The following is a 136,985-nucleotide window of genomic DNA, read 5'->3' on the forward strand; positions in this document are numbered from 1 at the left end:
ATTACCAAGAATTAAATCCTACATATAAGGGGAGATTTCAAGCATTTGCTTGCGTTGCCCATATTGTGGCTACGCCCTCAGCTTACAAATCATTTGGGTTTGTTTTGCTTATTTACCGGACACCATCTTCTCATTTCCCATTTAAAAGCAACAAAGATAGAATGCCCTTGATGACTAAACACTATAGAATAGTATTTTTTTTTTTTATTAAGTCCATCCATCCATCCAAGTCGCATACTGTTTAACTAGATTTCAGGAAAATTATTTTTCTCAGCATGGTAGAACACCGATTATTTTTTTCAATTTATGCAGCACTTCACCAACACTGCCCATAACTCTTAAAACTATGCTTTAACAACCCTTGAAGGTCCTTTTATCACATCTTCCCCTCTAATACCGCTTTTCTTTTTTTTTTGTTGGTGTTAGAAGGACAAGATTATGACCAATGTGGTGTAAATTAAACATGTGAAAACAATAATCCTTATTTAGTTGAATACTTTGCAAAGTGGCACACTGTAGTGCCAGTCAGAAAAACAGTATAGATTAAAACATTTCACAGATTGATAGATAGATAGATGATAGATAGATGATAGATAGATGGATAGGAAAGGCACTATATAATAGATTAGACAGACAGACAGACTTTATTAATCCCAACACAATATAAGTTTAGCCCCTTGGAAACTGAAACACTTGTATAATCTACATATATAAAATTATTTTCCACAAAAATGACCACAACAGTCAGGTTACACAGAGAAAGTGAGACAGAAGCAGATCGAGAGAGAAGGCTCGCTGATCAGCGTTTACCACAATCACAATTGAGGGCCTCACAAACACCCGAACAACATGCTGAACAGAATCGAATTTGACGGATGCAGTATTCACAGGCTACCATGTTAAACAGGCGTCAGGGTCTGTATATGGAGGGATTCAATTATAACATTGAAAAAGATTATTGCCTGCATCCAAAAGTTACAATAGGAGAAATGGACATCATGTGCGAGTACTGCCAAGCGCAGTGGGTTAAATTTGAATCAGGTGGAATGTGTTGTTCAGACGGCAAGGTGAAATTAACGCATTCAACCTGAACCATTGTTGTCTCTTACTTCTAGCGCAAATCCACATTCAACTCATTCTCTACAGAACATTAAGAAATACAATTCGTGTTTTCAGATCGTTTGGCACCACGGCTGCTACCGAGGAGTCTGGCTTTATGCCGACATTTAAAATACGGGGGAAAATCTATCATGGAATTGGGTCATTAATGCTGTTGCCTCATGAGAGCCACAAATTTTTCCCTTCCATTCAGTGAGCGAAGCCACTGGGTAATCTGCTAGTTATAAATAAATTTGACTTGAAATCAGTTTTGCTTTATAACATACATACATATAAATAAAACCATGCATCAACAGTGGAATATGTCCATTTTAGGTCTTATGCTAGGTGCGATAGTTTTCGATGAGCACCTTTTCTGAACAGACACACAGATTGTGCTTTTTTCAGCGTATGTACCATTTTGAGATAGAAAAACGGTAACCATTTTTCACCCTAGTCATCACTCCAAGACACTAAAAGCATTTTTTAAATATTATATAACAAAGGGGAAATCCAAAAATAAATATATTTCATAAGAAGATTTATTTAGTTCAACCCTACACATTTTTAGGAGTACAACCATAAAATGAAATGTCACTCAAAGTAGCTATTGCTAAAAAAAAAAAAAGTTTCCATTGTTCAGCAGTAATATTCCATTGTTCTTGACTTGGCGGGATTCTGGGTGGGATGACTATTTACATTTGGATTAATTGGCAAGGAGCAATCCTGTAGAAAATGCTTTTACACTTAGAAGGAGCCTGGAGATCATTTCCTTCTGGCTAATCACCATCTGTTGATTTGAAGTGATCTTCATCCACCGTGGAATAAATATGTCCTTCATTACTGAGGAACTCAACTGCATGCCTTTTAACAACAAAGGAAATTTATTCAATTAGAAAAAATAGTAACATAAAAAGCCATAAAACAAACATAACATGCAGCTACAATGAGAATATTTAAACAAATAATTATAGCACAATCTCTTAATTAACCTGTTTAACATTTGCAAAACACCTTGGCTTACAATTATTTTTAATGCAAGTTAATATTCTGATTTACCACAAATAATACATTATGCAGAAATAAACAATCAAATTATGTTCCTTTTTAACATTTCATTTAAATATAGGACTTATAGGACTGCAAATGCTCTTTCAGAAACTATGAACAAACATTAATCATAAAATGCTAAATTTATGAAGTAATCTGAAGTACATACTATAACTGCTGCAATCACTATATCAAGTCTATACAGAAAAGAACCAAATACTGACTTTTTTTAAATATTCACTAACAAGTGGCCAATTTGATGTTGTAAAGCAAAAGGTTAAATCAAAATGCAAACTAAACTACTGTAGACTACTTTATTAAAAATCTTAAATTTATATTTCACAAGAGCAAGCATGTGAAATATTTTTATTGTTGTATTTCTTTATGTAAAATATGGTTAATGCAAAAAAAAAAAAAAAAAAGATGAAAACCAATTACAAGACAAATATGGTTACTTTTTAAAATGGAGAGGTGAACAGAACATTAGACAGCAGTTTCCAAATTTAAGTCGGGTCTTAAATATTTATCAGAAACTCACTTTATGGCAGTCAAGTTCATTCCCTTAAGCTTGGTTTTTAGTTCATTAATGTGCATCCCTTGGGCATCCCGGCATGCTTTGATTAAATTCAGAACCTGAAAAAGAATCAAGACTAGGGCTGGGAATCGATTTTAAAAAAATAACTAATTAATTGCATTAATGTATGTAATTAATCGTGATTCATCATATTAAAACATGTCATTATAAAATTAATATATATATAATATATAAAATAATATATATCATGAAGTAAATTTAATGTATAATCAACACAAAGGAATTAAAAAATAATAATAGCTTAGTTTAAACTTAAACAATGGCCTTAAACCTGCTACTACTTGATCAAGTACAACCTCAATTTGAATGCTTTTCTAAAATGCAAACTGAAAAGAATGTAATAAGAGAAGGAGGCTAATATATTAATTATCAAACTATCATAACATATGAGACCCAGACATGTCAAAGTAAAAATGAAACGATTGAAACAACTGCTGAGGACTGACTTCATTTAAAGAATATGCAACTCTTGAATGGGCATACATTAAAACTTGTGTTAAAACTCTGTAAATATTCTCTTCAATTATTCAACACCATCAACCACTTGATAATTACACTCTACACCAGAGTTTTCAACTGGTGCACTGTGGAAATAACAGTATAATAACCCTGTGTCTTGACTTGAGAGAGACTCACTCTTCAAGTGGTCGAGACCCATCTGAGGATGACCAGACTACCTGGAAAAGCCGACATAAAAGCAGCTCTGTAATCGCTGTTTTACAGACAGTTTAGCAAGTATAGAAATGTAATGCTTTAGTGGTTGGTAGAATCGTTTTGTGCCTTGGGATTTTTTGGGTTAGAAAAAGTGTGCCACAACAGAAAAACGGTTGGAAAACACTGCTCTGCCTATACCTCTGCTCCTGGCACACTAGCTGCTATCTTGCTTAAATTGACACTGTGCATTACTTGGAGGATATATTGCATTCTTTGCATACATTAGTGAAGATACTGCAAACTGGAATAATGGATGGTGACAACCATTACACTTCTATTTCATACAATGCTGCCATTATATCAGGGCAGTCAGCACTGGAGAGTTAAATACAGAGATACTAGAGACTTATTGTGGTTTTAGTGCCATTCAAAGTTAACTTATATAATATTATATTGATTTGATCTTCTTACAGAAACGTGGCTCTCCCATTCTTCCCACTTTCCTGCACCTATGTCAATACAGTGGTGTGAAAAACTATTTGCCCCCTTCCTGATTTATTATTCTTTTGCATGTTTGTCACACAAAATCACCTAACTGTGGTGTATCACACCTGAGTTCAATTTCCGTTGCCACCCCCAGGCCTGATCACTGCCACACCTGTTTCAATCAAGAAAACACTTAAATAGGAGCTGCCTGACACAGAGAAGTAGACCAAAAGCACCTCAAAAGCTACACATCATGCCAAGATCCAAAGAAATTAAGGAACAAATGAGAACAGAAGTAATTGAGATCTATCAGACTGGTAAAGGTTATAAAGCCATTTCTAAAGCTTTGGGACTCCAGCGAACCACAGTGAGAGCCATTATCCACAAATGGCAAAAACATGGAACAGTGGTGAACCTTCCCAGGAGTGGCCGGCCAACCAAAATTACCCCAAGCGCAGAGACGACTCATCCGAGAGGTCACAAAAGACCCCAGGACAACGTCTAAAGAACTGCAGGCCTCACTTGCCCCAATTAAGGTCAGTGTTCACGACTCCACCATAAGAAAGAGACTGGGCAACAACGGCCTGCATGGCAGATTTCCAAAACGCAAACCACTGTTAAGCAAAAAGAACATTAGGGCTCGTCTCAATTTTGCTAAGAAACATCTCAATGATTGCCAAGACTTTTGGGAAAATACCTTGTGGACTGATGAGACAAAAGTTGAACTTTTTGGAAGGCAAATGTCCCGTTACATCTGGCATAAAAGGAACACAGCATTTCAGAAAAAGAACATCATACCAACAGTAAAATATGGTGGTGGTAGTGTGATGGTCTGGGGTTGTTTTGCTGCTTCAGGACCTGGAAGGCTTGCTGTGATAGATGGAACCATGAGTTCTACTGTCTACCAAAAAATCCTGAAGGAGAATGTCCGGCCATCTGTTCATCAACTCAAGCTGAAGCGATCTTGGGTGCTGCAACAGGACAATGACCCAAAACACACCAGCAAATCCACCTCTGAATGGCTGAAGAAAACCAAAATGACTTTGGAGTGGCCTAGTCAAAGTCCTGACCTGAATCCAATTGAGATGCTATGGCATGACCTTAAAAAGGCGGCTCATGCTAGAAAACCCTCAAATAAAGCTGAATTACAACAATTCTGCAAAGATGAGTGGGCCAAAATTCCTCCAGAGCGCTGTAAAAGACTCATTGCTGGTTATCGCAAACACTTGATTGCAGTTATTGCTGCTAAGGGTGGCCCAACCAGTTATTAGGTTCAGGGGGCAATTACTTTTTCACACAGGGCCATGTAGGTTTGGATTTTTTCTCCCTAAATAATAAAACCATCATTTAAAAACTGCATTTTGTGTTTACTTGTGTTATATTTGACTAATGGTTAAATGTGTTTGATGATCAGAAACATTTTGTGTGACAAACATGCAAAAGAATAAGAAATCAGGAAGGGGGCAAATAGTTTTTCACACCACTGTATATATAAATCAAGAAAACAGACACCAGTACTACAGTACGTGCTGACATGTGGCATAATGTCGTGAACCGCATAACCGCAAATGTTAAACCTTTAAATGAAAACTTTATTTCACAAACATTTTAAAAGGCATCATATAAATACAATACTGGATGTGTATGAAATTCTTTAGTTACTCACCTAACTTATTTGTATTATTGTTTTGTAATGTAAAAATATGCGTTAAACAGGCCGCATTGATTACAAAAATTAAAGTGTTAACTTTCCCAGGCCCAATTAAGACACTAAAATATTCTCTCTTTTAATGTGTAATATAAAACTTATGAACACCATAAAGGGACCACATCTTGGATTTAAAACAGAGAAGGCCAGCAGGATGAAAGCAGAGCAAATACAAAGATGTAAAAGATTTTACATTTATTTAAAAAAACAACAAGGAAAACGTCCTAGAAATAAATTGACTTTGACATCTGCATATTTAAAACATTCAGTGAAAAATCAAGATCTCCAAAAAACTATAAGGCACCTATACTCACTTGACTTTGGTGGGCTGTTAGGCCATTTATTGAGCTGTCAGCAGTCACCATGGAGCTGTTCCCCATACTGGTCATACCAGTACGAGCTGGTATGGCAATACTGTTATTACCACTAGTCTGCAAAATGAAAACAAATGACAGACAAGTTAAAGGTAATACACAAATGTAACTATTAATAAGTAATACTAACTATACAGTAAACAGCAAACATTCTGCACATATATTGACATGTAAATACAATTATTGCAAATTCATACAAAGTGATATTTTAAAATAGTAATACTTTCATTATACCATACACAACCTGAGAAAGACTTCAAAATATCCATGACAAGTGAAAGTACTTGCTTCATTTTCTCATAAAATTTATAAGACGTTTAATTAAAAAAAAGTGTGTGTGCTGAAATTGCCTTGTGTGCTTTCAATACACAAAAATATCTTCTACTCTACATCATCAAAATATGACAAAACTGAAGAATGTTCATTCCCAACAAATGTTGGTGTGTACATGTTAAATGACCCAAAATTGGATTAAGCAGATTAGAGAATGTTACGTCTAATGGAGGTTGGTTTCTGTTTAATACATCTTCAGTTCAGTGTGGTGGACTAATGCATTGGACTTTAAACAACAATGCTACTGGTTCAAGTCCCACCACCAATTTAATGTACAATATTGAAAAGGTAACTATGTGCCTGTGTTTTGGCTACTTAATATTGTAATTAATACATTATCTTTACGTATACCACTGTTGAACTGATTTTTTTTTTTATTTTTTTTTTTTTTTGTTAAAGTACCGTATGTGTAGCAGGAGTCTGAAAACGACCAGGACCTCATGATTTGTTGATGGTTTGGATATCACCATGCTTGTTCCTAATTTTACCTTGACAGAATCTGAATTTCCCCTTTAGTATATTGTAACAGTTTTCATCACTATACTTTATCAATACATTATGCACATGTATCAAGATTTTCTTTTTCCATTTTGCCAACTTTGGAATTCCCATCAGTGGGGGTGTAAATAAAAAAAAGCTAAATATTTCTAATTGGTATTTGCATAAAAAAAATGTAATATCTTCTACATTCCTACAAATGGCATCACTCAAATGTTACTACTGCTGGAAAGATTCCTATACCAATGCTCTGTTCATGTTTAAGTTAAGCCTGGGTTTATTTTAGTTTTCATCACATTACAGTGAACAAAAAAGCTTAATGTGAAACATGCAAACTCGAGAACTATGACAGTCTCTTCAACACCAGCTGACTGGAGCACATGAAAGCTTGTTTATACAATATTTAGAACTCCATTCTCACAGGTCAAAAAATCTCAGCTGAAATTGTGCGCTGAAATTCTTGTAAATTCCTGAAAATGCTAATGTCCTTAACACATATGTGGAAAAACAAAGTAAGATGGAAAGACAAAGCAAGATGTTTTTCCAAAATTTCTTTCTCTTGTTTAATTGACATGGAGAACTTTGATCAATATTCGAATACTGAGTAACTTTTAAAATGCTTTGCTTGTGTATTAGTTTATTAATGGATTATACAACTAAAACGTTAATGGTATGCATGAAACTCATCCCAGCATACATTTATGTAGCTCAAATAATTTTACAATAAATTAAAACAAACTTTCATCTAAAACATTCTAATGTCGCCCTTCAAGTGCTTCGGTCTGTAGGATGCACCTACAGATATACATTGTTATTTTTTCTAAATGTATATTATGTATTACCAGTCATTATTTCCCAACATTACTCTGGAGACTATTGATATTTCTGCAGTTTATTTCCACAAATACATAAAGGTCTGTGTGGGACACAAATGAATCAAGGGCTTCCCTATTATAGTAAGTGTAACTGAATAATACTCATACTGTGGCATCCTACACAAATCCCATCCCTAACATACTGTATATGTGAAGACAGCTTCTTAATTCTACACAGTTCCGTTTGAATGTAATCCTATTTTAATTTATTCTGTTAAGAACATGCATTTCAGAGCAAACCAACTGGTACATGAAAACAATGTTTTATCGATTACCATGTTAAACTACGTCTGAGCTGCCTAACTATGCATCATTTACAGTAAGGTTTAACAAGCAATGAAGTGTTTGAGCAGATGCTTCTGAATCCTGGGGAAAGTTTCATTAAGTTTTCCTTGTTTAATCAAACTACTACTAGCAAATCTGAATATTTTTGTTGTATCATAATGTTTGGGTCAGTATTTTAACTGTTGGTCAGTTACGACTTAATTAATGGATTTTGAAAAGTACAGTACAAACTAGACTTAAGGAAGATACTTTATTACATGTCTGCATGCAAGGCCTTTTTTCATTCTTTAAGTTGAGCAATAATCTAGCCATAATGTCTTCTGCACCTATCTTAAACTCATGGTTAATGTGACTATTTTGAAAAACACATTAGTGTTTCTGCTGTACTCACTTCTCCTTTTTTAAATGCAGACTAATACTTTTGGCTTACCACATACTTTGATCTGCTACATAGTTTCGGGAAATTCTTCATAAGACATAAATAAATTCAGAGACTACTTTTAAATATCAATAGTACAGCATGATTTTATTTGGTCTTTCTTGGGTCAGAAAGACCATCTAAAATATTCAGTAATGTTCCACTGAATCGCTTTTAATATTTCACAACTCATTTAAACAATAACAAAACACATTAATAAACTCTGGTTTCACAATAAAACAAACAGCTCAAAATATTATAGATGGTTTTTATATAATTCTTAACACTACTATCAACACGGCATATAAACTCAAGCAGGGGGTGAGCAACAGCTATTATACAAACAACACAGGCATCTAGAACTCTTATGAAAATCAGCTTTGCAACAACTACTGAAGCAAATGTATTATTTAAAATTTTGCAAACTTGTATCTAAATAGAGTCCAGTTTTAGAAACAATTCAGGGTAAAGGACAAAAATTCTACAATTATGAACAATCATAGTAGTAATTTAACACTTACTGACACACCAAAATCAAGCTTTAACACTCCTCTTTTATCTAAAGTTGTTTTGTTTTTTTTAACACTTCTCCCTCTGCCGTCTTCTCATATTCACTACATAAACACTCTTGTTCATAAAATGGGAAGCTTCCTTTTATGACCAGCTACTGTGAAACCTGCTGCAAACACAAAAAATCATAATACCACCAGCAGAATACTTTCAACTACTCTAGATGCCAAGAAGTAGGGACCGACATCCTGGTTGGCATAAAGGAAGGATTCCTACCCCGTCAGGAGGCCATTATGAAAGTACTGGGCAAACAGGCTCAATGGAAGCGGGAGGTGGCAGTGTTCCTCAGAACTAAAGTCGATTAGGGTACCCGGAAGGTGGCACTGGACTTGGGAGTCCGGATATCCAGCCCTGCTAGGGTCTTTGGGGACCGGTAGATGATATTACCAGGGAAGGACTACATTGGATTCTGCACAGCCTGGAAGTGCTCAGGATGATTTGGGCAGGGGATTGGAACACGTTCCCAGGTCAACTTCAAAAGAAACCCTGCTGCTCACTTTAACTGCGTCAGGAGGCAGTGGGCAACACTTTTTTGGAGGAGGAAGGAGAATTGTGTAAGGTGCATTTTGCTGTTGATTGTATGTGGAAGACGTTCTGTTGAATAAAAATTCTTTATTTGAATCTGGAAGTTTCCTGGGTATTGCTGTGTCTATGGTTTGGGGAACAGTGCTGCTCCCTGGTGATTACACTATCAAATTGACCAACATACCACCCATTATCACAATTTTAATTAGTTTTTTTTTGTTTTCTGTTTATTTAGGTTGTTATTTTCTAATAAGCATAATAGTTATAAGTGGCTGCAGCCATCCAGTGTAGTTTGCCTTGGCGTCTCTTTTGCTTGTCATTGTTATATTACAATTGATGGAGCAAACGCAGCTGAAAAAAAGAGTGACTAGGAAAAATGACAAAAGATTGAAGTGTTTAAAACTATGGTAAAAATGCAAGGAGATTTCAATTTTTTTTAAAATGTCATACAGAAGAGCATCTCATATTGATGCTATGTTCTGAATGCAGAAAAAAAGAAAACATGCTAATTAAACAACAATAGTTTAAAGGTAAAATGAGTCACTGATTGTGAACTTGAGTGTAACAAAAACCTGCAGCCAAACTGGACCACCAGGGCTGAACTAGAGAAAACTAATCCAACTCGGCTCATTTGCACTTGTGGATGCTCATCACGAAATATCTAATTTAATAAAATGTTTGGAAAGAAATGGAAGAGAAAAAAATAAAGCACTAAGAATTGGTAATCTGTTCCATTTCACAAATCAATTGGATGATAATCTCAGGAAACAGTAACCTAAAGTATAACAATGATTTGACAGGGCTTAATGAAAGCACCAACACGCCATAAAATTAAAGAGCAAGTTCTGTTATCAACAAATACTGGCATCTTTTTAAGAAAATGGGTAGAAACAAAACACCTGCAGGCACTGCAGCCATCTAATAACAAACTTGAGGACCCCCTATACTACCGTAGCAACTTTTACTTTAGGACTGCTTCTCCTTGCAATGCCTCTTTTTGCTTTGTGTGATCACCCTTTTCTTTCTCTCACCAATCACTTTTTCAAACTAGGTTTCTATCTAATGTAGTCTTAATTAGTTGCAATGCAAATCTCCTGTGGCCTTTGTAATCTTTTCGTCCTAACTTGCCAGTAGCACTTGCTCATTTGGCTACATCATTGTTGTTAGGATGCCTACTGTTACACCATCTTCATATCTCAGGTGTTATTTTGGATCTGTGATGAATAGTCTGTGGGGAAGGGCATTTTTTAAATAAATAATCGTGTCCTGTATACAGTAGTGTGCGGACTCAGAATCAGGTGTGGGTGTGCACAAGCGGTTGGGGTTCCTGGCGGATTGTACACACATGTGCAAATGCGAGTGTCAGTCAGGTGCCTCATTCCCTCCTTAAAGATAGTGGCACATCTCACCTGCAACTAATGAAGTTAGCGTAAGAGAAGCCTGAGAAAGAACACAGTGGAGTGGAGGTTAAAGGAAAGGACAGAGAAAAACGGAGGAGCGAGCAAGAGCTGGTGTGACCGGAGGAAGCTGGCTGATGGGAATGAAGCCCTGGGGATTGGGCATATGGCTGGTACTCAAAAGGGAGCCGAGGATGGCTCTGTCTGAGCAGCCTGGGAGCAGGAGAAACCAGCATACTCTGGAGGGACTCCCCCACAAGGCCTGGAAATGGCAGAGACACTCGAAAGGAGTAAGGCTAGGCAGCACCCCATGGAACGCAATAGGACTGGGAGTGGGGTCATGGGAAGGAATAAGGGTTGTCTGCGCCTGTTGGTTGACGTCTCTCCATGCTACGAGTCCTCAGTCTGAAACACTTCCATTAATTTTGACTTACATGAAATACTTTGTTTTGACTGAATCAGTATATTATTTATATTTTGACATTTTAGTTAAAATTTCCTCTATTTGTTTAAAAAATAATGCTCCAGGATTTCAATCAATGGCAGCAAAAAACTAAACTTCAAAAATATAAGAATTACAGTTTTTCCTACCCTGATCAAGTCATAGCCATATAAGGACTGGCTAATCACATTCTGAGTCTGCTAGCTTTTAATGTGTAATTTAATAACTATTACTCAAATTTCAGACATTGCATTTAAGATAAGTAAAAATGAGTGTGAAAGGAAGAACACCACATACACAGATATTTATCTTGTGAATAAGTTAAAGTATGCCAACGCTAAAATATTTTTGACACTTACCATACCCTGTGGCTTGCTGAGGATCATATGGGCTTGGACCACTTCCAAGATGTGTGAAATCAATTCATTCATATCCTCAAGAGGGGCAATTTTAAATGCCACAAGGCTTTTTTTACCCTAGAAAAATGAGAGTGCACAATATTTTAAAAGTTACTGTATTATATATAATATAAAAATATATATTTATAATATAAAATATTTTACATGGAAGGACATTTTCAAGCTGGTATTTACCTGAAATGAACGGAGATGCCCTGTAACTTTAACGTATGTTCCTGGAGGGATTACAATGCTTTCACTACCTGCTTCCTATTTGGAAATTAAGACAAAGGGCAAAAGTGAGAACAAACTGCATTACTGAAATGGGTTTAAGCTTTCCCTTGAAAAAATAATCATCAAGAATATGATTACAGATGACAATGCTCAGAGTCAAATGAAATGCTACATATTCATGTGTACAAAAACTGAAAGATCCTGATCAATAATAAATAACACTTTATTGATGTATTTAAATATGCATCCCACTTGAAAAGCTAAAATACAGTTTCAAGTTATGGAAGACTTCTTTTGCGCCAAAATATTTAAACGCTGTTGGAAAACTGGACCCTGCCATAAGCTTTTTAATGGCTTCTTCTTGTGTTGTGTCTCAAAGGGGTTTAACAGAGTACTTCAGCTTTTTCACATCCAAAAGTCTTTTAGTTTAGGTTAACAAGGTGTCACTGATTGCAAGCATGAACATAACATGCAACACCGTGGCAGTTCTTTCTGAGTTCTTTTCTGCCTTAAACCTGGCTCCCCGCAACCTCCACTGGATTGATAATTATTTCAAATGGAGAAAAGCTGCATAATAATTCTGTATTTATTTAAACCATTCTATGCTTGTCATGATGTTGAAAACAAAATATGGTTCTTCAGAGCTCTTTGGAGTTATTATCTTGAAACCGATTTCAAAATAAAATCCATTCTTCAAAACTAAGCAGCTAGTTATAAAATATGAATTTACATGCATACTTACATCAGTGTCCACCCACTGTCTGACATCCATCAGAGAACTGGTCATATCATCGACTTTGTACAGAATATTCGTTGGAGCTTTTTCCGCATTTCTTATTAGTCCCACAATGGATACCTGAGAGCAATTGGTATTGATAAAGCTGTTATTGATAGCACTGAAAGCACTGATAAAGTGTGCATATACTACACTAACCAGAGATAAAAGAATGTACGATGTCTATACCTTTCTAATTATGAAATTACAATGTCCAAATTAATATCAATGTGATCGTTTTGAACAAGCAAAGTTTGCAGAGCAGAGAAGGAATAATTAATTGTATATATTATATCAGAGCATAAACAGGCAGAAAGTTCCCCACAAATTCTTTTCAAGTGTAGCTCCATATCATATGACGTTGATGAAAAGGTACAATGTACACAAGCAGAAATGTAATGTAACAAACAATAAAGAACTTGTCGTGAAAGAGATCATACCAGTGCAGCTTACAACTGCCCAACAACTAAAAATTAGGAGGGAATTTATAGCATCGTTTTCATGAAGAATGATGTGATCTTAATGGACTATCTGATAAACAAATTACCACACATTTAAAAATAAACAACAAAATCAAAATTTGAACTTCAGTATGTCAGTGCCAAATTAATTAGTAAAGACAAAGATTAATCAGTAAGCTTTGTCTTCAATGCTGCATTTATAAAAAGGTTTTTAAGGCTGCTTTTGTAACGCACTTTTGTAATCAGGTCCATCAGATTTATGATTTGCTGTTTTGAGATTTATGTTTGAATCAGTGCAAGCAGGAAATATTAGCTGGTTAACAAAACATATGGAGAAGCAATATTTAAAAGACAAGTCAAATTAATGGGATGTCTGGCGATTATGGAATTTGTGAAACACCAACTTGGGTTTCATTTAGGAATGACTGTGTAAAGCAGATAGTATGAAATACGTCTGCATTGGTTTTCTTTCTAATCCCTAAAGACATGTATGTTAGGTTATTTGCTGCCTCTATATTACTGAACTATGACGAAGTGTGGGTGTGTGAGTGAGTATGCCCTACAGTGTATAAGTATGGTGATCAATGTTCCAACCTCTTATCCACCATTGCCGGGATAGGTAGTAGCTTCCCACGACTTTGAACTGGGTAAGTAGGTTAGAAAATGAATGGTCAGATGGATGGACTACTGTAGCCCTGCCAATTACATCCAAGGGAAAAATGCAAACATTCAATTCCCTTATTAGAGCAAATGATTTAACACATTACCTTTTTAATACTCTGTATTAAATGTGAGATGCTACAAAGTTAATAGCATTATAACTCCCATCTGATTTGTCCCACAACTGGACTCTAAAAGCATGCATGAATCATGCATATTTATTTCAGTACTCAGCCCAATGATGGGATAAAATTGTAAACAGTGACTGCTTTTTTGTCTTTAAAGAGAAGCAAATTATCTTGTTTAATTAAAAGCTAAAACATGCAGGATTTTGGCAAGATACCTGCAAATCCCTTTCTGAAATTGAAGTTCTAAAAATTTAAAAGTATATGAAGACAGTAAATGTCTGTCTTTTGAATGTACAAATTATACTGGGCACTGACCTGTGACAGTTCTACGTCTCCGATTCTGAACACCTCATCAACCTGGGACGCAGACAGCAACTGGGACACTGTGCAAGGGATAATTTGTTGTGCTCTGGAGCGCTAAAAAACAGAAGCAAGACAGATGATGTTTACGTAAACCTTCATAGTGGTTTAATTATAAAACATTACAATGGCAAAACATGTGGGTCACAAAAGACAAACAGTATTACAAAGTCATTTAAAAAAGATGGTCAACCGTCCATATTTACTGAATTACCGGTAATTAACTGGCAGTAAAAATGCAAATAAATAGGTTCTGACATATTCTGACTTGTATATAATTTTAAACAGACAACACAGTGATCATAAGGTTACGTTAACAAACCAAGACCTCATCTTCAGTACTGAAGTTTTGTTTCCTCTGAATGGAAGCTGCAAAAGTAGATCTGTATAACCTAAATTATGCAAAAATAAAATGCTGGAAATAGAGATGCAGAAATTGTAAAGAGGATTAATCAATCAATCAGCTATCATTATTACAGGAGTTTAAAAATATGGTAATGCTTTGTGTGTCCTGGGTAGTGTGGTGCTGCAGTGATTCTCAATTTTGTCTTAGACTCAGGAGATCTGGGTTTGATCCTACCTCAAACCCAGCCAAACTGTTAAAGTTTCTACATTCTCCCCACATCCATATAACTAAGCACATACTGCCTTTTCCTCACACATTCTCAAAAATGACTGTTGGGTAAACTGGCATCTCGGAGTAATTTCAATCTGTGCTCAGGTATACTTTGCAAAGGACTCTTATGCTATTCAGAGATGGTTCCCACCTTGCTCCAAGAATTGCTGTAACAGGTTACTACTTTTGTAACTAAAAAGGCTAATTAGATTTTTTTGATTAGTGTGTCTTTCACTGTAAAAAAGCAGGAATTTCCAGTTCTTTTAACTTGCTGTAGTTTAGTCTAGTCATAAATCTTTTCTAAAAGCATTTCATAATGCATTATTTTTCCAACTGATACAGCATGTAGTTTTTTTCCCCAAACTGTACGAGTACATTTCTTTAAAATCCCTTCAACTTTAAGTCTAAAAACTGGAAAACATCATTACAAGTTCAAAAGTAAGAGGCACAAAATTCCACTTTTTATATATACAGGTATGTGCCACTTAATGTTCACAAACCGTTCTATGAAGTATGACGCTATGCCATTCAGACATTGTGCAAACACTATATTACATAATGTACTTAGCAACGCTACATGGGATACTGTACCGTACCTGTTTTGACTAAACACACAAAAAAAAATGCTATAAAGAGTCAGAGATCTGAGATACACTAGGTGTTGCTGCCAACGAGTCGAAGCACACACTTTTATAAGTTATAGACTTTTTATTTTCAAGTAGGTAAAGCGCACAATAAAATAATGATTAAAAAGTATAGCAATTGCTTTGCATACAAGAGACATGAGACACACATGTTGCATGCACGAAGCTGCTGCGTTTGCTATGGCCAGTTATATCCCCTATGTCCCATTCTCCAGATTTCTGAACACTGAGGTGTATGAGATCGAACATAGCCCAAACTGACATTATTAGTTAGCATATAACTGTACATTTGTGAAACACTTAGCTAGCTTTCTAAGTGTCCCTTAAAATACAGACTTTTAGATTCTTTAACAGCTCCTCTGAATCTTAGTGGGCTAACTATATATCTAATTAATACGCAATGAATTCTGAGAGTCATTAAGCAAGTACAATGGTTCAGGGGGAACATCAGCAAGATCCAGAACCACTTATTCAAAATGTGTTTTTTAGCTAGCTAGAGTTATAGTGCTGGAAGCGTGTTAAAACTTTTAAGTATCATTATGATCATATCATAAGATATTGCACTTTAAACACTCTGTAAATGGATTGTGGAACACAGCAAAGTTATTCACTTTTATGTCTCCAGATGAGAAATCTTAATCAAGTGAAACATCAGTCCATAAAGGCCACACTCACATCCACAGTCAATACTTAAAATGATATGCATGCGTTTGTGACCTGGGAGGAAAATGGAACTCTTCAGAGAAAAACTACATGAACACAAAAAGTGTGCAAGTTTAAGTGACAGAGTCAGAAATCAAACCTAGCCCTGAACCTGTCTGACAAAAGTGTCTTCCATTGTATTAGCTATCTCTATTGCTTGCTCTCCCATCATTCTACTCTTTTTAGATTCCTCTACTTTCTCACTCTCTGTTCATCAACACTGCATTATTTTAATAGCAACAACAGCCGCCAAAGATCTTATAGCTTTCAGATGGAAAAACGCCGACCTTGTTACCTTCTCTGTCTGAAGATACTCTTTTTACAACCCAGCTCTGATAAAATCATCAGCCGTCTGGATCAACGGTGTATCAGCTCAAACTTAGCAAGTAGGAAGATACTATTACCATGATTAAGTCATTGATGACAGCGAACCTATAGTCCAACTTAATTTGTAAATTTTACTTTTCTCTCGCTCAGCCATACGTGTAGGCCTCCAGGTTTTTCCAGTGACCAGCTTGTTTTATTAATTTACTTTTAACTGTGTTATCTTTTGTATAACTTTGGGGTGGGTTGGAGGTTCGAATTTATATATGAAAATGTTTTACGTTGGTATACTCTTCCTCTTTTTGAAATTAAGTTAAAAAATGTAAAAAAAAAAAAAATCATCATGTTACCATGCCACCTCAAAAAACTGTGTAGAATAAGTATTTGGAAAATTATTCCCTACAATAATAATATATAATAATACAACAATAGAAACAATACTATAATTTTGATAAACATCACATACACTTGTGTATGCAGAACACACAGGTACAGTAACAGTAAACTGAAAGGTTGATTTATTATAAGCACAGCTTTCTTTGTTTGTTTGTTTAAAGGTCAGGTTTTCTGAAGTTGGTGGAATGGGCATTACCTCAAAGACGCCTTCACCATTTTACTCTTAGGCAGACACCCAATCAGCAAACATTGTATTGGCTAAAGCTATGGTCTTGAACATGAAAACATGCCAGCTCAGTTACTCTGTGACCCTAATCAAGTCACTTAGCTTTTTTATAAAAAAGATATCTTAACAGTTAGCTCCAAGCAAAAACATAATATCAATAACAATAATTATAGTAAAGTGATGAGGATTCCCAAACTTTACCTCACATGGCAAAGTCACCAAACCTGCAACTACCAACAAGAACCTCACAAAAATCCTCTCTAAAAAATACACATTGCCACATTCTCCTTTAGGGGAATTATTTAAAACCTATTTTAGGCCTTTCTAATATTGTTTCCCACCTCACATCTTGCGCAGGATACTGAGAATATTTAGCACTTTTTCTGGAGTACTGAATAGCATTACACACTTCTTTATAGTCCAGTTTAATTATTTCCCTCCAAGAAATACTCACCGATTTTTTTTCTCCTTGTGTTCCAGCTGGAGATCCGAATCCTCCGGGGGACTGTGTATAGCCTCCAGCCATCGATTCACTGTAGCCTCCACCAAAACCTTGGGTAGCCAAATACAAAAGTTATGGTGCTACTAATAAAAATAGGCTTTTTCCTCGTCAAATTACAGGCATTTTAATTCCTTACATCAGTCCTATTTCTTTCAATAAGCAAGTCTGGAAGTAAGGCTGTGTTTTCTGCAAAATAATGGAGGTGCCCCGCCTTGGATTAGTTCTTGTCTAGTACTTTAAAAGTGACCTCTTTAAAATGTAATACCCGTGACCTACAGCCAAATTCAGATTTTGTATACATTAGTAGTATCATAAAAAACACTTTGCTTGTTACTTAGTACACAAGTACCGTAAAGATCTTTTGTAAAGATGGCAACGATGCTCTTGTATTTCCTTTCTTTGATTCTTTATTTATTTTTGCTTATTACAGTTTACTAATTATTCACTCATGCAAACAAGGTTTAGTAATGTGCTTATTTATTTATCTGCCTAATTCCTGTATGGTTTAAGTGTATCTAGTTATGTAGATGACGCGGCCAAGGACCGTAATTAAGCTGGGATGAAGTAGTTATAAAGTATTTCGGTTTTGGTTATACCTCAATATGTATCGTCATACAGGTGATTTTAAGTTATCCTGGTATTAACACCCTTACAAAAAAAAAATTTACTTGTACAAATGACAAAGCCCCCGGTATCAAGATACTATTAATATTAGGAATATTAATACTAGGATATTAAGTAGCTATAAAAACTACTATAACTAAGTATACACTTACCTTCGCTGTTCCACATGTCTGGAATCAATGTGACCTCTCCACCTACTGTGTTCTGTGGATTATTTCTTCTTATTAAAAAGCGTCCAGTGTTTTCAAGTACACGTTGTTTGCAACTGCACTTTTTCCGCGCGCTCTGAGGCTGACAGACAGAACCGCCAAGAGACGCAGTCTGAACAGCTAGACCAATCACCGGCCACCATCCTGAACAGTAACAACCAATGAGAATTGTTTATGTGCCGCCATTTTTCTTCGTCATCAAATCGCGCGAACAAGGTTTGTTCGTAGTAGTAAAGGCCGATCTGTACTGTATATTTAGAAAAATTTGTTTTTTAGCTGAATCAGTTCCTCATCCACTAGTAAAAAAAACTGATCATGTTTCACGCGTTAGGAGCTGTTGTAGAAAATATTAAAGTACAGGTTATTTTGTATTTTAATGCATTTTATCTTTGACAGTAACACTAAAGTTGATTTGATGAGAGTAATATTTAGTGCGTCAAACTTGCATGGGTTAGCTAATAGCTGGTTTATCACAAAAAGTTAAAACTGAAACCAACAGCAAGCCGATGTTCTGTGTTTACGATGTTGTTTTATATGTCGCGTCTATCAGTCTATTTAATGAATCCTACCCTGTGTATGGTCTGAGAGACATCGCTGGGCTCAAGTAACGAATCAGACTGTCACAGAGCAAGTTTACACACGCACACACACCATGTTAAGAGTCGACCAGTTCAGGACTTAAAAATAATCGGAGCATGTAAGGAAAACTATCCGAACGTGAAGAATGTGACAGGACCACACACAAGAAAATCCAGTAAGGTAATTCAGAAAGATTATAAATGCCATAGTAAACTGGATTGACGATATTAAACAACAGTACCCCCAACAGATATGAGAGACTCACGTTTAGCCCCTGGTCCAGTATGAGACGCATTATTTGAGAGCCGGACTACGCTTCGCTGGGTATATTTTTAGTTACCAGAGAGACAGCTGGACTACATCGCAATGGTCGGCATATTAGGGAAAAAAAAAACGAGCAGAGGCCATCCTCACATTATCCAGCTAGGCACGCTCAAGCACGACATGGACCGAGGAAGGGTCAAAATGCTGACACAAGACCACAAAAGATGGAGACCCCTAGCACTCCAAATGCAGTGGAAAGAACTAAGACTAAGGTAAACACTATACAGTAAACGGTATACTTTTCAGGTACACTCATGTAAAAGATAAGTACACCCCTTTTTCATCAAATGTGGACAAGATTTGATCTTCATTTAAACAGTATATTTAAATAAAAGTGATGCAGCAATGAACATCTGACATTACTGTAATTTATTCAATGAAAAATGAACTGATATGCCATGGCCATCTGTGGAAAAAAACATTCTCGCCTTGACTGTAATACCTGATGCTGCCCCCCTCAAGTCGGTGTGTCCTGTAACTGCCTAGTAGTCTCTGACATTGACTGGATGGAAGTTTCTCCCTCTTCTCCATGCAGAATTCTTTCAGCTGTGTGATGTCTGAGAGGTGTCTTGTGTGCACTGCCCATTTCAAATCCCCCCACAGTATCTTGATGAGATTCAGAACTCTCCACTTATTTCTTTCAAGCCATTCCTTGGTACATTTAGGGTTATTGTCACATTAAGCTTCACTCTTCTGACAAATGACCATCAAGAACCCTGTAGTATAATAAGAAATTCCTAGTGGATTTTATGATGGTGGGCTGCCAAAGCCATTATGCAGCAAAGCAACCCCAAACAAGAACATTTCCACCAGCACACTTTACAGTTGGTATCATGTTCCTCTGGTCAAATACTGTCTTTGGGTTTTTGCCAAACATGTCTTATGTCTTCAACTCACACCTCCGGCAAAACTTCAACCACATCCCAAGAGAGGTGGGGGACATTAAGTCCGAATGGGCCATGGTCCGTGCCTTTATTGTTGAGGTGGCTGACCGGAGCTGTGGCCATAAGGTGGTCGGTGCCTGTCATGGCGGCAATCCCTGAACCCATTGGTGGACACCGGTGGTGAGGGATGCCGTCAAGCTGAAGAAGGAGTCCTACCGGACCCTTTTGTCCTGTGGGACTCTAGAGGCAGCTAATAGGTACCGGCAAGTCAAGCGGAATGTGGCTTCGGTGGTTGCTGAGGCAAAAACTCAGGCGTGGGAAGAGTTTGGTGAGGCCATGGAGAACAACTTTAGGACGGCTTTGAGGAGATTATGGTCCACCGTCCGGTGTCTCAGGTGGGGGAAGCAGTGCACTGTCAACACTGTATATGGTGGGGATAGTGCGCCGCTGACCTCAACTCGGGATGTTGTGGGTCGGTGGGTGGAGTACTTCGAAGACCTCCTCAATCCCACTAACATGCCTTCTAATGAGGAAGCAGAGTCCGGGGACTCGGAGGTGGACTCCCCCATCTCTGGAACTGAGGTCACTGAGGTGGTCAAAAAACTCCTTGGTGGCAGAGCTCTGGGAGTGGATGAGATACGCCCGGAGTTCCTCAAGGCTCTGGATGTTTTAGAACTACCTTGGTTGACACGTCTCTGCAACATCGCATGGACATCGGGGACAGTGCCTCTGGATTGGCAGACCAGGGTGGTGGTCTCCTCTTTAAGAAGGGGGACCGGAGGGTGTGTTCCAACTACAGAGGGATCACACTTCTCAGCCTCCCTGGAAAAGTCTATTCGGGGGTTCTGGAGAGGAGGGTCCGTCGGATAGTCGAACTTCGGATTCAGGAGGAACAGTGTGGTTTTCATCCTGGTCGCAGAACAGTGGACCAGCTCTACACCCTTAGCAGGGTTCTGGAGGGTGCATGGGAGTTTGCCCAACCAGTCTACATGTGTTTTGTGGATTTGGAAAAGGCGTTCGACCATGTCCCTCGGGGAATCCTGTGCGGGGTGCTCCGGGAGTATGGAGTACCGGTCCCCTGATAAAAGCTGTTCGGTCCCTGTACAACAGGTGTCAGAGCTTGGTCTGCATTGCCGGCAGTAAGTTGAACCCGTTTCCAGTGAGAGTTGGACTCCACCAGGCCTGCCCTTTGTCACCGATTCTGTTCATAACTTTTATGGACAGAATTTCTAAGTGCAGCCAGGGTGTTGAGGGGGTCCTGTTTGGTGGACTCAGGATTGGGTCACTGCTTTTTGCAGATGATGTTGTCCCATTTGCTTCATCAGGCCATGATCTTCAGCTCTCTCTGAATCGGTTCACAGCTGAGTGTGAAGCAGCTGGGATGGGAATCAGCACCTCCAAATCTGAGACCATAGTCCTCATCCGGAAATGGAGTGCCCTGTCAGGGTTGGGAGCGAGATCCTATCCCAAGTGGAGGAGTTCAAGTATCTCAGGGTCTTGTTCACGAGTGAGGGAAGAATGGAGCGTGAGATCGACAGGCAGATCGGTGCTGCATCCGCAGTGATGCGGGCTCTACATCGGTCTGTCGTGGTAAAAAAGAAGCTGAGCCGTAAACAAAAGCTCTCAATTTACCAGTCGATCTACGCTCCTTCCCTCACCTATGGTCATGAGCTATGGGTAGTGACCGAAAGAACGAGATCGCGAATATAAGCGGCTGAAATGAGTTTCCTCTGCAGGGTGTCTGGGCTTTCACTTAAAGATAGGGTGAGAAGCTCAGTCATCCGGGAGGGGTTCAGAGTAGAGCCGCTGCTCCTCCGCATCGAGAGGAGTCAGATGAGGTGGCTCGGGCATTTGATCAGGATGCCTCCTGGACGCCTCCCAGGCGAGGTGTTCTGGGCACATCCAACTGGGAGGAGGCCCTGGGAAAGACCCAGGACACGCTGGAGGGACTATGTCTCCCGGCTGGCCTGGGAACGTCTCGGGATTTCCCCGTAAGAGTTAGAAGAAGTGGCCGGGGAGAGGGAAGTCTGGGCATCTCTGCTCAAGCTGCTGCCCTCTCGACCCGACCTCGGATAAGCGGAAGAGGATTGATAGATGGATGATATGATACTGCAGTCAAAAAACTATCTTTGCCTCGTCTATCCAGAGCAAATTGTTCCAGAAGTCGCGGTCTTTGGCTAGGTGTTCATGGGCTAACTTTAGTCTTGCCCTGATATCTGTTTCTGTACAGCAAAGGTTTCCCCCTGACATACCTTCCATGTAGATCTGAATGGTGTAGCCTCTATCTAATAATGGTAAGACTTTGATATGGCAAGAGTTACCTGGAGATCCCCTGATTAAATTGTGGTCTGTAACTTCTCTTCTGTTCTCAGAAGATCGCTTGCAGTACCAATTTACTTGGACGAATGCCAGAGACATGCAGAGGGCCGAGGGGAGGGGGGCAGGGTCCTCCTCACTCACCCGCCAGACTCGGGGTATGTACCTTACCCCCGCTTAGCTAGCAAATGAGAAATCTGCTTAATGGATTTAGATTGGGTGTTTTTTTCTGAAATTTGCTTGAACATTCCAGTTGATTTTGAGACTTCTCTCATTGCACTAAGAATCATACTTTGCTTGCAGGAGCGATATATTCGCGCTAATGTGAGACAGAGGCTGCAGGCTGAGGGGAGGGTAAAGCATGACGTCAGGAGTAGAGAGCCGGGCAGGGCACGCCTCACTGTTCTGTTTCACTTCTACATGGGTAGAGCCGCAGGGGATGGCTAGTAACAACATATGTCAGTGGGTTGGGCATGAGCTCATGGGTGGGAATTCCAGGTCTTCAATAATGAAAGGAAACAAAAATTAACACAAATAACACTGTTCACTATTCTCTTTCTTCTTCTAATTTATAAATACAGATTAGCAGAGTTTTGTGGATTTCTGTCCCTAAATGAATGCCTGTCTTTGGTTGGTGGGCTGAATATATAGAAAAAAATCATGGAGCCTGCCCTTCCGAGCTGCATACAGAAATGAAGAGGTCGTTGGTGACAAGCGCCCCCTCTCACTCCGGGGTGGAATTGCTTACCTTGGCAGAGCCCTGAGAGTGCACAGGTGTGTGACACATAACATTCTTAAACCCACTTTACCTTATTTGTGTTCACTGGCTGCCACAATCAGCCCATAATAATGTTTTGTAAAGAACTTACAGCCACTTAGTGATTAATTGCAATCTAATAACTGTAAAAAGCAGTGTTATTGAATGAGCGGCACTATTAAATTTAGTATTCTGAAGACTTTCTCAGTGCCAAAGTGGTTTGTCAATCTGGCTAGGGGGCCACACTGGCCAATTTTTAGTTTTCAAATATGCCTAAAGTGGTGAGGAGAGCTATGCTTGCAAAATTTTATGCCAAGTCGGCTGAGTCTGAATTATCTGTTTATAATGTGTTGGTAAATGAAGTATGTGAGTCAAAATTACACTGCTTGCCAAATCATCCAAAGAGTTATAGAAACTTGTTTGATTTAACAATGTTGCCTGAGGATGATGCCGCCGTAATTGCCTGTCATACATTTCAGTTTTTGATGACATGACTGTCTAAAAGTGATCTTTATGAAAACACTATTAAAAAATGAGGTCAAAGTTCAGAGACCTTAAATATACAGCATACCATGACCTTCAGTTCCCATCTAACCCCACAGAGTTTGAGAGAATCAAAAAAAACTGAAGAAGTTATTAAAGCAGAACACTTCAAGAAAAAAAAGAAGAGATAACAAGAGCACCAAAAATGTAGCAATGGGCCCCGCTGGAGTGTCAATCAGAGACAGACAGAGAGACAGACGAGCAAAGACAACTTTTGCATGACTGGAGTCGCAAAAATCTAAATTTTTGCATAAAGAAGTACCAGAAGACTCAAACCAGCTGAGTAGTCTAACAATGCACAGGTTACCCTGTACACATAACTGTGGTAATGATGTGGGAAGTATGAGAGAAAATCTGACTCTGAGATCAGTCTTAATTAGTAGATGTCACTTTGTGTATCTGCTGTGATCCTGTTTCTCACATCTAAGAGATGTTTTTTTTTGTCAAAGTTTGACATATTGTTCTGTGTAGTGAGAAATGTGAATAACAATATAGTGTGAAGGACAGCCGGGTCCCATGCCTGGCAGGGACGCCCCTGCTGCTTATGTTCCGGGGGAGCCGCCATGGGCAGTCCAATACCTCCCCCGGGACGCTTGGTGGCAGCCTCCCCAACCACCCGCAGGGCTCCATGGGAGATGGAGTCCTCCACAGCTGGGTTGGGGCCCGGGGTGGCCGCTAGGGGGGGGGCTGTCTGCTTCCCACAGGCCGGCTGGACGAGTCTTCAGCCCCACCCGGAAGTGCAATTAGGACCAGGTGGTTAATCACCTGGAACACTTCCGAGTGGGCTATAAAAGGGCCCAGCCACCACCACTCGGAGAGCCAGAGTTGGGAGGAAGGAGACGAAGCTTGTCTGGGAGGAGTGGTGGAGTGAGGTGAAGAATTGTGTTTTGTGCTTGGTGGTTTTTGGACTGTGTTTGGGCTGTGTGGCACGGGGAAGATGTGTCCCACAGCTGAAGAAAAATAAAAGTCATTGTACTTTTTATACGTGCCTCCGTGTCTTTCTGTGTCTGGTTAGGCGCCTATATAGCGCCTTTGTTACAATAGTTATGGTTCATAGACATGATAGCCATAAATATGAGGGGATGTTGAAAACTAAGGTAACACACTTTGTACACACCTACGATGGATTCTCAAAGTATTCAGACCCCTTCACTTTCTGCACACTTTATTGTGTTGTAGATTTAATTTTAAATGGATATATTTGCCATTTTTTGCCCATCAATCTACACTCATAATCTACAATCATAATGATAATTACAAAGTGAAAACAAGTTTTCAGAAAGGTTTATAAATGTATTAAATATCAAAAACCAAACTCACTTATTCATATCAGTAATTCGGTACTTTGTAGAAGACCCTGTGGCGGCATTTCCAACTTAAGTCCTTTTGGGTAAGTCTCTACAAGCTTTGTCCACCCAGATTTGGGCAGTTTATCACATTCTTACAGGCAGTTCCTCTCAAGTTCCACAAGATTGGATGAGAAGCGTCTGTAAAAACTGTAAAAACTTCAGTTCCCTCCACAGATGTTCTTTGGGGTTTATGTCTGGGCCACTCAAGGACAAGTCAGAGAATTGTACCGAAGCCACTCCAGCATTGTCTTGCCTGTATGCTTCAGGTCATTGTGCTCAAAGCTGAACCCTTGCCCAAGTCTGAAGTTGCATACCTTCTGGAGCAGGTTTTCTTTAAGGGCCTCTCTGTATTTGGATTCTTTCCTCCTTCACCCAATTTTGATCATCTTTTCTGTCCCTACCACTGAGAGGTCCCTGCACCTACATTGTAAGATGCTGCCACCACCATGCTTCACCAGAGGGATGGTATTAGGCAGGTGGTGAGCACTGCTTGGTCTTCACCAGACATAGTGTTCTGCCCAAGCAGTTCAATTTTTGTCTTATCGGACCAGAAAATCTTTATCTTCATGCTCTCAAAGTCCCTGTGGGCTGTATGGCAGACGGCTAGGACCCTTGCCCATCCGAGACACCTCGATGATGGAAGGACTGGGAGAGAGACAATACCTCCCCCGGGACACGAGAGGGCAGCCCCCCTGGATTGCATTGGGGCCATGGGTCTTGGAGCTTGGAAGCTCAACCTTGCTGGGGCTCGTGGCCACCGCCAGGGGGCGCCTGAACAGTTGCGGAGCCCTGAACTGCAGCACTTCCACCACACTCGGAAGTGCTGCCAGATGACCGAAGAGCACCTGGAAAAATTCCGGGTGCAGTATAAAAGAGGCCACCTCACTCCAATCAGGGAGCCAGAGTCAGGAGGTCAAGGATACTGCTTGCTAGGAGAGGAGTGGAGGTGGCAGAAGAAAAAGAGAGAGAAAAAAGAGACTGAGCATTATAGTTGGTGACTTGTGCACAGTGTGCTGGAAAAGACAAAAAAGAAAATAAAAAATTGTGCTTTTGGACTTGTGTTGTCTCTGAGCCTGGTGGTGTTCGGGTTGACTTCCACAGCTGTCCTATGTCTTTTATTGAAGAGTGGCTTCTGTCTAGACACTCTACAGTAAAAATTTGATTGGTGGAGTGTTGCTGAGATGATTATCCTTCCAACATGAATGACTTTAAAATACTGCTTATGGTTTATAAAGCCTTAAATAATCTCGCTCCATCTTATATATCGGAATGCCTGACACGTTATATTTCAAATCGTAACCTTAGATCTTCAAATGAGTGTCTCCTTATAATTCCAAAAGCTAAACTTAAAAGAAGTGGTGAGGTGGTCTTCTGCTGTTATGCACCTAAAATCTGGAATAGCCTGCCGATAGGAATTCACCAGGCTGATACAGTAGAGCACTTTAAAACACTGCTGAAAACACATTACTTTAACATGGCCTTTTTATAACTTCACTTTAACTTAATACTGATACTCTGTATGTTCAATTCTTCATAATAACTATTCACAGTGGCTCCAAAATCCGTACTGACCCCAACTCTCTCTTCTGTTTCTTTTTCCGGTTTCTTTGTGGTGGCGGCCTGCGCCACCACCACCTACTCAAAGCATCATGATGCACCAACATTGATGGACTGAAAGCCAGAAGTCTACGTGACCATCATCATCAGGTCCTTCCATGAAAACCCTAAATACAAAGAGGACTGTTTGACTTATGTTAGGTAGATTGCCCAGAGGGGACTGGGAGGTCTCTTGGTCTGGAACCCCTACAGATTTTATTTTTTTCTCCAGCCTTTGGAGTTTTTTTTTTGTTTTTTCTGTCCACCCTGGCCATCGGACCTTACTCTTATTCTGTGTTAATTAATGTTGACTTATGTTTATTTTTATTGTGTCTTCTATTTTTCTATTCATTTTGTAAAGCACTTTGAGCTACATTTTTTTTGTATGAATATGTGCTATATAAATAAATGTTGATTGATTGATTGATTGAACAGGTTCTCTCATCTCACCAGAGGACTTCTGAAGGTGACCACTGGGGTCTTGGTCACCTTCCTGACCAAGACCCTTCTTCCTCTTTCACTAAGTTTGGCTGAATGGCCAGCTCTAAGGAGAGTCTTGGTGGTAATAAACGTCTTCAAGTTAACAGTTATTGAGGACACTGTGCTCATGGGAACACGGAAAGCTTTACAAACATTTTTATCCTTTTGCGCTGATCTATGCCTCGCCACCATTTTAGCGCAGAGGTCTACAGAGAGTTCCTTGGACTTCATGGCTTGTTTTTTGTCCTGACATGCAGTGTGAAGTACAGGTACATGTCTGCCTTTCTAAATGATGTCCAGTCAGTTCATTTCGGTGGACTCTTGTCAAGTTCTAGACACATCTCTAGATGAATTAAAGCACACTGGATGCACCTGACCACAATGTGGAGTGCCATGGCAAAGAGTCTGAATACATACAGAAATGAGAGATTTCAATTTTTGATTTTTAATAAAGTTGAAAATCTTTCTGAAAACATGTTTCCACTTTGTTATTATGAGTTAATGGACATAGAGTGATGGGCAGGAATAGCGTGTTTCTCCATTTTAAATGAAATTTACAACACAATAATGTATGCAGGGAGTGAAGGGCTCTGCATTCTTTCTGAATCCACTGTATACACTTCCGTAAATAACACAGCTAGACACCCAGAGCTATTTGTGTGTTTTTTAACAAAATTTGCTGTTGTGTATGTTTAGATAGGTGTACTGTATACCTTAAATCAATGAGGATATTTTAAACTCAGTATTTTGAAAGAGGTTAAATGAATGCCAGTGGTAGAGAAGCTGCATTAACTGCAGAGGTTTTACACCATTGAGACTGCAGTGTTTGTGTGTCACAAGTAGAGCAGCTGGTTTGAATCAGAGCACCCCACCCATGCCAGCTGAGCTCTGCCTCCTTACCAAATTGGGATCAGTTTCATAAACCACAAAGGTTATTTTTGGAATAATACTTTCACAACTGCTGAATCAGACAGAAATTCAATCAGTTCTTCTTACTTAGATGAAGCCAACCACATAACCCAGCCGTTATTTTTCCTTCATCATAGATGCTTGGCTGCTACAGGAGTTTCCTTGATAAAGACAAGATCATCCTTGAATTCACCTGTAGAGGATGGATCTGGAAGGACAGACTGTAAGTGTGTTTGTTTCGCATTTTATGATTTGTTTACTGTTTGGTAGCTTTTCAGTTTTGACCTCCACTCGGCCGGCCAAAGAAATCTTATTGTTCTTTTCTGCTTTAATACAAAACTCTGTTCACATCATTCAGTAACCCTCAAACGCACCTCATTTCGCACTGCATCACTTCATATATTTTGCATAAAGGTTACAGTTCCAGTTGTGTGGTAGTAATGTAACGCAGTAAAGTGGCCAGAGACCACAGGTAGCTCAGGGCCTACATCATACACAAACTCGTCAGTTCCTGAAAGTTCCTGCAGCCTTGTATTTCTGGCAAATGACCTGTGATATACAAATCTTTGCAGTGCAAATTAAAATATTTGGTGGCACTTGGGCAGGAGAAAAGGCCATAACCACTATTTAAGGCTCTGAAGTTTTTAACTATGTGCTCCTTTACTTGATTATAGGACGACACACACATTACTAGTATTATAACCCAGTGTAACAGAGTAGATGTTTGTTTCACCTCTCACTGCCGACAGGATGGTCAGAATGTGGCTGTCTCTTACCATCAGAAGTCTAAGATGGGAGTGGTAAGTTAGGCCATGACTGCTACTAGTCAGTAGCTCCTGCCTCAATCAGTCAAACACACATAGATTTAACACTGGCACAGGGCAGGAGTTTACAAGAGAATCACAGGCCAGCTGGTGTGAAATGGAATAAAAAGAAAAATAAAGAGGAACCCATCAAAAGTGGCCAAAAACATGGAGCCAAATGTATAGAGGTCTGGTCACACACTCCTGCTCGGAAAAGCTCAGGCATTTGAACCCTTTTAGTGTTGAGCAGAAAGTCTTTAAATATCTCAAAGGCTTGGATAAAATTAAACTACCTGAATTAATTGGACAAAATAGCAAGCAACATACTCAAGGTTCATGGTGTTAATTAAAGTGGAGTGCATTTAAGACTGAATCGGGGAAGCACTTCTTTACACAAAGAGTCATTGGAATCTGGAAGAAATTAGTCCTGGAGTCAAAACAGAAACCTTGACACCTTGGATAAGATATGAGACTAACTTAGCTATACACTAGCCTAACTAGCTTGACAACCGAATGGCCACCTCTTACTTCTCATTCTTTTTATGTTCTCCCATCAAAATGCAATTGAGAATAAATGCATAATTTATAATAATCTGAATAACTGGGAATGCATACAGTCAATAAATTAATTCCTTTAGCATTTTATCCTCAGGACTTCTGCAGTCTGTTTCATTTCAGAAAAGAGGAATGAAAGTGAGAATGTAGAGAAAGAGCAAAGATGAGACAAGAGAACAAAACTAGGCATACGTACAGTGCTTTACTGACTTGGGAATGCCTTGATCATCATGTCATGTCCAGAATTAACATAATTATAATTTGACATTGAGTGCAATTATTTCTAACCACCAGACAGATAATTCTTATACCAGTTTCAAATAAGTGACTAGATAGATAGATATGAAAGGCACTATATGATAGATAGATAGATAGATAGATAGATAGATAGATAGATAGATAGATAGATAGATAGATAGATAGATAGATAGATAGATAGATGTGAAAGGCACTATATAATAGATATATAGGACCCTATACAACTAGTAGAAAGATTAAAAGATAGAAAGACAGGTAGGAAAGACATCATATGACAGACAGACAGACAGATAGATAGATAGATAGATAGATAGATAGATAGATAGATAGATAGATAGATAGATAGATAGATAGATAGATAGATAGATAGATAGATAGATAGATAGATAGATAGATAGATAGATGCAGATGAAAACAGAAGATTCTGCATCACTCAGTGGCGACAAAAACTTCATAACAAATTGGACTGCTATACACTTCTAAGCAGGACAGCACTTTGGTACCATACCACGTCACAATAACAGACCCCAAGGACAAATAGTTGATGTTGCAATACAGACCTAGTGACCATAGAGTGGCTATTGAAACTGATCATCATCATCAAACACGGAGATCCAGAAAGGATAGAGAATATGAGCAAACATCATTTTGTACTTCAGTACCCCAAATACAATGCAGTCTAGGGACTCCAGCATCACCAAACCATCAGAAACAGTCTCAGAGTTCCTAGCACTGGACAACAACAACAACAACAGAAAAGGAAATTCTTCAGGGAGGGTAGACTCAGAAAGCAGAGGGAGCAGCCAGGTACGTTTTGTCGAAGAGGAGATGGGCACCCTTAGCTCAAAGAAGGCACTCGGAGTCTCAGGATAGGCAGCAGAATCAATCTTTATTATGCAATGCATATACAGACTCAGGTCAGGTGAACTGATCAGCTATCGATAGGGCATTCTTAATTTTATTAGAGTTCTTATCAAGAGCTTACCTCTCTTAGCTCATGTGTCACCCTCATCTGACTCCCAGCACTCCATTGCCTTGCTCCTGCCTCTAATTTCCTCCACCAATATTTCCCAGCCTAATGAGTGTAGCATTCTGTTCTATCCATCATGCCCACTTGACAGGCCTTTTTGTGATTTAACCCTTACTTCCCTAACATGCACTAAGATATAATGCTTATTTTCATATATACTCAAGATTCTCTTTGAATATATGCAAATCATCAGCTTTCAGAATATACTTTTCTATAGTTTCTGCCTACAATAGACTGAAAGAAAGAACCAAAATTTGCCCAAAATAACATGGATATGAATGGTTGTATTTAAGTTTTCATATATTACTGTTTAGGGATTCTAGTGAATATGTATATATTATCGCTTTCTTTAAATGTCATTATTATATTATTGTTCTCCTCTGCCTATTTCTTTATATTTATATCCTCATGTTTGCTATCGCTGAAACTGTTTTTCCTCTGGCAAAATATGCTGATTCTTGTAATACCAATAAAGATACTCTGAGTCTTTGAGTCTAGATGGATATCTTAGGGTGAATAACCAACCAGCTTTGTCAGCTAGTGCCGTTATTGGCCACATAGAAGAATGCATTCAGTATGCATGACTATATTTGGCTTGTAACCTGTTGCTTCTAGGTTATGACAGATGTGTTCTGAGATTTTTCAGGCTAGGAAGACAGACATTCTTAGGTAAGGTTGTTATACTCATTAATGAGAGAAAAGTGTTTCACTGTACTCTGTTACATGACAATAATAACCCAATAAATCTGTAGATAGATCACATTTTCTTCCACATTGTGCGCAAATCTCCTTTCACTGTTTCTTCTCCACATCTTTACATTGCACTTGCCTTAAATCCAGATCTGTCATGTGTAATAATGTTTATCTGTGTACTGATTATATTGTGTTTATCTCATATCATATAAAGTGATATTTCCTCAAAGCTGATAGTGTCTGTCCTTTGGAATGTTCGCTCATAATGCACTGAAAGTTCGGAGTGCAAAAACCTGTGGAGCTCCTTATCTACACGTGACATTGCCAGTTGCTTTAAAATTGTTTAAATATTAATCAAACAGCATCACACCTTACAGTATATTTGCATGGTATATGTGAAAAAAATATTGCTAAATGGTTCCATGACTAGCCAGTTACTTATTGCCTTAATGCACTAGGATGGTGCCATATTCATTAAAGCTATCTTATCTGCTGCAAAGTTTTAACGCTGAGTTGGACACCGATCATCTTTTCTTTCATTTTCTAAGGGACAAGCATGAAAGGAGGACTGCTTTAAAGTCATGTCTGGCAGATTGACGATCCTCTTGCTTCTTTTGAATTGCAGCCATGGCGCCCTTGCTTTATCAGGTAAGTCTCCTACTGTTATATAGCAGGTCTTCAAACAAAAAATAAATGGTAGCTTGGTACCACTTAATCCATAGAATAACAGGTAGAATCGCCTCTTTGTGGAAATCACCATATCAGGACTGAGTAAACATCTGCCTGTTACCTATAGCTGTCACATTAGGCTTTGACTTCCCTGATAGGATGGAAAATTTAGAGAAATGAAGGTCTGGACCTTTAAACTTTATTGTCACTCTTGTCAGTGATGGAATGATAGTTTTTGAACACTGGCTGGCTGTGACTTGCTATGATGTGTCTTGTCAATTTGTTGTTCTTAGCTGAACTAGCCTCATGATGCATTGTTTAAAAAACACTTAAATCCTACAGAGCATCAGCAAACACAATGTTCAGTTTTATGTTTATTATTTTCTGCTATCCAAGAGACGGGCTTCCGGTACTGGTTCAGAATTATTCCCGAAAATTAGATTCAATCTAAAATAATATCCAGTATGCATGGATATTCAGGATCTGGTCTAAGGAGCCTTGGAGGGGATTCTGAAAAGCAGCAGCACAAGTCAAGAGACCAAAGATTGGCCATGGACTGCCACTGAGGTGATGCTCAGGACACCTGATATGTTGTTGCATCTGCCGGCAATCTGTATAGAAGCTGAGAGTTCATTTAGAGAGAAGTCATCAATGCCTGCTCATCCATTGCAGCTGCACTTTGCTTGCATTTTAGGATCTGCATTTCTTGTTTTAAGTGGTTTTTAGAACAAGCAAACGGCTCCAATCCACAGCTTTTTGTTTTCCTACAAGTTTTTGTCCTTCCATTTATTTTTATGACTCATGGTTTCATTCCATGAATGGTTATGAAGAACATTAAGGGCATTTGGTTTGAAAGCTAGCATTCATTAAAGCTCTATAAATGGTTCAGAGTTGAATTTAAAACTGCAATGTCTTTCTCCATGCAATGTGCATAAACATTTAAAGAGACAAATAAGATGTTGGGTTATATTATAAAAACTGTTCAATATAAACCAAAGGATGCAATGCTCTAGTGAGACTGGGTCTATGCCAAGTGTGAACTTCAGGTCACCATAAAATAAAAAAAGTCACAGCAGCTCTATAAGGTGAACAACCACATGCATCCCCATAATAAAGGCCAAGTCCTCCTAAGACTAAGACATCTTTAGTTCCCAGGAAAAAGGCTGAATGGGGACCTAATCCAGATCTTCAATATTCTCAAAGATACCTAATGGGGAAATTAAGATGAAGCACATTTAAGACATAATTCAGGATGTATAGGGTGGTCCGGATCTAATTATGTAATTTTCATTATGTTATAACTTATTAAGTTTATTACATAGAAAATCATCTGAAGAATCCCGGACCACCGAGAAGAATCGTCTTCGCGCCGAACTGGAATTATCCCCGCATAAGTCAAAGTTATCCAGACGATCAGGATCTGCATAATTTGATCTGGACCACCCTGTACTTATCCATACAGAGAGTCACTGGAAGCAATAACTACCACATCATGTAGTGCGACTGTAAACCTTGACAACTTCTCAAAAGAATCTGCATAAGATATTGGGACCATTTAGCTATGTTCTAACCAAATGAACCTCATAGAGTAAGAAAAGTGTTTCTTTCATAATGGGTGTCTTAAAGGGCAAACAATGAACTTGAGCTTGTGAACTTATATACTTCATGAAGGGCTATAAAGCATCTATCTCATTTTAGGCTACTTCTGGCACATAAGTGACCTGCATCTGGAACCAGAATACAAGCTTTCAAATGATCTGTACACCGTCTGCCCCTCCAGTGGTCCGAACCCAGCACTCAGCGCTGGTCCTTTTGGTGATTACCATTGTGACTCTCCTTGGGCCCTGATTGAGTCCTCCATTAAAGCTATGAAACAATTTTTTCCAACTCCAGACTTCATCTTCTGGACTGGGTATGTAGCATGGAGGGTAAAGAGTGCAACCTCATCCACAGTGTACATGATTTTGGATCACTGGGGAAGAACCACTTTTTATTTTAAGGTTGTCAATTTAACCCTGCTTGTTTTGTTTTAAGGAACTCAGAATTGTTTGTTATTGAGGCAGATGGTTAGCCCAACATTCTGGTCACTGTCTGTGTGGAGTTTTCATGTGCTCCCCATCCTTGCATAGGCTTTTTTCAACGTATTGCAGTTTTACTCAAAGATGTGCACCTTAGCGTAACTGATAAGTGAAAATGTCTCCTCTGTTGGTGTGTGCATAAGTATGTCTTGTGATGGGCATTCACTTAATGAATGGTTGGTTCCTTTTTGTTAATCTTTTGGTGGTTACTAATTATTTTGCAATTTTCTACTATTTTTCTATTATAAGTGTTAGTTTAAGAAGTTATCTGCCCTGTCTCCTTTATGTGGAGCCCAGGGAGATGCGTCATTAGGGCCACCTAATAGAACAGCTGAGGAACTACACTCAAATCACAGTACAGAAACCGCTTTGGCTAAAGTAGTTATTGGTTTACAACTGTTGGGAATTTTATTGTAAATAATGTGGCTAGGAGATTAAAAGAGCTAAACAAAGGGAGAAACAAGCTCAGATTGAAGGATATACAGAGGTTAAATAATAACCAATAAAGATAATAATATCTGCAAACCAAGTCGTTTTTGAGGCAAAGAAAAAATCAAAGTCAAAATTCTGAGCAGAATTCTGCAACCAAAGTGTTTTGTCATTGTATTATTAATATGTAGCCTTTGTCAGAATGCCTCAAATCTCACAGACTTAACACTGTTTATAAGGTATTGTACCATATGACTTCTCCCCACCTTCCCTTCTACATCTATAACCTCAGGCAATTAGGTGTAGTAAAAGACAAGCAGGAGTTAACTTACAATTTAAATAATGTATTATTGATAATATTCATAAATAATAACAATATGCAAAGTACATTTGAATATTGGCAGCCATACAACCTGATAAATGGTGATGTGTAGTTTCAGGTGGCACACAAACTTGTTAGTTACTTAAAATGTCTCTAGTTAAGGCATCATTGGTGGTCATTTTTCTTCAGAACAGGCCGCATGCCTTTTTCAATATTTCTGCTGAGTTGTGTTCTTCAGTGTGTTGTCCTTTTCATTTCATGGTGTGTGATGGTCTTTCATCAGTTTGGTAGGAGAGAAAGAGAGAGTAAGGTAAAGCATGCAAATTTATAGGTTTTCTGTCCAACCCCTAGAGCCAATAGGGCGTTGTGGTACTTAAAGGCTTTTGATACAAGACAGTTCCAAACAGTTCCAAACTCACATCAATGAGGGACAGAAAACATTCACACCTGCCCTCCAAACCACATGTTAAGGTAAAGCTTGGCAATTAGGCAGCCTGGCTTTCCTGTGGGGTTGACTGAGAGACTTTAGCAGAGAAATATTAGCCAAACTTGTTTGAGGCACTTCCCCCCAACCCAGTCGTAAAATTACAAAGGGGTTCTTAAACCATTGCTGTTATTATCTATAATGTAACACTAATATTATATTGCTTTGTCTAAGTTACAAATAAAGACATACAAAATATTTATCAACTTGTATGCAAAATTTCACATCACAACACAAAGTAACAAAGAAAAAATGCCTAACCAAAAGTAACCTTGAGCACGCACAGAAAAAATATTGTTATGACTGCAAAGCACCTACAACAGCAACATTTATTTCTAGAGCACATTTTCATACAAATAATGTAGCTCAGAGTGCTTTACATGACGAAGAAAGAGAAAAAAAGACAAAGTAAGAATTAAAATCAGAGAACACTAATTAACACAGAATCAAAGTAAGGTCCGATGGCCAGGGAGGACAGAAGAAACAAAAAAAAAAAAACAGACGGCTGGAGAGAAAAAATAAAATCTGCAGGGGTTCCAAAGCCACGAGACCACCCAGCCCCCTCTAGGCATTCTACCTAACATACAGTAAATGATCAGTCCTCATTGTATTCAGGGTTCTCATGGAAGGACTTGATGATGACGGTCATGTGGACCTCTGGCCTTCAATCCATCAATGTAGGGACATCACGGTGCTTTGATCAGGTGGTGGTGCCACAGGTTGCCACCACAAAAAAAAAACGGAAAAAGAACAGAAGAGAGAGTAGGGATTAGTACAGATTTTGGAGCCACCATGAATAGTAATGAGAATTAATTGAAATTGTACAGCATCAGGATTAAATTCGATAGATAGATAGATAGATAGATAGATAGATAGATAGATAGATAGATAGATAGATAGATAGATAGATAGATAGATAGATAGATAGATAGATAGATAGATAGATAGATAGATAGATACTTTATTAATCCCAAGGGGAAATTCACATAATCCAGCAGCAGTATACTGATACAAAGAAACAATATTAAATTAAATAGTAAAATGAAGTTATGAGAAAGCCACGTTAAACTAATGTGTTTTCAGCAGTGTTTTAAAATGCTCCACTGTAGCAGCCTAGCAAATTCCTATTGGCAGGCTATTCCAGATTTTAGGTGCATAACAGCAGAAAGCCGCCTCACCACTTCTTTTAAGTTTAGCTCTTGGAATTCTAAGCAGACACTTATTTGAAGATCTAAGGTTAGTCTAATATTTGAGAGTGACCATGAGAGGAGATTACAAAATCAGGCAATGAGTCAAACCAAAACAAAAGACTAACTCAGAGTCAAGAAGCAATAGCAAAGAGATTCAACATACACAAAGAATTTTCTGTATCACAATTCAAAAAGGGTTTTATCTGCAGTTCCAGTAGAGCAAGCTCACCCTGAAAGACCTTTTACTGTATGTCATCACAAGGATCATAAACTTCAAGGACATGCCCATGACAACTAGGGTGCCCTAACGACGGGGACTCAGAATTACGTTGAATGTACATGACCATAAATAAAGTTCAAAATGGCCCCAAAATAACAAGCAATTCCAAACATCAAAAATATATATCTGAAAAAATACCAGAAGTACGAATACCCCAAATAGAATTTTTTTTGAAAAGCCCAAAACTGGATATATGCTGATAGTGATGTCACACATCACAAGGTCAGGGTCACATGAGCAAAAACAGTCAATCAAGCCACAAAAAAGATGGCTGCTAAAATAAAATATGACCTCAGTAAAATGGCGACAACATGATGACTCCATCATAACCACAAAAAACAAAACTCAAAACAATGCATGAAACTGATAAAAAGAACATGAAAATAAAAAGATTCGCAAAAAACAGCTTACTGCTGATGGAACTTATGCTATTATAAAGTATTTGTTTATTGTTTTTATCCTTTATTATTAGGAACCTGTATGACTGGGAGTTTCCATCTGTGTTTTTGAGACATGGAGTCTATTTTTACACTAATTGCTTGCTACAATGTTCAGTTTAGGATTTTGTAATTTATTTTAGACCAGTGTTTCTCAACCTTTAAGTATTTGCGACCCGAGTTTTCATAACAGTTTTAATCGCCCCCCCTAACATTTTTTTGAAATGTAGATGCATATTTTATTATACCTACTTAACTTTTATAGACATTTATCTAACTCTATATTTATTGTTCTAGTATCAGAATGTAGTTAATTTGTTTTGGTTTCAACAGATGTTTATTTCATATTTTTGATTCTTGTTTTCTTTTTTTCACATCTTTATGCCCCTCTTTTCGTTACTTCACGCCCCCCTAGGGGGGCCCGTCCCACAGATTGAGAACCACTGTTTTCGTTTCCGATGCCATTTTGCTTGTGACGGGCTACATTGTTACCATGTAACCACTGGTAGAACAGAGGCATTAGGGATGTAAGTCAGGAGGGTCGTGACCCTGAAGTTAACAACATCCATCCACTGAATCCGAACACAGGGTCACGGGGGTCTGCTGGAGCCAATCCCAGCCAACAAAGGGCACAAGGCAGGAACCAATCCTGGGCAGGGTGCCAACCCACCGCAGGACACACACAAACACATTAGGGCCAATTTAGAATCGCCAATCCACCTAACCTGCATGTCTCTGGATTGTGGGAGGAAACCGGAGCGCCCGGAGGAAACCCATGCAGACACGGGGAGAACATGCAAACTCCACGCAGGGAGGACCCGGGAAGCTACCACTGCGCCACCATGCCGCCAGTTAACAACATGATGGATTCAAATATCATCCTCAGATGCATTTCTCTGCTTGTGTTTGCCAAAAAAAAACTCATTGGTGCTTCATACTGTAAAGATTTTGCCATTTTGATCTTGAAATATTCCACCTTTTGCCATACCTTTTTGACTTCTCGATTTGGCTTTGTTAAAGCATCTCATGATATCCCGGGTTATGACTTTTGTTTTTTTTTTTTGACTACATCTGTCTCTAGATGTGTCTCACTATTCTCTCTGCTGTCTTGTATGCATAACAAACACATTGGTTGTTGTTTTATTACATCGGAGTGTTAGAAACCATAGATCAGTGCATTTTCATTTAGTGGTCTTTCTGATATTGCCTGGTTTTGTGTGCCACAGGGACCAAGTCTTGGAGCGCTGCTATCCTCAGTCTGCTCTACATGCTCAAATTATTTTGAAACCCAACGTGAACTACCATAGCTATGCAGAAGACACGCAGCTTTACTTATGTGTAGCGGTAAATGACCCTGATGCTGTATGCCCTCTGGTATCGTGCTAGCATTACAGAATAGATGAGTATTAATTGGAAATGTTAGTGATTGGCATCAATTCAAAAATAAGGGTATAAGTGTTTCCTGAAGAGGCATTAGCTCTCTTGGAAATGTGTTCTTTTGAAATTGTGGCATATTAAATAATTAAACAATATTGTAACAACCGGTGGTTGAGTATTGAAGTTCTCGGAGCTGAACTCCACTGTGCACTTACCCCAAGCTGGTCGGCCAGCGGAATGCCAGTGCCATGCACGCAGCTGTACCCAGCTCATTAAGCAAGCGAACACTCGTGTCCCATACACCGCACGACCCCGAGTGTCTCCGTACATAATTGCATAGATGGAATCTAGCAACACACAGCTCTGTCCTTTTGTATCTCTTTATTAGAGCAGATAGTCAGAAACAAAGCTCAACATATTGCAAGGCCATTGCCAAGGTCATTCAGAAAGACATCCTTCTCCATGATGGTAACTGTTACACTTACCACTCCTGGGCTGCAAACGACCCAAGCCCACCCAAGCAACTGCAACACAAACACATATAACATTTATAGTACAACAGGAAATCAATTGCCTTGCTTGCCCAGTACAAACAGTAACGTTACAGAAATACCCACAATGCACCATGCCACCAGCGCTGACTGCCGGGTCATTACAATATCATAATATACCAGAAACGGCGATATCCCTCCCATCGTGATTACAGCGGTACAAGAATCACATGAGAAAAAATAACTTTTCGCTTACATTTACTGACGGTTATCGCGGTTACAGACGGGGAGGCGCATGGACAGACTTAATCCAGGTGGGAAATCTGGATCAACACAGTCAGCCATTTTCTCGTCTCCACGCTGGGAGGGTTTTGTTCGAACTTTGTCGACACCGCCTCCAATGGTCTGGCTGCTGTCCAAGCCTTTATAATGTCTTGCTTCACTTGCTGGTCTTCTCTGTCTCCAAACTAGGGCTGAATTCCTCCTCCGCAAAATACAGAAATATCATAGTGCTTACGTACCAATTCTCATTCCCCCAATAAGGAAAAAAGATTTGTACTGACAGAGGACAGAAATACCCTATTCTGTGTTTAAGCTGACTACACAAGCCTCCAGTTGTCTTTGGCTATCTAATCCAATGCTTGGCTAGCAATTCTAACTGCTGCGCCCCTGTGTGCCAAATTTAACATGCACGTGTGAATACAACTCATAACAGTATTGTCCAGATATAGTGACATAAAGAAAAATGTAGTATAACAATAAGAAACAGATTTAGAACCTTGGGCTTTACAAATTAAACCAGAAGTAAAGAATTTAGACATTATTACAGACTTAGCCTAAATTTAAATCACATGTTAAGCATTGTGATAGATTAAGGGCTCTCGCTCCCTTGAACCCTCAGATACCACGTCAGACACCAGATAAAAAGTCCAATAATTATTTATTATAATAAGAATGTGCACAAAGCACCCTCCACTTCCAAATACTCAATAAACAATATGATAATCCAATCCTCCACTCCCAGACGCTTAGCCACCCTGCCTCCCAACTCAGCTCATTTTTCGGGGAATTCCCACAGTCCTTTATAGTTCTCGACCCGGAAGTGCTTCTGAGCCCTCAGTCCATGTGATTATCCAGCACTTCCGGGTCAGGTAAAAACTTCTCTTTTTCTTCAGCCCAGAAGTATATCATTTCTTCCGTTCCCGTGACTTGGAAATACTTCCGGGCTATATGGGAAATATAAATCCCTGGGCCTCTCTGCAGCGACTCCTGGCGGCCCCCTTGGTATCCAGCAGGGCTGTACATTATCATTCCACAGTCTATAATTCCCTGCCGGCATTTGGGGCTCCTCTATTCTGCAAGGAGGGCTCCATCTGGCGGCCTGGGGGTATTGGCCGGGATGAATGGCCGGCCATATCTCACGGCATATTATTAAAATCCATCCATTTACTAACCCGCTGAATCCGAATACAGGGTCACGGGGGTCTACTGGAGCCAATCCCAGCCAACACAGGGCACAAGACAGGAACCAATCCTGGGCAGGGTGCCAACCCACCGCAGGACACACACAAACCAAGCACACACTAGGGCCAATTTAGAATCGCCAATCTACCTAAACTGCATGTCTTTGGATTGTGGGAGGAAACCGGAGCGCCCGGAGGAAACCCACGCAGACACGGGGAGAACATGCAAACTCCACGCAGGGAGGACCCGGGAGGTGAACCTGGGTCTCCTAACTGCGAGGCAGCAGCACTACCACTGCGCCACCGCCACCCCTATTATTAAAATGGCATTCTTTAACTTAAGAAACACTATAAGAGTTAGATGTCTTATTAGATGCTGAAAGATTAATATACACTTTTGTTTTTTAGCCCACTAGAATGCGGTAAGGTACCCCTATGAAAACTACTCAAGAAAAACATGAATCGACAGCAACTAGTTCAAGGCGTAACAACAAGAATTTTAACCAGAAAAAGATCATCTGCGCATATTACATCAGTCCTAGTATTGTTTCTCTTTTTGTCTGTGTCTTTCAGAGATTTTAACGTGCTCTTGCTTTTTTTGTATATATTGGAGTGTCTGTATCACCACATTCTTACATCATAATCTTAGATCCTGCAACACTGGTATGCTGCACAATCCCATAGCCAAGCATACAAGAACTGGAGAGGTGGCCTTTTGCAACAAACATTGAATGCTTCACCAAAGAGATAAACAATGGTAATGCTATGGAATTAAAAAATGTAAAAAAAGCTCCCAAAAACCTATTTGTTTATCCTTCCTTAATGTCACCAGTAGTAGATCTTATATAAGGAGGAGGAGGTTAGGAGCACGCGCTGATACAGTGCATTGCCGGACCCACCACTTGACAAACCAACTCAGGACCCCAGGTTAGGACCCGCCATGCAACGGGTGACACCTCAGCACCACACTAGTTTAGATGGAATGGAACCAGTGTGAGGTTTTTTTATGGTGGGCACAGCAATATTCCATTCTTAGATAGCACATTTCACCATCAATCAGTACTGTTCTCAGTTTTCTGTTTCTGCGACGTCATCCTGTGCTGCTGCCTGGATGCTCTTACCTGTAGATGGGACCAGTTACGTCAAGTCTTGTTGTGTGATGCATCATACTAATAGTGACTTTTTCACATTTATGTTTTGTAGAATACACAGTTGGCCAGTTATTTAGCCTCAGAGCCCATTGGGTGTTCTTTTCTGGACAATATCCCTGGAGTTTGTGTTTTCCACTCCTCCTTTGCTATTTGACCATAGCATTGTGACTACCAATTAAAGACTTAAGAACTGAATATCATTAACAGTAATTTATGTTGAGTTCTGTTAGAAAGCTTTGCATATTTATTTTACCCTCCATCCATCCATTATCCAACCCTCTATATCCTAAACTACAGGGTCACAGGGGTCTGCTGGAGCCAATCCCAGCCAACACAGGGCGCAAGGCAGGAAACAAACCCCGGGCAGGGCGCCAGCCCACTGCAGGGCACACACACCCACACACCAAGCACACACTAGGGACAATTTAGAATTGCCAATGCACCTAACCTGCATGTCATTGGACTGTGAGAGGAAACCGGAGTACCCGGAGGAAACCCACGCAGACACAGGGAGTATTTATTTTACTGTTTTATTTATTTGTATTGTTTATTTATTTATTTCCTTTGTAATTGTAATTTTTTTTTTAACTTGTACAGCACTTTTGGTATGGAAATGTGCTACAGAAATAGATGTTGTTCTTAAATAAATGGATTAGGGGATGGATGGATGGATAGATGAATTATAATTGATTGTTAGCCATTATAACACATGTTTCCTATTTTTCTAATGCACATTATTCTAAATTGTATAAATGTGATTTAACTTTATTTTTTGCCTCCTAGGGATGACACCCCACATGTGGCAGATAGCCAGCTGGGATCTGAAAAAGTTTTCACTATCATACAAAACCTGACCACCATAATCAATAAAACTTTTCCAGGTATCTGATGATGTTTTCTTACACGCTACAAGCCTACACAATGGAAAGTATGATTTCCCCAAGACGTGTGTGACTGATGTCTGCTTGCTCTACTGCTCTTTGTAGTTACTCAACCCAGATTTGTTGAAAATTGTTCATTTTTGTTGATAGTAAAAAAAAAATCACTCAGATCGTCTTGGGGTCATATCAAACAGCACCATTCTGATCGCTGTTAGATCTGCATTATCCAATAGCGGGTAGGAGGATATGCCACCAGCATCAGGGGCAAGGCAAGGACCATCTTTGTAGAGGAGGCCAGTCAATCAGTGCACATGTATTCCTGCTGGGTCATAGCACTCTTATATTAGTCTGGCCTGTATGTCTTTAGGAAGTGGGAGAATACACAGAGGAAAAGCCAGGCAGATGTGCAGAGAACGTGCAAACTCTGTTGGGATTCAAAGAACTCAAGAGATATGCAAGTGTGATCCCCTGGGTTGCCTTCAGTCTGGACATCTTCTGTTTCCCAAGACAGAGCTAGTCCTGTACCGAGATAGACAAGTGCAATTTGAACACAAACAACATGATTGGTACAAACTGCTCTGTGGAGTTTATTCTCAGTAATCCATGATAAAAACAGTGCCGCTTTGGAGGTTATAATCCCAAAATAAGTAAGGCCAATAAACAGGCTGAATAGGTTAAAATTCAAGAAGCACTAACCAGTATACCATCCATACTTGTAATCTGATCCATCTTATTCAGATCATAATACATAACTCAAACCCACTGCAATTCAATTTTCATGGAGGAACCTATCCAGGCAGGATCTGAGATAATCAGGGAAACAACCCTGAACAGGGCTCCAGTTGATTGCAGGGCCCACTCATACTGTGAGCACCTAACCTTCATGTCTTTGGGTCACAGGCAGCAACCAGGCCTAGGATTTGAACCCAGGAAATTGTAGCCTTGATGCAGCATCGCAAATAATCATAAGGGCACAATGAAATTCAGCAGTGCAGCAATTGAATTCGAATCACCCCACAGAGGTGGCCAAAGCCAGTTGCTCAGCAGGTTAACCTTTTTGTTAATTGGAAATGATTTTTAGTCATATACCTTAGCATGATTGTCAGCTTCATTGTGGAATGCCTTACAAGTATGAAAACTGGTGCAAAACCAGGTGAAATAGTCCAGGCTGCTAGGAATAGGGTCTACTGATCTAATGTCAGTTGTGGTCCCCGGCCGGGACGCCCAGGAGGACATGAGGAGGGCTTGTGCCTCCTCCAGACCGTGAGGGGGCGTCCGTCCTGGTTCTGTTGGGAGCCACGGGTCGAGGGCATGGAAGCCCTACCCTGTAGGGGCCCGTGGCCACCGCCAGGCGGCGCCCCGATGCCGGTTTATCCCGTGTGGTCTTTGGCCGGGGATGTAGCCCAGCCGGGACGCCTTGGAGGACCAGAGGAGGGCGTGTGCCTCCTCCAGACCGAGTGGGGGCGTCCGTCCTGGTTATGCAGGGGGCCTCGGGTAGGGGGCTTTGAAGTCCAGCCCTGTAGGGACCCGTGGCCACCGCCAGGCGGCGCCCCAGTGCCTGTTTATCCCGAGAGCCCGGCACTTCCGCCACACCAGGAAGTGCCGGGGGGAAGACGACCGGGGAGACACGGACGGCTTCCGAGTGCGCAGCCGGCACTTCCGCCACACAGGGGTGTGGCCACCGCTAAGTGCCGGGGAGCAGCTGGAACCCGTCCGGGTTCCCATAAAAGGGGCCGCCTCCCTCCAGTCGGTGGTGGAAGTCGGGAGGCAGAAAGACTGAACTGGAGAGAGAGGACGGGAGGCGGCCAGGAAGGCACAAAGACTGTGGGCCCTGGACTTTGGGGAAATCGGTGCAAGAGGCACTGGGGTTTGTGAGTGTGCACTGGACTTTTATATTTGTATATAGTGTAAATAAACAGTGTGTTGGGTGCAAAAATGTTGTCCGTCTGTCTGTGCCGGGGCCAGCGTTCACACAGTATATATCAGTGCTCGAACGTCCAAGGGGGACACCGCTCTTTTAAGAAATTGGACCTAAACAGAGCGTGTCAGCAGTTATGTGTATCCGCTTCAGTCACTGTGTCGGCTAAACCCTATGGAGAGAAAATATTTTTCAATGGTAGCAGATGTCCCAGTAGAGTTGTTGCAGGCCGGACTTACTCACAATAACTTAACAACCTAAATTAAAGATGCATTTCTAATCACATTTATAAATAAACCCGAGCTGCAGGTGTTTTAGGAAGTAATTCAGTCATTTTCTAAGTCTGCTGTAGTCCAAATTTTATTGTATTATCTCACAGCCAGGGTTTATTCCCTGGCTTAAGTTTATTTTTCTTTTTTATTAGTGGTTTTGAAATCTTATTTTTCATTTGTTTTTTGTTTGTATGTCATTTTTCTTAATCTTGCTATATTTATTTAGTATTTATGTATTGTGCAGTTAAGTTTCAGTCTATTCCTTGTGTTTTGTGGGTGGTGCCCCAAGAGGCGTGGCCACCCAATACTGCTGGGACCGCCCTCTATCTTTATATTCTGGTCCTAGCAGGGCGTCGCTCAGAATTGAGGGGACAGCATTGAGTGAGTACTGTTCCCCTTTTACAGTACTGGTTTGTGGATTCGTTTGCTTGCTTTGTTTGATTGCCGTGTGCTGCTGTTTCAGACGTACACATGTTCGGATTATTTTGTACTTTCTCCCTCTTTTGGTCATTTTTTTGTGCTCCTTTTGTTTATACAAATAAATTCTTCATTTAAAATGTTTCTTTGTCGGTGTTGGTGTTGTCATTCAACCCAGAGGCTTCATGGATAGTCTCCTTAGTGCCATGTCTACCCCAGGAAAAATTAGACAAAAAGTTGAATGTTTTTCAACAAGAAAAAAATGTTATGTGTGTTAAATAACAGAAACATACAGAAACATGTAAATATCAGAACAGCAACATACAGTAGAAAGGGTATGTTAGCACATGTTGTTTGTGCGACATGTTTTGAGACAATCCCCAATCAAAGCTCGATGTTGCAATTGAGACTGTAGAAGTGTGTATCATTGCCCACTTTTCTTATAAGATTTTTTCTGTTGCTTGTGCATGAAAGTACAGTAGAATGTCAGTTCCTGACCTACACACTCAAAGCGTCCGTTATGCTTTTTCTGCTACCACAGCACAAGGCTTAGTGACCTCTATATTTCCCCTGAAATGAATATTGAGAGTTGCCATGTTGTGAACAGTGCTTATAGGGCTAACATCTTCCTTGTCCTTGCACTTGATCACAATTATTATGCCTTTTTCTCATGCAGCTACTGTCGCACCATGCTGAAGCTTCACCCGACTGAGTTCACTTAGCATATCATGGCGGTTCACTCATACAGTACTGCCGTATTCAGGGGCGGTCCTAGCCTGTTTGGTGCCCTGGGCGAACATCCCACCCATGCCCCCCCAGGTGCCAAAAGGCACAGGAGGATTTATTTTATGTTTGCTGTACTCTACTCTATGCTGCTCACACAAGGAGCGCCCATCTAACGATTTCTGAGATTTCGCACAACCCAGGAAAAATTAATTGTGACATAATGGGCTTGGATTGACAATATTATGAATGAAATGTGCTTTATTTGGAGGCACCCCACCCCCTCCCCTTTTGACAGGTTGTGTGTGAGACTTCAGCACAGCAGCAGCAGCAAGCAGGCGCACCGAGGGCCCTCGCGCTCACTTCCCAGATATAATATTATAAATTATAAGTATATATCATAATGTCTGGTGCTTTTGTGTTTGTTTGCTTGTTTTTATTTTGTTTTATTTTGCGAGATGGTTATTAGATGCCGCGCCAGGCAGCCAGAGAATCCCCCGCCACCCCGCCCCTCTCCTCTCCTCCCTGTGCGGCAAGCAGCAAGCAGCAGGCGCATCTCGCAAATGGAGGGCGCCCCTATTCCCCGCAAATGGGTGATAGAAAACTGATCGGTGCCCATGCAATCCCAAAAATGCGCTGGCATGATGTCAGGGCAGCATGGGCGCACGCAAAAAAAAAAATTTTTTTTTGTGATGCCCAAGATGCCGCCTCCACCACGATGCCGCCCTAGGCAACAGCCCATGTCGTCCATATCAAAAACTGCCACTGGCCGTATTCATGAATCAGTTTCAATTTCCATGACAATTTCTGAGGTCCAATTCACATTATCATCACTATCACTGAAATGGAGCAATGGTTCATACAGTGCATATCCTGCACCATCAGCCATCAATTAATGGTTCAGTTTCTTCTAAATCTACGTTTTTCTTTGTTTGCCTTGTTTGTTTATTTGTTGGAGGCTCCGCCCACTCCTGAATATTGATGAGTTACCTTAGAGTGGCAAAACACACCGAAATATGAATGATTTTCATGTAGCATGAAGTTATTTCCTTCACTAGATGGTAGCAGAATAGTGTCCCGAGTGTCATTTGGGCTTAAAAATGTAAAGTGGATCATTACATGTCACCCCGAGTCAGACTCGCGGTTAACCGTACTTGCAATAGAATTCCGAGTTTTGCTTAGGTTTAACGCCAAGGAGGTTAGTCCTCTTCCTTGAAGGGAATTTTTCAGTGCTTTGAGTATTTAAAGCCAGTGCCCCTTTTTTTGGCCAGGTCTGCCTGTTGAGTTTTAATTCCCCGGAGTTAAACTAATTTTCTGAGGTTCTGGTCTGGTCTCTTTGTGTTTAAAGTCTTAGCGCCCTTTTTGCCATCTTGTGCCACTGATTCACAGCAAATGGTGGCAGGATGTATGGGAAGTTCTTGTCATTTACTATGTGTTATGTTATTACGTAACAACTGAGTCTGGAGCTGGAACCCAGCCTAGCAAAGATGGTTCTGAGAAGATTGGCTCATTTTGTCCACACAAATACAGTATAAGAAAGCTTGATTCCAGAAGAGACAATATGACTCAGGATTTGTTACAACATTTTTGTATCACATTTTGTTTTCTAATGCTGAATTTTACTGCCTCATATTTTTCTAATAGTGTTTTTTTTTTTTCTGATCTAGCGGTTGCAGTGTACTCAACATTGGGGAACCATGATTTCCATCCCAAAAGCCAGTTACCCCCTGGATACAATGACTTTTATGAAAGAATTGCTTCGTTATGGGGATCTTGGCTGGGTAATGCTCAAGAAAAATTCAAGGATGGTACGTATGTAACTGAACACTTGTAACAGCTTCTGCCCATGTTATTTTGGGACTTGGGCCAATTCCTTTCAATGTGTAACTGTAGATCTGATGTTTTGTTTTGTTTTTTTTTTTTTCATTTTGATTTACTTTGTTAATTCCTTTCATATAACCTTTGGGGGTCAGAGTGCAGGGTCAGCCATTGTACGGAACCCTAGGAGCAATATTCAGGTTCAGGGCCTTCCTCAAGGGATCAATGGAGTAGGATCCCTCCTGGCAGTAACCGGAATTGATCCAGCAACCTTCCAGATACCAGTGTAGATCCTTATCCTCAGAACTACCACTCTGCCTATGTATCAGTTGTACTAGGCTTACTACTTTTTTATTTTCAAATTTTCATCACCGTATAATAACATTTCCAATGTTGCAAACACCTCCCTGTTCTCCAGTTTGTTACCCGCTGTGGAGATTCGGAACTGGACACAGACAAGCAGACACAGAATGTCCCAAAACACACGCGTTTATTTACAGGCCAACACCACCGTGCACAATATAACAATAATAGTTTCTCTTCTCGCCCTTTCTTCTGCCGCCTCCAACTCCTCAAGCCCAAGCTCCATCATCTTCCACCCGACTCCGGCTCACGAGTGGAGTAAGGCGGCCTCCTTTATACTGCACCCAGAAGTGATCCAGGTGCTCGCTGATTAACATCTGGCAGCACTGGAAGCACCCGGAAGTGCTACATGCCAAGGCTCCGGAGCTGCACAGGCCCCCCTGGTGGTGGCCACAGACCCCAACATGTTTGGGCTTCAAAGCCCCCTGCCTGTGGCCCCGATGCAACCCAGGGTGGCTGTCCTTTCACGTCCCATGGAATGGCTTGCCCTTTTCTCGGTCCTCTGCACCTCCAGGCTCCCCGACAGGGCACGATTCCCGGCCACCCGTCACACCACACAGCTCTTTATTTCATGTCTCCAGTCACACTTCACAGCCTATGAGCTTATTATTTCACTTGGTTATTTTCACTTTCTGTTTAGTTGTTGTTTGGAAAGTAATTTTACTTACACTTGTTCATTTATATTTTTCTCCTTGTATCATTTTTCAATGACTTCACTGAGGTGTGACCCATTGCACAGATGCACTCGGGTCCCAATCTGGGTGGTCCGCTGTGTGGTGGGTGCAGCAGCGCCATGCTCCCAACCTGTCTCTCTCTGTCTCTTACTCTCACTGTCTTCCTACTTAGTTTTTCCACGACCCTGCTGATTGGCTTGTTTGTTGCTAGACAAATGTCGCAGTGTTTTGTCTGGTTAGCCATATTTTGTTCAGGTGCTCATCTGAACTTTTCTTGAAGGGAGGAGTTTCTTTAGAGCAGGGGACCACCTTGGCTGCAGGTTTTTTATTTAATGAGTGCCCTGTTTGTGCTGCTAATTAACGTCTTGTGAATTCATTTTAATTGAATTGCTTTTTTAAGATTTGTTCCCCTGAATTTCTTCATCATTCCTCTGAATTGCGTCATTTCTTTCCTTCAATGGCACCCAAACAGAAATGAAATGTGAAGTGAGTGAGCCAACAGAAGACCAGCTCAGGCAGGGCCTCAAACTCCAACCAATTTCACTCCAACCAGCTGCTTAATGAGGTGCCAATTCTTGTTGTTAGTTAAACTTCATGGCTTGTTGCTGCTCTCGTGGTGCATTAGCAGACATTTCCGAAACTGTTGATTTTCTCTTTCTAAGAGTGCTGTTAAAATGTTTTGGGGACCTGAGCAGATCAACATTCCTGAGACCTTCATCTTTCTTTATTTTCAGATATTGTGTGATGGACACCAGTTGTTTTGGCTCATTTTGTATCTCATTATTGTTTGGTTGCTAATTAAGGAAAAAGAATTTTAATTAAGGAGTCTGAGTCTTCAAGAGGCGGCACGGTGGCGCAGTGGTAGCGCTGCTGCCTCGCAGTTAGGAGACCCGGGTTCGCTTCCCGGGTCCTCCCTGCGTGGAGTTTGCATGTTCTCCCCGTGTCTGCGTGGGTTTCCTCCCAAAGACATGCTGGTTAGGTGGATTGGCGATTCTAAATTGGCCCTAGTGTGTGCTTGGTGTGTGGGTGTGTTTGTGTGTGTCCTGCGGTGGGTTGGCACCCTGCCCAGGATTGGTTCCTGCCTTGTGCCCTGTGTTGGCTGGGATTGGCTCCAGTAGACCCCCGTGACCCTGTATTCGGTTTCATCGGGTTAGAAAATGGATGGATGGATGGAGTCTTCAAGAGCAAGTTAAATAAAATGAACTCAAAAGAAGTTAATTAGCATTAATTAGCTATATATTAATTAGAATTAGCAGCAAAAACAGATCACTCATTAAGAAAAGGGTTAGAATGAAAACCTGCAGCCACAGTGGTCCTCCAGGACTGGAGTTGGTGACCCTGGCTTTAGATCAGGGCAGGGGTCCTCAATCCCAGTCCTGGAGAGCCGCAGTGGCTGCAGGTTTTTGTTCTGACCTGGTTGCTTAATTAGAAAGCAATTCTTGCCAATAAGGCACTAACAAGCTATGAAATTAAATTAACTCTGCTATGTCAGGTCATTCTCATATCCTAGATTTTCTTTCCCTTTCTATCATGCAAATGATTTGAAGGCTAAAATGGACGAGTAATTCTCAGTCGTTCACTTTTTTCTCTTCATTTTTCTTCCAAGTATTTAATTAAACCCAATAGTGCAGATAAATACACACAGGTGTAAATGTAAATAAGCTAAATGGAGAAATGCTGCTCTCTCTTGTCATTTGCATGTTATTGATAATATTGATAATAAGGAGCAATTAAAATAGCTGTTTACGACAAAATTAAGCAATAAGGCCTCAAAATCACTAAAGTGAAGCAGAAGTGTTACTTTAGCAATAAGTGCTTTTTATTAAGCAACTGGGTTGGAGCAAAAACCTGCAGCCACTGCGGCTCTCCAGGACCGTGATTGAGGACCCCTGGATCAGGGGCATCAAACTCCAGTCCTGGAGGGCCGCAGTGGCTGCAGGTTTTCATTCTAGCCATCTTCTTCATTAGTGACCAGTTTTTGCTGCTAATTACTTCTTTTAATTAATTTGACTCAGGCCCTTTAGTTGTTTCTTTTTCCTTCATTAGCAACCAAATAATAATGAGACACAAAACAAGCCGCCACATCACACAATATCTGAAAATAAAGAAATGTGAAGGTCTCAGTAAGGTTGATCTCTCAAGTCACCAAAATACTTGGACGATGTTCTTATGAAAAACAGAAAATCAACAGTTTTGGAAATGTCAACTGTGGCAGAACGAGAGCAACAACAAGCCGTGGAATTAAATAACGAGTTTAATTAACAGCAAGAATTGGCTTCTCATTAAGAAACTGGTTGGAGTTTGAAGCCCCAGTTTAGCTGGTCATCTGTTGGCTTGTTTCACGTCTAATTTCTGTTTGGCTGCATTTTAACGAGGAAAGGAATCAATTCAGAGGACTGAATCCTTCTAACAGGGCTATTAAAATGTGAATTAGCAGTGAAAACAGGTCACTGATTAGGAAAAGGGTTAGAATGAAAACCTGTAGCCACTGCAGCCCTCCAGGACTGGAGTTGGCGACCCTGGCTTTAGAGAGTGCAACATATTTAAGAATTTCAGAAAATCAAGCAAGTCCACCTTTTACTTCAAGTTTTGTTTTGCCCTTATTGTTCTAACAAACAGTATTTACTAACTGACCCCTGCCTGCAATGGACAGTTTTGCCAGCTGTCTTAAACATATGCTGTGCCAGTCAGTACAAACAATAAGCACTGTGATAAAGCGCCATTATGTCATGACTAGATCTGAAATGTTTGATCCAAGCAGCTGGACAAGTACAATCAGACTGACTTTTTATTTGAGCGCAGCAAAAGTAAGCTAACCGCTTTCTTTGAGGGAAACTGCAAGCAGAGTAACCTGCTTATACGGTGTTTCCAATAGGGCTCGCAGCGTTTTAAGTAACCAAAAACTATATAGATATGGTATTAAAAGGCGATATCCCTCCCATAGAGATACGGCAGTAAAAATCACATAAAAGAAAATAACAGCTTTCTTTACTGACGATTTACGCAGCATTACAGACGGGAAGCCAATAGCAAGACAAATACCAAGGTGGGATCTCGATCTATACAGTCTACCATTTTTCGTTGCTGCGCTGGAAGGCTTTTTAGGACGGATGACGATATCACCCATCCGTCTATCGGCTTCCAAGCGCTTGGCTGCTGTCTAAGTCTTTTTATACTGTCTTCTCCACATGCAGGCCCTTACTTAGGTTCCAAACAAGGCAAGGAGAGGATTCCATTTCATCTCTAACATACAGAAATAGTACAATGCCTGTTTTCGTAGTTGTACCTTCTCTCTTCAAATGCTTGCCTAGCAGTTCTAAATGCCGAGAGCCCCTGTGTGCTAACTTTGGCCTGGCCTGTACATGTGAGTGGATTTCTAAAATAACTTTTGTACAGAGCACAGTGACATTAAACTTATATTCTTATTACATACAGTGCATTGGATCGAGACTGTTATTTTAAAATGAGTTCATCAAGAACACGAGGACACACAGTTGGAAACTTGTTAAGGGTAAATTCCGCACAAACATTAGGAAGTTCTTCTTTACACCAAGAACCACAGACACGTGGAATAAGCTACCAAGTAGCGTGATAGGCAGTAGGACTTGAGGGGCTTTCAAAGCTCGACTTGATGTTTTTCTAGAAGAATTAGGTGAATAGTAGTGATGAGCGAGCACCAAAGTGTTCGGGTGTTCGATCCAAACACATCGCGATGTTCGTGTGCTCTACCGAGCACCCGAGTATAATGTAAGTCAATGGGAGACAACCAGGCACCCCCTGCTCTGAAGAGAGGACCATTGGAAAAGGTCAGAAAGTGACAGAAACACCACCCAAATGGACCGGGAACAGCATGGGGACGATGTCTGGATGCATCTTGGACTCCCAAGTCGCTGCTGGGAACCAGTTTGTCCGAGTTGTACGCCACTTTTACAGACTGACAAAAACACACCCAAAACCCCCCCAAAAAATCAGTTTTACAGGAAAAATGATGCTCTGAAACATTATATGCCAGTGCCTGCAGGTGAGCTGACGCTCTAAAACATTATATGCCAGTGCCTGCAGGTGAGCTGACGCTCTAAAACATTATATGCCAGTACCTACAGGTGAGCTGACGCTCTAAAACATTATATGACAGTGCCTGCAGGTGAGCTGACGCTCTGAAACATTATATGCCAGTGCCTGCATGTGAGCTGACGCACTAAAACATTATATGCCAGTGCCTGCAGGTGAGCTGATGCACTAAAACATTATATGCCAGTGCCTGCAGGTGAGCTGACGCTCTAAAACATTATATGACAGTGCCTGCAGGTGAGCTGACGCTCTAAAACATTATATGCCAGTGCCTGCAGGTGAGCTGACGCACTAAAACATTATATGCCAGTGCCTGCAGGTGAGCTGACGCTCTGAAACATTATATGACAGTGCCTGCAGGTGAGCTGACGCTCTAAAACATTATATGCCAGAACCTGCAGGTGAGCTGACGCTCTAAAACATTATATGCCAGTGCCTGCATATATAGCACCCGATGACGTGTTCCGGCCAGCCAATCACTGTAATGCCAGCACCTGACATGGCTACAGGCATTACAGTGAGGGCAGTACTTACCTGCCCCTTGATTGGCTGTCTCCAACCCGTAAAACATGCGGGGCAGAGACTCGAGCATGGCGCACAAGCACATGTGGTGTTCGTTCGAGTAGTGCCCTGCTCCGAGCATAGCGATGCTCGAGCCGAACATATTCGCTCATCACTAGTGAATAGGACTGGTGAGCTTTGTTGGGCCAAATGGCCTGTTCTCGTCTAGATTGTTCTAATGTTCCCTGTATTATGATTTTAATAATAAGAATCAATTACATTTGTATAGAGCATTTTTTTTGTTACTCAAAATGCTTTGACAGGGGTGAACCATTTCAACTACCACCAATGTGCAGCATCCACCTGGATGATGTGACAGCAGCCATTGTTGCACCAGTACGCTCACCACATATTAGCTATTCGGTGCTAATGGGGTCAGAGAGAGAGAGAGAGAGCCAATTAGAGACAGGGGATGATTAGGGGGCCAGAACTGGGCAATTTAGCCAAGACATCAGGATACACCCAACTCTTTTTGAAAGATGCCCAGGGGTGACCACAGAAAGTCAGGACCTCGGTTTTACGTCTCATCCAAAGGACGGTGCCATTTTTACAGCACAGCGTCAACAGTGTCCATTAACAGCTGTGTTTGGTGGATTCCCAGATGGGCCTAAAGTGGAGAAGGACAAACAAACTGTAATGGCCTTTACTTCACTATTAGCACTGTAAGACCCCTTTAACCCCAACTGACAGATACACTGCACACAGGTTAAAAGCACCAAGAAGATATTTTGAATCTTTTTCTTCCTGTTATAGTGCCCAGAAGCACCTCCGTCACAATAAACAGGCATTACAACTATATTAATCACAATTATATACACTGTTCTCTCCTCCACACCTCCCAGCAAAGCTCTATCCTACTCCTCCCGACTTCCGGCTCACTTGCTGGGTCTCCAGCAGTCCTTTATATAGTCCTTGACCCCGAAGTGCTTCTGTCCTTCCGACCACGTGACTTGCTAACACTTCCGGGTCTAATGCAGAACTCGCTTTTTCTTCAGCCTAGAAGTACTTCGGGGCTTCCATCCTTGTGACTTGGAAGTACTTCCGGGCTATGAATGAGGCATGGCTCCACCGGTCCTCTCAAAGCTAAACCTGGTGGCACCCACGGTACCCAACAGGGCTGAGAAACCGAACTCCAAGTCCCAGGATGCTCCGCGGGAATCTGGGACACCATTACACGCCAGGGGAGCTGCCATCTAGCGTTTTGGGGGAGACAGTGTCCTTCCATCCTCAGGGCGTCCCGGCCAGGTTGAGCTGCTTGCCGTCTGTCACAGCACACAGGACTTATCTTGCTCAACTGGAAGAATCCTAACTCTGCTCTGTTAAGTCAGGGGGTAACTGATGTTATATACTACAGGGTGGTCCAGATCTAATTATGCAGATCCAGATCGTCTGGATGACATTGATTTATGCAGGGACGATTCCAATTCGGCGCGAAGACGATTCTTCTTGTTGTCAGTTCGCACACTTCTCGATGGTCCGGGATTTTTCGGGAGATTTTCTATGTAATAAACTGAATAAGTTATAGCGTAATGAAAATTGCATAATTAGATCTGGACCACCCTATATTTGAAATTGGAAAAAATCAATTTGTCACTTAGAGGATGTGTGCAAAACTTTCTTTAAAACCTGGCAGGGTCTAATCAATAACATTTTATAATACACTTTTAGTATTTGGGAAAAAAGGATTCTCTTCCCTCTTTTCTACTCTTAAAAGTTTTATTCTGGCTGTTGGCCTCCCTCTCTTTCTCATGGGTGGAGGTTGAATTGAATTTAGTTTTGTTAAGGTTGACTTGATTGTATGGAATGTTACATGCTTTTAATAAATTCAAAAAAAGATTAAAAAAAAAATCATTTTACATTGATGAGCAGCACATTAAGACTTAATTCTCAGAACAGGGGACATACTCATCTGTGCCTTGACAGTAAATACAAATCTGTCTGCAGTTTAGCAAACTGGCCTACAATTTTCTTATTTAATAGGAGTTGGAGCTTAGCCTAGCAACACCGGGTGCAAGGCAGGAACAACCCTGACCTGAAATGCCAGTCTAACACATGGCATATTCATCCATTCTGGGCTAAGCTGGATTCACCAATTAAATTATGCTGCACATCTTTGAGATACAGTGTGGTCGAAGGTTCAAGACAACAGCAGGCAGGCACCAATTCAAACAAACAGAATTCTTTCATTTCGTACACTTGGTGAGTAGAGGGTTTTTGCCTTACAGAGCTCTAAGTGCAAAAATCCCCCTCAAGGGGAGGTCAGATGCATTTTATAACAGAGATCTTCAAAAGAAACAGTTAGAAAAAATAAGATCAGTTTCATCTAAAGGTCACAGAACATCCATCCATCCATTTTCTAACCCGCTGAATCCGAATACAGGGTCACGGGGGTCTGCTGGAGCCAATCCCAGCCAACACAGGGCACAAGGCAGGAACCAATCCTGGGCAGGGTGCCAACCCACCGCAGGACACACACACACCCCAAGGCCAATTTAGAATCGCCAATCCACCTAACCTGCATGTCTTTGGATTGTGGGAGGAAACCGGAGCGCCCAAAGGAAACCCACGCAGACACGGGGAGAACATGCAAACTCCACGCAGGGAGGACCCGGGAAGCAAACCCGGGTCTCCTAACTGCGAGGCAGCAGCGCTATCACTGCGCCACCATGCCGCCCGGTCACAGAACATTCTTACACAATTTGTTGATTACAACGGAAAGCAGAAATTCTAGCCTTTTCTTATATTTTTAATTAAGCTTATCAGAAAACATGTCATACGTTTGGCATCTTAATTGGACAATAACCTAGGCACTGCTAAAGCAAGTAGCCAAAAACTGCATTCCACACTGGCAGCCTTACTCTATGTAAGCACGCTTATTTATCTGTTATAATAATACTTAGCCAAACAGAGAACATGCAGATTTTCATACAGAAGCTAGCAATAGATTTTTAACTTCCATTCCACAACAGAAAAAAATCTGGTGCAGCAGGACACAGCAATGTGAAACTGAGTGAGTGCAGTGAGAACTGAACAGATTATACCCGTTGGCAGAAAGGGGTGAAAAATGAAATAAAAAATGGGACGTGCTCTTAACAGTGAGAAAGAAAAGCCTAGCACTGTTCTGTTATATATCAGGTATGCGTGCCATGTCAAGCTTCATTTTAATTAGAAACATAGCATTTTCAAACCCACTTAACGCAATTAAGGGTCAAGGGGATGGAGCCTGCCCCAGATGCGTCAGTTGCAAGGCAGGCGCCAACTCTAAATGAGCTGCCAGTCCATCACAATCAAAGAGACAGGACCGATTTAGAATTGTGGGGTCTGGGAAGAAAGCTCATGCAGACCTGGGGAGAAGGTTAAAGTCTATGCAGACACACACATGAGGCAGAAGCACTAGCCACTGCGCCACCATACCACCCTTGTTAGCAGTATTCTCCAGAAAATGTACTGTTGGGCAACAGCTAAAACACAGGAAGAGCTTTGGGGCGATGGTTTCTGAAACTGTCTGTTTTCTCTTTCCTTTTGAGGTGCATACTACAAAATGACACTTTCGGGACAGAACAAATTTCACATCCTTGTGCTCAACACCAACCTGTATTATGAAAAGAATATGGAGAATGAAAACTTGGAAGACCCTGGGAATCAGTTCAAATGGCTAGAAAATGAGTTAAGTGCCGCAGTAAACTTAAAAGATAAGGTAATAAGCTCTAAGAGACACCACACACTTTCTTTTTGAATTAGTCCACCAAGCTTTGTGTTGTTTAAGTGTACAATGGAATAGCTTGTCTCTTTCCACTTTGTCTGTGATGAATTTGGCCTCCAAAAACAGCAGGCTGTTTTCTTGAGTCTCTTCGTCACGTCATCTACAGGTGGTTTAGCACTAGGATTTCCATAAACAGGTGGCCTTCCCTCAAATAGCTCATCGCAATAATCTGCCATGGGCAGGGGTGGCAATTAACCATCCCTGGCCCACTGTTATTCTGCAGTTCTAGGGTAACAGCAGGTCTGGGTGGCATTGTCATAATCCTGTCGAATACTGGTAGCTCTAAATCTGTGGTTCTGGGCAGGAATAAAACTGTGACGACACATCATCAGCGTGCTAAAACTAACCTGTCTCCTGATGAGCTAAACCAGGGGTCCTCAGTCACGGTCCTGGAGGGACACCAAGGCTACAAGTTTTTATTCCAATCCAGTTGCTTGATTAGAAAGCCATCTTTGCCAATAACAGGTCTTATTTAACATCATGACGTGTTAGTGTTTTAACTCTGCAATGTCAGGTCATTCTTGAAATTGTAGATTTTGTTTTTTCCTTTCTAACTAAATTATTTGAAGCCTAAAACAGATGAGTAATTGTCAGTTCCTCACCTTCTCTTCAGTTTTCTTCTGAGAATTTTAGTAAACCAAATAGTGCAAGATGAATACACACAGGTGGAAATGGAGAGAAGCTAGATTGAGAACTACTAGTTCTTTTGTCATTTGCATGTAATTGCTAATCAGGAGCGATTAAAAGTACTGAATGCACCTGTTTCAGACTAAGATAGATAGATAGATAGATAGATAGATAGATAGATACTTTATTACAGCCACAGTTCAGAAAAATTATAAAACATCAAAAACAAGAAATACTGAGATTAATAAAGGATCACCCTGTGACGATGTGGGTTCTGGCTCCACACTCCCTTTGCTATTGGAAGCACTTGAACCCAACACCGTCGATAATGTTGCCGAGTGAGCTAGTCAGTGAAGGCAATAATTGAGCATCTTAGCAAGGGGATGGTTAAAAGTGAAAACAGTGCTTTTATTAAAAACCAACAAAAACAGTGTTCCATAAATAGTGCAGTTTCAAACATTCATTAAATAAACAATCCATAAAATCGAGAGGTTAAAATGATTAGGAAGCTGTCTTTAAAAACAACAACAAATAAGCTTGGTGCTTCTTTTCTGTATGCGTCTCACCTGCTTATCCCGTACGGGCTTAGCAGCAGGCAAGACGCTCTCTGCAGCTGCCCTCCTACATCACACGCTCGAGACTGGAGACCTCCCGATCCCTGGCTTCGGTCTGGCACTCATCCCAGTCCCCGAGACTTGATTACCCTCAACGGCCAGGTCGCCCACGTTGGGGATTCCATCACCAAGTCTCCCGACTTCCGCTGCCTTTTCCATGGCCTCTGCGCCCGTCGCTTTCACCTTGTCACTCCCGCTACCAGATCACTCAGCGGGAGCGACATCTACACAAACACCTGGGAGTCGGCCCAACACCCAGCTTCCTCGCAGCTGCCCACGAGCGCTCGATCGCGCTCACCACGCGCCGCGTGTCCGTCTCTCTCCTGCACCGCTTGCTTCCACGCTCCCTGTAACCTCCGTCCTCTCCTTTCCTTTCTCTCCAATCGATTCTCTCTCTCTCCCCAACCGACTTGCGCTTCTTTTAAAAACGTGAGGGGCCATCACAGCTGCAGCATTAGCCACGGGAGCAATCACGAATGTGGGCAGTTCCTCACCTGTGCACACGGTGAGAAACGCCCACATCGACGACTGCCCGCGCTCGCTACAACAACGCCCCTCATGAAGCCGCCTCGGGTGCGGTGATTATTTATTTAAAATCAATGGCCTTTTCTCCACAAGCTGTGGACCCATAACACCACACACCCCCCCCAATGTCAACGTCATTTTTTTGACCCACCTTTTGCTTTAATGGCAGCCTTGAGTCTGTTAGGATTCTTCTCTATCAGCTTTGCACATCTAGATTGAGCCCACTCAATATTTGCCCCCCACTCTTCTTTACAGAACTGTTCAAGTTTGGTCAAATTGGATGGTGAGCGAGCGTTGGTGGACTACTATATTCAAATCTTTCCACAGATTTTCAGTGGGATTTAGGTCTGGGCTCTGACTGGGCCACACAAGGACATTCACTTTTTTCTCCTTCAGTCACTGAGTGATCAGTTTTGCTGTGTGCTTCGGGTCGTTGTTGTGTTGAAAGGTGAAAATTCTGCCCGTCTTCAACTTTCTGGCAGAGGGTAGCAGGTTTTTCTCAAGAATTTGATGGTATTTTGCCCCATCCATTTTTCTTTCTATCCTAACATCCCCACAACAAGATGCTGCCACCTCCATGCTTTACTGTCGGTATGGTGTGTTGTGGATGGTGAGTTGCATTGGTGTACCATTTGGTGTTGAGGCCAAATAGTTTGAGTTTGGTTTCATTTGACCATAAGACCTTTTTCCACTGCGGTGGGCTGGCACCCTGCCCAGGGTTTTTCCCTGCCTTGTGCCTTGTACTGGCTGGGATTGGCTCCAGCAGATCCCAGTGGCCCTGTGTTAGGATATAGCAGGTTGGACAATGACTGACTGACTGACTGACCTTTTTCCACTTGGCATCAGAATCTTCAAGGTGCATCCTGGGAAAGCTCAAACGAACCTTAATGTGGCCTTTCTTGAGACGTGTGTTTTTTTCCTTGCGACCCTCCCAAACAAGCCACAATTGTGGAGCGCTTGTGAAATTGTTGTCACGTGCACACAATGACCACTCTTAGTCATAAAATCCTGTAACCCCTTCAAAGTGGTCATTGGCCTCTTGGTAGCCTCTCGTACCAGTTTCCTCCTTGTTCTTCCATCCAGTTTGGATGGATGGCCAGATCAAGGGAGGGTCCTAATAGTACCAGACACTTGCCACTTCTTTATTATGGACTTTACTGGGATCCTTGGGATTGCTGAAGCCTTTGAGATTTTTTTGTATCCATCTCCTGCCTTAAGTCTGTTCACAACTCTATCCCTGAGATCTTTTGAAAGTGGCTTGCCAACCATAGTCAGTTGTTTGCTGTCAGTTGCACTACCATGCAAGAGAATGAACGCTCCAGGAACATCTGTTTTTATACTTCACTAATCACACGGATTACAACTGATCACAGGTGGAAGGACGCCAGTAACCATGGTCTGCAATGGAAGTGGTGGGCACTTACACCTGATTGAGTTTAGGAGGGGGTGATCCTTTATTAATCTCAGTATTTCTTGTTTTTTATTTTTCAATTTTTCTGAACTGTGGCTGTGATATCTTTCACTTGGATGTTATAGATTGAATTGAGTAAGTAAAGCTGGAGTAAATATTAGTTTGTGTGTTTACATTCAAGGCTGTAAAGCAAAAAAAATGGGAATATTTCGAAGGGTGGGATTCTTTTCTATACCCACTGTACCTAGGTATTTCTTAAAACGTACCTCTCTGCATGCATTTTGGCCTTTCATCCACACGCAAACTGCATTTTAGGTCCCTGAAAACGGGCCTTTTGAAAAACTCCTTCTAGGGTGAAGATGTTTAAAAACTCTGTCTTCCATCTTGACGTGTAGACAGGGAGTAAGAGGCCCAGTTGCCCAGACCTTAGGGCCCACCAGGCTGTATGGCGGTGCAGAAGGCCAGTGATGTACTCAGGGGCTTGTCTGCAGAGAGTGCTATAGGTAAGCACCAACATTTTAAAACCAATTGCTAAAATAAACCGGAAGCCAGTGCAAAGCATACAAGATGGGAGTAACATATGTCCTCCGACTAGATCGGGTTAAAAGCCTAACAACTACATTTTGAACTAACTGTAGCTGACAAAGGGAGGATTTATTCACACCAGTATAAAGGGCATTACAGTAGTCAGTCAAGACGTGAGGAGATAAAAGCATGTACAGTACAGGCATCTCTGATTCTGGTCCTGGGACTACACTCCGCAATTTAGAAAGGCTTCTTAAATTAAAGAAACAAAAAGCAGTTAACAAACCCCTGAGGAAGACAGGACAATGCCACAATTAAGAGTCCAAGACATTATAAAGGTTTGGGGCAGCCACCCGTATATTGTTTTTCCAGCTGCAAAAGGGTTTTTTTGTATCAGGAGCACGATGTGCATATCACAGAGTCCAAAACAGAACTGACTATAGTAGCCCAAGAAGGAGGCTTTAAAGGTCTGCAGAGGAAAAGATGTCATCAGAATGGCCGGAACCAGAAGTGACGTCAGCAAAGGGCCCGGCTTCGGAAGTGACGTCAGCAAAGGGGCCGGCTTCGGAAGTGGCGTCAGCAAAGGGGCCGGCTTCGGAAGTGACATCAGCAAAGGGGCCGGCTTCGGAAGTGACGTCAGCAAAGGGGCCGGCTTCTGAGGTGCCGGAACCTTGCAGGATTTCCCAGGAAAGGTCTGTAGGGAACTGAGAAAGATAGTCAGTGCACTCCGCCGCCCCCCAGTCAGATGTTTTATTACACTTACTCAGACCCTTTAGCTGCCTCCAACTCGCACAAGTGTGACAACCAGTTCAATCAACTAGATTTTTATTCAGTCACAGATGAGTACCTGGATTCTACGTTGCAAGGCAGAACAATAACAACAACATTTATTTCGGTAGCACATTTTCATACAAATGATGTAACTCAAAGTGCTTTACAAGATGAAGAAAGAGAACAAAGACAAAATAAATAAAAATTAGAATAAGGGAACACTAATCAACATAGAATAAAAGTAAGGTCTGATGGCCAGGGAGGACAGAAAAAACAAAAAAAAACTCCAGACGGCTGGAGAAAAAATAAAATCTGCAGGGGTTCCAGGCCATGAGACCACCCAGTCCCCTCTAGGCATTCTAACTGACAGCAATGACCTCAATCAGTCCTCATGGTATTCAGGGTTCACATGGAAGAACTTGGTGATGACAGTCATGTGGACCTCTTGCCTTTAATCCATCAGTGGAGGGACATCACGGTGCTTTGATCAGGTGGTGATGGTGCAGATTACAACAACACGGAAATCCGGAAAAAGAACAGAAGAGAAAGTAGGGGTTAGTACGGATTTTGGAGCCACCATGAATGATAAGGATAATTAAATGCATATACAGAATACCAGGTTTAAACTAAGATGAAGGTATGAGAAAGCCGTGTTAAAGTAATGAGTTTTTAGCAGTTTTTTAAAGTGCTCCACCGTATCAGCCTGGCAGATTTCTATTGGTAAACTTGTATTCCAGATTTTAGGTGCATAACAGCAGAAGGCCGCCCGCCTCACCACTTCTTTTAAGTTTCGCTCTTGGAATTCTAAGCAGACACTCATTTGAAAATCTAAGGTTACGATTTGGAGTGTAAGGTGAAAAGCATTCTGAAATATAAGATGGAGTGAGATTATTGAAGGCTTTGTAAACCATAAGCAGTGTTTTAAAGTCAATTCTAAATGACACAGGTAACCAGTGTAGTGACATCAGAACTGGGGTGATGTGCTCGAATTTTCTTTTCCTAGTTAAGATTCTGGAAGCTCCATTCTGCACTCCTTGCAATCGATTGATGTCTTTTTTGGGTGGTCCTGAGAGGAGCGCATTACAGTAATCTAGCCGACTGAAAACAAAAGCGTGAAACTCATTTGTCAGCATCTTGCAAAATTAGAAGAGGTCTAAAGTTTCGCTATATTTCTTAAGTGAAAAAATGCTGTCCTAATAATCTGATTAATATGTGATTTAAAATTCAGGTCAGAGTCAATAGTTACCCCTAAATTCTTTACCTCTGTCTTGACTTTTAGTCCTAATGCATCAAGTTTATTTCTGATAACCTCATTTTTTATCCGTTTTTGCCAATCACTAAAATTTCTGTTTTCTCTTTATTTAGAATAGCAAAGTTACATTTTTTTCTATTGGCTTTTTATAATTTCTTCTTCTTCCCTCTTCCCCTTATTTCTTAAAAATAAACATAATATCGTTTACTTAAGCGTTTTATTTTAGTACGCTAATGGGCCATCTGTTCTTATTTTTTTCACTGATCAGATAGACCTTAAAGAAGGAAAGGCCAGCTCTCTTTTGTCAAATAGACGTTGTCCTCAGTCATATGACAGACACCTGTATGAATAACCTGCTGTTATAGCAAAATGGCTTTGTCTGCTGTTAACCCTAAGTAGCTTGCAAGCAGTTCATTTTTCTTTCACAGGCTCAAAGACACCTAAAAGGAAGCAGAAAAATGTCACTTGAGCAATAATGGATTCTAATGAAGCAGTTGAGCTGGTTCAAAAACCTGCAGCCACCATGGCCCTCTAGGACCGTGATTGAGGAACGCTGGTTCCCACTGATAAGAGCTGGCATCAAAGGATCAAAAAGTGAGGTCATTATGAATGCTTGACCACCGCAAGCCAGTTCCCCCTGTGGTAACTACTCTGATAGCCCCCTGCTTCAAACACAAAAAGCCAGAACGATTCTGAGGCCCAGCCTTCATGCCATGTACTCATACTGTAATTGGAGATGAAGCAAGCTTTTTCCTTTCTGCTGCATAGGACATTACTGGCTTCCCTTAGCTCACTTTAGGACACACCAGCGTTTCAGTGTGAAAGGTGTAATGGCCCATGAAACTCCACACCGGGCACAGGCCCTGGAGAGGGTGAGGGAGAATGGATTTCCCATGTTGTCCCCACATTCGTTCCCAATCACCACCTCTGCACGGTGCCAAGAGATGTGTGGGGCTTCGCTGCCAGCCATTCCTTTGGCCTGTAAATTGCCCTTTTGCCCCCTCTTATCATTGTCTGTTGCTTTATCTCATTAATCAGGTGATAGACGCGTGACAGGACGGGCCAAAGAGATAAAAGAGGACTCATGACTGATGTTTTTAAGTTGAACATTGTGAAATCTGCCTTTGTGAATGCCTTTAGTCTCTCTTCTTCTGTGGTTTTTGAAGTCAGTCTTTTTGACCATCTGACTTTCTTTTTGGATTCTGCTTACTGCTCTAATATTTTTAGATTCCTTTGGTGATTATCTGCAGGTTTCACTGCCTTTGCCCAAAGATACCTCACTCACTACAGCACTTTGTTCAACAATGGTGCAATTCCGTGTGGAGCTTCCATGTTCATCTGACTTTGGCTTCAGCTAGACCAGGGGTGGGCACCGTCGGTCCTGGAGGGCCTCAGTGGCTGCAGGTTTTTGTTCCAACCCAGTTTCTTAATGAGAAGTCAATTATTGCTGATGACGCACTTATTGCTCAAGTGACATTTTGACGCTTCATTTTAGTGGTCTTGTTTGTTAAGGTTCCCCACCCTTAATTGCTTATTTCAATCTTAAATAGTTGCATTCCATGTTTTAATGGCTCCTTATTAGCAATAAGATGTAAATGACAAAGGAGCCAGCAGTTCCCCATCTAGCTTGTTTCGATTTACATCTCTGTGTGTTCATCCTGCACTATTTGGTTTAATAAAACACTAAATAGAAAAATGTGACAGACTGAAAATGATCCTTTTTGGGCTTCAAATCATTTGGATGTTATCCTACGATATAAGACCTTACATTGCAGAGCAATGAGCCATAAAATTAAATAAGGTCTGAGACTGACAAGGATTGGTTTCTAATTAAGTAGTTGGGTTGGAATGAAAACCTGCAGCCACTGCGGCTCTCCAGGACCGACACTGCCCACCTCTGGTCTAGTTGAAGCCAAGGTCCAATGAACATGGACGCTCCTCTGCAGGATTACGCCATTGTTGAACAACACGCCGTAGTGAGATTTCTTTGGGCAGAGGCAGTGAAGCCTGCTGAAATTCACCAAAGGATGTTGGCTCAGCACCGAAGTAAAAACATCTACAACTCAACAAGATGTTTATGAATGGGTAGGAAGGTTTCAGACAGGAAGAGCAAGCGTAACCGTTGAAGCTCAAACTGGTCGACCATCAACATCGCACACACAAGGCTACATCGACATGGTGAAGGCCTTCAACACAACAGACCTACAGATTGTGTTGTCCGCTGTTGCTGCACAGCTTTGGATCTGCACGTGCCATGGTGCATGATGACCTGGGGTACCGTAAAGTTTGCACCAGATAGATAGATAGATAGATATGAAAGGCACTATATGATAGATAGATAGATAGATATAAAAGGCACTATATGATAGATAGATAGATAGATAGATAGATAGATAGATAGATAGATAGATAGATAGATAGATTAAAGGCACTATATAATAGATAGATAGATAGATACTTTATTAATCCCAAGGCGAAATTCACATAATCCAGCAGCAGCATACTGATAAAAAACAATATTAAATTAAAGAGTGATAACAATGCAGGTATAACAGACAATAACTTTGTATAATGTTAACGTTTACCCCCCACCCCCCCACCGGGTGGAATTAAAGAGTCACATAGTATGGGGGAGGACTGATCTCCTCAGTCTGTCAGTAGACCAGGACGGTGACAGTAGTCAGTGGCTGAAGCTGCTCCTCTGTCTGGAGATGATCCTGTTCAGTGGATGCAGTGGATTCTCCATGATTGACAGGAGCCTGCTCAGTGCCCGTCGCTCTGCCATGGATGTCAAACTGTCCAGCTCCGTGTCTACAATAGATCCTGCCTTCCTCACCAGTTTGTCCAGGTGTGAGGCGTCCTTCTTCTTTATGCTGCCTCACCAGCACACCACCGCGTAGAAGAGGGCGCACACCACAGCCGTCTGATGCGTACACAAACAGCTTACTGATCTGTACAAGCCAACATCCTTTGATGAATTTCAGCAGGTTTCATAGTTGGCATAAGTGAGATTCAGGTAATAGGTCACCATATTCTAAAATGTGTAGGAAATTACAAAAGAGATTTAGCTTTATGTATTTATGTATATTGAAAAAAAAAGTTAAAAGAGAGAGTAAATGAAGAACTAAAGGCGATTTGAAAATTACGCTGTAACTGCAACAGATAGAAGCTGATACAATATAACGCGTTTATGATGGCTTATGGGTACTTTGAAAACGCACAGTGCAGCGCTCTGCTGTTAGCCTAGTTCAGGGATGGGCTGCAGGTTTTTGTTCCAACCCACCTTCTTAAAGAGAAGTCAATTATTGCTGATGAAGCACTTATTGCTCAAGAGACATTTTAATGCTTCATTTTAGTGGTCTTGGTTGATAGATAGATAGATAGATAGATAGATAGATAGATAGATAGATAGATAGATAGATAGATAGATAGATAGATATGAAAGGCACTATATAATAGATAGATAGATAGATAGATAGATAGATAGATAGATAGATAGATAGATAGATAGATCTTTATTGTCATTGTCACTTTTACAAAGGAACAACGAAATTGAACGTTCCCCACCTTTAATTTCTTATTTCAGTCTTAAACAGCTGCATTCACTGTTTTTAATGGCACCTTATTAGCATGGTAAAAAATGAGGCAACAGAAAAGAAAAAGGTTTGTGGATGGCCACACCATATACTGAAGAAATCTGCAAAATAAAAGAAGCATGTCTTTACAGATCGGAGTTCACAACTCAACTAACAGGGTGAGTCTGTTCTATAAGTATGGTGGATAGGAGGAAGAGGTGGAGTCAGGGCAGCCGGAACAGGAACTGATGTGGCAGGGAGGTGAATTCTGGGTACCAGAAGTGATGTCATCAGGGCTGGTCTGATGTGATGTTAGTGGGTGGACAGGTGGTGATGTCACCGCGAGGCAGTGCCATTGGCTGAACTGCAGAGGAACAAGAGGAGAGGGGATCAGGTGAGAGTGCCAGCCCTCGGTCTGGCTGATGAATAGCACTGTGTGAGCTTGTAAACTGTCCCCTATGCACACGTGTGTGACATTAGCAATAAGATTCAAATGACAAATTTGCACCTGTGTGTGTTCATCCTGCACTATTTGGTTTAATAAAAAACTTAAGAGAAAAATGTGACAGATTGAAAATTATCTGTTTTAGGCATAAAATCATTTGGATGATTTAATTGGAAAGGACAAAATCAACAATATATGAAGCTAACATTGCAGACTAACAAGCCATGAAATTAAATAAGGTCTGAGGCTGGCAAGGATTGGTTTCTAATTAAACTATTGGGCTGGAAAGAAAACCTACAGCCACTGTGACCCCAGCAGGATCGACTAATAGCAGAGTGCATCTTTGAACTACCCATAAGCCACTGCGAATGTGTTGTATTGCGTCAGCTTCTATCCGTTGCAGTTACCACATAATTTTCAAATTGCCTTTACTTTTTAATTTACCCTCAAATCTAAAAGAGGATAAAAAATAAAAACAATCATCAAATTAAGAAACAATACAGGAAGCGATCTTGTAATCACAAGCACATAACCCAAAATGAAGGATTGTGACAAAGACTCCCCAGCCCTATCACTCTGAACACACTGTGTCCAGGCGTTTATTAAAGATTTTATTTGATTTGTCTTGACTTGTGCTCCACTGCATGAGATGGCTGATGGTAATTTATTTTGTTATCTCATAGGTTTATATCATTGGACACGTTCCTCCCGGAATGTTTGAGAAGAAGAGGGACACATTTTGGTTCAGGCCCAATTATAACAAGAAGTACATTGAGATCATTCAGAAGTATCACAGCGCCATTGCAGGGCAGTTCTTTGGGCATCAGCACACTGATTCCTTTAGGATGTTCTACGACAACAAAGGTGAGATTTGGTCTCAATAACAGTGGGTTCCCAATTTTTTCACTTGATTGTATCTGGAAGGTCCAGCTTGTGGTAAGTCAGTATGGTGGTTTAACCAACACGATTATGACAAAAGAACACTCCACGCAACTCCGTGAAAAGCACAAGTTAGGAAGATATCCAAGTCACTGAATATCCAGTTAAGAAATGGAAAGAGGATGACACCGCTCTAAATCTGCCAGATCACCCACAAGAACTGGGCGATCAACAAGAAGAAGATGATAAGTGGGGGAGGCCATCAAGAGACCTCTGAGAACACTGAAGGAGTCACCAGCTACAGTGGCTGAGACTGTGCAAACAATAACTGTGCCTGGTCGTCTTCCCCATTCCCATGAGCACACCACAATTCTTACTCGTCTTCTCTCTATCTCCACCACTCCTCTCCGGCAAGCTTCGTCCACTACTACCCGACTCTGGCTCCCAGAATAGTGTCTGCTGGTCCCTTATTATTGGTCACCCGGAAGTGCTCCAGGTGCTCGTTGACCTGCTTCCGGTAGCACTTCCGGGTGTGGCAGAAGGACCTCCCACATGGGGTTAGGAATACTTGCAGCACACCCTGGCGGTGCCCCCGGATCCCAACAGGGCTGTAACGAACTCCAGTTCCCATGAAGCCCTGCAGGAGTCTGAGGTACAGCTGCCATCCAGGGGGGCTGCCATCTAGCGGTCTGGGGGAGGTGATGCTCTGTCCACACTTGCTCCCCCGGTTACAAATACAAGTATTTTTTTTTTTAACAAATGTTGAAAGTAAAGCAGTGTGCCTAATATGCTATGACAGTCTTACAGTTTTTAAGGAGACATTTTCAAACTAAGCACAGTAAGAGAGAAGTTGGGAGAACAGTAAGTTTGGAAGTAATTTATCAGAAAGTGAATTAATAATAATAACAATACATTTTATTTATATAGCTCCTTTCCCATGCTCAAGGCACTTACAGAATATAAGAAAGAACGGCTGGGTATACAGTATGTATGTATTTATATAGCATTGTACAAAAAAATAAATAAAAAAGATTAAGTAAAGTCTAAAAAAGCCTAACAGACAATATAATTGATGGTTCAGCACAGACACACATACAGGTTACATGAGCATCTTGACAGAGAGGTAAACTGAGAGAAGGGTAATAAAGTCAGGTCCTGAACAAATAAGTTTTGAGTTGTTTTTTAAAGGAATTCATGGAGTCAGCTGACCGGATTAATTTCGGTAGGTCATTCCAGAGTATTCAGGCGCTATACAGCTGAAGGCCCTGCTGTCACCCATGGAGTGTAGATTAGTGTGGGGCACAACAAGATTACCAGAATCAGAGGACCTTAGTGGGCGGCCAGGCACATAGTGATGGAGAAGATCACTGATGTAGTTTGGTGCGAGGTTATTAAAGGCTTTGTAGGTTATTAGTAGGATTTTATATTCAATTCTGTAAGACACAGGGAGCCAGTGAAGACGGAGCAGGATGGGTGTGATGTGCTCGCTTCTGCTGCTTTCTTTGTGTATCACAGTTATATAGCTACCAATAACTTGAGCATCATAGTTTTCATCCCCTTTCTCTCTACGTTTAGCATTCGCTTGCTCAGAGGTTGATGCGCTTGCTGCTTCCTGAGCAGCTCTTCTTCTCTCCACTCTAGCGGCCCACAGCATCTTTTCACGTTAAAACTGATTACGTCAGTGTTTGTGTTGCAATTACTTTGTACGTTTTCTTTAATTTTTCACTTAAGCTGGCACTTAAGTCTTCAATCTGCCTTAAGAATGATTTAAGACATGAAGAGGTAGGGGAAGTGACGGTGAAGGCGGTACGGATGAGAATGGTGTCCATATGCATTTGCCGCATGGCTGCCCTGATGGCTGCTGCTGAGAGTTGATTTTACAATAAAATAAAAATAAAAAGAGGAATAACCTTGGTGGTCAATCGTCACCCTGAAAGCGGACAGTAGATGTCATGTAGTATATGTGTATCAAATTTCTGGCCAATAGTTCAAATGATTTGCGAGCGACAGGTGATTTAAAATCCTGGATAGACAAATGAACAGCCACAGTGGCGTATTATATAAATGATGATATGACCAATAAATGTATTTTTGTGTAAAAATGATTTAGCAAATTTAGATTTTTTTGTGGGCGGCACGGTGGCGCAGTGGTAGTGCTGCTGCCTCACAGTTAGGAGACCCGGGTTCGCTTCCCGGGTCCTCCCTGCGTGGAGTTTGCATGTTCTCCCCGTGTCTGCATGGGTTTCCTCCCACAGTCCAAAGACATGCCGGTTAGGTGGATTGGCGATTCTAAATTGGCCCTAGTGTGTGCTGGGTGTGTTTGTGTGTGTCCTGCGGTGGGTTGGCACCCTGCCCAGGATTGGTTCCTGCCTTGTGCCCTGGGATTGGCTCCAGCAGACCCCCGTGACCCTGTATTCTGATTCAGCGGGTTAGAAAATGGATGGATGGATGGAGATTTTTTTGTCACATGCGGCCCGCTAGAGACCTTACATATGTCTGTGTGAGAGAAAAGTTTGCCCACCTCTGCCCTAAGAGGATGCAAGCAGTCTGGCTTCCGTCAACATCTCAGACTCATGCAGGTTAAGTGGATTGGAAACTGGAAACTGGGAAGGCTGACAGTGAGTGTGCCCTGTGAAGAGCTGGCACCCTGTCTGGGTTTAGTTATTGTGTCTGAGATCACAACCTTGTACCGGAGTTTTTAGTTTAAAGAAATGAATCGACTCTTCAGCAGATGCAGACAGTCCAGTTTCCTCTCGCGTCTAAAACGCATACAGATAAGGATGAGAGGAGACCGATGCGAAAGAAATAAAAAAGTCAAGTAAGGAAAAAATGTATCACCAACAATGAATGCCATTTCTCTTTTTCCTTTTTGCTTTCTAAACACAGGAAACCCAATAAGCACAATGTTTCTTACACCTGCCATCACTCCTTGGAAGACAACTCTGTCTGGTGTGGTAAACGGAGCAAATAACCCTGGCATCCGATTGTTTGAATATGACAAGGACACCCTGCTTGTCAAGGTAGGCCAAGTCTCCTGCTTCTCCTCCTCTTCCTGCTCCTGACATGATTGACACTGAAAGCTGTGAAGGTCTCAGCGTCCGACATTGTGTTTGCAACATGGCAGAACTCGGTCAGCAGAGGAGATACAGTAAGAAGAGAAAACTATTTGGTCATCCATGTTCTAAACTTACTAACTCCATTTTAGGGTTCTCTGGTGACCTGTAGGGAATTCTGACACCACTTGTTATAAAGCAGGTGGTCCTTCCCTAAATACAGAAATAAGGTCTCATCTGTGAAAATGTTAAATTTCACTGTTAGATGCTTAAAAAACGAACACCCTGCCTGCCTCACATTGTGTCAGTTTAGAGTCACTAAGCGGCCTAAAGGCCGGGATGTACTTGATGCTACGCGATGCGACATTTACACTTGCGGATGATGCTGCTACACAAGCAGTGTACTTTATGTAAATGTGGAGGTCTCCACCAGGCGGCAGTGTGAGATGCTGTTGTGAAGGTGGTATGTGGTATGTGAAACCTTTAAGTGTATCGCGTCACTATGAAGGTGAATATGCGACACTTGTACTGCCCATGCGAAAAATGGATGAAGAAAAGCAAAGGGAATACTTTCATATGTCAGCATTTAAGTTTGATGATTTGCTTCACCACATCAAGTCATTTCTCAAACATCAAAGTACGCACATTGATCCTGTTGGAGCCGCAATGCGGTTTGTCGTCACACTGTGTTATCTTGCAACGGCTGAATCCCCATTTTCCGGTTTGCACGGACGTATCTGTCTCGACTTTGCTTCCATTTTGTCTTGCACGTTTCCACATCCACTGTCAAAGAGCTGCTGATTTGATTCCAGCTGTTTGCCACTATGGAGATGTTGATAGTAAACAACAATGCTGACGTCACGTACCAAAGCACACACGCCACCCACGTTTTTGCTGGTAAACACGTCGTGTTAATTTCTTATGACATGCTCAGAGGACGCGTTGAAAGAGCGCAGGGAATGCACGGCAGCCATGATTGCATGCATGTGAATGTTCTGAGTGTCAAGTATATCCTGGCCCTAACACATCCAAGTTTGGGAAGTGAGGTAAGACACAGGCAGAACATGCAGACTTCACCAGGATTCAAACCTCTATATCAGGGAATGTGTGGCAGCAGTGCTTGACAGCCTAATGTTCTCAAATGGACTGAATTTAATTTAAAGGCGCAGGAGTCACGGCCTATCCCAGCAGCATAAGGTGGGAACCACAATTCTGTTTCAAGGCTCATTCACATGCAGACACCCACAGTCACACTGGGACAGCTCAGGGTCATCCTTTAACCTAACACACACATTTATGGGAAAACTGGAATACCGGGAGAAAACGCCAACACAGATATGAGGGAAAATGTCAGTCATTTTCTAACTGGGTGGCACTGTGGCGCAGTGGTACTGCTGCTGCCTTGCAGTTAGGAGACCCGGGTTCGCTTCCCGGGTCCTCCCTGCGTGGAGTTTGCATGTTCTCCCCGTGTCTGCGTGGGTTTCCTCCGGGCGCTCCGGTTTCCTCCCACAATCCGAAGACATTCAGGTTAGGTGGATTGGCGATTCTAAATTGGCCCTAGTGTGTGCTTGGTGTGTGTGTCCTGCGGTGGGTTGGCACCCTGCCCGGGATTGGTTCCTGCCTTGTGCCCTGTGTTGGCTGGGATTGGCTCCGGCAGACCCCCGTGACCCTGTATTCGGATTCAGCGGGTTAGAAAATGGATGGATGGATGGATTTTCTAACTGACTTAGTCCTGAACAGGGTCTCCAGGGTTAGGGGGTGCTGTAGCCTTTCCCAGCTGGCATAGGGTGCAAGGCAGGAAAGGGATGACACATAGACACACCACCCACTAGGGCCAATTTAGTGTCACCAGTCCACCTAACTGGTGTCGTGTCTTTGGACTGTGGGAGGAAACCCACGCAGACACAAGAAGAACGTGCAAACTCTATGCAGAGAGTGCAAACCCTGATCTCTTTCCTGCAGAGCTACCATTGCGCCACCGTGCCACCCAAGCTCCAAACAGGTTACAATGGGAATGGCATAGCATGGTCGTGATAGATTTTGCCCATTAGTCATGGTAGACTCAGTTTTCAAACTTGATACAAATTATAAACCTGGATGAGGATTTCTGGGAAGTATTTAGGATGCTACCTTGTGCAAGGACGTGAAACTGTGTGCATACGTCTTTGAGAAGTTGGTGGTCAACCTTCACAGGCAAAGGGAACACCTGCAGACTCCACAAAGACAATGACTGAGCATGCGATTCAAACTGAGACGGCGAGGTAGCAGAATAAACTACTAGGCCTGCTCAGTTTATAACAAGATATATGTTGAATATACTTTTTATTTCTTTTAATATAATGAACTGTTATGTATATATGAGGGTAAATCAAAAAGTAAAGGCAATTTGAAAATGACGCAGTAACTGCAACAGATGGAGGTAGATGTATGCAGCACGTTTGCAATGGCTTATGGTGAGTTCAAACACGAACAGCCCGACACTCTGCCATTAGTCTAACTGAAGCCAGCGTCAAATGAACATGGACGCTCCGCTGTTGAACAACACGCCGTGTAGTGAGATTTCTTTGGGCAGAGGCAGTGAAACCTGCTTAAATGCACCAAAGGATGTTGGCTTATACAGATCAGTAAGCTGTTTGGGTACCCCAGGTCATCATTCACCATGGCACATGCAGATCCAAAGCTGTGCAGCAACAGCGGACAACACAATCTGTAGGTCTGTTGTGATGAAGGCCTTCATCATGTCAATGTAGCCTTGTGTGTGCGATGTTGATGGTCGACCAGCTCGAGCTTCATCGGTTACGCTTGCTCTTCCTGTCTGAAACCTTCCTACCCATTCATAAACATCTTGTTGAGTTGTAGATGTTTTCACTTCGGTGCTGAGCCAACATCCTTTGGTGAATTTCAGCAGGCTTCACTGCCTCTGCCCAAAGAAACCTCACTACGGCATGTTGTTCAACAATGGCGTAATCCTGCAGAGGAGCGTCCATGTTCATTGGACCTTGGCTTCAACTAGACCAGGGGTGGGCAGTGTCGGTCCTGGAGAGCTGCAGTGGCTGCAGGTTTTCATTCCAACCCAACTGCTTAATTAGAAACCAATCCTTGTCAGTCTCAGACCTTATTTAATTTTATGGCTCTTTGCTCTGCAATGTATGGTCTTATATCGTAGGATAACATCCAAATGATTTGAAGCCTAAAAAGGATAATTTTCAGTCTGTGACATTTTTCTATTTAGTGTTTTATTAAACCAAATAGTGCAGGATGAACACACAGAGATGTAAATCGAAACAAGCTAGATGGAGAACTGCTGGCTCCTTTGTCATTTACATCTTATTGCTAACTAGCAAAATACCCGCGCTTCACAGCGGAGAAGTAGTGTGTTAAAGAAGTAATGAAAAAGAAAAGGAAACATTTTAAAAATAACGTAACATGATTGTCAATGTAATTGTTTTGTCACTGTTACGAGTGTTGCTGTCATCAAGGATTTGATTATCATTATTTCTTTCAATCAGGTTCATATTTGGAGGATGTGTTGTGTGCAAGTTACATTCTGTGTTTGTCAACCAAAGATATCAGGTTTCATTCATCGAAGTGTTCACTACCCAAATCGGTACTCGTGAATCTAAGATGTTTAACGGGCATTCCCGGTATTAGGTTGTGGATTTGCCTGCGAATATTTAACGGCAGCGTGTCTATGAACTTAATTTAAACTTCAGCTTTACACCTTGCTTTCCTATTGATATGTCTACAAAGGCTTGTTCAGATTCAGATGGTTGTTCCTTTCTTACTGCATCAATAAACACCTCGTCTTCCTCTTTATCTGAGACATCACACACTGCATGCACAGGTTTACCTTTCCCAGACCTGCAAAGTCAGTTCACGTGAGCCGCTCGGAGTACATGCATCAAAGGTTCTCAGCTGTGCTTGTAGTATCTCGTGCGATCTTGCGATGTCCACGGCTTTATTTAATGTTAGCTCAGACTCGGCACTTAAAAGTTTCTCTCGCACTTTTGCTGAGTTTGTGCCAAACACTAGTCCATCCCTGACCATCTCATCTTTGTTTGCATAAGGACAGTCCTTCACCCGCGAATATTTCGCAGCAGCGTGTCTATTGGATAGCTGCTGGCGGACAGCCTTATATGGGCAGGCACTGATATGAGCTGCGTCCCCCATCGTCACGCCTCCCACGGCAACCGAGCTGCAGGCTATGGCCATATATATGTATGTAAGTAGTTCCAGTTATGGCCGTTACGCATAGAATTTCGAAATGAAACCTGCCTAACTTTTGTAAGTAAGCTGTAAGGAATGAGCCTGACAAATTTCAGCCTTCTACCTACACGGGAAGTTGGAAAATTAGTGATAAGTGAGTGAGTGAGTTAAATGGAAAGCAACTATTTAAGATTGAAATAAGCAATTAAAGGTGGGGAACCTTAACAAGTGAGACCACTAAAATGAAGCGTCAAAATGTCACTTGAGCAGTAATTGCGTCATCAGCAATATTTGGAACAAAAACCTGGAGAAAACCGCGGCTCTCCAGGACCAACATTGCCCACCCCGATCTAAACTGACGTCAGAGCGCTGCACTGTGCATGTCCAAACTACCCATAAGCCATCACAGACGCGTTGTATTGTGTCAGCTTCTGTCTGTTGCAGTTACAGTGTCATTTTCAAATCGCCTTTACATTTTCATTTACTCTCTCATTTAACTTTTCTATGTTTAAACTAAATCTCTTTTGTAATTTCCTACACATTTTAGGATATGGTGACCTATTACCTGAATCTCACTTATGCCAACCGTAATTCTCCCCGATGGGAGAAGGAGTACCGCCTGTCAGAATCCTTTAACGTTCCCGATGGCTCACCCGTCTCCATGCATGAAGTTTTACACAAGATATCCACCAAGGAATTCTACCTGCAGAAGTACTATCAGCTGAACTCGGTGAATTACGACCTGTCAGAGTGCAACGCCCACTGTAGAGCTAAACACGTGTGTGCAATCAAGGAGGTGGACTTTAGCCGCTATAAAAAGTGCATCCTGGAGAATTCATCCGTTCTGATTTCCGTGATGTCTGTTTTTTGGATGCTACCACTTGTTGTATTAGGGGAGATGGTATAACAACGGAAACGCTGGTTTTAAACTCACGCCTATACCATCGTTTTGTAGCGTAATAAATCATGCATTTCTTATCTGTGATATTAAGGGCACATTTGCATCATTTGGTAAATCCTCTGGTGAGGTGGTGTGAATCTCATGTGTAAATTATTTGCTTGTTTTCTCAACAGCGCCAGTACATTGAAATATTGACTCATTTACAGGAACTGCAAAGGTAGGAGAGTGCGGATGAGAAAAACAGGACATGTAAGGAAAATCAACCAGTTGGCAAGGTGTGATGGCGTTACAGAGTGCCAGTACATTTACCTTTTTGAAAATCAAAGCATTCAGAGTACAAAACACTTAAAAGAAAAAAAGAAAAGCCAATCAGGTACAGTAGGATCAGTAAGATCAGAGATCTGCCGAAGATCAATAAGGTACTGTAGGTATTCCAGGACAGTCCGGGGGGGGGGTCACATACAACTTAGCACAGTTTCTTTTTAATGGGAGAACCGTAAGATGGGTGGGCATGTATACAAACAAAAAAAAAAATCACAAGAAAAAGCAGTAATGGTTGTATCCTTACCGTGGTGGTAAATGTTACGTGTCCTGGGTTTGAATCACACACCCAGTTACTTGCTGGGTGGAGATCCAACATTCTACCTGGGTCAGCGAGAGTTTTTCTTCTTGAATCCTGAAAGACATACAATACAGGCGATTGTTTCCCACCTTGTGCCAGATGTTGCTGAGGTAGGCTTTGACACCCCACAACCCTGGATGATGCACTTCGAAGATCTTCACTTGCTCATTTTTTCTTATCCTCTGGTCTCGTTATAGTTAAGCTAAGGTAAGTATTGTTAAGTATAAGTATATATATTATGATGGGCGGCGAGGTCCCATGCCCGGCCGGGACGCCCCTTCAACACTGGATCCGGGGGACCCGCCATGGGATGCACTCTACATCCCCTGGAATGTGTGGTGGCAGCCCTCCTGGGTTACATCAGGGCCACAGGTGTGGGACTTCAGGACTCAGACCTGTTGGGCTCCATGGCCACCACCCAGAGGAGCTGAACGGCTTAACGAGCCTCTGTGGGCTGAAATGCAGCCACACCCAGAAGTGCAGCCTAATTAGGCCAATTACCACCTGGAGCACTTCCAGGAGGACTACAAAAGAGTCTGCAGCCACTACTCAAGGGCCAGAGTTGGAAGGTTGAGGATGAGGAAGAAGAAGAAGAAGAAGAAGAAGAAGAAGAAGAAGAAGAAGAAGAGGAGGAGGAGAGAAGTGTGTTGTGTCTCTTTGATTGTGTTTTTGGGACTGTGTTGGGCCTGTGGGACATGGGGAAGACGTTCTCCATGGCTGAAAAGAAAATAAAACGTTTTTCAGTTTATACGTGCCTCCGTGTCCATCTGTGTCGGGTCAGGCACCTATATAGCGTCTTTTTATTATAATATATATATATAATAAAAAAATCTTGGGAAGAGAGACGAGATGTGACTTTCTCAGAGAGACACTTTTACGTCCCGTGAGACAAGACTTTGCGCCAAGAAATAAAAAAGACAAATAAAAGTTAAAGAGTAGATGACTAAGTAGAACGTTGTAAATAATTCAAAAACGTTGGCACAATACACATGCAGAGCAGGTTAAAGATTATGGAAGTACGAAAATTTGAAAGTCTCAAAAAAAGGATAGGAAAGATCGCATTAGCGCAAACAAACTGAAATTATTACCCAGTAAAATAATGGAACAGCAAAAAGAGATTGAATATATTGTTTGGATTTAAACTTTAAGACAGAGACTTGTAGATCATCTAATTCATGTAGCCATCAGAGAAAAGTAGTGTTTCTTCCCAATGAAGAGGCGTATCCGCAAGAAATAAAAGTTTTGTTGTTTGGTGAAAGTGAAATCCACATACGCGAGCGGCAGAGACACAAAGAGGCTGGCACGTAGCACAGGCAGGGGGTTGGCGAGCGAAGCGAGCAGGGAGCAAAGCTCCCTAGCATATATATATATATATATATATATATATATATATATGATAGCTGTGTAAGCCGTGTGGTAAAAAGCCGGGGTTCCTAGAAACTATTGAAATCATCAGAAAAAAATTGAAATGTAGAGATGTCAGGTAATTGAAAGGAACTACTCTGGGCATCTCTCTCTCTCCTAGGAGGTTTCATTTTGCCAACGTGAATGCATCGCTTGTGTATTTAGCGGTAAAGCAACTTTGTCTTTCTTCTGAGGTTTCGTTTTGCTGATGTGCTCGCCTCGCTTGTGTATCCTCAGAGGTAAGGCCCTTAACCGTGACTCCATTTTTCACTTCCGGGATGGACACACACACACACTTCCACGCGTAGACGTTTATATATAAGATATATATATATAAGTATAAAAAAAGTAATTTAATGTAAGTATATTTTAAGTATAAGTATATACTAAGTTAAGTATACTTCAGTTGTCCTTATAGTTGTTATCTTGGGATATCTCTTATCTTTTTTGCACAGTTCTTTGCATGGCGGTTGGGTTTCTCCCAGCTGATTTGCATTAGCTGAAGCCTCCATATCTTCTTCATAAGCAGTCTATGTGAGCGATCGTAAACTGAGGCGTGCCATAGTAGACATAATTATAACGATGCAGATTCGCTCCACCCTCCCAGAAATAATAATGGGAGCCTCCGTCAAGAGTATTGGGCCACGACAAGTGCATAAGTGCTTTTAAGATCAATTCAAAGAAAAACCAAATTTTGTATCTTCTCATATTAAATAAAGAAAACCAAATAACTAATTCAATAAATAAATAAAAAAATAAATAACCCAAAGGTAAAACAAAGTCAGGATCTACATTTTTGTAAAAATTCACAGACACGAGGTATCCGTGCTGCACCTCTTCCTCTGCTCTGCCGTAGCAACCATCCTTCAGCCAGTCGCCATCTTGTCTCTCTCAGCCTGCTTTATCTCCATCCTCTGCTTTCTTGTCTCCTTCAGCCAAGCATTTCTGCCTTTACTGTCTTGCCAACTCACCTTTCCAGGTCTCGCAACCCACGGTCCCTTCCATACACAGCTTAGCCACAACTGTCTCCTTTGGCGCGTTTTCCATGACTCCCAATGCTGTTTTCTCCCGCTGTCTTCCTCTCACAACAAAAAAAGGCACCCGTCGGATCCCTAAGGAGACCTCTAATCATCCCTCGTTACCTCATTACTGTTCAGCAGAAACAGATCCATCCCAACATCATCGATCACACGTTCGTCCATGGGGCTCCTGACTGCTTGCCTCCGCTCCTCTGTATGGGCTGACAGAGTATTAACATTACCTTTTTCTCTCTCTGTTACAGTTATTTCAGTTCTTTCTGTTCCCTCTTGTTCAACTCTCCCTTATGTACCATATGAAGCCAATGAAGCGATCAAGACAGATCACCATCTCCCACGTGCAAGTGCGCCCCGTCTCGATCGCTCCACCAACTCCATACAGCTGTGTGCGAGCCCACACACCCATAGAGATCGAGCCGTACGCTTATTTATTTATCAGTCCTAATGACCACTTGCTGCTTAGCTGTGGATCCATTTTACAAGAGTAATAAAATCAAAGGCTCTCTTTTATGTAACATCATCTTCTCAAACTCAGTTGTGCAGAACACCATGCTCTAATTATTCTGCCCTTAATAATAAATGTGGACAAACAGCCTGTTTCTTGGCCATCTCGACCCATGAGTAGAGTCAGGCTACCATTTCGTTATAATCCTCTTGATTTAGAATGGCAGGTGGGCTCCGTTTTTGTTTAAGGCCAACTATAAGAGAACACATGAAGAGTGTTTTAGGAGAAACCAACCAATCAAGCGTCACCTGAATGCCACGGCCTATGGGAGTATTGCTACTGATCATGTGCACCCATCATGGCCACAATTTACTCATCGTCTAATGGCCACTTCCAGTATGGCATCCCACCACGTGCACAAAGCGAAAGTCGTCTCAAGCTGCTTTCATGAACATCACAATGAGGTCGGTGGCCTTCAGTGGCCTTCGCAGTCACATCATCTGAGCCTAGTAGAGCACATTTATGATGAGGTAGACTGGGAGATTCACAGAAATTGTCTGACACACTCATGTCAGCATGGACCAGAATCACAAAGGAATGTTTCCGGCGTCTTGTGGTGTTATTGTAGGATGAGGAAGACTCACCACATTCATTATTGGATTGGTCTATTCAGGCACCTTAAGATTAACACACACACTGATCCTATTCACATCATTACACTTGACTGATACCACAACTTAAGACGAACACACGCACATACAGACGCGCACAAAGATACTAGTCACACCATTACATACGAGAGATGCCGCAGTTTAAGATTAACACACAGATCCTAGTCACACCATTACACTTGACTGGCACTGTACCTAAAGATGAACACATGCAGATGTAAATGTACACACTGATCCTGGTCACATGCATTACATATGAGAGATGCCACAACTTAAGATGAACACACACACATCCTATTCACACACTGATCCTGGTCACAAAACTACAGTATGTATGAGTGATGCCACTAGTTAAGATGAACACACACACTGATTCTAGTCACACCATTACACTTGACTGATACCGCACCTTAAGATTAACACACACAGATGCAGACGTACACACTGATTCTAGTCACACCATTACATACGACAGATGCCACAATTTAAGATTGGCACACGCAGATCCTAGTCACACCATTACACTTGACTGATACCACAGCGTAAGATGAACACACAGATGCAAACGCACACACTGATCCTGGTCACACCATTAAGTATGAGTGAACCCTAACTGCCAGCCACTCCCTAGTACGCCATATTGGATCCCATCCACGTAAGCACCGTATGAATGATTCTTCCACCGCCAATCCCTCCTCAGTACTCTATATTTAGGGACTCGTTATCTTCGGCACTAACAACATACGGCTGTCCCCGAGACACATGAAGACTCCGATGCCCTTTTGCTTACACGGTTAGGTCCATAAGTATTTGGACGATGATGTAACTTTTATCATTTTCTCTCTGTACACCACTATAATGGATTTGAAATTAAGAAACCAAGATATGGCTTGAAGTGTCGACTGTCAGCTTTAATTTATGGGGTTTAACAAAGTAATTGGCATTAAGCTTTCAGAAATTGCAGCCATTTTTCACAGAGTCCCTCCATTTTCAGAGGCTCGAAAGTAATTGGACAAAGTAATATAATATAAAATGTACGTATTGTTTTAATATTTGGATGAAGATCCTTTGCGGTCAATGACTGCCTGACGTCTGGGACCCATGGACATCACCAAATGCTGAGTTTTATCCATCCATCGACTAACCCGCTGAATCCGAACACAGGGTCACGGGGGTCTGCTGGAGCCAATCACAGCCAACACAGGGCACAAGGCAGAAACCAATCCTGGGCAGGGTGCCAACCCACCGCAGGACACACACAAACACACCCACACACCAAGCACACACTAGGGCCAATTTAGAATCACCAATCCATCTAACCTGCATGTCTTTGGATTGTAGGAGGAAACCGGAGCGCCCGGAGGAAACCCACACAGACACGGGGAGAACATGCAAACTCCACGCAGGGAGGACCAGGGAAGCGAACCCGGGTCTCCTAACTGTGAGGCAGCAGCGCTACCACTGCGCCACCCCCAAATGCCGAGTTTCCTCCCTAGATATCCTTATATGCCACTTACTTACCAACCCAGGATCTTACTTCTACTGCAGCTGGCCTTCCTATTCATCTCTCAGCTTTGATAACCCTGCAGTCTGCAGCAAATGGCAATCCTCCCCACACCAGGAGCCCTAGTATTTACTTTAGTATTCTATCACTGTGGATATAAAGACAAAGAATAAAACTTTACAAGCAATGTGGTATTTAATAAGTGTAATAATACCAGTAATACCAGTAGGAGAAAGTATGATAGATAATAAAGTCTGGAGGTTGATAGTCTTTAAAAGCTTACTGACAATCCGCAGTGTTAAGGGTGGATGTTGTCCTGGGTGGCTTTTTGATTCAGCAGATGGCGTGAGATATGAATTACGCTCCCAGGATTCCACATGAAGTGCTCCTTCTCTCTCTTTCTGACGCATCACCCCTCAGACAGCCCATAATTTATGTTAAATGTTAGGTTCCAGACCTTGTGACATTACACACATCTGATTGGCTAGCTATCCTGGTGATGGATGGCTCCGCCCAAAAGCTTTGATCCTTGTTTGCATCTCATTGAATCTTTTCTTTTACCATGAAGTTTTAAACTGTCCATTTTAAACTTAAACTTGGAAAACAAGATGTGTGCATTAAAGTTATAAATTAATGATCTAAAGAAGACAGAATGCACATTCACTTGTGGAGATGCTTCTCTGCAGCAGGCCCTGGAAGGTTTGCAAGGGTAAAATACATGCAACAAAATTTAGGGAAATCCTGGATGAAAACTTGACACAGTCTGCGAGAAACCTGCACCTTGGGAAAAGATTTGTGATCCAGCAAGACGACAACCACAAGAATAAAAAAAAAAACAAAGATACAAAGGAATGGCTTTCAAACAACAACGTGAATGTCCTGGAGTGACATAGTCACAGTCCAAATCTCAATCCAAATGAGAATCTGTGGCTGGGCTGGACAAAGGCTGGTCATTCACAGTCTCCATGACACCTGACAGAGCTTGAGCAGTCTGGCAAAGAAAAACGGATAGAAATGGCAGAGCTGATAGAGAGAGAGAGACCTAAGCACACAGACTCTCCAGGCTGTCATGGCTGACAAAGGTGCATCTACTGAATACTGACTTGAATGGAGTGAACTGATACAATAAACTATTTGGAAAATTCATTCAGACCACTTTGTAGAGATGTCTTTACTTTGAAATTAAGGAGTCATTTTCTGCTAATCAGTGTCATAAAAGCCAAAATAAATCCACTGGGAATCGAAGTTGTAGAACAGTAGAATGTGAAAACATTCAGAGGGATGAATACTTTAATCTCTCAGCTGGCTTTGCAATTCTCCATAACTATCTATCTATCTATTATATAGTGCCTTTCAGATTTTTCTAACTATATATCTATTGCGGCCACTAGAGGGCACCAATGAGCCCTCCCATACCCCAGGCACAATTGTACCACAACAGTCCCAGTTCCAATAAAATGCTTTTAATTCAGACAATACCTTTCTTAAGGTGTCTTTTGTTCAAACTAGAGAACAGCACCACTTTTCATTTCCTTTTACTCCTCCACTCCTGCCTGACAAGTGTTGCCCATCTCCGCTCCCAATTGTGACTCCCGGGACAAATGGAAGGTTCTCTCTTTTAACTCCTAACCCTGGGGTACTGCTGGTGCTCAATCCAGTGCCACTGGGAAGCACTTCCAGGCTAGGCAGAACCACCCTGCCTGCTCAGCAGTTAACTTGCAGCAGCTGCCACAGAATCTGACCGGGTAGCCATATAGGAGTCCATGCTGCCGTGTGGAAGTCCATAACGGGGCCTGCCAGAAGAGATGCTGCCACCCAGTGTAATGGGTTGGGGGACGACGATCTGCCCATAGCAGGCAGTCTCCCACCGTCCCGTACTTCTGGCCTCCCAACCACCCCAGTCGGGCTGCTTCACCAGCCAACCTGTCCATCCATGTCTGCTAGGATGCCAGCTCTGGTGCACCTGCTTCTGAAGCATCCCACCATGTTGACCTCCTGGCAGAGAGTGGGTAAGCCTGCAGTCTCTACCTGCCCATCCCTTACTTTGGCTTCCAGGCCAGTGAAGGAGAAGGGTCCATCTCTAAATCGGCTTGTGATGGGGTGCTGTATGAATAGCCTAAGAGAAAATGAAGAATGCTTTACTGAAGAGTAATAAAGTAAATGGCTGCTTAGCAAGTTAGAGTATGGACTGTATCTGTACAAAGCATCATGGCCAGCAACAACAGTATAAGTACGTACCCCTCTGGAAAATACCAACTGAATCCCATTTATTCATAAACATTATTTTCATTTACAATCTCATAGAACTGTACACATATGTAGCTATTAAAAAATAACCCTCATTAAAAACACACAAAGATACAAATGTATGATTCGAATATTATTGTTCCTGCTCCTAATATGAATAACATGCACATGTATGACTATTTTAATTTCTTTAAATGTTAAGTTTATTCTCCCATAAATATCTTAGAATTAGAAAATCTCTGTTTCACAAAAACAACAACTAACAAAAAACAAGTGGTGCTGACAGAGAATGACACTTTAGCGTCTTTACCTCTCGTTTTTATAGGCTGCTCATTGACATGCAATACATCACCACAAGGGGACTAAACTATTGGTTATTGTTGAATTGACATAATAAAGTTAGAAACTGAAGTGTCTTACAATATTCTACATTAAATAGAATACAGAAATGTTGCAAGGTAAGCTCCTTTCAATGCTTTTTATTGGTAACTTGCTGTATTCCTGAGATAACTTTTATCAATGCGCATATGCACACACCCCGTTTAACATCATACATACCCAACAAAAAGTAGATCCATTAACACAAAATATACCACAAACTGATGGCAGGTGTTGCTCATATACAGTAGAAGTCCAGTTATGAGCAAAGACGTGCTGGCAGGACTTCTAGTAGAAGTCCAGTTATGAGCAAAGACTTGTTGGCTGGAAGCCAATGTGGCCATTCAGGACAAAGACTGAGCAGGCCAGGATCATACCGACTACACCAGACAGACAAGCATGGCCAACAGCTGTTTCCACTGTCTATGGTATTACTACACCTTCAATCTCCATGTGTTGTACTCCCAAAGAAGCACAATTCTTAGTTCACCTCGGAGGGCATTTTCTTGGTTTCATTCATTAAGGGCAGTGACAGCAATGTGCAGCCACATGGTAAACTACAGACAGAGGAAATGTGAGCCTAAACATGGCCATTGCGGTGTCCTGATACTGTGAAGTCCTAGCTGGCAAAAGAAAACAGTAAAAGCTAGGAAGATTGGTAGGTTTCATAATGAAAATGAAAGCAAAAGTAAATTATCAACAAGAAATTACATGTAAATCTTGTAAAGCACTGCTACTAAAAGAAGTCATAAAAACATACTAGAAAAGACCGTATGGCACACACAGTGATGGAAATAATGGGAATGGGAGTACAGCACTCTGGGCCCTTCACTCCTTAATACTACAAGTGAAACTGGGGAGGAGAACAATACTGGTCTTTAGTTTTTTGTTACATCTTGGTGAGGAGTTACAGAGCAGCGGTCATGAGATGTCCACAATGCTAACTACTTCAAAGGCCCTTATCTCCACCATGGAGCTCGAAGCACTTGGACTTCTGATTAATGAGTTGTGATAATAACTAGGTTTGCAGTATTTGATTATGTAAAACAGTACAATTTAGTGAAACTCCGTAATAAAACCAACAGGATTATGTTGTCTGCATCCAAACCATTTGCTCTTTACATCACACACGTTGACCAGCAAATGTCCTTTTCCACCTGGTAAAGGTAAGGACTGTGATTAACATACTTTAACTGGTTTTATCATACAGCAAGTGTTTGACCATTTTGTTGTAATACAATAGGTATGGTTGGACCGAAAAATGAGTCTACAAATGAATTATGGCCTAAATTGCCTGTCAAAAATGAGAGGCACAAAACACAATTAACCAAACTGTCAATTTCTTGGGTCTGTTTTAACAAAGCCGTCTTTAGCGAGCAGCTTCTTTCGGTGTCTTAACTTTTGCGATCCTGTGAGTGGTAAGCCAGCCTAACTCCCAGTCCCCATTAAAGTTGATTTTCTAAAAAGAAGGAATAAGCTCTTTTATTTTCTGCTTTCACTAATCCTCAGCAACAATAAGGCATCCCTTGATGTAACCCTGTTATAGTCTTCAGTAAATTCTGTTACTTCTGCTCTCTCATTTGAAACACTGGTAACACATAAACACAATGAAGCAAATTAGATATGTCAATACTGCAAAATTATATTTTTACCTATGTCAGTTTCTTCTTTTTATATTAATGCTTTTTCAGCTATGCCTCCTAACCCAGTACCAAAAATAACTAAAAAGTCCTGATGGCTGCTACTATGGTATTTTATAATATAGGTACAATAAATTCTATAAGCGAATAAACTACAACTATGGAAAACATAACGAATATGGTTTAGGAGTTAGGCTTCCTAACACATAAGAGCCATTCGCCTCTTCTTTTATTTTCTTCTGAATAGCTGGTGTAACCACCAAGGTAAAAAAAATCAACAAATAAATGAGTTTCAGTCAAATGCTGGGGGCACCTGCTCAAGTTATGAGGTAATGGGGGTAAGTTTCAGTCAACTGTTGGCTTATAAGGTAATGGTGGGAAAGTGCTAACATATTAGGAGGAGCCTAGCAAAAAATGAAAAGTTAAGATGATGTAATGTTGATAAGAAATAAAATAAGAGATGATGTACAGGTATATGCTGTATTGTGTGGCTTGCTCTGAGGGCCAAGACAGGGCTTGTTACTTTGTAGTCTTTTCTGCATTCTCATCTAATCTAAGACTTTATTTTTTTTAAGAAGAGTTCTCTCCACTACACTACTGATACCCAGGCATTTCCATAGGAAGTCATTAAACTACAGAAAATATTCAATTGATCCATTTCATAGTTTTTTGGTAGTTTGGCTCAGCATTCTAAGTAACCCAGAGTGAAGTTCAGTTACAGCAGGGGTGTCCAACTCCGGGCCTGGTGGGCCACAATGGCTGCAGGTTTACATTCTAACCCTTTTCCTAATCAGCGTCCAGTTTTCACCGTTCATTAATTACCTTTCCTTCATTTTAATAGCACTGTTTTTAAGGATTCGGTCCTCTGAATTGATTATTTCCTTCATTAAGTGACAGCCAAACAGAAATGAGATGTGAAATGAGCCAACAGATGACCAGCTAAACTGGGGCTTCAAACTCCAACCAATTTCACTCCAATCACTTTCTTAATGAGAAGTCACTTCTTGCTGTTAATTAAACCCGTTATTTAATTCCATGGCTTGTTGCTGCTCTCATTCTGCCACAGCAGACATTTCCAAAACTGTTGATTTTCTGTTTTTTCTAAGAACACGTCAAAATGTTTTGGTGACCTGAGAGATCAACCTTGCTGAGAGGCATTCACCTTTTGTTATTTTCAGGTTAGCTGGTCATGTGGTGATTTGTTGTGTGTCTCATTATTGTCTGGCTGCTAATTAAGGAAAAAGAAATAACTAAGGGGTCTGAGTCAAGTTAGTTAAAACTAAGGCAAAATAAGTTAATCAGCAACAAAAACTGGTCAATAATGAAGAAGATGGTTAGAATGAAAACCTGCAGCCACTGCAGCCCTCCAGGACTAGAGTTGGATATCCCCGAGTTACAGTGAGTCATTAAGTCTAAAGGAAAATGAAAGGCACAAATAAAGTGAAATTAAAGCAGCACAGGCCGAGTGGCATAGAACTGTCAAAGGCAAGGTTATACCAATTGCTCTGTCATTTGGTATTATGAAACAATCCAGCTCTCATAATTTAGTAAGACCCTTAACACTAAAACATGTCATAATATCACTCAGCATGTCAGAAGACAGTAAAAGAATTTTATTTCATTTCCTCATCCAAAGGTTGTGTTTTCACTTCCAGTTTCTTGGGGGGGATGTAAGACCCCATTCCTGCTGCTCTCTCTGCCTCTGCTTGGGTATAGGGTGTTTCACTCAACTGTTTCAACCTGCAATGTAAAGAAAATTAGAATAAAATAAAAAACTAGGCATAAGTAACACTGATACAAAGCACAGACTCATTCATAAATGTCATGCGTAAAACTTAAATAAAGGGAATGAAAATGATTAACTGAAAATGCGTCTTTACTCGTACCTACGAAAGATATAAATTGACTACAGCTAATTCAAAATAAAGCAGTAAAAGAAAATCTGAGCACAACACATCAGTCTTAGCATCGTTACATTGGCTACCTGTGTACTTTAGAACTGATTTTAAAATATTCTTAATTGTATTTGAAGCTCTGAATTACTGTGTCCCTTCTTATATTTTGGAGTGCCTGTCCCCTTATATCCTAAGCTGTAATGTTAGATTGTCAAACACTGGCTTGCTTATTATTCCAAGAGTTGTTATGCACCAAGAATCTGGTATGCTTTATTTATGTTTTTTTTCCTTTTGCATCAGTTCAAATAGATTTAAATATGTATTACACATATACTCTATTACTCTGTTTTCTTTTCCAGTTTTCTGATCAAAGTAATGTGTATATATATATATATATATATATATATATATATATATATATATATATATATATATATATATATATATATATATATATATATATATATACACACACAGAGAGAGAGAGAGAGAGAGAGACCAACGGGGGGTACAACAGACACACACACACAAGGCTTCTATTAAATCATGGAACACGCTTTCCTTTTTGGTTACCCACATATGTACTGTACAATAAGCACCAATAAATTACATCACGTTCTCTTCCCTCCGTTACAGCCTCCTCCACTTCTCCTTAGGCAAGTGTTATTCTCTGTCTTCTGACTCTGGCTCCCTAAATGGAGTGAGGCGGCTCCTTTTATAGAGCACCTTGAAGTGCTCCAGGTGTTCCGTGATCTCCTTCCAGCAGCACTTCTGGGTTTGGTGGCATTCCTTCTATGAAGGGATCTGCCGTTCTCCATGTGCCCCCTGGCAAAGACCATGGGCCCCAACAGGGTTGAGCTTCCAAACCCATGGAACTGAGGTGCCCCAGCTAGGTAGAAGCCCCAGTTGTCTGTTACTTTATATAAACACATACATACATACATACATACATACATACACAGGGGTTGAAAAAAGTAGTTTTATAGCTTTGAGTACATGAAGCAGAGAGTTTATTCTTGCATTTTTATTTATTTATTAATTATTATATTATTTATTTGCATTATCTGCCTTGTTCTGCTAAAAGCTACTGAGTTCATAAAGCTGTTTTAATAAAGATAACCTGCGTGTCTTTTTCCATATGAACAACTGTAAACCTACTTTGCCCACCCTTGTGTGTGTGCGCACGTGTGTGTATTTGCATCTGTAGGTATGTACTTATTTATTTATGTATTTAAGCTATTGCTTTATTTTTTTCTAGAATTCTATTTTATGTAATTACTTAGCCTTGTAACTTCGTGTAAAGCACTTTGAGCTACACATCTTGTATGAAAATGTGCTGTAAAAATAAACATTGGTGAATTTCAAAGCACAAATTGAGAGAGGCCTAAGGAGCACTGCAGTGATACACCACAGATCCTTTCCTTCTGTTTTCTGATGGCATCCCACGTGTTGGTACACTAATTATTTTTCCTTTAAACATTTATGTGTATATTACCCATTGCTACAACACTTTTGTACTACACGTGAGGTGCTTAACTGTGACACTAAAGGAAGTGTTTGCTTTTTTGTGCAAAACAAGCAGTTAAAGGTCTGATCTTTGAAACAAAATAACAGTGTTATGTACCAGCCAGGAACTAAGTAAAATAAAATTAAGAAAAACTGCCTTCTTTTGACTCTGTTAAAAAAAAATCCACACCAGTGTATATTAAATAAGTTATTTTTGCTTTTTCTTGTTTAAGTGTTTTATTTTACACAGTTAAATAAAAATGAAATAAACCAATAGAAGACTTACCTTCTTTTGTGCACTTTTGTTTTGAAGTGTTCCTTCAAGCTTTTCAGATCAATAAAATATCTCCTAATAATATAAATAAAAACATTATTAATTATATATCAATACCTCAATTTTACTTAATACAACCATAAGGTATGACTTAACCCATGTCAGACACACAAGCATTTTACAGGTTTTTGATAGAGTAATAGAGGGAAGAAATCGAGTGTCACATGGTCGTCAACTTTGATTTCGCCTGTTGCCTTAGAATGATGGAGCAGAAGCCACTGGGAGGCCAATGAGGTCACAGCTTTCATTGTTGACCCCACGCCCATTCTGGCCTCAACTGTATTTAAATGACGCATCCACCTGAAGCCGGTGTTTACTCCTAGACCAACTTTAACGGAGAATGGAGCTCCGCATCTTAGAAGTTATTTTTTCTTTAGTGGCCTATCCTAGTTTAAGCACATCAATGCTGCGGATATGAAATTAAACAGGGCTTCCTCTGGGACCCCTACCCTCAATCTTGTTTCTCTTTTCTTATTTCACACCAGGAATTGCACCTCACTTTCAGTAATAAAGTCACAGACATAAATGCAGCACACATAGCATCTAAAGGATAAGCTCTGAGAGAGCAACAGCATAATGCACCAAGCCATTTACATTCTCACTCATCCACACACATACATACATAGGACTTACGCGCAGTGAAGGCAATAATGCTGTGCATTTCCTGCAATGTCATAATCAACTTCTTGGTGGAGAAGCTTCTCCGCAACCCCTGGCTTCATGTCATCGTGAATCTGATCCAAATCCTTTGTTCTCCGTTTGGTTTTCCACAGTTTTGAGATATTCTTTTTTTTGCCACCACTTTTGTGACTGCCCACTTTTCTTGATCTGCCCATTTCTACTGAAAAGAGAGAGACAGAGACCTAAAAGTTGGGGACCTAATACTTTTTCACACCTATTAAACATACACATCAGAATATATGAGGGTGGTCGGATTTTTAAAAAATCCCATTGCAAAGCATAATCAATTTTTAAAAGATACAACTGCTGTATGTCAATTTAGTGATACAGTATATGTGAAGTCAAATATCTAAGTCAAAGTTGGGCAAGCAGTCCTGGACGGCTGCAGACGTTTGCAGCTAATTTTCCAGCAAGCACTGAACTTGTAGCTCTACTCCTGTTTTTCCCAAACCTGGGCAGATTTGTGTTATTCTTTAATGGCACACCACTTCTAATTATGGAGGAATATTTCAGGCAAAATAAAATAAATAAATCTTCAAATAAATGTAATGTGAAATGTGACATTAAATAAATAATAATAAAATGCCTTGTGTGCATAAGTAATAAAATGTGAAAAGATATATATGTTTTTGTTGCTTATTTATGTATTAAATATTTCAGTGACTTGCAACATGACACAGGCCTTAAAATTCAAAGTTGTCATTTTCACCCATCAAAGTAAACAGGGTGGGCTCTAGTGAGTCCTGTGTTTTGATTTGTGCATTATCAGTGGAACCAACGGTATAAATCTTCACCCATCACATTTACAGCAGACACTTCATATGCAGACTTCTGGTGGTCAAGTCACAGCTTCTTGAAATAAAAAAGCTCCTTTCAATAATTCTGGGCAATTTTTTCCTGCAGTTGTGTCCACCAAGAGCATGAACAGTCATAACTTTGAGCATGCTCTTGGAAAGCCTGTGGCTCATAAGTCTCTTTTATGTACTCTACCAATGACTCAACAATTAAAACACAATAATCACTAGAGCCCACCCTCTCAAATCTGAGAGATGAAAATGACAGCTTTCATTTCAAGACATATTTCATAATGCATGCAGTGTCACTGAAATAAATTATGAGGAAACGATTAAATAAAGTACATAAAGAAATAAGAAACTGAAAACATATTTTGTGTCACACTCCAATATTTTGTTAGCCGACTCTGTGCTCTGACATCCAGAGGTCATGCAAAAAAGACAATTTCTCCTCAGAAATTAATAAAGTACAGTTGTGCTTGAAAGTTTGGGAACCCTTTAGAATTTTCTATATTTCTGCATAAATATGACCTAAAACATCATCAGATTTTCACTTAAGTCCTAAAAGTAGATAAAGAGAAACCAGTTAAACAAATAAGACAAAAATATTATACTTGGTCATTTATTTATTAAAAAAATGATTGAATATTACATATTTGTGAGAGGCAATACTGATCAACCTCTAGGTTGATCAGTTAGTTTGAAGGTGAAATTCGTGTCAGGTGTTTTCAATCAATGGGATGACAATCAGATGTGAGTGGGCACCCTGTGTTATTTAAAGAACAGGATCTATCAAAGTCTGCTCTTCACAACACATGTTTGGAAATTCAAATGGAGGAAATTCAAGACCATTGTTACCCTCCCCAGGAGTGGTCGACCAACAAAGATCACTCTAAGAGCAAGGCATGTAATAGTCGGCGAGGTCACAAAGGACCCCAGGGTAACTTCTAAGCAACTGAAGGCCTCTCTCACATTGGCTAATGTTCATGTTCATGAGTCCACCATCAGGAGAACACTGAACAACAATGGTGTGCATGGCAGGGTTGCAAGGAGAAAGCCACTGCTCTGCTGCTTGTCTGCAGTTTGCTAAAGATCACGTGGACAAACCAGAAAGCTATTGGAAGAATGTTTTGTGGATGGATGAGACCAAAATAGAACTTTTTGGTTTAAATGAAAAGTGTTGTGTTTGGAGAAAGGAAAACACTGCATTCCAGCATAAGAACCTTATCCCATCTGTGAAACATGGTGGTGTTAGTATCATGGTTTGGGCCTGTTTTGCTGCATCTGGGCCAGGACGGCTTGCCTTCATTGATGGAACAATGAATTCAGAATTATATCAGCGAATACTAAAGGAAAATGTCATGGCATCTGTCCATGAACTGAATCTCAAGAAAAGGTGGGTCATGCAGCAAGACAACGACCCTAAGCACACAACTCGTTCTACCAAAGAATGGTTAAAGAAGAATAAAGTTAATGTTTTGGAATGGCCAAGTAAAAGTCCTGACCTTAATCCAATTGAAATGTTATGGAAGGACCTGAAGCGAGCAGTTAATGTGAGGCAACCCACCAACATCCCAGAGTTGAGGCTGTTCTGTACAGAGGAATGGGCTAAAATTCCTCCAAGCCAGTATACAGGAATGATCAAAAGTTACCGGAAACGTTTAGTTGCAGTTATCGCTGCAAAGGGGGGTCACACCAGATACTGAAAGCAAAGGTTCACATACTTTTGCCACTTACAAATATGTAATATTCCATCATTTTCCTTAATAAACAAATGACCAGGTATAATATTTTTGTCTCATTTGTTTAACTGGTTTCTCTTTATCTATTTTTAGGGCTTGAGTGAAAATCTGATGATTTTTTAGGTCACATTTATGCAGAAATATAGAAAGTTCTAAAGGGTTCACAAACTTTCAAGCACAACTGTAAATTGAATCAAAAAAAAAAGAAAAAATATTTATTCACTGTCACATTTCACAAAACATTTTTGTATTTGTTTATTCTGGTCCAAAATATTCCTCCATATCTAATGACAGACACCTGCCAGTTAATAGTTACTCTTCATACCAGTTCCCACTCATCAAAATAATTCAGTTTTCAAAAAACATTCTAGTCATGTTTGCCATGCTGTTTATTTAATAATAATAATAATAATAATAATAAATTTTATTTATATTGCACTTCATATTTTAGAAATCTCAAAGTGCTACATAGTAAAAACAAACATAATAAAACAAGAAAATCTATGTATGCTTTAACAAAATATCTTTCTAAAAAGATGAGTTTTTAGATTCCGTTTAAAAACATTAGTCGACTGTGGGGCTCTCAGGTAGTCAGGGAGGGCGTTCCACAGTCTCGGCCACAGATGAAAAAGCCCTATCACCCATACTGCGAAGCTTGGTTCTAGGAACTTGGAGAGTGTTAGTGTGTACAGAGCGGAGAGTGCGTGAGGAGGTATGAGGGGTAAGGAGTTCCTGTAAGTAAAGGGGGGCATGTCCATAGATGCACTGATGGGTGAGGAGAACGACCTTGAACTCAATTCTGAGAGGAACAGGGAGCCAGTGAAGGGTTTTCAGGATTGGGGTGATATGGTCATGCTTTCGCACCCTCATCAGGATCCTGGCAGCGCAATTCTGAATATACTGGAGTCTCTGAATACTCTTGCCAGGAATCCCGATGAGGAGCGCATTACAGTAATCCAACCTGAAGGAGACAAATGCATGGACGAGCTTCTCTGCATCCTCCAGGGTGAGAGTTGGTCGGAGTTTAGCAATATTCTTGAGGTGGTAGAAGGAAGACTTACAGAGGTGTTTGATGTGGGCGTCAAAGGTGAGTTGAGGGTCCATTTTAACACCCAGATTGGTGACAGATGTGGAAAGGGGAATGTTTTGGCCAGCGAAAGTGATACTGGTGATGGTAGAAGAGCGGAGATGGTGTGATGTGCCAACTAAGATGGCTTCTGTTTTGGATCTGTTTAGCTGAAGAAAATTGAGCCTCATCCACGCCTCTATCTCCTCCAGGCAGGTAGTCAATGTAGAGATTGGCAGAGGAGCAGTAGAGGAGGTGTGGGTAGTCCTGAGGTAAAGCTGAGTGTCATCAGCATAGCAGTGAAAAGATAAACCATGTCTTCTAATGACATTTCCAAGGGGGAGCATGTAGATGGTAAAAAGGATGGGGCCTAGCACAGAGCCCTGTGGGACACCACAAGTGACGTTGTGGGTATGAGATTTTGCGCTGCCCAGGCGACGTGCTCAGTTCTGCCGGTCAGGTAAGATGTGAACCAATTTTGAACATTTCCAGAGAGTCCAATGGTGTATTTCAGGCGGTGAAGAAGAATGTTGTGGGCTATTGTATCAAAAGCAGCTGTCAGGTCAAGGAGGATGAGTAAAGAAGGGGAACCAGTATCTGCTGTTATCAGAAGATCATTGGTGACCCTGACCAGGGCTGTTTCGGTGCTATGGCCAGGGCGGAAACCAGACTGAAACTTTTCAAACAGATTATTTACTTTGAGGTGGTCATGAAGTTGAGTTGCAACTATTTTTCCAGAACTTTAGAGAGAAATGGAAGATTGGAAATGGGCCTATAATTGGAGAGAACTTCAGAATCCAGGGTGGGTTTTTCAGTAGGGGTCTGATGACAGCAGTTTTTAGTGAAGGAGGAATATGGCCAGCCAAAAGGGACTGGTTTATGATCCTGGTGATAAGTGGAGAGATGGCAGAGACGTTGGCCCTCAGTAAAGCTGAGGGGAAAGGGTCCAGGGAACTGGTAGACAGTTTCATTTTCCTGATGACATCCTCCACCTCTTCCCGTGTGGCAACAGAGAAGGAGCAAAGGGGCTGGACAGTCTCAGACAGTACATCAACAGTTGGGGGGGGCAGGATATCCGTGGTGGAGAGGTGTAAGCGGATGTTATCAACTTTTTGTCTGAAGAAATTTATGTGCATATTGCACCTCTCATCGGTGGCCTCAGAGTGGGCAGGTGAAGGAGGTTTGAGAAGGTGATTTATAGTTGAAAAAAGTTTTTTGGGGTTCCTGGAACTGTTGCTGATGATGATGGAATAGAACCTGGACCGTGCAACCTTCAGAGCTTCTGCATACGCCCTCTTGTGTTCCCTATAAGCCTGTTTGTGGACAGTCAGCCCAGAGGCCTTGAACCGCCGCTCAAGGACACGGCCAGCCGTCTTCATTTTTCGCAGTTCGCAGGTGTACCAAGGTGCTGAGCACGAGAATGAGACGGACCTGGATGTTAAGGGGGCGTGGAAGTCCAGGAGACTGCTCAGGGACTGGTTGTAAAAGTCCACAAGGTCAGCAACAGAGAGGGAGCTGGTAGGGTCAGAGGAGAGAAGTTTAAGGTCCAGGGCCAAGGCATCAACATTGATGTTCTTCAGATTTCTGAAATGTATCTGTCGTTTTAGTTTGATATGGGGGGAAAGAATGGGCAGCTCCATTGACACTACTTTGTGGTCTGAAATACCAAGATCATATACCTGTAAGTTACTGATTAAGGCAGAATTTGAAATGACCAGGTCAAGTGTGTGACCCCTGGAATGTGTGGGGACATCAACATGTTGTTGTAGATTAAGAGAATCCAATAGCTCAAGGAAATCAGCAGTGAGATAACCTGTGGGATTGTCAACATGAATATTTATATCTCCTAGAATTATGATGTTGGCAGAGGTAGCACAGAGTGTTGTGAGAAGATCAGTCATTTCCGGGATGAAGGCAGAGTTGGGTTTTGGAGGTCGATAGATAAGGAGAACAGTCATGGGAAAAGGAGGCTTACATTTAAATGCAAGGCACTCACAGGAGGATGTTGCAGGTATCAAGATACGGGACAACCCCAAATCCTGACGGTGGATGATAGCTAAGCCACCACCACGCCCAGTGCTGCGAGCTGCTTCCAAGTAACTGTAGCCAGGAGGACAGGCTTCATTTAGGGCAGAGTAAACCTCTGACTGGTGCCATGTTTCTGTCAGACACATGAAGTCAAGTCCTTTCTCCCTGATGTGTTCTTCAATCAGTGTGGCTTTATTGCAGATGGATTGAGAGTTAAACAGTTCAAATCTGACTAATGACTGTGAGGTCAATCTCTGTACTGGTCGCAAAACATTAAAATCCACTCCACGCAGCTTAGAATCAACTCCACAAAATAAATCCAGGCGGGGATGTGAGAATCTCGTGGTGTTTCTCTCAATAGCTCTGATGTTTCCCATGCTGGAGTGCAAAGATCTCACACTACTTTCAGAGTTGATAGTAGCTGGAATGACGGTGCTCTGATGACGCGTCAAACGTGCGACAGGTGACCAGAAAGATGGAATATTGGGAGCAGAGCACTTTGGCAGGTTATGGAAAATGAACTTTCGACCGGAGCCTCTATGAGTGTATCGAGGACGGCGAAGGAGTCCAAGTTCTTTGATGATGGAGATGTTAATTTCAGGAGTGGTTGCGGGATTAAGTCGGAGTTGTGAGCTGGAATAACTGAGCGCCATTCTGACCGAGGAAGAAAGGAGAGATGCTATCCAGACAGCACCGTAAAATCCAAAGCAGAATATAAAACAGAAAATCCAGGCATCAGGGCATCCGGACATCAGGTGAGTAGACAGCAAAACTTGATAAAATCCGTAAAATCCACGGCAGACGGTAAAACAGTATATCCGGGCAACAAGTGAGTAGTCAGCTAAAACTTAATAAAACTCGGTAAAATCCATAAAAACCCACGGCAGATGATGAAACAGTACAAAAAAGTACGAAACTTTTTAACTAAAAACTAAAGTAAAAGTAAAATAATAAATTAGTAATATAAAACTCATAAAGCTCAAAGGGAGAAGCGGCGAACATTCAACGCCAGCGTCCTCTCATAGTAGCATCAGGCATGAGGTATCATTTCTCAAAGTGGCCCTGTTTCCTTTTAAATCTTAAGGATATGCGGGGTTCTTCACTAGCTGATATAAACTGACCCCCAGTATGGGTGTGCCCTGCAATTGGAAACTAGCCTGTCGATTGATGGTTCCTGTTTTACACACAGTGCTACAAAGACAAACTACACCCACTGCAACCCAGAATGGAATAAGAAGGATTTGTAAATGAATGAATGAATGAATACGTAACAAATGTGTACAACTATCGTTACTATAGACTGCCAGGACCTAATGAGACTGACCATGGAAATAATAAGAAATGAAAATGTTCTCTATGATGCTGAAAATGTAACCATTTGGCTGTTTTTGAAGGGACTGAGTGTTAAGACCTACTTTAGATCTATTTGGTAAACTAAGCTTATTCTCCTGGTGCAGATGACTTAATTGGGTCCTACCCTAATTACTCACCTATTGAATTGCCCACTGTTATTGCATCATCTGGGTTTGTGGGTGGGGTGTAAGTATTAAAAAAAAGAAGCTAGTTTGGGTTTTAGGGGGAAAGAGAGTGTGAGACGAGAAGGATTTGGGTTTAACACAACAAGGTATGGAGAGTTAAGGTTGGATTGTTCTGCCTTTTGTATTTTTTTCTTTTAGCTTGTTAAAAGAAATGTAACTGTTCTAACCATTCAGGTGATAAATGTGGATAGAGTATCTAGCTGCATAAAATTTATTTAGGTAGATAGCAAAGTTAGTGTTGCCTTGCTTCTTTTTTGTGTGTAACTGTCTCCATATCTTGTGAGGTTTTCTTTTTGACGATAAATGGAGTCTGTTTTTATTTAGCTGGTTTAGTTTTTTTTTTTTTTGCGTTTTGTCTTCCTCTCTCTCTCACCTATTTATATACCCCTAGGCTTTTGGTAGGCCGTAATAACACCAAGTTAAAGGAGACATAACAGGAGGTGATTCCTAATGTGTCAGAGGTAGCAAATTGTCTGTTCCCTCCATAAGTTGGAAGTGAAACCCAACCAGGCTCCAAATGATATCCCTCCTACTTGCTATCAGTATAAAAACGAATCACCCATACTTGATGACAAAATTTCTTGCCCTCTTTTCCTTCCAATGTAATAGTTATCACCGAAGGTGTGCTAGCAAACCCACAGCACAATTTGAGAAGTGAAGTCAATAAATGGGAGGCTGCCCATCTCGTGGCCTAAATCTACTTACAATTCGCCTTTGTTATTTTTACAGCAGGGATAGGCAAGAACGTGGATCAGATTTCCAGAACTGTAACCGTGTCAGACTTTGATTTTGTCTCTTGCAATTGACCGTAGACCATTCAGAGGATTCTTTTCTTCAGAGATGCTACTGACTGCAGTTTCTGTTTTCCTCTCCTCCACTATCAACTGGCCACAGTCCAATAATTATGTTATTGTTAAGTCCCATTTACTCTATATGTTACTTAGTTTGGAACTGCTTTGTCCTAATATGTGTTGAACCAAATATGTCTTTGTGTACTCTTTATGTAATTAGTACTTTGTAAAGTTTGGATTTAAATTTATCTGTGGACTTGTTACTGTGCTCTGAGTCTGCACTCAGTGATGGGTGCTATACAAAAATAAACTGGACAGAATCTCAGTACAGGGTGGTTCTGGGTATGGGCTTTTGAGAGTGCAGGTAGGGATAACTTTTAATGATGGAACAACACTCTCCTAAATGTTATGTTCATATTTATTTTCTTTTAATAAGTATGTTGATTAAATTGATCATAATATTAACTTTGTTTAGGGTTTGCTTTGAAGTGTACTTAATAACTAACAGTAAACGGCTCAGAAACAAGAGTCATGTGTGTGCTCATGACATACAAAAGACTGATCTCAGAATGTGTGCTACACAGCAAATACGCCTGCGGAAAGACTCAACATCAACTTTCACCCCTGAAAGTGACAGACTGTAATCACACTTAATGATCTACTGCTGCCATCTACAGGATGAAAGACACCTGTTTTTTATTCAAGTTGAATTTTTTAATCTTAGTTTGTCAATCATTCTTAAACCAGCTTAATCCATGGCAGGGTCAAGGGAGCTGGAGCCTATCCTAGTAGGACTGGGCACAAGGCAGGAAACAGCCTTGGAGAAAGCACTAGTCCATTACAGGGCCCATTATTACACACATAAGGCCAACTTAGAATCGCCAGTCAACTTAACCTGCACATCTTTAGGATGTGGGAGGACACCTCATACAAACGGGCAGAGACCATAAAAACTCCACAAAGGCAGTCAGTGTCCAGACGCAGACTCGAACTCAATGCTAACCAGTGAACAACTGCGCAAACCAGCAATCTAAAAGCCTATAAAAAAAAGACCTTGCAAACTGGTGGGTAACTCAAACGTCGGCTGATGTCTGTACTTGTATATCCCCTGCGACACACTACCACTATAGCCTAGTAGCTAAAGTGTTGGGAACATAAACCACTGGTGGGGCAGTGTAACCACTTTCTGGTTTCTGGCCCTTTATTCTAATGCAAATAAATACTTGTTGTCAAGCACTGCACTTACAAAGTGCCTTGAGGTGGTATACACTGCATAAAGACCCTGTATGAAATGAGGATGCTTGTTATTTACAGAGGTTTGCCAAACTTGCCTGACTACAATTATCACTTTCATTTACAAAAAACAGCTAAATCCTAATTTATTTGCCAATTTCAGACCATGCTCCTCCACAAATATTAGACAGTTCAAAAGTAGCCCCCAAGTTCAAGTAATAATAAAACCTGCTTTGTGTACTCTTTACCAACTGACTGCAAATGAAAGTTGTGCTCTCTCCAAAAGAATTACCTCAAAATGTCAACGGATAATCTTTTTCAGTTTTCCTGTATATCAATATTTTCTTAAGTCTAACCACCTATTTTCTACAAAATGGATCATAGTTTTTCCTTTATGATATTCACTTTCAAATCGTGTCTGGGATCTGAACTTTTTTTCTCCCCCATTGTTGTAAAACAGCGTGTTTCAGAAGAGTTTAACTCACTTGGCTTAAAATAAAATCCACATAGGCAGTGAAGAGGCCAAGATTCAAATGCATTCCACCCCAGTGACTGACTTCAAACTGGCTCTTTTGAAATAGTGCACTTTCTTATACTTTACAAGCACAGAGAATGTTACACATCTACAAAGTTATCTATTCATAATCACACATACGTAGTACAATTCAAAGTAGTTACAAGGCAGAGACCACCGCTAGATGGGACAGGAGCCTATTTCAGGGCACGTCTGCACACACTGAATCAAATGGGGGCAACATAGCACTACCGCTCAGCCCAACACAACATTTATAAATTCTGTGAACCTAAAACACAAAACAACAATAACTTAACTACACTCACCGGCCACTTTATTAGGTACAGCTGTTTAACTGCTTGTTAACACAAATATCTAATCAGCCAATCACGTGGCAGCAACTCAGTGCATTTCGGCATACAGCATACATTGTCAAGAGGACCTGCTGAACTTCAAACTGAGCATCAGAATGGGGAAGAAAAATGATTTAAAAGACTTTGAAAGTGGCATGACTGTTGGTGCCAGACAGTCTGGTCTGAGTATTTCAGAAACTGCTGATCTACTAGGATTTTCATGCACACCATCTCTAGGGTTTACAGAGAGTAGTCTAAAAATGGGATACTATCCATGCTGGGCAAAAATGCATTGTTGATGCCAGAGTTCACATGACAATGGGCAATCGAGCTGATAGAAAGGCATCAATAACTCAAATAACAACTCGTTACAACTGAGTTATGCAGAAATGCATCTCTGAACACACAACATGTCGAACCTTAAAGCAGATGGTCTACAGCAGCAGCAGAACACACCCAGTACCACTCCTGTCAGTTACGAATAGGCAACTGAGGCTACAATTCGCACAGGCTCACCAAAATTGGACAATAGAAGAGTGGAAAAACGTTGCCTGGTCTGATGAGCCTCAATTTCTGCTGTGACATTTGGATGTTAGGGTCAGAAATTGGAGTCAGCCACATGAAAGCATGGATCCATCCTGCCTTGTATCAAAGGTTCAGGCTGGTGGTGGTGGTGTAGTTGATGTTGGGGATGTTTTCTTGGCACACTTTGGGCCCCTTACTACCAAATGAGCATTGTTTAAATGCCACAGCCTACCTATGTTTTGTTGCTGACCGTGTCCATCTCTTTATGACTGCAGTGTGCCCATCTTCTGATGGCTCCTTCCAGCAGGATAACACGCCATGTCACAAAGCTCAAATCATCTCAAACTGGTTTCTTGAACATGTTAATGAGTTCACTGCACTCAAATGGCCTCTGCAATCATCAAATCTCAATCTAATAGAGCACCTTTGGGTTGTGGTCAAACAGAAGATTTGCATCATGGATGTGCAGCCATCAAATCTGCAGCAACTGTGTGATGCTATCATGTCAATATGGACCAAAATCCATGAGGAATGTTTCTAGCACCTTGCTGAATTACTGCAGTAATCCGGTGAGAGAAAACAAGTTTTCATATTTTTGGGCACAACTTTCCCAAACACCCTCAGCTGGGATATTAACACCACTCCTATCACTAAGAGAGCTCAGATGCAGATGTAATTTGTACACCAACTAAACAAATTAATTATCTCCCAGCCCGTCCTAGCGCAATTATTCTTCAAAGCCGTAACTTAAAGTGTGATCACATTCTCCATTGCTACCTGATTTGGCTTTGCAATGGTCCACTCCTGCATAACATTACAACGTGTTGCGAGGGCCGCTGTGAAAATACTGTAATTGCTTATGCTCTTCTATTTTTTACGGACCTGTATGCTTCTAGTTTCACAAATCATGTCAGCAGGGTACCTCCACTGCCTCATCTCACCCTGCTGCTCATCACTTGTTCCAAAAACCTCCCTCTCGTAAAAGCTTTCGGTCAATAAAACTAAAACTAATAAGATACCTAAACAGTTTCTTTTCCAGAGCCATAGGCACCGCAAACCACTAATTTAGCTTGTCGTCCACGACTATTAATGTGTTCTTTCATATGTACTGTATGAAGGTATTGTGTACAATATACGTTCACGTGTGTGTGTGCCTGTGCATACACACCATAGACACACACACACAATTTCATTTGCACTTCTGATTTATGAGTCCACTGTTCTACAACTGTTAACTTAATGTTATTTATATGTGATGTTCTGCCCTGTACATTAAGTACTTGCGAATAAACGTGATTCTAACTCTGATTTGAGAGAAATATAAAAACAGAAGACTTGCGACGCTATCCTCACGGCATCAAGCCGTCCCTCACTTACTTATATGAAGCCAATTTGCAGCCGAGCTAAAATAATGCGCTATGAAATAAAATTGGAAAAGAAATATAAGTAAATACACAACAGAAAACCGCTATGACATTTGTATACAGAAATTAAAACACACCGACCCCTACACGCGTTTTATATAAATGAAGTCCTTAACACTCCTTAATATTACATACCGTGATCAAAATAGGGATCGTTATTTGCTTATATAATGATGCCCGGCAATCACCGCAGGTGTATGTGACAAGCAAGTGGCGAAATTCAGATTACGTCAATAAAATAACTGGATAAGTAGAAAGTTATAGTGCGTGGAACTGTCTTCAAAACTGAGGCACACTGCCGCAGTTCTGGTTATGACAATCGATCTACTCATTTTTCCATTCAAGTCGCTGCCTTGTATATTTTGTTAAAGAAAAAAACTTTTAAAAACTGATCTGTCATAAACAAATAACACCATATTTACATCAACTCATGATTTCGAATCATTCATTGTTTACTTACGTCAACAAAAAAACTTTGAGTTTCTTACCAGCACTCCGGTAAATGTAAAACCCAAACAGAAACGACACGTGCGTCCGTGTGAGAGACAACAGAGTTACCTCCGGGTCAGAGGGCAAGTCACGTGTCAGTTCCCGGAAGTAGTAATGCCTGAAGGTGGTTTCATCGCGAGTTTAGAGCCACAAAGCTAAAAAGTGATTAAAAAGAGCGATGGAAATCGAGTTATTAGTTTAAAAAGAAATATAGTCTGAGATTGAGCAGTGGAAGTCCGTGTTTTGTTATTTAATGTCGAGGACAAGTTTGCATTCTCTATATACTTTTTTCGTCCTAGGTTTATTTTATTATAAGGGATTTTGACAAACCTCGTGTTATTTTTAATGGGAAAATAATATTAATTATTTTAATAAAATTTCATATTAACCCAGAAATCAAGGTGGCATGTCATGGTTTCCACTATTTCAAATCTAATTTTTAAATTTAATTAGTTTCTATTCTATAATTAGTAGCTATTCCCATTTTAAATGGGTCGCTGTATGTGTATATATATATATATATATATATACACATATATTATTATTATTATTTTTTAACTACACCAATAGAGGTTTTTGGTATGATTTGTTTTGAGCAGAATGCCTTTCTTGACACCAGCCCTCCCCATTTATCCGCCCTTGGGACCTGCTCCAGAATGGAGACTGGGTTGTTAAAATACATTCACTGAGTAAATACAGTAGTTAGGGACCCTTGTATACCTGATTATCCATGCAGTTATCTAAGCAGCCAATCATGTGGCTCCAATGAAAAACACAAAAGTCTGCGGATACAGACAGTCACTGGAGTTTACTCAGAATGGTGCAAACAAACATCTAGGGAGCAGCAGTTCTGGAAACACCTTGTTGATGAGAGGAGAATGGCCAGACTGTTTGGAGCTGACACAAAGAATATGGTAACACCAAGAGCCACTTGTTATAACAACTGAGGTGAGCAGAAAAGCATCTCAGAATGCACAACATGCTGAACCTCGAGGTGGATGGGCTACAACAGCAGAAGAACATGTCAGGTTCCACTCCTGTCGGCCAAGAACAGAAAGCTGATGCTGCAGTGGGCACAGCCTCACCAAAACTGGACAAATGTAGCCGGGTCTGCTGAATCTCAATTTCTGCTGAGGCACACAGATGGTAGGGTCAGAATTTAGAATTTGGCAGCAGTGGCATGAATTCATGCGCCCAACCGGCCTTGTGTCAGCACTCCAGACTGATGGTGATGCTGGTGTAATGGTGCGTGGGAATGGTTGCTTGACACACTTTGAGCCTGTTAATGCAAATGAATCATTGCGTGAATGCCACAGCATATTTGAGTATAGTTGACCATGCGCATATTTTTGTGGCCCCGATTTACCCAAGGTTTGCCAAAATCCCTCATAGTAAAATTAATAACATCTATTTCGAAATATGTATATAGACAATAGAGACATATCCTTGACTTTAAATAATGAAATACGGCCTTCCAGAGCGCAATCACAGACTATATTCTTTTTAAACTAATAACTCAGTTTTCATAGCTGTTCTTAATCAGTTTTAGCCTTGTGCGGTTGAACATCTAATGGCTACTTTCAGTGTGATAATGCACCAGGTCACAAAGCAAAAGTTGTCTCCAACAGGTTTCTTGAACACGACAATTAATTGTTACAATTGTTATGATTCTTCTTCTTTTACTTTGTTTTTCTTGGGTTCATGTTGGAATTAGTTTTACACCAGAAGGTGGGGTAAAGTAATTATTACTGGGGTACCTCTGTAATTGTAGTCTGTGCAAATCACTCATGTCAGTATCTTTTAATGGACTGTGCATTCACGTCTCTGTAAAGATTATTAACTCTGCAAAAATAACTCCCAAGTTAAACTAGTCCCATTCAAACTGACAAATCAGTAAAATTCTGTAACTTGAGTGAACTGGGTGAGACTAAAATTACAGAGGTCTTCTGTTAATAATTACTGTACTTTATTTACTGACTGAAGTAAAAAAAATACCTAACAGTTCTCCTTTTGTATTCTAAATATTGGGAGGGGGAGTGATAGTGGGTAAAACTTACCCTGTCCGAGCTCATAATAATAATACTAATAATAATAATGATACATTTTATTTATATAGCTCCAGGTTAGGTCAGGTCAGGTTGGGAAGCATGCACTAGTACAGCACATTGCCAAACCCACCACACAACAAAAAAGCTCAGGATCCTGGATGGGAATGCCCTAGGCAGACACGCAATCCAGTCCCACCCTCCAGAAATGACCCTCTATCTGCCATGTGGGCGTCCCATTGGACTGGTCCAGCCACTCGGGACTTCAACAATGAGGATCCTGCGAGCCGGATCACTCTTGGGGAATCGCGCCACATGGCCGTAGTGCCATAACTAACGCTTCCTCACAATGCAGGTAATGTGCCTCATTCGGGACTCCATGAGCAAACGCTTATTCAACACAGTCAAACCAACGGTACCCGAGGATTCTCTGAAGAGGCACAATACCAAAGGTGTCCAGTCCTCATCTCAGGTCACTGGATAGCCTCCATGTCTCGCAACCATATAGCAAGACAGGAAGCACCAGGACTCTATAAAGACTTGGACCTTCGTCCTTTTGCATAGATATCGGGAGCGCCACACACCCCTTTCCAGCGACCTCATGACCCCACATGCTCTGAAAATCCTTCTACTGACTTTACAGGAAGAATCACCAGAGACATGAATGTCACTGCTGAGGTAAGCAACCCACTCGACAAGGTCGACACTCTTTCCGCAGACAGACACACTGCTGATGGCTGTGCCTAAGAGGTAATTAAAGGCCTGGATCTTTTTTATCCAGGACACTAACAAGCCCAGACACTCAGACTTCTCGCTCAGTCTCTCGAGCACCCCAATCAGACCCTCCATTGACTCTGCAAAGATCACAGCATCGTCAGCAAAGTCAAGATCTGTGAATCTTTCTTCACCAACAGATGCCATACAGTCGCTGGACCCCACGACCTTGCCCAACACCCAGTCCATACAAGCACTGAACAGAGTAGGAGCAAAAACGCACCCCTGACGAACCCCAGAATCAACTGGGAAAAACACAGACGTTCTGCCTCCACTCTGTACAGCACTCACAGCACCAGTGTACAGGCCGGCCATGACATCCAGCAACATAGGGGGGATCCTGCGAAGTCTCAGGATGTCCCACAGGGCAGCTCAATCAACTAGTACCTGGTTTATGTGTTTATTCTGGAATTTTCAACCACAAAGAATCTAATTTTGACATTCATCTTTGTTTTAAAAGATCCTAGAAGAGATTAAAACAATGAATGTTATGCCACAATTGCATTTTGATTTTCCTGTGTATGTTGCTATTTTCTGACATTCGTGTTATGGGTTTCCTGGTTTATATTCCCAGAATTTTCCAGGGCCTTGTAACATGTGACATCTTTAACGTTATTGCATGTAAGTCAGCAAGTTTACCTTCACATGATCCAATACTGGACAAAAACTGCATTTGTTGTGATTGTTCTTGTTGGTTTATTTGTGGACTAGCCGTGCTACTTATCTAAGACTGGTTGAGATCTAAGTAATCAACGTAGACCTCAGCGTTAACCTTTGCAGTGCACCACTGCCCGATCCGCTGTTATGACACTGCCTGATCTGCACATCAGGTGGGAGGCTACTGTATCAGCCAATGAGGGGCATCTCAATTGCATATGTATGAGGTTCATTAACCCAATCCATACTGTGTATGATTGTTTCAGGATGGCTTTTTTTTTTTTTGTCATATGCATTTTCCTATTTTTTGGCATAGGAATATTTTTAACGCTCGAATCCATGCTAAGTTTTATAAATGAGACCCCTGATCCCTCCTGGCTCCTCCTGGGGTTCAAAGTCTCACTTCATGTCTTTGTTCAGTTTTGTGTCATTAATTGATGTGAATGTTGCTTTTGTTGATTATGTTCATTTTTTTTGTTTTTGATCTTGCTTTTAAGCTACCTGTGTAATGACCCATGTGTTTTGTGGGTGGTCCCCAAGAGGCGAGGTGACCTGTCAGTCACTGCTAGGAACTTCCCTCTGCACGATAAATTAGGGAAGGTCTCCAATAGTTCCTGCTGGTTCATTTTGAACTTGCCTGACATTTGGTGGGTTTACTTGTGTTTTTTTTCTTGTGCTATTGAGATTTCCTTGTTTTGACTACAGTTCAGATTCTGTTTTGGGACTTTGTTTGCTTGGGATTGCCTCATTGCTTTAATGGAGCTTCGTATTATGTCCAAAAGATGTAAACCTTTTTATTTTATAAAGATTCAGCGCTTGCCCATATTATTAGCTGGGGTTTGACTGTATATCCCCCTCTAGTGGGCATTTTTTAAAATGTTTTTGTAACTTACTGGGATTTATGTGCTTTCGAACTCCTAATCCACGACACAGGCAGAATGATAATCAGATAATGTAATATCATAATAAATTGACTACTATGGTATGAACTCCGATCAGTAGACTGTGCACATTCTCCAAGTGTTTTCTCACGGGGACTCCCTTTTCCTGCTACTCCCTTATGACATGCTGACTATATTAATGGTGAGTTTTAAAATGGTCCAAGACAGGTAAATAGGGGTTGTGGATTGTTATCCCATCAGGCCCTAATCTAACACACACATCTTTGAATTGTAACAAGGTTGTGAGGCAATAATACCCCCACAAAAAAATGGAGATCTACTTGAAACACAGGTCTGTACCAAATCTGTAAATCTACTTTTGCAGGCTGATATAAACTTTTAAAATAATTCTGTCATATCAGAGAGTGACACAGTGGTTTAGATTGGTGCCACGTAGTTTATGGTTCTGGTGCGGCCTGCTGGCTGCCTGTGTGGTGTGTGCATATTAAGTTGACATGATGGTGTGGGTTTGTGCCCTGCTATGGATTGGCACCACTTCCAATGTCAGTTCCTGTTTTGAACCAACTGCTTCCAGGATTTTTTTGCCCCCCACAACCTTTCACTATGGAAATGGATAGATAGTGAGACACACACGTGCCTTGGGGACAAATTAAAGGCTCTGGTGGTGGTAATTCGTCACCAATCCACAGGGTGGTGCTGTATTCTAACACCTCTTCTCTTTTTCCCTCTGTAGACCGGATGCTTGTCAACCTCACCACCTTTGATGTCCACCCACCTGCACCCACTTCTTCCTGCCTGCGCAGTATTTAACAGGAAGTGCTGCCATCTTGGATTGTCTAATTTGAGACTTGCATCCTCTGAGATGTTTCTTTTGCTGAAAGGCTTTCATATTTTTTGCCTTTACAGTATATGGGGTCTTTTTCTTTGTCCTCTTTTACAATGAATGGATGGATGAATGTTATATCAGTTTATTTTTATTTTATGTATTTATTTACTAGGGGCTCCCCCTGTGTGGGTCCTACGCGGTATTCATTTCTTGGATCTGCCACTTGCGACGAATCGTGCTGTGCTTTTGGATAAACACGAATATCAACTCTGTATTTGATATCTCCGTCTTTCGAAACTATTATCGCTGACAATTCATCACATGTTGGTTTATTATATATGCGAGCGTGATCTTTCAGATTCATACAGAAATCCAAAAAAACTTCTTTGTCTGTGTTTTTCAGATAAATTTTGTGTAAAGTGCAATACTTTTGGACGTATGGATTTGTATCCATTATTGGCTGTAGAATTTCTAATACGTCCGATCGTTTTTATATGTTGCATCACTTCTCCATGATCATAAAATAAACCTGACTGAATTGTGGTTTCTTTGAAATTAAACTTGTAGTAGCTCTGTCATATCACCTATGTCCATATATTCGATCTCTTTTCGCCGTTTCGTTATTTCACCGAGTAATAATTTCCATTTGTTAGCACTAATGTGATCTTTACTATCAGTTTTTTGAGACTTTCAAATTTTAGTCCTTTCATAATCTTTAACCCACTCTGCATGTGTATCACGCCAACGTTTTTGAACCTTGTGATGGACAGCTGGCGTTTCAGTCTGACTGGGACGTCCCTCAACAGAGAAAAGGAAGAAAAGCAACCTTTTCAGGGCACTACATCTCTTGGGACGCTAGATGGCAGCTCCCCTGGACGGAAATGGTTCCCCGGATTCCCTCACGGCAGCATGGGACATGGAGTCCATTTCTTCAGCCCTGTTGGATGCTGTGGGTGCCACCAGGGGGAGCTCACCAAGAACCTTGGGACTTTTCCTGTTACACCAACCCGGAAGTACTTCGGAGTCACAAGGACGGTAGCATGCACTACTTCCGGGATACTTGAGGAAGGAAGATGTGGCGTTTGACCAGGAGAAGAAATACTGCCGGGTCATGAACTATTTAAAGGACTGTGGGAAACCCAACAGGTCGAGCCAGAGTTGGGTGGTAGAGGAACGAAGCTGCTGGGAGTGGAGGATTTGGTTATTGTTATTTGTTTATTAATTATTGATTATTGGAAGAACTGTGGAGTGTGCGGTACTTTGTGCACTATAACTGAAGAATATTATTAAAGAAATTATTCTTGGTGTTTTAAACGTGTGTCCTGGACATCTGTCTGGTGGGTTCAAAGGGGCAACAGCGCCTCTAGCGTCTACAACCTCTTTACGACGTTCTACTTTGTCTTCTACTCTGTGTCTTTTCTTATTGTACTGTTTGTCTTTTATTTCTACCCCCACTTGGACCTGTTAGGTTTTCAGTTCATCTCTTGGCACAAAGTCTTTTCTCGCAGGACATGAAATTATGTCTCTGAAAAAGTCTTGTATCGTTCCATATAATAGAGAGATTTATTTATAAAGCATTTTAAAAACAACATCAGGGCTGACCAAAGTGCAAAGTGTACAATAAAACCCAACATATAAGACACACAATAACCAAAGAGATAAAAGAAGCAAAAACACATTAAAGCTGAAGACATTCATAATAAAAAAGTAAACAGATAGTCAACTAAGATCCCAGTCAACATCTCGCACTGGGTTAAAGACCAGGGAGTAAATGTTTGAAATAAGATTTAAAGACAGCAAGTGAAGGAGCCTACTTAACGTGCAATGGCAAATCGTTCCAGAGTTTTGGAGCTGCAACTGAAAAAGCCCGATCACCTCTGAGTTTGCATTGTGTCTGAGGGTCAAATAAAAGCATCAGGTCTGCTGAACTGAGAGAGCGAGACGGTACATTTGGTTGCAGCAGTTCCGACAGATAAAATGGGGCACAACCATTAAAAGATTTAAAAACAAATACAAGAATCTTAAAATGGATTAAAAAACGAACTGGAAGCCAGTGAAGGGAAGCCAAAATAGGGGTAATGAGCCCTTGTTTGCTTGTCTTCTCCTGCGGCATTTTGCACCAGCTGTAGGCGAGCAATGGAGGCCTGGCTACTTCCAAAAAGAAGTGTATTGCAGTAATCTAGACGAGACGTTCTAAAAGCTTGTATCACTGTTTCAAGGTTGCATTTAGACAAAACAGGCTTGATTTTTGACAGCTGCCTCAACTGGAAAAAGCAAGATCTTACCACTGTGTTCACATGGCTATTAAGTTTTAAATCTCTTGAGGCAAAATACAAATGAGAGGAACTGTGTGTGAGGTAAATGTGCATGCTTGAAATTGTTGTTACTGGGGTGAGTTAGGTTTTGAGTTATGGTGCAAGTAAAATCATAAATACATTTTTTTAAACATACCTGTTTGTTGATAAGGTTAATATGGTCACATGTACAGGGCACAGTCAAATTCTTACATTGCATGTGCTAATTAGTTAGCAACAAATTTTCACTCTCTGTGATCAATGAGTATTACAAAGTTCACCCTTTACAGTATTGGCTAACTAAAAAGATTGCAATATGCAAGCTTTCGAGGCAACTCAGGCCCCTTCTTCAGGCAAGATGTAATTTAATTGATTGCATCTTGCCAGAAGAAGTAGCCTGAGTTGCCTCGAAAGCTTGCATATTGTCTTCTTTTTAGTTAGCCAATAAAATGTGTCATTTTGCTTGACTTTTCACTACATTCATAATGGCTAACACGGTACATCACCCTAGTACTGCAAAGCTCACCCTGAAATTTGTGTCTTGCTTAGGTAAAATATCTATCTTGCATCCAAGTTAGGATTATAATTATAGGAGAAACATGCCATATAGTATTAACCTCACAATATGCCAAAAAAACTGGATCCATTACAGTCCGAAATATCGCTCCAGTAGATCCACAGAGGATGCCATCACCTTGATTCTTCAACTATATGGGAATGCTGTTTATAGACCATAGCTCTGTACCTGACACAATAAACTCCTCCAAACAGCTTTAAAAGGACACCATTTATTTGGCAAAAAGGCCCTTGCTTGCTTTCTTTTGAAGGTTGTTATGTTAGATTTTGTTGCGAGAATGCCAGTACTTAGCTTCTCCCTGACAGAAGACTAAACAAACTCCAGTACATTCAGGGCCTTTGCCTGTGTGAGTAAAGGGCGAGCTCTATAGGAGCTTAAGAATTGATTGTTGAAGGTTAAGGATCCTTCCCTGCACATAGATGTCCATGAGGTAAGCAGCAGCTTAGCCTTGTCAGACAAGTGTGCAACTGCGCACTACGACATAAAAGCACCGTGGTCTGCATTCATGGGTTTTAAATTAGCAGGCATATACAGTATATGTTTTAGATTAGCATTTAAGTTTATATGCCAGACTAATAATAATAAATAAAGTTACAGCAGAACACATCAGTTAGCTTAAAGAATCAATTGTTACAGGCTAGTCCTTTTTCCTTCCTTCAAGTATGAAGCACTGTGTCAAGGCTGTCTGCAGCTTGGCTGTTATCAGTGAAGCTGCACACTGCCTCTTACTTTTACAGTTACCTATTATTTTAGCCTTACAGGGATGTTAGTGCAACAAGTAATCATTAATTGAATTATTAATTTGGCAGTCAAGTTTTTGTATGTGGGTCCCCCTGATCCCAACTTAATTGTAAGAATTGATTAACCATATGGCCATCATTCTTTCATGGCTCAGGATTTTGGACGTGAAAACAAAGGGAAGGATAATGAGGTGTTGTTCACATCTGGGTGGAAAATCTGTCCTTCAAGCCAAAGTGGTTGTTATGAGAAAATAGATTGGGATGAAGATTGTTATGAGGATGTCTACAGGGGCAAGGGATGGGAAGAAAATTATTACGGGGATGTCTACGAGGTTAGGGTACTGTTATGAGAGAATCTGGAACACCAGGTGATTGTTATGAGAAAAGGTGCTGAATGAGGTCCTCATCATGAGAAATCCTGTACAGTAGATGGAGATTTCTCCACAACACTGAGTTTTTAACTTCCAGACTGGCAGACCCCAGACCTCATCATCCATCACGCTCAGCATAGGGGCTCCACAGGGCTGTGTGGTGAGTCCTCTGCTATACTCCCTCTACACATAGGACTACGTAGCTGTACATGACTCTGACATCAGGCCCAATCTCTAACAAAAGTGAGTAGGCTTACCTGGATGAATATGAGAGTCTGTCACGATGGTGTCAGGCCAACAGTCCTCTAGATAGATCAATATGAAATGTATGGTATGATAGATAGATAGATAGATAGATAGATAGATAGATAGATAGATAGATAGATAGATAGATAGATAGAAATAACTCACAAGAAAACTCAAGAACAGTTGGAGAATGACCCCGTATATTGTCCGACAGACAAAGATAAAAAGAATATGGTCAAATGAATCAAAATAGATCACAGAAGATATTGTACATTCTGTTTAAGGCGTTTTTATAGACGCAATTGTGGAAAGAAATGACATGGAAGGAAATGACATGCTGGAAATGATGTCATCTGGAATGGCCAGCAGTGATGACATCAGAGCTGACTGGAAGTGACAACATTATGGTGGCACCAGAAGTGATGTCATCAGAGATGGCCGGAAGTGACATCACTCTGCAGAAACCGGAAGTGGTGTCACAGAAGTTGTGTGTTGTGTTGTTGAGGCCATTTTGTGAACCCGGATGTAAGGTAGGTGCATTCTTATTTTTCTTCTTTATTTCTGTCGGCAAAGAGAAAGAGATATCAGTGCACATAACCAACCCTCTACCTCGCGAAGTACCACTCATCTTTGTTACTTGATGACTGCTTCCTAAACACGCGTGTGTGACAATAGATTGGAATAGAATGGATTTTTACAGAAGCTCCTTCAATGAGTAAATATATATACACCGATACTATGATAACAACACACAACAAAATGACTAAAAATCAAGAAAATTGAAAAGAAAGAAAACTTCTGACTTGGCAGTCCCAGGCACAGTGCTGCATTATGAAGTGGTATTGCTGTTGGTATACAGGAGCCCCAGTCGCTTATCTTGATACACTTCTACTAAATGATTCATTGGCTTGAAGTCCTCAGTGTTGGTGTGTCACAGAGAGAGGACGAGCCGCATTGTTCATAATGGCACTCAGTTATGTCCTCTACTACGACCTCCAGGGGGTCCAAAGCGCATCCCATAACTGAGTCTGCCCTTTTAATTAGTTTGTTGATTTGATTTGCCTCTTTGAAGTAATGTTACCAGCACAGCACACCACAACATAAAAAACCACACTGGCCTTTACAGAGTTGTAAAAGATGTAAAGGATGTCATTACCCACATTAAAGGAAGTAATTTGCTAAGAAAAAAGAGCCTGCTCTGCCCTTTCTTATATAGCTCCTCTATGTTATGAGACCAGTCCAGCCTGTCAGTGATGTGAACCCCCAGGTACTTGAAGGAGTTGACCACCTCTGCATCCACTCCTTGAATATTGACCAGACATGGAAGATCTTCGGTGCTGTGAAAGTCAATAATCAGTCCCTCTGTTTTGCTGATGTTAAGATGCAGATATTTCTCTTGGCACCAAGAAATAAAGTTCTCCACCTGACTCATCTCCTCTGTCTCATCCCCCTTATCAATACATCCCATAACTGCAGAATCATCTGAGAATTTCTGCAAGTGACAAGACCTGGTGTTATATTTGTCGTTCAATGTACACAGGGTGATGATTAAAGGAGACAGGCCTGATCCTTGTGGTGCTCCAGTGTTGCTCACACAATCCTTGAGTCTCACAATCTGCAGTCTGCCTATCAGATAGTCCATTATCCAGGAAACCACAGGCTCATCCACCTGTGTATCCCTGAGTTTACCTCTTAACAGGGATGTCTGGATGTATTGAAGGGAAGACAAAGGAGATGATTGTGGACTTTGGGAGGAAACAGAAGGTGGACAGTTTCTAATATCTCTGTGTCCACATCACAGAGGACCAGACCTGGTCCAAGCACATCAACACATTGGTGAAGAAAACATGGCAACGTCTGTACCACCTTTTCAGGCTGCTCTCCCAGATACTAAAGAACTTCTCTATATCCACCACTGAGTGATTTCGGATAAGAAATATCACCGCCTGGTTTGGGAACAGCAAGCAGAGAGTGGTGTGGTCAGCTGAACGCATCACAGGATGTACATTCACGAATCTCCAGGACATTAACATCAAACAATGTCGAACCAGAACAAGAAAAATTATCCATGACACCAGCCATCCCAATAACAGCCTCTTTTCTGTGATGCGGTCAGGTAAACCTAAAGTCCCGTCCAGAGACACTTCTGTCCACAGTCCATCCATGTTAAATCAAGAAGGTTTAGAACTACATGATGCTCTAATGTTAACTCTCTCACATTAAGTTATTTAAGTTAAGTCATCTATTTAGTTATTATTATTTATTACTAGGGGGCTCTGCCCCTGCTTGCTTTGCTCACCAACCCGCTTGCTGGCGCTATGCTCTAGCCACTTCTCACATCTGCCGCTCGTGTATGGGGAAGCGGATGTACAATTTAAACAGATTGTTATTTTTATGGGAATTGTTACATATGCATAATAGACCTAACTATTTTACATTACAGTGAGTAATTAACCATAGTAAAAAATGGTAAAACGTAATAAATTGTAAGAAAATTATGTTTCATGTTGCGTTAGACGTATTCGTTGCATTATACGTTTTCGTAGAGTTTGTATTTGAAATTAACACACAGATACTTTTTAAATTTACAGTTTTACTGTAAAACTTCAGTAAAACAATATTTGGAATTAACTTTTCGTCAATATCGCATTGAATTTTGATTCCATGTGTGGACTTACATTGTGACAATGCAACGTATAACTGCCTGTGAGTGAATATTGTTTCTTTCTCTTTAATAAATAAACCAACTTTTTCGAATGTTTGTCCCTGTGATTTGTTAATTGTCACAGCAAAAGCTATTCTAACAAGAAACTGTAAAAGTTTTAATACGAATGGCATATCAAGATCTCCTTTGGAGTCTAATGTTATCCCCGAAGATGTACTACATTACCTTTCTTGTCGCCTGTTAAAATTTTACATGTCAGAATTGTTCAACCAATTTTGAATACAATTAATCTTGTCCTGTTTCATAGCCCATCACTCAGACATAAATTACACAATAACATTACGATACATCCTTCTTTCAACAGTAATTCGGCCGATGGAAGACCAGACAGTGTCAACGGTTGTAAATATTCTACGGGATATTGTAAGTTGATATTTTCATCTTCCGCACCATCACCACCAACTGCTTCAGTATAGTCTATTGATACACATTTAACCAATTTGCCATGTAACCGATCAACAGTTTTCATGTTAATTTATTTGACTTCATCGTTTCTCAGTGCTAGGATTTCCCGTGTACTCATTTCTTCTATTGATAACCCTTCATGATGAAATTCTTCAATAAGATTTGGACATAATAAGTCTTCTTTTATTGGGAACTAAAAGTGAGGAAAACATAAAAAATGTATAAGAGCTGAGAGTGCATGAACTGTATCTGACAAAAGCATTCACACGAATGAGAGGTGAGAGGACTGTGGGCATGGGCCATTAGCCAGAAATGGTTGAGAGGAGGGCGGGACTTAAAAAAATCTCTTGGCAATAATCTTCCCTCATCCCAAGATTTTCTTTTATAATAGAGAGACATACTGTATTTATAATTGAATTAATGATTTTTTGAATTTATCAAGTTATGTATTGTCCCTTTACATTTGTGTGAAGGCACAGTCAAAGGGGCTGAGCAACTAAGCATTTCACTGAATATTGTACTGTATGTATAATTTGTATATGATGCATAAAATTTGATTTGATTTTTGATATGTTAAAGGAGAGCTTCTTAGATTCTCAATAATGCATGTCAATTGCCAAAGTAAAGAAATAGAAATGTGATGACAGGTTTCAGCAGCCATCTGTGGGGTTGCATTCTTGTCTAGTTTCTTTCGAGTTAGACGCTGTCCTCCTTCAGTCCTGAGCTAGTGAATTTCAACATTTCAATCAACATTTATTTATATAGCACATATTCATACAAAAAAAATGTAGCTCAAAGTGCTTTACAAAATGAATAGAAAAATAGAAGACACAATAAAAAATAAACATAAGTCAACATTAATTAACATAGAATAAGAGTAAGGTCCGATGGCCAGGGTGGACAGAAAAAACAAAACAAAACTCCAAAGGCTGGAGAAAAAAATAAAATCTGTAGGGGTTCCAGACCAAGAGACCGCCCAGTCCCTTCTGGGCAATCTACCTAACATAAATCAAACAGTCCTTTTTGTATTTAGGGTTTTCATGGAAGGACCTGATGATGATGGTCACGTAGACTTCTGGCTTTCAGTCCATCAATGTTGGAGCATCATGATGCTTTGAGTAGGTGGTGGTGGTGCAGGCCGCCACCACAAAGAAACCGGAAAAAGAAACAGAAGAGAGGTTGGGGTCAGTATGGATTTTGGAGCCACTGTGAATAATTATTATGAAGAATTGAACATACAGAGTATCAGTATTAAGTTAAAGTGAAGTTATAAAAAGGCCATGTTAAAGTAATTTAAGAAATGGGAGGTGTGGGTTTCGATTTAAACTGTTGTAGATTTATCCTTTTTTCCCTACCAGCTAGTTAAATTTCAAACACTCGTATTTTTTTTTTGTTTTTTGGATCAGTTCTTATCGCTAACCTGATAATAGCTGTCCTTGAGGATGTAGACAAGCCAGCTATAAATTAACAAGTAATGCTCTTCAGACAAGGGACGCCTGGTTCTGGAGTTAATAACTCCTTGAAGATCCACAAGAAAATTCCACGTAATTAGTTACAAAATTACATGCTGGGATGCCTGCAGGCTCTGCCCACCTCAGTTTTTCGTTTTCAATGTGAATTCATTTCAGTGATTTTGCATTGTATTTCTACTCAAAGCTTTGAAAAATTGTTAAATAAAATAGATACTGACCGATTGATGGAAAATGATGGTACAGTGGTCAGAGCTGTTGCCTTGCAGCTCTAGAATTCTGGGTTTGAATCCCATGGCAGAGCACTGTGTGTATCTGACATTTAGGTTAGGTTAGGTAGACTTTATTAGTTATTAGTTTATAGCAAGAAAGTATAAACACATGAAATCCAATAGATAAACAAAAACACAGCATTTGACAACCAATGTTATTGCCTAAATCACAGGTGTCAAACTCCAGTCCTGGAGGGCCACAATGGATGCAGGTTTTCATTCTGACCATCTCCTTAATTGGTGACCAGGTTTTGCTGCTAATTAACTTCTTTTGCCTTAGTTTTAATTAACTTGACCCAGACCCCTTAGTTATCTCTTTTTCCTTAACTAGCAGCCAAACAATAATGAGACACAAAACAAGCTGCCACATGACCAGCTCACCTGTGCCCATCACACAATGTCTGAAAATACAGAAAGGTGGAGGTCTCTGTAAAGTTGATCTTACAGGTCACCAAAACATCTTAGAAAAAACAGAAAATCAACAGTTTTAGAAATGTCTACCGTGGTAGAATGAGAGCAGCAACAAACTATGGAATTAAATAATGGGTTTAATTAATGGCAAGAACTGGCTTGTCATTAAGAAAATGTTTGGAGTGAAATTGGTTGGAGTTTGAAGCCCAAATTTAGCTGGTCATCTGTTGGCTTGTTTCATGTCTTACATGGTTTTCAATTATATCATAAAGATGTACATATTCATTTACTTAGAAATTGAAGTGGATTTGTGTGGATGACTCACCCAAGGGTTCGTTCCACCTTGTATACTATATGGCCAATTGTTTGTGGACACTTGACCATTACACCTATGTGACCTTCTTAGTCAAAGTTGTTGTAGAGAGCACTGTAACATACTAGTGTGTCCCCATCAAACACACAAGGTAATGTTTTAAGTATAAGCATAATAAAGTACCTGATAATATGAGTGGCCCTGAAGATTGCATTTGTTTGGTTTGATTCTTTAGAGTTTGAATGCTGCACATGCTGCAACAGATGGACAGGTGGCCATGATAGAATAATCATGTTGATGGAGATGCAGCTCGGTTCTCAATTCTAATCCCATTCAATGGGAGGGAATAATGGATGGATTGGGGGAGTCTGAACAATTCATCCACCAACATGAGAGGTAGAGGTATAGGGTCAGATAATGCTCTTGACTTCAGTCTGCATCATAGCAGGTACTAACAGCCCTGGTTAAGTTCCTCAGGAGTGCTGTTCTGATCAGAGTGTTCCCTGTTCCTCAGGGTTGTTCCGCCATGTTGCCTGGGATATGTAGTTTGGAAGGGTGACCCTGTCAGGGTTCCTAGGTGCCTCCAGGGGTTGCCGCAGAGAAAGGACTTCACTGTTTCCCAGAGCTTATGTGTGTCCCAGAAGTACTTCCACAGAATAATGCCCTGGCACCAGAACTACTCCCTGGTCCAACATAAAAGGAGACATCACAGTGGGGAAGAAGTTGGAATGAAGGTGGGTGTCTCAGCTGTCCAAGAGAGCAACTTGATTGAACCCTTTCGTGTAAAGCATGAAATCTAAGAGGTTTGATTTAGGGACATTTACAGTATGTTAGGTAGAATGCCCAGTAGGGACTGGACAGACTTCTGACCTTGGAACCCATGTAGATTTTTCCAGACTAACAGAAGTTTTTTTTTCTTTCTGTCCTCCTGGCCATCTAACTTTACCTTGTTTTGTTGTTATTTATTCTTTAATATATATTGCCTAATCTTATTTTTTCCTCTTCTTGTAACTTTCTTTTATCTTGTAAGGTACTATATAAATACCCCATGTCTACGTGGGTTTCCTCAGGGTGCTCCGGTTTCCTCCCACAGTCCAAAAATATATAAATAACTGTTGTTGACTCTCGCTGGAGAAAGGTGAGTAGAAGAGAGAGCACAATTGTAATAATTGTGAAGTGTGCAGAAGGAAACCTAAAAAGGTACTTTAGTGTGAAAAAAAAAATTTTTGAACCTGAAACGCTCTTGGTGTTTTTGTGGTTTGGGGGTCGGTGGAACCCCCTTGTGGTCACAGTGTATATGAACAATGTAAATGTGTTTGTGTACAGCATTGTTAAACCATGATAACCAGCGGTCCTAGCTCTCCAGTAACCCCCTGACTTCCTCAAAGGAGCTTTCCCATATTCATTCAGTCTTCATCTGTCTGTCCCCACACTAATGATACCCTGCACATCCATTTGGTGACGTTCACATTCCTTCATGGGCAAGCACAAACAAGTTGTCACAACATTTCAGATACAATACCCCTCATTTCTTGTCTGCTTGGCCCTCTGTGAACAAGCTGAACAGGTCTGACCAGAGCCCCCCAGCCTCAGCAGTGGCCTCCTCTTCTCCCTAGGTAATCTGCAGGGCTCCCATACCAGTAGTGCCTCCTGGGTGTAATTCTAGTGCATATTCTGGGTGGACCTCCTACAGAAGACCTCTTGAGTACGTGGAGTTAGGGAAGGGCTGCAAAGGAAAAAATAGGGAAAGGTTATTTCCAGTATAAAAAAATAAAGACACAGTTACACACCTAGACTTTCAGCTATATAACATTCCTCAGCTGGCTAGACAGCCGTCAAGTGTTTGCCCCCGAGCCGTTACTTTTGCCTGCTAATTGCTCTTGGGTAACAATAATTACAATCACATCCCCAGCCCTTGGACTGCTTACTACAGCAATAGACAGACAGTTGACATCTTCATTTTAATTTTTAAGCACTGCAGTCCCCTTGACCCATTTTATCCTCACTAGATACCTCATCACTCTAATTTGGACTCCTCTGTAAGTACCTGCCATGATGCAGACTCAAGTCAAGAGTGTTGTCTGACCCACCTCCTGCTTCACCAGCAGCATACATTGCAGTACCCCACAGTACTGTGATCACTGAACCAATTTGTTTCATCAATGCCATGATCTTTTGGAATAGACCCCCTACCAGCCCAGCATTGTGTCATGGCAACAAGACAGCAAATTAGCATCATAAATGAGGAAAGGGTTAAAACAACAAAAAACACAGAGGTAACAATTGTTAAACACAAGAACAAGGCAGAAAAAAGATTTGGGGATCCACCCAGTAAATTTGGCATGACAGGCAATGAAATCCATAGCTCCAGAGAACTGTCTGGGGCAGCGTCCAAATAGGGACAAACTAGTGAGGGAAGGTGTTAAGCTTTTATAGTTGCAGGGAAGTAAGAGGCAGATCCATGGGGTTCAAAAGCCGGACGTGAGGTCAGTAAGAGGTGTGGCTAGGAAGGAAGTGCAGAAACTGGAGGAGTTTTAGGCAGGTTTCTGGTCAGGTGATCTGCAGAATAGGAAGAAGACAGGTTAGCACACTTCGTCAATCCCTGCCCTTCTTTACCGCCCTCGGTTAAGCCCTTAGCCTGCCTCCCAAGCGACTGTGCGTGACACAATATTTAATGTATGTCTAAAGAATATTAATTTAAAAAAAATATATATATGGTGAGATTATCTGATGTCCAAAACCTTGAAAAATAAAAATTTAATTCTCACTACATCCGTAATGGCTAACACCGTACAACATCCTGCTACTACATACAGATGAAAAAAAATGTATTTCTATCCCGTGCACTCCCAGATTGTCTAAGATTATGAACAATTCTCAAATGTTGCATTCATTTTGAATTTGGGGTTAATGACCTTTTTTGTTTTAAAATTTTGTTTAATATTCAGGGGTTGACACTCAGTATTTTTCTAAAACCTGAAGGACAATTTAGGAATGTCTGTTTGTAGTAAGCGCAGTGGGTAGCGCTGCTGCTTCACAGTAAGGAGACCCGGGTTCGCTTCCCGGGTCCTCCCTGCGTGGAGTTTGAATGTTGTCTACGTGGGTTTCCTCAGGGTGCTCCGGTTTCCTCCCACAGTCCAAAGACATGCAGGTTAGGTGCATTGGTGATTCTAAATTGTGTGTGTGTGCCCTGTGGTGGGCTGGCACCCTGCCTGGGGTTTGTTTCCTGCCTTGCACCCTGTGTTGGCTGGGATTGGCTCCAGCAGACCCCCGTGACCCTGTATTCGGATTCAGCGGGTTAGAAAATGGATGGATGGATGGTATTTATTTTCTTTATTTGTGCAGTGCTGTTTTGAATGCAGCCATCGTGTTAAGGGCGTAACGGATGTTATGGTATTAATGCAGTGGTGATCACACTGTGCACCGTCCTTCGGTGGATAAACCTCCATATTCCTATCCGAATCGTTTTTATTCATTACAAATGGCAATGGCCCCAGTGTTGACCCCTGGTGAACACCACTCTCAATGTCACCCAATTCAGATAAGGCTCCTTGCACAATGATGCTCTACTTTCTGTGTTTCTGCCAGTTTTGCACCCATCTATACAATACACCCACACTCTTAAAAATAAAGGTTCCGGAGTGGTTCTTCAGACTGATGCCATAAAAGTACCATTTTTCCCCAAATACCCATCCATATGAAGATTCCAGAAACAAACTTAGATCCATAACAGGTTCCGTACGGTAAATAACCATGACTAGATGATAACAGATTTGTGAAATCCCAGTGGGTTCTTCATTGTTAAAGGACTCTCGCTGCATATAATCCCACAGGCTAAATCCAGGATTTCTTAATCTGTTATTGTCCTGTTTAGCAGCCTACCATACGTTAAAGATTTCACTTTTTTTTTTAATATTAGGGAACTTTTTCAAAGCAAAAAGAATGAACTGCACGTGCAGATAACCCATTCCCAGAATGAAATGGTGCTTTGTCTAGCAACGGTTCTACAAGGAACCACACCACCCAGTAAAGAGCCATAAAATGCCATTAACGAATCAGCATTTTTAAGAGGTCTGCAGAACCCCACTTCTCAAGCTTTGCGAGTCTAAGTACATAATGTCATATGCACCATTCTGATCTCATAGAATTCCAGTGTGTTAGTAAAACACGACCTCCCCTGCTTGAACCAATGCTGACTGTTCCCTAAAAGTCCTGTACTTGCCATGTGTTACTCAGTCTTCTCCTTAATAATTCTTTCCATTATTGTACTCAACCTCTGATGCATGACAAGCTTGCAGGCCTATAGTTAATTAGGATATGCCTGATGTCTCTTTTTAAATAATACAATAGTATTTGCTAATTTCCATTCTTTGGCAATTTCCCCGGCTGTGATTTTTGAAAAATATGACTGATTTGGAAATTGTGGTGAGAGAAGTGTGGCTAAGATTAAATAGGCTGGAATCTAACAAATCACCACGACCAGATTTATCCTTAAGTGCTTAAGAAGGTTAGTGAGTGCAGATATAAACTCTTAAAGCATATTTAAAAAAAAAAATTACAGCCCACTGGGGAAATTCCTAAGGAATGGAAATTAATACATTTTATTCCATTATATAAAAAGGGACATCAGGCAGATCAAAGTTAACTACAGGCTAGTAAGCTTGACATAAATCTTGTGCTGGTGATTTGTTAGATTTCGGCCTCTTTAATCTTAGCAGTACTTCTCTCTCTACAATTTCCAAATCACTCAGTAGTACTGTAAATGAGATATCCTCTTATATGAAACAGAGGCCCAAGGAGGTGATCTCACATTCTCTGAGATTGCAGAGCTCAAAATGGACATTTACTGTGTAACAAAATTTACCAGGACCTAGCAGCATCAATCATTTTTCTGAAGTTGATCAATAATTCCTTCACACTTTGGGATCCCTTGACAGGCCATTGATTGGCCAATGTCTGATAGAAGGAGGTGAAACCATTTTTCACCCTTCCACCTAGCACGTTAGCTCAGTGTCTGTGTAGCGGCCTCCTCGAGGCAGTATGTCTGACTGCTCATCCAATTTTATTTGCCTGTCAGTAAAATTAATGTCACTTTCCCCTGCAGCGTCTGCCATTTCTGCTGTGCTGGCAGCCTGGGCGCAGCTGACTTATCTTATCTGCTCTGCCGCAGAGTGCTTAGCTGCCTAGTTGTCAGAGCATTTCTCTCTGAGGTGAAAGGAGAATTCAGCTTCAGCGATTCTAGGCTTGATGCCCAGTTTCATTAACCTGATGCTTAACTGGCTCCTCTCTAGGCATGTTGTATCCTTTCAATCCCACCCCCCACCCCCATACACTCAAGATCTATTTTAAAGGTGTACTCACTTGTATAGGTTTAGCATCTGTGTCATATTAACAGAGCTATTCTGAGGCCAGAGACCCTTCTAGGGAGGGCGTCACTGTGTAACTGCCTGGAGGGTCATTCCACCCCAGATAATCCTGCTCTGTCCTATCCATCAGTAGAACGCTGTAATTTATCAACCAGTACCACAGTGCCAGTCTCTTGGAGTCAATTGTGGACCCCTGGAGAGTTCAGATCTGGGAATTTCATGCAGACTTCTGCATCAATGTGAAGCGTCCTTTATAGGCTGCCTAGTGCATTCTGGGTGTCCTCCTTTATCACCTTTCTTGGATGTTTTTCTTCAGAGTCTTTTCTTTGACATCTAATGCTAGTTAAGTAAACACCCATTTTATACTTATCTCAGTAATGAATTCCATCAGGGAGTCGTTGATATGTACTGTGATGGTGCTGAGCTTCTAAAGTACCCCACTCACAGTTCCTTCAGAAAGTCTTCTTCAGACCCCCTTCTCCCTTTATACACTTTATTATGTTCCAGCCTTGTGCTAAAATAATTTAAATTAATTTTTTCCTCCCATAAATGAAAAACATCCATCCATCCATTATCCAACCCTCTATATCCTAACTACAGGGTCACGGGGGTCTGCTGGAGCCAATCCCAGCCAACACTGGGCGCAAAGCAGGAAACACCTCCCTAGACCAGTATTATAAAAAACAGTGGAAAAAGAATGGAAAAAATAAGATAAAAAGAAGTACTTTAACCATGAGTCAGGGGAGGAACCCTGGCTTGACCATGACATTTGAAATATGAAAACAAGCCTGTACTCCCTAGAGGGAGACGGAACATAAGGATACTGTGTTTATTCCAAGCCCCCAGTAACCTTCCTTCAGGGTTGTTACATCTTCATCTGCCCCTGCAGAGTTAGAGCAGTTTAAAACAGTAAAGTCCCTATGGCTTTTGACCAGTTGCTTGTGTAAAAACAGAATGGTTTATAAATCATTGGCTCTCTTTTATCCTCTAACCATTAAGACCCTCCTTGTGGCCAGTTTATTTTTAACCTGCCTAGTTATCAGAGTGCTCCCATGACACATCAAAACACAGATGTTAGTATTTTAAATGTAACTGTTTGTGATACACCCAAAACTGCTCTCCACTCATTTCAATGCCTTTACTGTACTATCAAAAGTGATGTCAAGCAAAGGATGTGGAGATGGTTAGTCTAAGGGCAGTGTGTGGTGGAGCCCTCCTGTTGAAGACCTTTAAATAACCATGTGAGGGCGTTCCAAAAAGATAAAGCTACCTTTATGTTATTACATCAGGAATATTTATTAATAAAGTTCGAAAATTTGGGAAAAACATTTCAAGAGTGTTATATGACCAAAAATCGGTGCAAAAGTGAAGGGTCAAGTGCATAACGCAGTGGTCAGACCAGCCTGCATCACAAACCTGGGCAGTTAAAAAGGGCACATTAAAGGAAACTTGCTAAAGGAATGCTGCAGAAATAAGGATGTTGAAATGGATGTGTAGAGTAACACAGCTTGATAAGTCCAGGAAATACAGAATCAAATGTATAGTTAAAGTTGGAGAAATCGAATACAGGAAAGAAGGTTAATGTGATGTGGACATGAAATGAGAAGAAAGGTAAATAATATGGAGAGAAGAATGGTGAATATGAAGGTGTTGGGGGCAAAGGAGAAGATGACGACCAAAGAGAAAGTTGATGGACTGTGTGAAGGAGGACATAAGGGAGAAAGGCATATTAGGTAAGGACATGTATAACAGATGAAAATGGAGGAAACTCATCCAGTACAGCAACCCACATGAAAGTGGGAAAATCTTTAGAAGAAGGAAAGAAAAAGAAGACTGTATGTGTAATGGATGGGCAGTAAAAGATACCAAAATAGATAGATAGATAGATAGATAGATAGATAGATAGATAGATAGATAGATAGATAGATAGATAGATAGATAGATAGATAGATAGATAGATAGATACTTCATTAATCCCAAGGGGAAATTCACATAATCCAGAAGCAGCATACTGATACAAAAAACAATATTAAATTAAAGAGTAATAAAAATGCAAGTAAAAACAGACAATAACTTTGAATAATGTTAACGTTTACCCCCCAGGGTAGAAGTGAAGAGTCGCATAGTTTGGGGGAGGAACGATCTCCTCAGTCTGTCAGTGGAGCAGGACGGTGACAGCAGTCTGTCGCTGAAGCTGCTCCTCTGTCTGGAGGTGATCCTGTTCAGTGGATCTCTATGATTGACAGGAGCCTGATCAGCGCCCGTCGCTCTGCCACGGATGCATGGAACAGCAGCCAGTGATGATCTTCATCCCATCCCACACTTCCTTCATGCTGTTATTCTGCAACTTCTGCTCCAGCTTTCTCTTGTACTGCACCTTCGCCGCCCTGAGCTGGACTCAGAGTTCCGTCTTTAAAAGCCCTTTTCTTCTGGTTCAAAAGGCCCTTGATGTCACTTGTAATCCATGGCTTGTTGTTAGCATAGCAGCGTACTGTTCTTACTGGAACTACAATGTCCATACAGAAGTTGATGTAATCAGTAGTGCAGTCAACAACCTCCTCAATGTTCTCACTATGTGAGTCCTGCAGTATATCCCAGTCTGTAGTTCCAAAGCAGTCTCTCAGAGCCTGCTCTGCCTCAGGGGACCACTTCCTGAATGAGCGTGTGGTTGTAGGTAGCTCCCTCACTCTTGGTTTGTAGTGAGGGTGAAGCAGAACCAGGTTATGATCTGCTTTCCCAAGCGCAGGCAGCGGGGTGGCGCTGTATGCGTGCTTAATGTTTGCATACAGTAGGTCAATAGTCCTATTTCCCTGGGTGATACAATCCACATACTGGGAGAAGGCAGGTAATGTTTTGTCCACCATTACATGGCGATGTCAGGTTGTCATTGCCATTCTTTAATAGAAAATCAAAATAACTGGTCAAAAAACATTACCACCTCCCACCCCATCCCCAAAATCTGTAACAAATTAAAAAACACTGAACCATTAGAAGAAAATATCACTTACCTGAGCTTTTGATGATGGTTTAGCTTGGAACATACAAGCAGCTATAGGGACAAAGAGCTTATTGTTATGATCACTACCAGAATAAAAATGTCTGATACAATTGGAATGTGGACAATGTTTGTGTCTGTCACCAAGATATTTGAATCTTCAGCAGTGGCTCATTTTAGTGGAAAGACAGGAAAAGGCTAAATGGTTCAAAGATCTCTAACAAGACAGGACTTAGGTGTTAAATTGCAAAGACAAAACAGACAGAAGAAGGTTATGGTAGCTACACCCTCTTAATGATCTTATTCACATATTACTTACAACATTTTCCCAGTTCTATTTATGGCCTTCAAAAAGTTTTTCCTTCTGAACCTGAAAAGTTCTCAATGTTGACATTTCATATGGAGTCTCATATCAGATAGATAGATAGATAGATAGATAGATAGATAGATAGATAGATAGATAGATAGATAGATAGATAGATAGATAGATAGATAGATAGATAGTGATTTCCTGGCAAACATGCACAGAGTTGCCCCATGTTGGCAGAGTATGGTCAGTTATGCTTGGAAAAACCCAATTAAATACCATGCTGGCCCAGTGTGCGGGCTGCTATAAGGGTTCCTATAACAAAGTTCCCCTAGTTGCCTGCAATGGGTTGATCACTGGTAGTACAAGTTAAGTAAATGATTTTTTGGTTTTGCTGAGCCAGTGTAAACACTGGCACCCTGTCAAATCAAATCAAACCAAATCAAAAATTTTTGTCATAATCAGGGTTAAGTTATTTTGTGCCTTAGGCCAAGCTTATTAGTGAGGCAGCCATCTGTTCGGTAGTTAACCCCCCTTTCCCCCCCTTATGATTTGAACCTTAGGCGAATGTCTAATTCGCCTTAATGGTTGTGCCGGCCCCGGACTTAATATACAATTATACACACAGTACAATATGTGGTGAGATGGTCAGTTGCAAGACTACACAACAGAAAAATATAAAGACAATAAACAATGAATACTTAACACTATATATATCAATAGGTATCAATACATACAATGATAAGATTATATTAGTATTATAAAATACAGAGTGAGTAAATTAATGAATTACTTAAGTAGAATTAAGAGCAGGACATCATGTAGGTCTAGGCAATGTCCTCATTTAGGATGTGGCTGGACTGTGGGAAAAAACTCCTCCTCATTCTATGAACTGGTCTTCTTTGCCCTGATCAGACATTGCTTAATGTAGAAGTTCTTTAGAATCTGGCAGGGTGGCCTAAAATCCTTGGGGTGATAAAGATATTGCTGTGTCTTCTTCACCAATGAGTCAATGTGCTTGTGTCAGGCCAGGTCCTCCGGGATGTGGACACCAAGATATCTGAAATTGTCCACCCTCTCCATCTGAATATTATTAATTTTTAGGGGGTGATAATGCCTATGTTGTTTTCTCCCTAAGTCTACAATCAACTCCTTTGTCTTACTGACATTCTGTTGTCCTGACACCAGTGTGACAGACTCTCCACTTCATCCAACTAAGCCTGCTCATTGTTGTAAATTAAAGAGTAATAAAAATGCAAGTAAAAACAGACAATAACTTTGAATAATGTTAACGTTTACCCCCCCGGGTAGAAGTGAAGAGTCGCATAGTTTGGGGGAGGAACGATCTCCTCAGTCTGTCAGTGGAGCAGGACGGTGACAGCAGTCTGTTGCTGAAGCTGCTCCTCTGTCTGGAGATGATCCTGTTCAGTGGATCTCCATGATTGAAACAATGAATACTTAACACTATATATATCAATAGGTATCAATACATACAATGATAAGATTATATTAGTATTATAAAATACAGAGTGAGTAAATTAATGAATTACTTAAGTAGAATTAAGAGCAGGACATCATGTAGGTCTAGGCAATGTCCTCATTTAGGATGTGGCTGGACTGTGGGAAAAAACTCCTCCTCATTCTATGAACTGGTCTTCTTTGCCCTGATCAGACATTGCTTAATGTAGAAGTTCTTTAGAATCTGGCAGGGTGGCCTAAAATCCTTGGGGTGATAAAGATATTGCTGTGTCTTCTTCACCAATGAGTCAATGTGCTTGTGTCAGGCCAGGTCCTCCGGGATGTGGACACCAAGATATCTGAAATTGTCCATCCTCTCCATCTGAATATTATTAATTTTGAGGGGGTGAGGGGGTGATAATGCCTATGTTGGAGTCTACAATCAACTCCTTTGTCTTGCTGACATTCTGTTGTCCTGACACCAGTGTGACAGACTCTCCACTTCATCCAACTAAGCCTGCTCATTGTTGTAAGAAATCAGGCCCACCACAGCTCTGTCATCAGAAAACTTGATAAGGATGTCAGAGTCACATGTAGGCATGCTTTCATATGTATAGAGGGAGTATAGCAGAGGACTCAGAGCACGGCTCAGGGGAGCTTCTGTGTTGAAGGTGAGGGATGATAAAGTGTGGCCACCTGCTCAAACCACCTAGTGTCTGCCTGTCAATAATTTAAAAGTTCATCTGCACAGTGAATTGTTCAGATGTAGACCCTTGAGCTTGGTGATGAGCTTAGAAAAGTTTATTGTGGTAAAAACTGAACTAAAGTCTATAAACAGAATTCACACCTAATTCCCTATCCTTACCTGTTGCTTGCTGAGAGAGGCTTTAGCTGCCCCATGACCAAACCCTGGATGAGCAGATATAAAAAATGGATGAAGTTACCAGTAAGGTATGAACCTTTTTCAGGTTTGTGACCAAATTTGGGTTCCCTGTCTGTCTGCTCACACTGAACTGGTGTTTTGGGGCCAATGTTTGACCAAACTGGGCCCACACTGGGCCCACACTGGTCCAAAGTCAATTTCTTTGCTGAGCTATTTGTTCCAAATGGGAAATATGTCTATTTACAGAAGTGCAATGAATAAATAATTATAACAAACAATTACACATCAGAATTATTAAAAGGAAAGAAAATTTCTGGAACTAAAATACTGGTATATGGGTTTACATATGGAAGCAAAAAAGGTAAATATCGCAAAAAAAAAACCACATAAACGTCTTTATAAACAATTGAATCATCAACACCAATGATATACTAAATGTATTTGCTGCCCATTGCATTCATTTAGTCCAGTCCAGAGTCGTGGCAGCGTTGGGTGCACACTAGGAACCAATCTTGAATGTGATGCCAACCCATCACAGGGCCCACTTATATGTGAATCTTACCGAAGGCCAATTTATAATTTTCAATTTACAAGCACATCTTTGGAATATGGGAGAAAATACGGCCTACTCAAAAGAAAACCCACACTGACACGAGGAGGACGCTGGACCCATTAGAGAGCATTGTAAACCACTGCACCAATGTTCCAGCCAGTAATAAATAAAAAATAATAACTTTTTAAAATCTGGTAGACAGTCTTTCCCAAGGACAACTTTTGAGTTCAGCATATTTTTTATAACCATTGCACTGGAGGGTTAATTGCATAGCTGAAGGTCACAGAGTTGTGCTGAGATTGAGATTGAAATGGCGACTCATCCATCCATTACCAGAATCTGCGTATTTCAATTGAGGGTCATAAGATCCTGGAGCTAAGCTCAGTATCATCTGCTGCAAATGAGAAACCGACCATGGAAGGGCATCCTCACTGCTTATGCAGGGCCAGTCTGGCATTGTTAATTATAAACCAATGCCCAGTACAATACATTGTTTTTTTGGAAAAACAACAACCATTTTGTATATGTCTCGCTCTGTTACATAATGTGTCCTGTGTTTGTGTGGATTTCTAATCACATCACAAACACGTCAGCTTCTAGGAATACTTTCCATACGGAGTGCCTGTGGAAATTTGTGCTCATTCGGCCAAGAAAGCATTTGTAAGGTCAGGTACTGAGGGTGAGCAAGAAGACCTGGCATACAATCGGCATTCCAGTTCATCCCAAAGGTGTACAGTGGGGTTGAGGTCAGGATTCTGTGCAGGTTACTTGTCTACTTCCTCCATGTCTTTATGATCCTGGCTTTGTGCACTGTTATGCTGGAAGAGAGTTACTAATAATTCTAAAGATCTTCTCTAGTGGACTGGGGTTCCACTCAGCGTTCACTGCAACCTAATACCAATGTTTTGAATTCCGGTCCTGGAGGGCCGCAGTGGCTGCAGGACTTCATTCTAACCATCTTCTTCATTAGTGACCATTTTTTGCTGCTAATTAACTTATTTTTTCTTTAGTTTTAATTAACTTCAATATGGGCTCTTAGTTGTTTCTTTCTCCTTAATTAGCAGCCAAACAATAATGAGACACAAAACAAGCCACCACATGACCACCTCACCTGTGCCCATCACACAATATCTGAAAATAAAGAAAGGTGAAGGTCTCAGTAAGGTTGATCTCCCAGGTCATCAAAACATTTTGACGGTGTTCTTAGAAAAAACAGAAAAATCAACAGTTTTGGAAATGTCTGCTGTGGCAGAATGAGAGCAGCAACAAGCCATGGAATTAAATAACGGCTTTAATTAACAGCAAGAATTGGCTTCTCATTAAGAGATTGGAGTGAAATTGGTTGGAGTTTGAAGCCCCAGTTTAGCTGGTCATCTGTTGGCTCATTTCACATCTCATTTCTGTTTGAGTGTCATTTAATAAAGAAAACAATCAATTCAGAGCCCTGAATCCTTAAATGAGGTTATTAAAATGAAGGGAAAAGAAGTTCATTAGCAATGAAAACTGGTTATTGATTAGGAAAAGAGTTAGAATGAAAACCTGCAGCCACTGTGGACCTCCAGGGCCCCTGTTCTATAACATGATGACAGACTCCCACTATTATCATGCCTGAAGTACTGAAAGTGCCACCCCATGAATAGGTGGCACATTGGTTAACACTGGTGCATCACATGCTCTTGGTCACTGTCCTTGTGCACTATGTCAATGTTAGATTTTCTCCATGTACTTTGGTTTTCTTCGTAGAGAATGCATTTTTGGTTAACTGATGTTCTGAACCATGTGTGTTTACATAAGTATACTTTGCACCCTTTCCAGGGCTGGCTCCTGCTTTGGATTTCATGACATTGGGACAAACCGCCAAATTAACTGTTAGAATGAGTGGATTCTAATAATGGATAGGTGAGTGAGTGTATAAATGGACTAGCTGCTAGTTCAATCCCCACCTCTTCCACATGTTTCTGTCTTCTGCATCTTGCTCCGTTACACCCACCACCTTCATGTCCTCACTCACCACATCCATAAACCTTTTCTTATGACTTCCTCTTTTCCTCTTAACCGGCAGCTCTATCCCTAGCACCCTTTTCCTATTATACCCAGCATCTCTCCTCTGCACATGTCCAAACCAACACAATCTCACCTCTCTCTGACTTTGTCTCCCAACCGTCGAACCTGAGCTGACCTTCTAATGTACTCATTTCTAATCCTATCCATCTTCGTCACACCCAATGCAAATCATAGCATCTTTAACTTTGCCACCTCCAGCTCTGGTCAGTGCCACCGTCTCCAACCCATATAGCATAGCTGGTAGGATACTACCACTAAAACCCACCTCCTCCACTCTCGGCAGTTTTGGACAACCTTTGAAATGAAACCCATTGTTCTTAAATCTTTACATCCTCATAGGCAACCTCCTTAGCCTCATTTCCTGCACTTCTTTCCTGGCCATTTATCATCATTCGAAGTGCTTCAGCTTGTTTATCTTCACAACAATGACTTGTAGTTTTCAAGTCTCCGTCCTGCTCTAAATTAATCTCAGTTTAAAGTTCAGATTTTACATGCCACACAGTATGTATCCATTAGAGGTTTGCAGAGAGCTAAAACCTTTTATTACTGTATTAGAAAACAAGCAAAAAACAATCCCTGAATGGAGCACCAGTCTATCACAAGGCACAATTATCCACAGAATGACACTTGATCATACCAGGCCATTTTAAACTGAAATGGATGTTGTTAGGATGACCGCATAGAGAACATCCATGGAGACTGCAAAAGCTGAGACCTGACCAAACCAAACCAAACCTGACCAAAGCTGAGACTGGGTCCTTGCCAGTCCATATGTAGTCTGTGAATTGACAGTCTTGTTCATGACAAGTCTCATAGAAACAAATAAAATGAGATGATTAGAATTTTTAAAGTAGTGAATAATATATGTTATAATATATATATTTTTATGCATATGCATTAGAGGACTTCCTTATAAGGTCAATCAAGGCAAATAATAACCCCCCGGGAAAGGAGGTGGCACCACCTCTAACACTGTCATCTTCTTTCTTCACAGTACAGAGAAGCCACCTAGGAAGGACAACTGACCCCGCCCCTTCTAGTTCAGCCACCATAAAAAACTGGGCGCTCCAGAAGGAGGCATCATTTCTGGCGTAGGCAACCCACTGGACAAAGTGATCTGACTTGGCTATCCAGCCCAACAACCCTTTCAATTTTGCCTTGAGTACCCCACATCAAGGGCAGAACAACAAAGAGTGTTTTTTTTTGTTTTGTTTTTGTTCTGTCTGCAGGAAATAAATAGGACCACCCAGTTGGTGCCCCAACTGTTCAAATGTTCCCAAGTAGAGGAGCTGTCATTCCTGCATCTGGCCACTATATAAATATATAGTAAAGCAATGTGTTTTGTTCTGTGTAAATGTCATTGTTAATTGATCATTTTTTGTTAGTCTAGCTGTATTAGTGCATGCTCCCAACCTCCTCCTAGCTTTTATTGCTTTAATATCAATTTTTAATGCATTTTTGGTACTAGGACTTTTTTTATGTAGCTCTTCTCTTGTGGTGATAAACGTTTGTAACCTGTCCTGCTACGCTTGATCAAAAACACTCCCTTAACTGATGTTGCTTGATTATGTTGACTGCCTTTGTAAGTCACTTTGGATAAAAGCATCTGCTAAGCAAATTAATGTAAATGTAATAAAAAAATATCTACTCTCATTGTATGGATAGAAGTTTGTGAACACCTGACCATCACACCTAAACCGTGGGAATTCCTATGGAGTAGACCAACTCAACCTTCCCCACCCACCTTTGAGGCTATAACAGGTTCTACTCTTCTAGGAATGCTTTCCATACGGAGTGCCTGAGGGAATTTGTGCTCATTTAGCCAAAAAAGCATTTGTGAGGTCAGGTACTGAGGGTGAGAAAGATGACCTGGCATACAATTGGCATTCCAGTTCATCCCAAAGGTGTACATTGGGGTTGAGGTCAGGATTCTGTGCAGGCTGCTTATGTTCCTCCATGTCTTTATGGTCCTGGCTTTGTGCACTGTTATGGTGGAAGAGAAAAAGGCCTTTGTAAAATTGGTGCCTCAAAGTTGGAGTCACACAATTGTCTAAAATGACTTTGTATGAGGTAAAATTAACAATACAATTCACTGGATCCGAGGAGCCCAGCCCGAACCCTGACAGACATCTTCCAAACCATTATATCACTTCAAATAAACTTTACAGAAAAACCTATGCAGTCCAAAAAGTTCATGCTCCTGTCATCTGACACACCCTGATTCATTCATCAAACTGCCAGACAATGAAGTGGAATTCATCACTCTAGAGAACACGTGTTCACTGCTACAGAGTCCAATGGCAGTGTGCTTTACACCACTCCAGCCAACGCTTGGCATTGCGTATACTGATCTTAGGCTTCGGTGCAGTTACATGGCCATGGAAACCCATTTTGCGATGCTCCCGATGTACAGTTGGGCTGATGTTGCTTCCAGAGGCAGTTTGGAACTCTGTAGAGGAGAGGTGAGCCATACCACCTGCACTTCAGAACATGTCATCCACCTGAAGGTAAGGTTGGGCTCACTCAGTACTTGGATGGGAGACCATCTAGGAAAAGACTGAGTTACTGCTGGAAGAGGTGTTGGTGAGGCCAGCAGGGGGCGCTTACACTGTGGTCTGTGTGTGTGGATCCCAATATCCCCATGCAGTGACAAGGACAGGGTTGTAAACCAAGGTCCTGACACTCTGTGACCATCTTTTGGGTTTCTTTTGAAAAAAGCAGGGTTTATCCTTATGTGCTAGCTAAACTGCTCATCATGGCCTCGTCCAATCAGGCAGCCTAATTGTCCCCTGTTTCTAACTGGCTATCCCATTCTCTCTAACTCCTTCATCATCTAATAGCTAACTTGTGTTGAGTGTACTGGCCCAGTAATAGCTGCTGTTGCATCATCCAGGCGAATGCTATGTGTTGGTGATGGTTGAAGTGATTCTCCTCTGTCTATGTAAAGTGCTTTGTGTAGCGAGAGAAGCAATATATAAATGTAATTAATTAATGATTATTATTTTTATGCATTATGAACTTCAGGATTTGCGTGCTCTGCTATGTCTAAAACTTTGTGGCCAAGCTATTGTTGCTCCAAGATCCTTCCACTTCACAATAATAGCACTTACAGAGCTTACAGAGCAGATATTTCACATACTGACATGTGGCAAAGATGACAGCCTGTTTCAGTGCTACCTTTACTGTAAAGTCTCTGAGCTCTTCAGCACGACCCACCTTACTGTAAGCTCAGCCATTTGGAGGGATGTCCACATACTTTTAGCCATTTAGTATATATACTAGGGGGCTTTGCCCCCTGCTCACTTCGCTTGCCAACCACCGGGCCTGTGCCACGCGCTAGCCTCTTTGCGTTTCTGCCACTCGTGTATGGGGATGCGGATGTACAATTTAAACAGATTTTTATTTTCATGGGAATTGTTACATATGCATATTAGAACTAACTATTTTACATTATAGCAAGTAATTAACCATGTTAAAAATAGTAAAATGTAATAATTTAAAAATAAAGAAATTAAGTTTCATGTTGCCTTAGAGTTATTTGTTACGTATTATGATTTTGTTCTGTTTGGCTTTGAAATTAACATGCAAATACTTTTTAAACTTACACTTTTACAGTAAAACTTTAGTAAAAATAATTTTTTGAATTACATTTTCGTCAATATCACTTTAAATTTTGATTCTGTGTTTGGACTTTATATATACCGGTACATATAGTACAGTCAAATGTCTGGACACACAAAAAATATTCATGTTTTTGATAGAAATTGATACTTTTTTTTTCAAGGTATCTTTAACTGATTTAAAAACACAACCTAGACATTAACAGTGTTGTTAATTTTTATACCTGCTTAAAACTACTGATTTTTAATTTGTTATTCACACATGACTACAAAGCCCTGTTTTCAGCAGCCATTCCTTTAGTGTCCTTTTGGTCAACTCCCTTAGCTTATCCTTTATTCCATCCATCCATTTTCCAACCCGCTGAATCCAAACACAGGGTCACGGGGGTCTGCTGGAGCCAATCCCAGCCAACACAGGGCACAAGGCAGGAACCAATCCCAGGAAAAGTGCCAACCCACCACAGGACATACACAAACACACCCACCACACACTAGGCCAATTTAAAATCTCCAATCCACCTAACCTGCATGTCTTTGGACTGTGGGAGGAAACCGGAGCGCCCGGACGAAACCCACGCAGACACAGAGAGAATATGCAAACTCCACGCAGGGAGGACCTGGGAAGCGAACCCAGGTCTCCTAACTGCGAGGCAGCAGTGCAACCACTGCGCCACCGTGCCACCCTCTTATCCTTTATTGCACATTTACAATTCTAATTAGTTATTAGAGAAACCTTTGTAATGGCTTTAGCACCACTGATACCTGTTTCTTTGCTCACTTGGGCTGCAAGATGCCTGCATTCCTAATCAGTGCTGGGTTTAAAAATGGCCAAAAAGAACAGATTTCTCAAGAAACATGTCAATCTATTGTTGGCTTTCAGAATGATGGTTAATACGTGTGATCGAATGCTAAGATACTAAAGATTTCATACAAAGGTGTCTATTAGTACCTTGAGAGAACACAACAAACTGGATATAAGCAGGATAGAAAAACAAGAGGATGGCCCAGATGTAAAACTGCATGGAAGAGGTCTTTAGTTAGCGTCTTCCTTAAATACACAGCAAATATCAGTGTTGTGCGCAACAATGAAAACTCTGAAATTGTGACCAAAGGGGCACAGTTTTAAAGAAAAACCACATTGAAATTGGCATATCAAAAGAAAAGAACAAAACAGGCAAAAGGACACATCTATTTGAAGGAGGATAACTAGAAAAGCATATTATGGTCAACATCTTTTCTCTGTTGCAGGCAACAAAAACAATAAATGCAAAAACTGTTTTTTAATATGCAAAATTTCTTCTTCCATTTCTCAGTCATTGTATGAGATAGTGGCTGCACGGTTTCCACTGGTATCTTGCCTTTTATCAAAATGTATTAATATATGAAATTCCCAAAACCACTTAAATCATTTTTAGGGTCACAAAGAACTGGAAAACACTTCATAGGCAGTAACCTGAACTAGTATTCCATCACAGGAACATGGATCAATAAAGCTGATGCGCTAACTACTGCGCAACACAGCCACCGTATCGTGGATTTAATGACTTTCGAATTAACCGTCAATAAGTTGATAAAAAAGCATTAAAAGTAAA

The 136,985-nt window shown here is 41.0% G+C and overlaps 3 protein-coding genes across 6 annotated transcripts; 1 reads left to right on the top strand and 2 right to left on the bottom strand.

Annotated features, from left to right (window-relative positions):
• Positions 1-1,622: 1,622 nt before the first annotated feature.
• On the bottom strand, positions 1,623-19,448 carry rpa2 (replication protein A2). Its single transcript, XM_039740329.1, has 10 exons — positions 19,412-19,448; positions 18,511-18,711; positions 17,687-17,784; positions 14,280-14,381; positions 12,683-12,796; positions 11,902-11,976; positions 11,668-11,784; positions 5,906-6,022; positions 2,687-2,781; positions 1,623-1,962 (listed from the first exon to the last, which is right to left on the bottom strand). The coding sequence occupies exons 2-10, from the start codon at positions 18,524-18,526 to the stop codon at positions 1,878-1,880; spliced, it is 819 nt and encodes a 272-aa protein (XP_039596263.1). The 5' UTR covers positions 18,527-18,711; positions 19,412-19,448; the 3' UTR covers positions 1,623-1,877.
• Positions 19,449-28,384: 8,936 nt separating this feature from the next.
• Positions 28,385-76,343, top strand: smpdl3b (sphingomyelin phosphodiesterase acid like 3B). The gene is made up of 9 exons (XM_039740368.1): positions 28,385-28,527; positions 32,192-32,291; positions 34,011-34,224; positions 42,798-42,895; positions 47,893-48,033; positions 57,240-57,409; positions 67,904-68,084; positions 70,986-71,119; positions 75,906-76,343. Exons 2-9 carry the CDS (start codon positions 32,225-32,227, stop codon positions 76,263-76,265), a joined length of 1,365 nt encoding a protein of 454 aa, XP_039596302.1. The 5' UTR covers positions 28,385-28,527; positions 32,192-32,224; the 3' UTR covers positions 76,266-76,343.
• An 11,456-nt stretch (positions 76,344-87,799) lies between these two features.
• Positions 87,800-103,220, bottom strand: znf593 (zinc finger protein 593). 4 transcript variants are annotated; one of them, XM_039740470.1, is made up of 4 exons: positions 103,120-103,220; positions 90,576-90,783; positions 89,895-89,957; positions 87,800-87,947 (listed from the first exon to the last, which is right to left on the bottom strand). In XM_039740470.1, the coding sequence occupies exons 2-4, from the start codon at positions 90,776-90,778 to the stop codon at positions 87,821-87,823; spliced, it is 393 nt and encodes a 130-aa protein (XP_039596404.1). In that variant the 5' UTR covers positions 90,779-90,783; positions 103,120-103,220; the 3' UTR covers positions 87,800-87,820. The 4 variants fall into 4 exon arrangements, with proteins under 4 accessions (XP_039596404.1, XP_039596405.1, XP_039596406.1 ...); XM_039740471.1 differs by having other exon boundaries at positions 90,576-90,780; positions 103,120-103,211; XM_039740472.1 differs by having other exon boundaries at positions 103,092-103,192.
• Between the last annotated feature and the right edge of the window lie 33,765 nt (positions 103,221-136,985).

This window comes from Polypterus senegalus, chromosome 17 (assembly GCF_016835505.1).
Source record: "Polypterus senegalus isolate Bchr_013 chromosome 17, ASM1683550v1, whole genome shotgun sequence".
NCBI classification, from domain to species: Eukaryota; Metazoa; Chordata; class Cladistia; order Polypteriformes; family Polypteridae; genus Polypterus; species Polypterus senegalus.

Excerpts from the sequence above, each read along its gene's own strand:
- rpa2 (XM_039740329.1), bottom strand. Across the intron at positions 11,977-12,682 it reads GACAGTGGGTGGACACTGAT|GAAGCAGGTAGTGAAAGCAT; the intron begins GTAAGTATGCAT and ends ATTTCCAAATAG. Across the intron at positions 11,785-11,901 it reads GGCATCTCCGTTCATTTCAG|GGTAAAAAAAGCCTTGTGGC; the intron begins GTAAATACCAGC and ends TCATTTTTCTAG.
- znf593 (XM_039740470.1), bottom strand. The coding sequence starts at position 90,778 with ATGGGCAGATCAAGAAAAGTGGGCAGTCACAAAAGTGGTGGCAAAAAA. Across the intron at positions 89,958-90,575 it reads CATTATTGCCTTCACTGCGC|GAGATATTTTATTGATCTGA; the intron begins GTAAGTCCTATG and ends TTATATTATTAG. Across the intron at positions 87,948-89,894 it reads ACAAAAGTGCACAAAAGAAG|GTTGAAACAGTTGAGTGAAA; the intron begins GTAAGTCTTCTA and ends TTTACATTGCAG.
- smpdl3b (XM_039740368.1), top strand. The coding sequence starts at position 32,225 with ATGTCTGGCAGATTGACGATCCTCTTGCTTCTTTTGAATTGCAGCCAT. Across the intron at positions 68,085-70,985 it reads GATGTTCTACGACAACAAAG|GAAACCCAATAAGCACAATG; the intron begins GTGAGATTTGGT and ends TTCTAAACACAG. Across the intron at positions 71,120-75,905 it reads AGGACACCCTGCTTGTCAAG|GATATGGTGACCTATTACCT; the intron begins GTAGGCCAAGTC and ends TACACATTTTAG.